General features: G+C 43.8%; 1 protein-coding gene across 2 annotated transcripts; it reads right to left on the bottom strand.

The window, feature by feature from the left end:
* Positions 1 to 28,821: 28,821 nt before the first annotated feature.
* LOC137658803 (uncharacterized) lies at positions 28,822 to 127,024 on the bottom strand. Of its 2 annotated transcripts, none has more exons than XM_068393854.1 (8): positions 126,996 to 127,022; positions 119,479 to 119,640; positions 109,070 to 109,225; positions 69,777 to 69,888; positions 59,619 to 59,692; positions 55,581 to 55,671; positions 53,460 to 53,612; positions 28,822 to 30,584 (listed from the first exon to the last, which is right to left on the bottom strand). In XM_068393854.1, exons 2-8 carry the CDS (start codon positions 119,486 to 119,488, stop codon positions 29,966 to 29,968), a joined length of 1,215 nt encoding a protein of 404 aa, XP_068249955.1. In that variant the 5' UTR covers positions 119,489 to 119,640; positions 126,996 to 127,022; the 3' UTR covers positions 28,822 to 29,965. The 2 variants fall into 2 exon arrangements, with proteins under 2 accessions (XP_068249955.1, XP_068249954.1); XM_068393853.1 differs by having other exon boundaries at positions 28,826 to 30,584; positions 126,847 to 127,024.
* Between the last annotated feature and the right edge of the window lie 17,155 nt (positions 127,025 to 144,179).

The following is a 144,179-nucleotide window of genomic DNA, read 5'->3' as shown; positions in this document are numbered from 1 at the left end:
ATCATGGAATACCAACAAAAGAGTGTAATGAATGGGTATAAGGCACAGTCAACTGGTTGCAGCGAATCACGTAGGCCCCTGCACCTCACCCCGGGGTATCTCACTTCTCCGAGAAATCCCAGTGACGTCACGATGTGCGATGACGTAACCAAACGAGGAAGTGTTGGAGAATTCCCCAGTACGAGAGACATTACATTCCGAGAGAAATTGGTGAACTCTTTGAAAAAAATGACAGAAGACGATTTCCAGCATTTTTTCTTCGTAAAGGATAGATTTCCGGTATTCGACTGAATCATCACGATATCACAGTTCAGCGATGGCATGGGAATTATTGGCCGTGGTATGATTTGGACAAGAACTTATATGGTACTGTCATTCTTGCAGTGAGGAAAAACATTCTTTTGCATTATTTAAAAGATTATTAACCATTGTGTTTATTCTATTGACGTACATTATTGCAAATATGTATTAAACTCGGATGTACATTGCGAGTTATATTTTTTCATGTTCTGTCGCGCCCCATGATAATTGTCATGGAAAACTACCACAAAATTAAAAAAAAATCATATATACTTTAAATAAGTTTCCTTGTATTGAAAGTGAAGACAAAGTATGAAAATATGGCATCAGAAAAGCTCTGGCCACATCGTAATGAATTGGAGTTATTTATATAATTTTCGTATTTCTTGTTGTTGTAATAATGTATATATTTATAACTCATAAAAGTTGATAAAAAGTCCTACTTTGATTTTTTTCCTTTACTTACAAAATATTTAGTTTCATCCTCATAGTATTACCATGATAAATAAATAAATTATACTTTATGGACTTTGACCATTTTATTCCAATAAGTTAACACCCTGGTTGCATTATTGAGGGGAAGTTAAATTAAGTCAAATTGCGATAACAACTTCAGAGGATCAAGGATAAACTGGAAATATAAACAGGAGTGCTACATAATTGTTTTCAGCTAACTTATCTTGATATGTTACAAACAGGTACTTGAATGAATGAATTTTGTAGCAACATTCACATTTTAACATACTGTGTATAATAATAAGAGAACGACCTTTCTGTAATTTCAAGCAGTTTCACTCTACCAGTGCTCAGCAAAATTTCAGCTTCACAAATACCAATAGTATTTGCAACTATCATTTTACCTTGATAAAAATTGAACTTTGATGAAATTCAACATTTCAGTACTTAATTAGTGTTCACTGTACTTCATCGCCAAAGCCTCGTGTTTTTTTTTCATCTATAGCATCAAAAAATTAAATTATTATCTCTTCCTCTCTTAATATCACCTGTGACACACTATATTGGCATAGCTATGTCTTCACATTTGGAAGTATTAGCCTACAGTATTTTAAGCCAATGAACCTCTTGCCTTCAATGGCAAGGGGTTGTGGTAGGATTTGGTGAACACAAAATATTAAAATAATAAATACTATAACTAAAACTCGGTATATTTCAATGAATCTTACCAGGTGTACACTTTGCTGAATCCTAGACTCTAATGGAGATGAATGTCAAAAACTTGTTTAATGGCATAAAGATAAATTTTTTTTTTTTCCAGAGAAAATTTTCACCTTTTCTCCTTGTTCTTCTGTAGATTGCCTGGAGCTTTTCTCCAGACAGGGTCTTTTTTTTTGACAAAATGCCAAAGCCCCCAAATCTCTTTCTAAATACAGTGCAAGAGTGAAAAACTAGAAAAAAACAATTCTCACGAGGGTCGGGAAAATAACTGCAACTCTCAAGCTATTCTATAAATAATACCAAACCTACCTAATACGATCACAATTAAAGAACCAGTCGAATTAGACCGTTGTCTTCTGCTGCTACAGGACCTACATACATACATGCATATACCAAGGCACTTCCCCCAATTTTGGGGGGTAACCGACATCAAACAAATGAAACAAAAAAGGGGACCTCTCCTCTCTACATTCCTCCCAGCCTGACAACCGAGTTCGGCTGGTACTGCTAGCGTGCCACAGCCCACCCTCCCCCGTTATCCACCACATAGGAAAAGCATCTGGTATGGACGGTGTGAAAGCTGAGATGTTGAAGGAAGGGGGTGTGACTGTACTTGAATGGTTGGTGAGATTGTTTAATATGTGTTTTGTGTTGTCAATGGTACCAGTAGATTGGGTTTGTGCATGTATTGTACCACTATATAAGGGTAAGGGAGATGTGCATGAGTGTTGTAATTCAAGAGGTATTAGTTTGTTGAGTGTAGTTGGAAAAGTGTATGGTAGAGTACTGATTAATAGGATTAAGGATAAAACATAGAATGCAATCTTGGAAGTACAGGGTGGTTTTAGAAGAGGTAGGGGTTGTATGAATCAGATTTTTACAGTTAGGCAGATATGCGAGAAATATTTAGCAAAAGGTAAGGAGGTGTATGTTGCGTTTATGGATCTGGAGAAAGCATATGATAGAGTTGATAGGGAAGCAATGTGGGATGTGATGAGGTTATATGGAGTTGGTGGAAGGTTGTTGCAAGCAGTGAAAAGTTTATACAAAGGTAGTAAAGCATGTGTTAGAATAGGAAATGAAGTGAGTGATTGGTTTCCGGTGAGAGTGGGGCTGAGACAGGGATGTGTGATGTCGCCGTGGTTGTTTAACTTGTATGTTGATGGAGTGGTGAGAGAGGTGAATGCTCGAGTGCTTGGACGAGGATTAAAACTGGTAGGCGAGAATGACCATGAATGGGAGGTAAATCAGTTGTTGTTTGCGGATGATACTGTACTGGTAGCAGACACAGAAGAGAAGCTTGACCGACTAGTGACAGAATTTGGAAGGGTGTGTGAGAGAAGGAAGTTGAGAGTTAATGTGGGTAAGAGTAAGGTTATGAGATGTACGAGAAGGGAAGGTGGTGCAAGGTTGAATGTCATGTTGAATGGAGAGTTACTTGAGGAGGTGGATCAGTTTAAGTACTTGGGGTCTATTGTTGCAGCAAATGGTGGAGTGGAAGCAGATGTACGTCAGAGAGTGAATGAAGGTTGCAAAGTGTTGGGGGCAGTTAAGGGAGTAGTAAAAAATAGAGGGTTGGGCATGAATGTAAAGAGAGTTCTATATGAGAAAGTGATTGTACCAACTGTGATGTATGGATCGGAGTCGTGGGGAATGAAAGTGACGGAGAGACAGAAATTGAATGTGTTTGAGATGAAGTGTCTGAGGAGTATGGCTGGTGTATCTCGAGTAGATAGGGTTAGGAGCGAAGTGGTGAGGGAGAGAACGGGTGTAAGAAATGAGCTAGCGGCTAGAGTGGATATGAATGTGTTGAGGTGGTTTGGCCATGTTGAGAGAATGGAAAATGGTTGTCTGCTAAAAAAGGTGATGAATGCAAGAGTTGATGGGAGAAGTACAAGAGGAAGGCCAAGGTTTGGGTGGATGGATGGTGTGAAGAAAGCTCTGGGTGATAGGAGGATAGATGTGAGAGAGGCAAGAGAGCGTGCTAGAAATAGGAATGAATGGCGAGCGATTGTGACGCAGTTCCAGTAGGCCCTGCTGCTTCCTCCGGGGCCTTAGATGACCGCGGAGGTAGCAGCAGTAGGGGAGTCAGCATTATGAAGCTTCATCTGTGGTGGAAATGTGGGAGGTTGGGCTGTGGCACCCTAGCAGTACCAGCTGAACTCGGTTGGGTCCCTGATTAGGCTGAAGGAACATAGAGAGTAGAGGTCCCCTTTTTGTTTTGTTTCATTGTTGGTGTCGGCTACCCCCCAAAATTGGGGGAAGTGCCTTGGTATATAGATAGATAGATGAAGCTTCATAACGCTGAATACCCTACTGCTGCTACCTCTGCAGTCATCCAAGGCACCGGAGGAAGCAGCAGGGCCTACCTGAACTGTGTCACAATCGCTCGCCATTCATTCCTATTTCTAGTACGCTCTTTTGCCTCTCTCACATCTATCCTCCTATCACCCAGAGCTTTCTTCACTTCATTCATCCACCCAACCTTGGCCTTCCTCTTGTATTTCTCCCATCAACTCTTGCATTCATCACATTCTTTAGTAGACAGCCATTTTCCATTCTCTCAACATGGCCAAACCACCTCAACATATTCATATCCACTCTAGCTGCTAACTCATTTCTTACACCCGTTCTCATCCTCACCACTTTGTTCCTAACCCTATCTACTCGAGATACACCAGCCATACTCCTTAGACACTTCATCTCAAACACATTCAATTTCTGTCTCTCCATCACTTTCATTCCCCACAACTACGATCCATATATCACATTTGGTACAAGCACTTTTTCATACAGAACTCCCTTTACATTCATGCCCAACCCTCTTTTTTACTACTCCCTTAACTGCCCCCAACACTTTGCATCCTTCATTCACTCCCTGACGTACATCTGCTTCCACTCCACCATTTTCTGCAACAACAGACCCAAAGTACTTAAACTGATCCACCTCCTCAAGTAACACTCCATTCAACCTCGCACCACCGTCCCTTCTCGTACATCTAATAACCTTACTCTTATCCACATTAACTCTCAACTTCCTTCTCTCACACACCCTTCCAAATTCTGTCACTAATCAGCCAAGCTTCTCTTCCTCGTCTACACCAGTACAGTATCATCCGCAAACAACAACTGATTTACCTCCCAATCATGGTCATTCTCGTCTACCAGTTTCAATCCTCGTCCAAGCACTCGAGCATTCACCTCTCTCACCACTCCACCAATATACAAGTTAAACAACCACAGCGACATCACACATCCCTGTCTCAGCCCCATTCTCACCGGAAACCAATCGCTCACTTCATTTCCTATCATTACACATGCTTTACTACCTTTGTAGAAAATGCTAAGTAATCTTCAAGTATTATTGATTTAGTATGGCACAGATTCCTACATATATTAAGAGAAGTAGCAGGACTCATAATATCATGAACCCAAACTTTCAAGTTATGCATACAGCTTGAATCCAATTTCTCGAGTCCTTTCGTCACTAGGCCTTCTGTTAACAAAGAGAGAGAATTCTTGGAGAGGGGCAAAAGGGTACTCTACCTGTTTTGTGAGGCAAAAGTTTTGCAATTCAGTATAAGATAGTAAACCAAAATGAGAAATAAAAGCTTAAGATGGAATTGATTCTATATATGCTGAGAAATATCATTACCATCAACACATGATACCTATTACTACAAAGCTAAACATTAGCATTAGTAGGTTGGCCAGGGCACCAGCCACCCGATGAAATACTACCACTACACTAGGTAAGATTAATTTAAATAGTAATATGACAAATTCGAAGATAGTTTGTATTTTTCCCTAACTAATACAAACCTGTAGCTATTTATTTGGATATTACTTCGGTGGAGCTAGAAGGCAGCCATTAGATTTAAAGTACGAGGTGGCAACCCTACCTAACCACTAATAGTGGTTGGGCAATACTCAGCCACCTATATTTACACACGGCTCAATGAACCACGTCACCTTTTGCTTGCAAGCAGGACTTACTGGGGGACAGGTAATGGCAGGCCAATTTATATAAATAGCAACAGGTTTGTGTTGGTTAGGGAAAAATACAAATTATCTTCAAATTTGTCAGTTGTTCCCATAGTAACAAACCTTCAGCTATTTATATGAATGACTCACTCTCAGGGGGTGGTAAGTTTGACTACTGGCTTAGCCATTGATCCAGGTTTCCTTAGTACAGTATTTAACTGTAATTGAGGGAAACCTTGCACCTTGCTTATCAATACAAGCGAGTATGATAGCGGCCTGAGCAACTAAAGTAGTTGTGAGAGATATCATAAGACTTGCATAAAACACAAGTCATATTTGTATGGAAAAGAATGAGCGTAAAGCAATAGTGGTAAATGGCTAAGCCTTGAAGGGAGAGAGAGGAGACGTCCGCTCTCTACCACCCAAAAGTAAAACGTGAAGTGGTTCATTGAACTATGAGTAGATATAGGTCTCTGAGTAGCACGCAACCCCCCCTTACCTACTCACTATTAGTGATATGGTAGGGTTGCCACTTCGCACTTTAAATCTAATGGATGCTTTCCAGCTCCGCCGTAGTAATATCCATATGAAGAGCAGAAGGTTTGTTAGTAAGGGAACAAATAGCTAATCTTTCTGAATATCACAAATTTTAGGTAATTTGTGTTTTTCCTAGCAGTACTTACCTCGAACTACTTTCGTAGGAGTATCTGGGATCTCCTCCCATCCGACCAGAGTTTTGTGTAGTTTACCCTAAACCCATTTTCTATGAGGGGTAACCTCAGGCGGAGTGATACGCGCCCTGAGGCTAACCTCGGGTCAGAGAGCATGCCTGCTCAGGTCTCGACCTCCAGTAAGTTCTTGACAGCTAAGGACACCAGGGGACACTCGGGGAAGGCAGGGTGGGCCATTACCCAAAAGTAGTTCGAGGTAAGTACTGCTAGGAAAAACACAAATTACCTAAAATTTGTGATTTGTTCCAACACGAAGTACTTACCTCTAACTTCTTTCTTAGGAGACTTATACTTTAGGAGGTGGGCGTGGCCCTACAAGTTCTTGAGACCGTGCTTTTGGAAAATCCAGAGACCTAGAAAGGAGGCTAGGTCGTGTTGACCCATAGAAAATCGATCGAGAGGAAACTACACAAAATCCCATCTTAGTGTCTAAGAAACTCACCTATGCAAGAAATCCTAGGGGATATGTCTTCCTCTTGTTGAGGTACTCATCTCTGGCTCAGGGCCCTCTCAGAGTCCACTTGAAGCGGAAAAAGGGAAAGAAGATACAAGGGGGTTTAAGGAACGAACCTGTCTCTTGTGCTTGTTACCCGCAGCTATCACTGAGGCTATGCCTTTAAACCGTTTGGAGCGCGGAAACGACGGTACCTATCGAGAACCCGTCCAGGGATCTTCTTGAATAGTCCTTCAAATAGTGAGCCATGAAGGTAGACTGGTTGGCCCAGGTGCCTGCCCTTAGGATCTGGCCCACTGCCATATTCTTCTCAAAGGCCTATGTAGTACTCAGGCCCCTAATGTCATGGGGCTTGGGTTTCCCCGGCAGGGGGATTCCTGCCTTACTGTAGGCCCTGATGATGACCTGCCGCAACCAGAAGGAGATGGTATTCTTCGAGACGGGCTTCTTCACGAGGCCTGTGGAAACGAAAAGACTTTTGATCCCGGGCCGGAGTTTTGAGGTCCTTTCCAAGTATTTCCTCATTGCCCTGATGGGGCATAGGCGCAAATCCTTCACGTCGTCCGGCCGGGGGATTGCCTGAATTGAGAAACCTTCAAATCTGGGGTCCCACACGGCAGGGTTCTGGGTCTTAGCTACGAAGGAAGGGACGAACTTCAACGTGACTTCTCGCCAACCTTTTGAGTGAGCCACTTCGTAGGACAGACATGAATCTCGCCTACCCGTTTAGCTGACGCTAACGCCAGCAAGAAAACCGTCTTGAGAGTGAGATCTTTGTCCACGATGTCTTTCAAGGGCTCGAACGGAGGTTCGGATAACATTTTCAGGACCCTTGTCACGTCCCATTGTGGCACCTTCACAGCTTGCGGGGGGCATGATTGCTCAAAGCTCTTAATGAGCAATAAGATATGTCTGGAGTTACCCAGGTCTATGCCTTTCAGGAGAAAAACTTGGCCCAGATCAGCGCGGACTCCCTTGATGGCTGGGATGGACATGTTGACCACGTCCCTGAGGTAAACTAGGAAGTCCGCTACATGCAGGATGGAGGCCTTCAGGGGCCTGATGTCCCTAGCGGCGCACCATTTGGTAAAGGTGGCCCACTTAGCCTGGTATACAGCTGTCGATGACCGTCTCAGGTAGCCTGACATTCTCGTTGCTGTACTCGACGAATAGCCTTCCCTCCTCAGGAGGCGCTCGATAACCTCCACGCGTGAAGGCGGAGGGACCGAGGATTCTCATGGAATCTTTGGAAGTGTGGTTGCCGGAGGAGGTCTGGCCTGTCCGGAAGGGGCCAGGGCGGCTGTTGTGTTAACTCCCTTAGGTTCACGAACCATTCTCTCTCCGGCCACCAGGGCGCTACCAAAGTCATCCATAGGTTGTCCGTCCTTCTTACTCTGTTGAGGACCTGTCTGAGCATCCCGAAGGAGGGAAAAGCGTACACGTCGAGATTGTCCCAAGGATGTTGGAAGGCGTCCTCGAACGCCGCTTTTGGGTCTGGGACAGGAGAACAGAACACGGGGAGCGCCGTGTTCAGCCTTGTTGCGAAGAGGTCCATCACCGGAGAACCCCATTTCTGAATGACGGACCTGGCTACTGACGGGTGTAGAGACCATTCAGACCCTACCACTTGCCCCATCCTGCTGAGGCCGTCGGCGAGGACGTTCCTTTTCCCTGGGATGAACCTCGCTGATATTCTTATCTGCTCCACTTCGGCCCATTCCAGAAGTTGTAACGTGAGGACGCACAGCTCCTTCGACCTTAGGCCTCCCCGTTTCTTTATGTAAGCTACTACCGTGGCGTTGTCGCACATCAATGCCACGGTGTTTCCCCGGAGTAGGTGTACGAACTCCTGGCACGCTCTTTGTACTGCCCTCATCTCTAGTACGTTTATGTGCTGGGTCTTCTCTAGGGCTGTCCAGTTTCCTCTTGCTGATTTCCCTATGAGATGGGCACCCCACCCCTCCTTCGATGCGTCCATGAACAGAATCATCTCCGGAGGGTCAGCTGCAAAGGGCATCCCTTTGAGGGTGTTCGTCCTGCAGCTCCACCATTCCAGGACCCGTTTCATGTTCGGGAACACCAGGACCACTCTGTGGGGGGAATCCGTTTGGTTCCAGCTTTCCTTTAGGTTCCACTGGACCTCCCTGAGCTTTAGCCTGCCCTGGAGGACCAGTTTCTCCAATGACACAAGGTGGCCTATCAGTCTCTGCCAGTCCTTCGTTCTCCTGGGTTGGTCCGTCAAGAAGGGGCAGAGGACCTGGTCTAGGTTGTCCAGCCTGTCCGCGGAGGGGAAGGCTTTCACTAACCAGGAATCCAGAACCATTCCGAGGTAGGTCATCCTGGTAGAGGGTATCAGTTGTGACTTCTTTAGGTTGATGGTGATCCCCAGAACGCTGCAGAACCGCAGCAACATCGCGCCTTGCTCCTTCAGTACTTCCTCTGAGGCTGAAAGTAACAACCAGTCATCCAGGTAACGAATCAGGCGAATGCCCTGTTCGTGTGCCCAGACTGAGACCGTTGTGAAGACCCGTGTGAAGACTTGGGGGCAGTGGACAGCCCGAATCAGATGGTCTTGAACTGCAACGTTTGGTTCTCCCATTTTACTCATAGGTACTTCCTGCTGGATGGATGAACCGGGATTTGGAAGTAAGCATCCTTGAGATCTACTGACATCATGAAGTCCCCTTCTCTCAAGGACGCCAGGACTGATTTTGGAGTGTCCATTTTGAAGTCGGTCTTGCAGATGAACTTATTGAAGGCTGAGAGGTCTATGATCGGTCTCCATCCTCCTGTCGCTTTCTCCACCAGGAACAGCCTGCTGTAGAACCCCGGACCTGGGTCCTTGACTGGTTCCAATGTCCCTTTTGCCAACATTGCTGAGACCTCTCCCTGCAGAGCTGTCTGTTTCAAGGGATCCTTGGGGGCTAGCCACTCCGCCTGCTGGTCTAGCATCAGAGGTGGAGGGTCCACTAGGAAGGGCAACCTGTACCCTTCCTTCAGTACTGTCACGGTCCACAGGTCTGCTCCGTGTTCTTCCCATGCTTGCCAAAAACGTTTGAGGCATTCCCTCACCTGAGGCTTTGGCAGGAGTAGGGGGCCTCCCTCCCTATCTTCTCCTTAAGGAGCAGCCTGAGCGCCCTCTTCTGGACGCTGCGAACGACGGCCTATAGGCGGCTTGGGTAGAGGATGATCCCCTACGGGAGGGCTGAGACGACTGGGACCATGTTGTCGTCGCGTTGTCTCTCCTAGGCTGGCTAGAAGCGGGCCGAGGAGGGCGAAGCGCGTCGACGGAGGACCTTCTGAACGTCGGCCTTCTGACCGGGTGGGGCCTGGTCTCGAACGGTTCCTTCAGCCTCCAAACTCTCTCCATCGATTCCTCCGCTGCCTTCGGGGGAAAGATCGCGTCGTCCCACAGGGTCAGATTCCTCAGAGATCTGGCCTCTCTGTCCGGCAGCCTCCTAGTTAGCTTGCTTTTAAGATGGTGTCCCTCCTTCAAAGGACTCAGTTGGCGGAAAGGGCTAGCGACTGGTAGGATAGGAATTTCAGGGCCTTACCTCCCGAACTGATAAGTTCCTTGCGTAATGCCTGGGTCTCCGGTACGGTCAGGTCGTAGGATGACTGTACGCCCACCAGGGTGGAAGCCCATCAATCCAGCCAGGAGGAGACGTTGACTAGGTCCTTTGAGATCTCCTCCATCATGACCGCCTCCGAAGGAGAGAAGCAGATCGGAGCCGTGGACGCCCTATCTTCTGAGGCTCCTTGCCCCAACACGGTGAGTGCTGGCTCCAGTGCACAGGTGCCCGCTCGCTGTCCCTCTGGGAGGTAGTACTTGCTCTGGGACCTCAGGCCCTGGAGCAGCTTGGAGGCGCTCTGGCTCTTGGGCGCCTCGGCGTGGTTGGCCACGATCCTGTCCACGTGTACTCTTCCCAAATTAACGTCCCTCGCTAAAGGAAGAGCCAAGGAGGGGCGCTGCTGGACTGGGGCGTCCACTATCCTGTTGAGGCTGGAACGCCATGCATCTTCGGAGGAGGGTTCCAGCACGTCCAGCCTGTGGTGACTTCTGATGAGGCCTATCACCCTCCAATAGGCCGATACCTCCGCTGCCGACCCCTCTCCATGGTCATCGAGATCCTCCGATGGGCGCGCTGACACATGTGACGGGGGTACTCCGACGGAGGACCTCACACGTGGGGGAGTCCTGGACCGACGCTCTCGCGGGGGTTCACGTCGAAGGACGGGGGCCTCTGTCCTGGGTCCAACATCTCTTCCGGAGGTTCTCGAATCTGCGGGCCTGCCCGTCGAGGAAAGCCGAGGCCTGCGCTCGTGACGAGCTAGGTGGCCTTTGGAGGTCAGGACACGGCTGCCAGACCGAAGGGGCGACTCTCTCCGCTGGGCGGATGGAGCCGGAACCTTCGCGGTCTTACGCCTGTCGACTGGAACCTGCCATGATGAGTCCCTCCGTCGGGTGCCGCTGCTGCCGGGGAGCTCGTCCTCGGACGCCAACTTGAAGGGCCCGGCGCCGCAACTAGCTCCAGCAGCCTGTAGCGGTGAACCATCACCCACTCACTGCTCTTGGGGGATCTTGGGCGCCAACTCTCGTGGCGCGACCTTGAGGGGGAGCGAGAGCGCGACAACTTCTTACGGGACTTCTCCCTTCGTTTCTTAAGCTTCCTCAGTGCCTCGTCCTCCGAAGAGCAGGAAAGCTCCTCCACTGAGGAGACCGACGACTTATAGGCCATCTTCGAAGACCTCGCCTCCCTCGTTGGTGTACGAGGATTCCTGCGACGCTCCGTGGAAGACGACGCCTGCAAAAACACCTCTGGGAAAACGGCCGACGGCGCTGTAGGGGAGCGAGGAGGCTCTCCCGTGGGAGACCAGGTCCCGAAGTCTTCCTCCATCCTCATCGGGGACCTGAAAGGCGTCTTAGGGGGAACCCACGCAGTGGGGTCCGACGGCGGGGAAAGCTCCTTCTCGACGTCGCCCTCGACTGTTGAACTGCCTGAAAAACACGCAAAAGAGGCTGGAGAGGAATTAGTAACATTTTTCCCCCACATGGGGTCATCTGAGGAGACGTGACCTGCAGGCACCAGGCCACCGTCTCCCGAAAACACTCCTGCCCCTCCCTCGCCTGGAATGACGCCACATCACTGTCTTGAAGGTCAGATTCTTGGGTAAGGGCCGCGGGCCTCTTCCCCGCAACGGACTTACCTCGTTCCCTACTCTGGGTAGGGGAGGTTGGAAGAGAAGCTTGGACCGACGAGGCGGCCGGCGAAGCACGGGAGGAAGGGACGCTGGGCTTCTTAGGCGACTTCTTCGTCGCCTTCTTTTTGGTGCTATACCGCACCCACTGCACCTCATTCCACGACTCGCACTCCGGACACGTGGCGGAAGGGGAACACACGCTGCCCCTGCACGAGGAACACAAGGAGTGCGGGTCAACTTCGGGTTTCGAGAGGAACGCTCCACACGATTTGCCGGCCATAGGCCCAGGACAACGGCGAGGATGCTCCATGATGAAGGAGAAGCACTATGAGACACAAGCACGCACAGGGAAAGCACAATGGGACCACGTGGGTACCGCATGGGACACAAAGAACTTACTGGAGGTCGAGACCTGAGCAGGCATGCTCTCTGACCCGGGGTTAGCCTCAGGGTGCGTATCACTCTGCCTGAGGTTACCCCTCATAGAAAATGGGTTTAGGGTAAACTACACAAAACTCTGGTCGGATGGGAGGAGATCCCAGATACTCCTAAGAAAGTAGTTCGAGGTAAGTACTTCGTGTTGGAACAAACTATATTTAATTATAAAATCAAGGGTCTCGTTGTTTATTGACATAAATGTTATTTTCTGGCTCATTCTAAAGAATTTGAATTTCACCACCTTTATATTTTTCCAAACCAAGATGTCCACAAGACAAGGCATATCAGACTACTTACCAGAATTGATGATGTATAGATCATTAGAGTATTATTATAATAACTGTGATAAAACTTCATTCATCTGGAGACCTCAAGTCAGGCAACAACTCTTATTTTTCTACTTACGTGTTCCTCCTTCATAGATCCATTCAATGACCACTTGAAAACTACGCTTGGAGTACAAAGTCATCAGTAGTGAAGGATCCAACATGATCACATAACAGTCTCACTAATAACATGAAATGTTAACAAAACATTTAATGAAGACCATACAATTATAATGTTGAAGGATGGAATGAAAATGTTCCATATATGATATAAGCTCTATATTGTTTTACATATAGCTTATACATTTACAGATTCAATTCTAATAAAAGTTCACAAATGTATCAATATCCACAGCTCTCGTCTATCAATAACAACTAGTTTAGCATCTTAGTCAATTATTAAACATCAAATAGGAAAATATTTACTAATGAATCTATAAAGCTTTTTTTTCTGAAAAATTATCAAAGAATAACTTTTAAAATTAGTTCATTTCACATTTATCCTTTGAATTAAACTGCATAAAATCATTTCAAATTAGGATAAGACTTGACTGAAAAAATCCCACAGTCAATTCTTTAAACTAAATGGCCACTAACTTACTAATTAAGCTTCTTGAACAGTCCCACTATATGAAAAAAGATATCTTGATAAAAGATTTGTGTACTGTAATATATAAAAAGGAACAAACCAATTTAACATAGTTTACTTGATATTTTATTCTACCTTTTAAAAGTATTATTTATGAACCAAGTCAATGACAAAAACTATTAATGAGATACCGTAACTGCTTACTGAAATATGGTCAAGTTGGTTTTATGTTAAAGTTGCCCACATTTTCAAATTTGTAATTCTAAAACAAGCAAAAAAGAATGAGATATTCAAGAAAAACAAGAAATTAAGCACAATACTGAATCCTGGCGGAAAGATATTTAACCTTACCTCAGTAACTAATTTTCAATTAGTGCGGACCTTCACCAATGTGGTAATAAAGACATCATCAAAACATGAAAGCTGCTTTTTCAGACTTAGAGCATAATAACTAAAATCATAAAGGAACAGCTAATGTTTAGTTGACACAACCACCTGCAATAACACATAGCTGGGTATATAATACTGAAGAGAGAGAGAGAGAGAGAGAGAGAGAGAGAGAGAGAGAGAGATCTGCACTTGTATTAATCCTTAATTTAGCAAATGTTTCCGATCAAGACAAAGTATAACCTCTTTAAAAGGGCTGAAAGTTTTCTGTGGATTTTAATCCAAATAGATTTGAAAATCTTTTGGCTACAGATTCTACTGAATTATGCTTTGATCATAAACAAAAGTTAAGAAAGAAAAAATGGCAAAACACTCAATACATTGTAACTGTGACTTGACTGTCCCTAAAAATAGCACAATGGAACACATGAAATTATATATAACACTGTCCTGTAAACAAAAATAGTGCATACTTTAAAAGAATTAAGTCATCTTTCCTACTAAATAATGCAGAAAATGTTTGATTCAGTTAGTTAACCAGCTACCTGGATCAATTACACAAGGTATTATCAGTAAAATATGGACATTGTTCGTCTGACTTATGATAAAATATCAAATCTCCACTTTATGCACGGTAAAAAATCAAAAGTTTTTTCTTTAAAAAGTAAAATATTTTGTTCTTCATTCAACATCCAGTTTTAGTCTAAAGAAAGCAAACTCTAACTTTAATTTCAAAGATAAATCAATCATCAGAATTGATTTTACAGCAGATTTTTCCTTTATAAGTTTAAATATGCCATGAGGTCTCTCCTCTTCTCTGCAGAGTAAAGTGAGAAAGGAAATACTGTCATTACAAAGAAGAGGGTACAGTATAGTATAAGACGTAGTATTTATCATGAAATGTACTGTTCCTTTTCACTTGAGTGGAAGCAAGCAAGTCAATAAATTCTACGATTTTTGGACGGAAAATGTTCTAGGTACAAAATAAGCTACAAAATACTTCATGCTGTAACAGGATTTACTTAAAAACCACAATCATAAGACACAGAACTAAATTTATAACCAATATACTTATACTGTTACGTATGAGATCAAGGTACAAAATTCTTAAAGTACAATACGTACTGTAACTTACAGTTTTCCTAATACAACGTGAGCTTTTTAAACAAAGTATGTCTCCAGTACACAGTAAAACAGTCTTTGAATCTTTGTCGCGGTAGGTGAGTAGTTAGAGAGCGGTTGAACATGCGAGACCGTTGTAATTTTAATGTTATCACTTTTCAAGGATTTTGTGAGTTTCTCCAAGTTATGTCAAGAAAATTTGACATTTTGGTAAAACTTTATGTGGTAATATTACATTCTCATATTATTGAATTTAAATATAGGTTAATGATTTCATTCTACTTTCCTCTTGGTAAGGGTAGAAGAGACTTTTTAGCTATGGTAAGCAGCTCTTCTAGGAGAAGGACACTCCAAAATCAAATTATTGTTCTCTAGTCTTGGGTAGTGCCATAGCCTCTATACCATGGTCTTCCACTATCTGGGGTTAGAGTTCTCTTGCTTGAGGATAAACTCAGGGGCACTATTCTATCTAATTTCTTTTCCTCTTGTTTTGTTATAGTTTTTATAGTTTATATAGGAAGTATTTATTTTAATGTTGTTACTGTTCTTGAAATAATTTATTTTCCCTTGTTTCCTTTCCTCATGAGACTATTTTCCCTTTTGGGGCCCCTGGGCTAATAGCATCCTGCTTTTCCAATTAGGGTTGTAGCTCCGCAAGTAATAATAATAATAATAATAATATTAACAATAATAATAATAATATTAACAATAATAATAATAATAATAATAATAATACTGGCTAAACAAATGTATTGTCATTAAAGAACATTATATGCTCTCTTCCAACAATTAATTCCTAACTTCTAACTTCTTCCATGTCCAGGTAAATGGACCATATTTTACCTTATTTCTTTTATATAATATATATATATATATATATATATATATATATATATATATATATATATATATATATATATATAATATCTATCTACCTACCTACCTACCTACCTACCTACATACATACATATATATATATATATATATATATATATATATATATATATATATATATATATATATATATATATATATATCTGGAACAGCTCTCCTTAAAATTCAAAAGATGAAAAATGAAATCAATATGCCAATAAAAAAGTTTCATTACATAAAATGCATCTCTGTCAAGGAATAAAATGATATTTTAATTATAAAATAAATTTTTGAATATACTTACCCGGTGAATATATAATAGCTGCAACTCTGCGGCTCGACAGAAAACACACTCAAAAAAACTCGCGAGCGATCGCTATGAAGGTTGCGGGTGTGCCCACCAGCGCCAACTGTCGGCCAGATACCACTCTTGAATGTAAACAAAACCTTCAATTCTTCTCGTCCCGCTGTGTCTCTATTGGGGAGGAAGGGAGGGTCATTTAATTTATATATTCACCGGGTAAGTATATTCAAAAATTTATTTTATAATTAAAATATCGTTTTTAAATATTTAACTTAGCCGGTGAATATATAATAGCTGATTCACACCCATGGTGGTGGGTAGAGACCAGAGTTAATTATGTTTACAGCGTATAAGCTAAGAGTTTTTTCATTTTGGCAGTTATCAATATAACAAAACCAAAATAAATAGGTACCTGGTAAGGAAGTTGACTTAGACGATTACTCTGCCTTGTAAGTCTGTCTTCCTCACGGAGCCCAGCGATCCTCTTAGGATGCTGACAGACTCCCAGGAGCTGAAGTATCAAGGGCTGCAACCCATACAACAGGACCTCATCAAACCCCTAATCTGGGCGCTCTCAAGAAATGACTTTGACCACCCGCCAAATCAATCAGGATGCGAAAGGCTTCTTAGCCTTCCGAACAACCCATAAAACAATATTAAAAACATTTCAAGAGACAGATTAAAAGGACATTGGAATTAGGGAAGTGTAGTGGTAGAACCCTCACCCACTACTGCACTCGCTGCAACGAATGGACCCAGTGTGTAGCAGTCCTTGTAAAGAGTCTGGACATCTTTTAAGTAAAATGACGCGAACACTGACTTGTTTCTCCAAAAAGTCGCGTCCATAATACTTTGCAGAGATTTATTTTGCTTGAAGGCCACGGAGGTTGCTATATCTCTAACTTCGTGCGTCTTAACCTTAAGCAAACATCGGTCTTTCTCATTCAAGTGAGAATGAGCTTCTCGTATTAAAAAAATCTGATAAAATATGACATAGGCAATGAAGGTTTCTTAACTGAGCACCATAATGCCTCAGATTTCCCTCGTAATGACTTAGTACGAGCTAAATCGAACTTAAGAGCTCTAACAGGACATAATACTCTTTCCAGTTCGTTGCCTACGATCTCTGATAAGCAAGGAATATCAAAAGATTTAGGCCAAGGACGAGAAGGCAGTTCATTTTTGGCCAGGAAACCAAGTTGAAGTGAACACGTGGCTTTTTTCTGTAGAAAAGCCGATGTTCTAACTGAAGGCATGAAGGTCACTGACCCTTTTAGCCGAAGCCAAGCACACTAGGAAAAGTGTCTTGAGGGTGAGATCCTTCAGGGAGGCTGAATGTAATGGCTCAAACCTGTCTGACATGAGGAACCTTAGGACCACGTCTAAGTTCCATCCAGGAGTTGCCAAACGACGTTCCTTAGAGGTCTCGAAAGACTTAAGGAGATCTTGGAGATCTTTATTGTTGGAAAGATCTAAGCCTCTATGTCGAAAGACCGAAGCCAACATGCTCCTGTAGCCCTTAATCGTGGGAGCTGAAAGGGAGTGAACCTTTCTCAGATGTAAAAGAAAATCTGCGATTTGGGCTACAGAGGTACTGGACGAGGACACAGATGCTGACTTGCACCAGTATCGAAAGACTTCCCACTTCGTCTGGTATACTCTAATGGTAGAAGCTCTCCTAGCTCTTGCAATCGCACTGACTGCCTCCTTCGAAAAACCTCTAGCTCTTGAGAGTCTTTCGATAGTGTGAAGGAAGTCAGACGAAGAGCGGGGAGGCTTTGAAGGACATTCTTTACGTGGGGCTGACGTAACAGATCTACCCTTAGAGGAAGACTTCTTGGAAAGTCTACCAGCCATTGAAGTACCTCGGTGAACCACTCTCTCGCGGGCCAGAGGGTAGCAACCAACGTCAACCTTGTCCCTCCGTGAGAGGCGAACTTCTGCAGTACCTTGTTGACTATCTTGAATGGTGGGAATGCATATAAGTCCATAAAAGACCAATCCAGTAGAAACGCGTCTATGTAGATTGCTTCTGTATCTAGGACTGGAGAGCAAAAGATTGGTAACCCTTTGGTCAACGAGGAGGCAAAGAGGTCTATGGTTGGTTGACCCCAAGAAGCCCAAAGACTCTTGCCCACGTCCTTGTGGAGGGTCCATTCCGTGGGTATCACCTGACCCCTCCGACTGAGACAGTCTGCCAAGACGTTCAAGTCCCCCTGGATGAATCTCGTCAACAGGGAGATGCCTCGAATTCTAGACCATAAGAGAAGGTCCCTTGCGATCTCGAGCAGCGTGTGCCTCCTTGCTTGGAGATGTACGCCAAAGTTGTGGTGTTGTCTGAGTTGACCTCTACCACTTAGTTTCGAAGACGCTTTCTAATATCATCAAGGCCAAGTGGACTGCTAATAGCTCCTTGCCGTTGATGTGCATGCTCTTTTGACTTGAGGTCCACAGACCCGAGCATTCCCGACCGTCTCGGGTCGCACCCCAACCCAAACCCGACGCGTCTGAGGACAACACGTGGTTTGGGTTCTTGACTGCTAGGGATAGTACCTCTCTCAGACTGATATTGCTGTCCCACCATTTCAGGCATGCCTTTATTGGCTCGGAGACTGGGAATGATACCGTCTCTAATGTCTTGTCCTAGTTCCAGTGAGAGGCTAGATGGAACCGGAGAGGCAGAAGGGGTAGTCTCCCTAGTGAGACAAACTGCTCCAGGGATGAGAGAGTCCCTACGAGACTGTTCCAACTCCTGACTGAATAAACGTTTTCTTTTCAGCATTAGTTGGACTTCGAGCAGGGCTTGACTGCGAATCTCCATCCCCAAAAATAGAATAATCTGGGATGGGATCAGTTGGGACTTTTAGGTTGACCACAAGTCCCAACTCCCTGGCCAGACTCAACGTCCAATGTAGATCCTGCAGACAGCGAAGGCTGGACGATGCTCTGAGAAGCCAGTCGTCCAAGTACATGGAGGCTCGGATCCCTGAAAGATGGAGGGATTTTGCCACATTCCTCATGAGCCTCGTAAACACGAGAGGCGCAGGACTGAGGCCAAAGCACAGGGCTCGAAACTGGTACCCCACATTCCTGTAAACAAACCTCAGAAACGGTTGGGAATCCGGGTGTATAGGAATGTGGAAGTATGCCTCCTGAAGGTCGAGAGAGACCATCCAGTCGCCTTCCATAAATGCTGTCAAGACAGCCTGGTAGACTTCATCGTGAAGTTTGTCTTGACAATGAACACATTGAGCGCACTTGCCTCTTACGTACTCCTGCAGTGAACATGGCTGCCAAATCATGGAGCCATCCCTGAGGGACTTGTTCCTGCAGAGAACGTGGCTGTCAGATCATTGGAGCCATCCCTGAAAGCCTTGTTTATGCATGACATAATTGTACAGCAAAACTTCAAAGGCTCGAAAACAGCTGTGAAGTTGACCTGTAAAATCTTGGAGCGTCTCATGGCCAGGCGCCAGGGAGAGTCTATGAGGTTTAAGAAGTCTATCTGGGCAGAGGCAGGAACTCCCAAGCCGAGAACTTCTCTCATGTCATATCAGACTCTCGCTCTATAAGCCAGTTTAAAAGAAGGGAAAGCAAAGGCTGTATCCCCCAAACTCCTCCTGGTGATAAACCAGTCGCCTAGCAAACGTAAAGCTCTCTAGGAGAGCGAGAGAGCACTAGCTTATAAAACAACGGCTTCTAAGTAGCTAGGCCTAGTGTAAACTCTGACGTTAAGGCGAACGAGGAGCAGCAGTTACAAAAAGATCCGGACAAAGATCCTTAAAAATCAGCATGATTTATTTAAAGTCCATAGAGGGCTAAGCAGCTTTAGGCTCCTCTCCGTCTGACAGAGTCCTCAAGGGAATATCAGTAGGAGGGGGAACAGCAACTTCCTCATCTGAAGGAACCTTGTCCGATAATAGCTGAGTCTCAAGCAAGGGAGAGACCTACCGTGGTGGCAATGCTTTACAAGCAGAGTCCACACGCACTGGTGCATTAGTAGCGGACCAGGACGCAACGTCATGTAACTGCTTGACAGTCTGTGAACTGTCAACAACAACAGGTGCGTGAGGAAGCACAGCGTCCACTCGAGACTGCTTTGACCGCCTAGACTGAGCCGTCAAAACAACTCTAGAATGCGGAGGTTGACGCTCAGCGTCAAAACAAGTCAACTCCGATTGTTAGCGAACGTCCTGAACGTCAACAGGAGCATCAGCAAGTGGCCTAACGTCCAAATGTGGCTGAAAATCCACACGAGACCGCATCGAGTGTGGTTCTAAACAACCTGACTGACGTGGCTTAGCTACGTCAACGTCAACAGGACGCACAAAGGAACGTTAGGGTGGCTGAAAGCCAGGATTTCGATGAGATAAACGGCTAGGCTCAACGGACTTATCGGCAGAATAGTCTTCCATAAGTGAGGCAAGCTTATTCTGCATGTCTTGCCGTACAACCCATTTAGGATCAACGGGAATGGTTGCGGTAAGAGACAAGGGTAACGTCTGTGACCGCAAAACCTTGCCTACAAAAAAGACTCTCGGAGTCTGTGTTACGCTTTTGTTAGGCGGCGAGCAGTCTTCCGATGACTGCATAGGGTCAGAGCTGTCCTAATGGCTACAACCAGGACGCTGGACCTGTCCTGAAAGGACTGACTTTCGCTTAAAGGGCCTTGAAACCTTGTTTCATGGTTTCTTATGCGAAAAGCCTTCGGATGACGAGGAGAAAATCGTCTCTCTCGCCTTATGGTAGGGGTGATCTTGGTAAGATACACCCGATACCATAGAGGGAAACGTCTGTTCGCTGATCAAGGCCTCTCGAACCCATAAGTCGTACGACATTACTTCTCCCCTGGGCTTGGGAGCTTGCAAGAGGTCCCGGACTAGGCGAACGACAGGCACGAACAGACGAACCCTCGGTCGCAACACTGAAAACACTTTGCGCAATATCACTTTATCACTACGATTTTCTGTTTTGCACTTATTTCACTGATATCGAATCTTTTAACAATTCACATCAGGTATGAATAAAACTGATTTCTACCTGAAGCACGCAATTCTACCCTCATCAAAAGGTTGTAATTGCGAAATCAGTCGTATAATGCAAGCACATTAATACCAGCAAAAAACAGTAAACATATTTTAAGATAAAAAATTCAGTGGCTGGGGAAGAGACTAAACACTAGTTCATTCAAAACTACGTTTTCAATCTCTCACCGTACATTGCCTGGGGACGAGAATAAAAAACTAAAAACGTTTTATCCTTTCTCCCCGTACAGAGACTAGGGACGAGAGTAACTCGAGAACAACGTTACCCGCTTGAACGGAACGTTTTCTCTCCTCTCCCTCCGTCTCTATCTCTTTCTCTCTCTCTCTCTTGATTTCGCACCTAAGAGAAGAGCCCACTTACGTTTCGTCAAAAAAAAAAACATGTTATTTGACCAAAGGAAAAAACTGAAAGGTTTTTCAATTAAAAAGTTCCTTTAAAATATAATTTAAAACATTTAAGCTTTGAAAGAAGAATGAACAAAACGTCAGAATCGATTTACTCTTTCTGCAAAGTGAAACCGTGATACTCTCTCTCTCTATCGTAACGATAGAGCGCAAACTGCGTAGCATAAATAAACTAAACGTTAGTTCATCTTTGAAACAGTACGAAGACTATTCAAAGAAAATCTTTCATAAAATATCTATTAAAAAATATTCATTTAAAAAGTTTTAAATCATTAGCTCTTTAAAAGCTATTTACGATTGAAAGGGCTCAACGTTGTTTAACTTCGGTTTCCAAGTTAGGACCGCCTACTCTCAGGAAAGGTCGCATATAAACAAATCATTAAAATTTATTTTGATGTTTATTATAAATGGAAAGTTAATCGAAGATGCCTAATAAAGGCGGGGAGATATAAAATATATAGAGGAAAATCTATAATTAATTTATAACGTGATAAGATAATTGCTAAAAGCCTAAACACACTTCCGTCTAAGGGAAGGGTCGGCCATTTAAAAGTCAAAGAAAGTCCATACTCTCTTGTCATCAAAAATTAAATCTATCCAAAAACGAGTTCAAGGTTTAAGATGAAGATAAAACACCTGCACTGCGAAAGCTCAAACCAAAATGAAGTACTTCACCAAATATGTTGAGAAAACTCCAGGTTCTACAGCGAGTATTGATACGTCTTGTCGTCAACGTCGACAGAGAAGAATTGAAGATTTTGTTTACATTCAAGAGTGGTATCTGGCCGACAGTTGGCGCTGGTGGGCACACCCGCAACCTTCATAGCGATCGCTCGCGAGTTTTTTTGAGTGTGTTTTCTGTCGAGCCGCAGAGTTGCAGCTATTATATATTCACCGGCTAAGTTAAATATTTAAAAACTATAATTAATACAAAACTTGTCATGGCATTTACAATAATTCTAAAGTATAAGTCCTGTGTCTAAGATTTATTACTGTACTACTAAACAAACAATATCACAAATTTTTAAGTAATATGTTATTTTGATTATAAAATAAATTTTTGAATATACTTACCCGGTGATTATATAGCTGCAACTCTGTTGCTCGACAGACAACTCTACGGAAAAACTCGCCAGCGATCGCTACACAGGTTGCGGGTGTGCCCAACAGCGCCATCTGTCGACCAGATACCCAGCTCTCAATGTAAACAAAGACTCAATTTTCTCCTCGTCCCACTGCATCTCTATTGGGGAGGAAGGGAGGGTCATTTAATTTATAATCACCGGGTAAGTATATTCAAAAATTTATTTTATAATCAAAATAACATTTTTCAATATTTAACTTAGCCGGTGATTATATAGCTGATTCACACCCAGGATGGTGGGTAGAGACCAGTAATATATGTTCACACTTTTATGAGCTAAGAGTTTTTTATTTCATTTTAGAAGTTATCAAAATAACAAAAACAAAATAAATAGGTACCTGGTAAGGAAGTCGACTTGAACAATTACTCTGCCTTTTAAGTACGTCTTCCTTACGGAGCCTCGCGATCCTCTTAGGATGCTGATCGACCCCTAGGATCTGAAGTATCAAGGGTTGCAACCCATACAACAGGACCTCATCAAACCCCTAATCTAGGCGCTCTCAAGAAATGACTTTGACCACCCGCCAAATCAACCAGGATGCGAAAGGCTTCTTAGCCTTCCGGACAACCCATAAAAAAACAACATTTCAAGAGACAGATTAAAAGGATAAGGAATTAGGGAATTGTAGTGGTTGAGCCCTCACCCACTACTGCACTCGCTGCTACGAATAGTCCCAGTGTGTAGCAGTTCTTGTAAAGAGACTGGACATCTTTCAAGTAAAATGACGCGAACACTGACTTGCTTCTCCAATAGGTTGCGTCCATTATACTTTGCAGAGATATATTTTGCTTAAAGGCCACGGAAGTTGTTACAGCTCTAACTTCGTGCGTCTTCACCTTAAGCAAAGTTCGGTCTTCTTCACTCAGATGTGAATGAGCTTCTCGTATAAACATTCTGATAAAGTCTGACCAAGCATTCTTTGACAAAGGCAAGGATGGTTTCTTAACTGAACACCATAAAGCTTCAGATTGGCCTTGTAAAGGTTTAGTACGCTTTAAATAGAACTTAAGAGCTCTAACAGGGCATAAGACTCTTTCTAGTTCATTGCCTACGATCTCCGATAAGCTGGGGATATCGAAAGATTTAGGCCAAGGCCGAGAAGGCAGCTCATTTTTGGCTAGAAAACCAAGTTGTAGCGAACAAGTGGCTTTTTCTGACGAAAATCCTATGTTCTTGCTGAAGGCATGAATCTCACTGACTCTTTTAGCCGAGGCTAAGCATACCAGGAAAAGAGTCTTAAGAGTGAGATCTTTCAGGGAGGCTGATTGTAACGGCTCCAACCTGTCTGACATGAAGAATCTTAGTACCACGTCTAAATTCCATCCAGGGGTAGCCAAACGACGCTCCTTGGTGGTCTCAAAAGACTTAAGGAGGTCTTGCAGATCTTTATGTTTGGAAAGATCTAAGCCTCTATGCCGGAAGACCGATGCCAACATGCTTCTGTAGCCCTTGATAGTGGGAGCTGAAAGGGATCGTCCTTTTCTCAGGTATAAGAGAAAAACAGCTATTTGAGCTACAGAGGTACTAGTCGAGGATACAGAAACTGACTTGCACCAGTCTCGGAAGACTTCCCACTTCGATTGGTAGACTCTAATGGAAGAAGCTCTCCTTGCTCTAGCAATCGCACTGGCTGCTTCCTTCGAAAAGCCTCTAGCTCTCGAGAGTCTTTCGATAGTCTGAAGGCAGTCAGACGAAGAGCGTGGAGGCTTTGGAGTACCTTCTTTACGTGTGGCTGACGTAGAAGGTCTACCCTTAGAGGAAGACTACTGGGAACGTCTACTAACCATCGAAGTATCTCGGTGAACCATTCTCTCGCGGGCCAGAGGGAAGCAACTAACGTCAACCTTGTCCCTTCGTGAGAGGCGAACTTCTGCAGTACCTTGTTGACAATCTTGAACGGTGGGAATGCGTAGAGATCCAGATGTGACCAATCTAGGAGGAAAGCATCTATATGTATTGCTGCTGGGTCCGGGACTGGAGAGCAATAGATTGGAAGCCTCTTGGTCAGCGAGGTTGCAAAGAGATCTATGGATGGTTTTACCCCAAGTGGCCCAAAGTCTCTTGCACACATCCTTGTGGAGGGTCCATTCGGTTGGAATTACTTGCCCTTTCCGACTGAGACAATCTGCTATGACGTTCAAGTCGCCTTGGATGAACCTCGTTACTAGGGAGATGTCTTGACCTTTTGACCAGATGAGCAGGTCCCTTGCGATCTCGTACAACGTCAGTGAGTGGGTACCTCCTTGTTTGGAGATGTACGCCAAGGCCGTGGTGATGTCCGAGTTAACTTCCACCACTTTGCCTCGAAGGAGAGACTTGAAGCTTTTCAAGGCCAGATGTACTGCCAACAGCTCCTTGCAGTTGATATGCATGCTCCTCTGACTCGAGTTCCACAGTCCTGAGCATTCCCGACCGTCTAGTGTCGCGCCCCAGCCCACGTCCGATGCGTCCGAGAAGAGAACGTGGTTGGGAGTCTGAACAGCCAGGGGAAGACCCTCTCTTAGGTTGATATTGTCCTTCCACCAAGTCAGACAAGACTTTATCTTTTCGGAAACCAGGATCGAGACCGCTTCTAGCGTCTTGTCCTTTTTCCAGTGAAAAGCTAGATGGTATTGAAGAGGACGGAGGTGTAGTCTTCCTAGTGACACAAATTGTTCCACGGATGACAGCGTCCCTACCAGACTCATCCACAGCCTGACTGAGCAGCGTTCCTTCTTCAGCATCTTCTGGATGGATAGCAGGGCTTGATCTATTCTGGGGGCTGATCGTCTTGTTGTTCAGCAACGTCCTCATCAGAGGGTTCCTCATCCGAAAACTGATGAGGAAATGGCAACGGAGTGGGCAACGTCTGGCTCGCTGAGTCCGGTCGCACTGGTGCATGCGTGACGGAGCCGGACGCAACATCATGGAACTGCTGCACAGTCTGTGAACTGTCAACAACCAATGGGTGCGCGAGGAAGCACAGCGTCAACCCGAGACTGTCTAGACCGTCTGGGTTGTGCAGTCAACACCCTACTGGGTTGCTGAGGTTGACGCACTGCGTCAAAACAAGTCACCTCTGCTGGTTGTTGAACGTCCTGAACGTCAACAACCACCTCCGAGCGTCACTTAACGTCAACGTGCGGCTGGCAACCCACACTGGGTCGCATCGGTGGAGGAACCACCTCAACTGGCAGACGCGAGTAGGTTACCTCAGCGTCAACAGGGCGCACAACCGACCGGTTGGAAGGTTGTTGGCCAGAAGGTTCGGTAGCAACCTTCTCCGCATTAAAGTCCTCTATCAAGGACGCAAGCTTGGACTGCATGTCTTGCAGCAAAGCCCATTTAGGGTCTACGGGAGCAGGTGTGGCAACAGACGGGGTTAGCGACTGAGGCGGTACCGCTTACCATCCCTGAAAGCCTTGTTATGCATGACATAATTGTACAGCAAAACTTCAAAGGCTCGAAAACAGCTGTGAAGTTGACCTGTAAAAAACTTGGAGCGTCTCCTGGCCAGGCGCCAGGGAGAGTCTACGAGAATTGAGAAGTCTATCTGGGCAGAGGCATGAACTCCCAAGCCGAGAACTTCTCTCGTGTCATATCAGACTCTCGCTCTATAAACCAGTTTAAAAGAAGGGAAAGCAAAGGCTGTATCCCCCAAACTCCTCCTGGTGAAAACCAGTCGCCTAGCCAACGTAAAGCTCTCTAGGAGAGCGAGAGAGCACTAGCTTAAAAACAACGGCTTCGAAGTAGCTAGGCCTAGTGTAAGCTCTGACGTTTAGGCGAACGAGGAGCAGCAGTTACAAAAAGATCCGGACAAAGATCCTTAAAAAAATCATCATGATTTAATTAAAGTCCATAGGAGGCTAAGCAGCTTTAGGCTCCTCTCCATCTGACAGAGTCCTCAAGGGAATATCTGTAGGAGGGGGAACAGCAACTTCCTCATCTACAGGAACCTTGTCCGATAAAAGCTGAGTCTCAAGCAAGGGAGAGACCTACCGTGGTGGCAATGCTTTACAAGCAGAGTCCACACTCACTGGTGCATTAGTAACGGACCAGAACGCAACGTCATGTAACTGCTTGACAGTCTGTGAACTGTCAACAACTGAACTGTCAACCACAACAGGTGCGTGAGGACGCACAGCGTCCACTCGAGACTGCTTTGACTGCCTAGACTGAGCAGTCAAAACAACTCTAGAATGCGGAGGTTGACGCACAGCGTCAAAACAAGTCAACTCCAATTGTTAGTGAACGTCTTGAACGTCAACAGGAGCATCAGCAAGTGCCCTAACGTCCAAATGCGGCTGAAAAAACCACACGAGACCGCATCGAGTGTGGTTCTAAACAACCTGACTGACGTGACTAAGCTACACCAACGTCAACAGTAAGCACAAAGGAACGTTAGGTTGGCTGAAAGCCAGGATATCGATGAGATAAACGGCTAGACTCAACGGACTAATCGGCAGAATAGTCTTCCATAAGGGAGGCAAGCATATACTGCATGTCTTGCCATACAACCCATTAAGGATCAACGGAAATGGTTGTGGTAAGAGACGAGGGTAACGTCTGTGACCGCAACACTTTGCCAACAAAAAAAAGACTCGGAGTCTGTGTTACGCTTTTGTTAGGCGGCGAGCAGTTATCCGATGACTGCATAGGGTCAGAGCTGTCCTAATGGTTGTAACCAGGACACTGGACCTGTCCTGAAAGGACTGACTTTCGCTTAAGGGCTTCGAAACCTTGTGACAGGTTTCTTATGCGAAAAGCCTTCGGATGACGAGGAGAAACAACGTCTCTCTCGTCTTATGGTAGGGGAGATCTTGGTAAGATACACCCGATACCATAGAGGGAAAACGTCTGTTCGTTGATCAAGGCCTCTCGAACCCATAAGTCGTTTGACATTACTTCTCCCCTGGGCTTGGGAGCATGCAAGAGGTCCCGGACTAGGTGAACGACAGGCACGAACAGACGAACCCTCGGACGCAACACTGTAACACTTTGCGCATATCACTTTATCACTTCGATTTTCTGTTTTGCACTTATTTCACTGAAATCGAAACTTTTACTGATTTCTACCTGAAACACGCAATTCTACCCTTCATTAAAAGGTAGTAATTGCGAAATCAGTCGTATAATGCAAGCTCATTAATACCAGCAAAAAACAGAAAACATATTTTAAGATAAAAAAATCAGTGGCTGGGAAAGAGACTAAACACTAGTTCATATAACTACGTTTTCAATCTCTCACCGCACATAGCCTGGGGACGAGAATAAAAAACTAAAAACGTTTTATCCTTCCTCCCCGTACAGTGACTAGGGACGAGAGTAACTCGAGAACGTTACCCGCTTGAACGGAACGTTTTCTCTCCTCTCTCTCCCTCCGTCTCTATCTCTCTCTCTCTTTCTCTCTTGATTTCGCACCTAAGAGAAGAGCCCAATTATATTTCGTCAAAAAAACATGTTATTTGACTAAAGGAAAAAACTGAAAGGTTTTTCAAATAAAAAGTTCCTTTAAAATAGAATTTAAAACATTTAAGCTAAGAAAGAATGAACAAAACGTCAGAATCGATTTACTCTTACTGCAAAGTGAAACCGTGATACACTCTCTCTCTATCGTAACGATAGAGCGCATGTTGAACGTCCTGAACGTCAACAACTGCGTAGCATAAATAAACTAAACGTTAGTTCATCTTTGAAAACAGTACGAAGACTATCAAAGAAAATCTTTCATAAAATATTACATTTAAAAAGTTTTAAATCCTTAGCTCTTTAAAAGCTAATTACGATATAAAGGGCTCAACGTTGATTAACTTAGGTTTCCAAGTTAGGACCGCCTACTCTCAGGAAAGGTCTATATAAACAAAACATTAAAATTTATTTTTATATGTTTATAATACTGTAAATGGAAAGTTAATCGAAGAGGCCTAATAAAGGCGGAGAGATATAAAATATATAGAGGAAAATCTATAACGTGATAAGATAATTACTAAAAGCCTAAACACACTTCCGTCTAAGGGAAGGGTCGGCCATTTAAAAGTGAAAGAAAGTCCATACTCTCTTTGTCACCATAATTAAATCTATCCAAAACGAGTTCAAGATTTAAGATGAAGATAAAACACCTGCATAGCGAAAGCTCAAAACTAGAATATAGTACTTCACCAAATAGATGTGAAAAACTCCAGTTTAGCAACAGCGAGTAAAGTACGTCTTGTCGACACCTCGACAGAGAGAAAATTGAGTCTTTGTTTACATTGAGAGCTGGGTATCTGGTCGACAGATGGCGCTGTTGGGCACACCCGCAACCTGTGTAGCGATCGCTGGCGAGTTTTTCCGTAGAGTTGTCTGTCGAGCAACAGAGTTGCAGCTATATAATCACCGGCTAAGTTAAATATTGAAAATTGTATTTTTCCTAACATACATACCTAGAACTACCTTCTTAGGAGTTACTGGTAACTCTACCTAACCGACCAGCTTTTTGTATAGTTTACCCTCTTTCCGTTTTCTACGGGGTCAACCTCAGGCAGTGTGATACGTGCCCTGAGGCGACCCGGGGTCGGGCAGCGTGCTAGCTCAGGTCGTCGAATCGTCAGTAAGTTTCTGGTCGCGACGTGATCAACATCTCGCCGCGCTCTCTCTTACCTTGTGCGACCCTTTGTGTCCCCCGATCCTTTGTGCTAAACAAACAATCAATGTTTTAAATGAAGAAATTCCTCAATTCACAGAGAAATTATCTTACCATTGATGTATCATCAGCATGGCAAGAGCTCGAACACAGAACATGCTAAGTGCAGTTGTCTCCTGTCTAATATATCATGCTTTAGCAATGATATCTGTTCCCCTTGAAAATCTAATATTGCTCAAGAGTGGCAAAAGCAAGGGACAGGTCACTCATCTGCCAAACAATTTCTTGAAAGATCAAACACAGCTGCTGTTCTTAGCCACATCTCTGAGAAAAATGCAAATCTGACATATTTTTTCAGACTGGATAACTCTCCACCAAAGGATTAAAAAAATTTGTTCCCATAGTACTCGTATAGGTAATGACCTAATATCAAAACGATACGCTGCTCACTATACTGTTCAAATGTCAGTACAGGTATATCTTCATCTTGAAACTACAAGTATAGGCAATGAATACTATCAGATAGTTCATAAAATATGATACACAAAAATCAAAAGCCTTATGTATTTTAAAATGCAATACTGTACTGTAATGTTTGGAAAATTAGATTGATATCACATGCAGAAAAATAATTGACAATGATACCTCATCATATGTATTTATATATATTATAATAACATCAAAGTGTGTGACGTCTGATACCCTAATTTTACTGTATGTAACTGGTATTTATGGGACTACACCTTTAAAAAGTTATGTAATACCTAAGAATACTGTAATTTTTCCAAACATATTATGTATCCAGGTATCACTATGTACTCTTGACTACCTCATTTTCAATTGTGTGCAGATCATTGTCATATAAGGGTATTCTGCAATTCATTTAATCTTTCTTAGGTGCAGATGCACTATTGGACCCCAATGCATATGGCGGAGCACTCGGAAGACTTGGGGTGGCAGATATTGGACCAGAAATAGTGGGACTAACTGGGCATGGATAGACTGTGGAAGGATCCAGTACAGGAGCCGTTGTACCATATGGTCCAGAGGGATTAGTTGAGCCATCAGTACTTGGATTAGGGGTAGCTGTATTGTTTGAATATGGCAAATAACTTGGGATGGATGAATCAGGTATGGCGACATTAAAAGTTCCGTCTTGTGGATTAAGAGAGTAAGGTGGGGGACTATCATCTGTAGTAGACAGTAGTGAGTAAGAGGCTGGAGCCCCAGGGCTAAAAGGAGGTAAAGCAGATGACACACCAGGAATACTAAAGCTATATTGTGAAGGCTGAGGGGGAGGAATGTACGTATTTATTTCCGAATTACTCTCAACTGGTAGGGAGGGCGGCTTTTCAGGAATACCCGTTGGAGCTGTAACTTCTCCAGAAGTTGCATTCTCTACATTCTTATTCCTTGGTGACATCGGCTGAAGAGCAAGTGTGGGGTGAGGTTCTTCTGCAGGAGTCACTTCAATAAGCGAGACATTCTTCTTTTTAGCATACCTGCAAAAATTTCATAAGATCAAATTATAAAATATCCTATGACATTTAAATCTTTGCTTTGTAATAAGGCAAATAATACCCTCAGTATTTCTTTTTGATGAGTCAAGTCTGTATTCCAAGAGATCACAAATTTTAAAAGTAATTTGTATTTTTCCTTGCTATACAAAACTGAGTCCTTTAATAGTGAGATTGTTTATGCACAAGCTGGAGACAGACATCAAAACCTGGTTAAAAGCAATTATCTAGCTGGGGAGGGGGCAGGGTGAGGAGCACCGGTCCTATTGCAGCTGGAGAGCTTCACTTTTGACCTCTCGGCCCAGGCCTGAGAGGGGTGGTTGAGGAGGGAAGTTGGATTAAAGGACTCAGGTTTGTATGGGTAGAAAAAATACAAATTACTTCACAACAAGCCTCTGTCCTTTAATAGGGAGACACACTGCTTGGTGGATTGGAAATCCCCTCACAACCTAACTGGATGATTCATTTTCTTCCCTGGAAGTGATCACTACTTGAACAGTAAAAGAGCAACGCAGTGACCCAAGCAACATGATACCCATCTTTCATAGGGATGAGAGACTGAAAGGGCAAGGCCTGTACATGGATACTTGCATTAGATGAAAAAGGGGAGACCGTTCCTCTGAAGGGGACGTTAGATTGAAAAATATACTTGTATGATGATCAAAGGTTTGGTATAAATTCCACCATGGAAGAGATACTTCTTTAACCCTTAAGAATGGAGCTCTGAAAAGCAAATTACCAGCACCAGCCCCTATCTTGCTTGTAAAGTTTTGACAGGTTGGTCCCCGAGAGGGGGGACAGAAGAATGAAGATGACTCAGTCATTCTACCATTCACTCCAGACTTCCATCTACACATTATCATAGATGAGATACATCATTATCACGTGTGGAAGATGGGCTAGTTACATAACCACTTAAGCACTCACCACAGGACCAATTACAAAGCTGTCAAGGGACTTGTGGGTATACCGTACTATCACAAGTAAAAGGTAACCAGGATAGATCATTTCAAACCTCCTGCTCTACTGGAACAGGACGGAATGAGGGATCCCTATCGGCTAACCAGTAATCCTTGAGATATCACTAAAGGGATCTCTGGTGGAAGCACCTGTGTGGAGAGTTTCTCCAAGGAAAGGCGACTGAGATGATAAGAAGAGTCACGAGAGGCAAGGTGACGGGCACAGGGGAAGAGATCTGATACATTGGGGCCAGGTCAGGGATTGGGGTAACCCAGGGCACAGGGGCAACAATCACTTTGGCCTTGGAGACCTTATTATACAAGAACAATTATGGGGTCAAAACCTCCAGGTGTCAGTTTATGGACCTTCACAATCCTTTTGGGCTTGGGGGACCACTGGAGTCTCTGACACATGCCTTCCACCACTGGCATCTCCAGGACCACTGAGACACTTACACAGGGGGAACTGGGGGAGAAGTAGCCTCAAGTACTAGCTCCCTCAAGAAAGTCACGAAGGGCCTACACCAAAGACCCAAGTTATTAAAGGGGATTTACCCTTCGCCTCAATGACGATGGTTTATGTCAAAACATGCCTGGTAATAAAAACCGTGACGTAACGTCATCTTCATTATTAATATCATTATCATCATTATCATTACTATTACTATAATTTTTATATTTCAAAAGAGTACAGCACATGGTTGTATATCACACAAGTTCACAAGCAAGGAAATTTCACTAAAAAATCTGCTCTCCCTAATATTAGTCCCTCCTCCTCCTGTCATCAGCTAACCAACAAAGTTTTGGGGATTCTAGCCTTTTTTTATGAATATGTAAGAGCTATTTTAGTTTTTTTATGCTACCATTAAATAATCACATCACTCTTGCCAATGGCAATATTCCCTGCCTTAGGCATTATTCAACAAACCCCCCCTTGACACCCTCAATTGGGAGATGTATCATCCTACCACCAACCAAATTTTTGCGTTTTTAATCCTCATTCATGATTATGTAAGGTCATTTTAGTGTATTCACATTCAACCTCATCACCAAACAAAATTATTGTGACTCTAGTCCTTATTCATGATTATGTAAGGTCTATTTTATTGTTTAAGTTCCACCCATGAGACGACGAAAACTTACCAGTAATGTAAATTGTTAACAGATGAGATTTATCTTTTTTCCTATTTTATTCCTTTTTTTCTCAACTATCATTTCTACAAAATAATATCATCTTCACGTTTTATATATTTCACTATTAGTATTGTTCATCGTTTTTGTGATTATTTTCATTTATTGGCATTCTACACAGTATTCGTCATGTTCTCACATGTGCAGTCTTTTTCCAAGCTCGTGAAATACCCAAAACAGGAATGATCCAGTTCATAGAAACAATATTACGTCTCTCTCTCTCTCTCTCTCTTTCATCAGTACACAAGTTTATTCATCGGTTTATCGTATACCTTGTAATTATAAATTATAGTAGACCTTTCATGTCAAAGGAAACATATTTTCTAACATTTCTTTATAAAGTGAAATATTTCATCGTCTAGTGTTTTATATATTTTGAAGGCTATCTATTGTGGAATTATTACATAATCACTTAGCAGTAACGAAATAAAAATGCAAATATACAAATCAAACAAGAAGTTAAAGGTTAAAAAATATATATCTAAAAGTCACAATTCTCATATACAGCTACTGAGCAGTGACCAGTGCCTTGTACCAAAGGGGTTAACCAGCCCACCGAGTCAAATTCGACTCTTACAGAGCAGGCCCGATTAACATCGGGGAAAAAATTAATTTTCAATATTAATATTAAATAAGAGCAAAATCAAATATATACTAAATACTGTATATTAAATGTAATGGATAAGAATTTACTAAATATAATGGATCAGAAGTAAATAAATTATGAGGTAAAAATCTGTGATATATAGAAATCAAAATCTTGTCTATAAAGCCTATGCTTGTTAAAAAAGTTAAAATCCTACTAACAAAGAAATTCTCAGAGTTTGATAAAAGGTTAATAAAACTTTTCTCACCAAAACATAGGTCTCTTTCTTTTAAAAACTTTACAATCAATAAAAATATGTTTTATAGTTAAAATACAATCACGCCAATAGCACCTAGGTACTGCTTCACAAGATGTGGACATCAAATACCCATAGTTAAGTTTTGTGTGACTAAAATTACTTCTGTCTTCCTTTCTCTTTGCAAAGATGACTCCCATAGAGAAACAACTGACTTTATTTCTTTTAATTTATTACTATCAGATTCATATTTCCACCGACCTTGCCATTTTGTAGCTATGGAATACTTCAAGTGGGTTATATATTTTTTTTATGGGTAGTGGAAAAGCTTGCTTTGGTAAATTAATTGAAGATTTAGCTGTAGCATCAGCTTTTCCATTACCCATAAACCCAACATAGGCAGGAATCCAACATACTTCTATATTTACCCCACGGGAGGAAAACTGTCAAGGAACTTCTATTTTCAAAGTCAACTGACTCTCATGAGTATAACCCTTCTAATGGCACTTCTTGAATCAGTATTGCCCTATCTTCAATAAATTTAACAATCTCAATTGCTAATACTGTATTATGGTTGATAATTCGGAGGTAAATACAGATGCTTCACTGGGTAATGAGATCCGACTAATTTTGTCTGAGGACACTGCAGTGTAGCCAGCACCCATTGAATATTTAGAGCCATCATTATAAATAGCATAATGAGGTCCTTTCCGTTGAATATGATCCAAGGCATGTTTTTTATGGCAACTAGAAGTATAACCCTATTTCTTTGAGAGATAATAAATATGAGCGCATATTTTTGTTTTCTTTACGGATCAAGATGGAGGAAAGAGAGATGGTTGAATAATGTTCATTCTCATGTTTGTAGATTGTCATAACCTATTTGCTCTTATTGGGAATGTGGTTCATGATTGTTTATAAATATGTCACTGTGGTTGAATAGCTTATTTGTTGGAGAATTAGTGGATAGAATCTTTAATGCACTTTGCATGGTTACAAAATCTCCATGTAAGGACAAGGGTGGTTCCCTACTTTCACACAGCACCAAGATATTTGGGGAAGACCTAAAGGCTCCGCTACAGTCCTAAGGTGCTTTCACACGGTCGAACAAAGTCTGTCGGACGAACACCGTTACCATATCTAAATTGAAAGAGAATGACATCATAAACGTTGAAATGAGGGAAGTTGATATGGTAACAAACAGTGGTACCAGATGAAGTTGACTACCAGGATTTCTACTCCCTTTACCAGACAAAGGCCGGAAGAAATGTCCGAAGCTGATGTCCGTTGGCATCTCTGTTATCTATGGCAGAGATATAATCTGTACTCGAGAATCAAGTAGCAGTTATCAGCTTCAAGTGCACAGCATCATAACCACAGTACACCATAGAATAAAAGCACAATCCAATAAATTAAATTATGCAGCATGATTATTCCTGATCTCTAGAGAACAATGGAATGGTGCATGGAAACACTAGTTGTAAAGACGAAGTGAAAATAGAAGGCATTCCTCCATTCCAAAGGAACCTCAAATTGATTATGAATCATACTTTAAAAACTATATACTGATGGACCCAAACGCTTTATACATTATATCGGAGAACTTAAAACCTTTTATATCTGAGCAGGACACATGTATGAGAGGAAGCATTTTTCCAGAAGCACGTCTGGAGGCATTACAGAATCACATGTGCCTGACTTAAAACAATAACCTATCGGTGAACTGGGGATGTTATTGTTATTAACATGCAATGTTAAGTGGCCATCCAAGAAATAACTAATGTTTGAGACTGGTCATACTTCGGATTATGTGTTGTTAATTAAATCCAAATTGTTTCAGTGATAGAGATAAAATGTTCAAAATCTGTTTCCCTTGTTCTCGCAGAGAGAGAGAGAGAGAGAGAGAGAGAGAGAGAGAGAGAGAGAGAGAGAGAGAGAGAGAGAGAGAGAGAGAGAGAGAATTGCGTATTTTCCTCACGACCAAACACTTCTTCGAGCAAATGAAAGACTTTGGTGTCCATAGTTGAAGCAGATTCTGCTATGTTATACATCGAAACGCCATATTTTGGTTGTGCAAATGTCTTCTGTACCAACCTCCGACTTTTTTATTTATCCAATTTGCGTAGCTCTTTCTTGTGATGACCCATACAGTAATGGATTCCATATTCTTTTTGACTTGTAAACCAGTTACAGACATTCCATTGCTCAGAAGTTCATACGTTATTTTATTTATTGCTGCTACACGTTCATTTCTGTCCTTGTAAACATTTGCTTTGGTGTTTTATAAGCATGGGCTCTGCCAGTACTGTTTGATTAGCAACTGGGCCTCTCTTCTATCTCAAAGTCGGCTTTCCTCTGTAACTGGATTACAACTAGTCATGTTTACAGGGAAGGTGATACCTAATCTTCTAAAAGTTAAAGTTAATCCGGTAAACAAGTAGAACTCCGTCCATAGTGCCACTTTGCCTCCGGAGTGTTTGAAGCTCGGACTCTACGAACAAAGGCTCTGTCAAACACACCACTTAGTGCTCGTTATTGACGTCATTAACGCTTCTTTCACAATGTTAACTGGTAACAATTGTGTTCGACGGACACTGTTCGACCGTGTGAACGCACCTTTAGACCTTGAATGTGATTGTTGCCTAATGTGAGGTTTAATTATTTGTTTTGCTTCCATCTAATATTCTTATAAAACATTATTGCTTGATATTTTTTTTTTTTTTTTTTTGCTGAAAGTCTGAAACATGACAAATTCGGAGATAATTTGTATTTTTCCTAACCATACAAACCTTAGCTATTTACATTGGGTTTACTTTTCGAGGTAGCTGAAATGACGAGCCAATAGTTTTTAACGAGGGTTAACTAACCCCCCCCCCCCCCCCCCGCTAGTTAGCAAGGGGTTAGGGGAAGGGGTAGCTTGCTACCCCTCCCCCCCACACACCGGTGATTTGCTTCACTTCACTTAGAGGTAGGACTTGACTTGGGGGCCAGGGCTGGCGGGCAAATATGTGTAAATAGCTAAGGTTTGTATGGTTAGGAAAAACACAAATTATCTCCGAATTTGTCATTTGTTCCGTAACCGAAATACAAACCACGCTATTTACATTGGGTGACTTACCCCTTAGGAAGGGTGGAAAGTCCCCAGCCTTACTGACCTTGGCTTTACCCGGGGACTCAGATTCCAAGTGAGTAGCACTTGAGAAAAGGAGCCCCTGCACCTCACAAGTTCCTTGCTTCGCTAGGAACGAGTGGCCTACATAAGTTGTGTGTGGAGGAAAGAGCGTGACTCGTCCTATGAAGTTGACCTTGAGACCTTTAGATAGGAATCTAGGATAGGACGTTCCCAATACCACCTCGTCAGGGTATGGGGGACACGACAGTATTAAACTTAATACTAGGAGCACAAGGAAGCATGGGTTACCTGCAGAGGTCGAGGTCAGCTATGCGAAGACCAGGATGCTGCTTCCCCAAGAGAGGGGAGAATGAAGAAAGAAGTAAGGGTCAGACATACTCTTTCATTCACGCAGACTCTAACCGGGTAACAACGCCCTCAACCTACTGCTACTTGTCCATAAAGGAGCCTGAGGTTAGACCAGCTGTTGTGCAGCCACCACAAGGCCGATAGAAAACGTATCGAGGCTCCTGTGGGTCACGTCCTACAGGTAGTGGGCTGTGAAGGTCGTCTGATGCTTCCAGACCCCAGCTTGAAGCACCTGCGTCACAGAGAAGTTTCTCTTGAAGGCCAGGGACGTAGCAACGCCCCTGACATCATGTGCCCTAGGGCGACGTGACGGAGGAGGGTCTGGATTCAAGGCGTGATGGATAACCCTTCGAATCCAAGCCGAGATGGTATTCTTGGTGACCCTCCTCTTCGTCCTGCCTGTGCTAACAAACAATGCTCGCACTTGAGGACGAACTGCAGCTGTTCTCTTCAAGTAATACCTCAGACTCCTCACTGGACATAGTAGCAGCTGGTCTGGGTCGCTTATTACAGAACGGAGACTCGCGATCCTGAAAGAGTCGAATCGTGGATCCGGCACTCCAAGATTCTGAGTCTTGGCAACAAACTCAGGGACGAACCTTAACGTTACCTCCCCCCATCCCCTTGAATGGGCGATATTGTACGAGTGACCATGAAGTTCACTAACTCCCTTGGCCGAAGCCAAAGCGAGCAAGAAAGCTGTCTTCCAAGACAGGTGGCGATCAGAGGCCTGGCGTAATGGTTCGAAAGGAGGTCTCTTAAGAGCCCTGAGAACCCGAACCACGTTCCAAGGAGGAGGTCTCACTTCCGACTGAGGGCAGGTAAGCTCATAGCTACGTATGAGTAGAGAGAGTTCCAGCGACGAAGAAATATCCACTCCTTTCAGCCTGAAAGCCAAGCTTAAGGCTGAGCGATAGCCTTTCACTGCTGAGACAGAAAGGCGCATTTCCTCCCGCAGATACACGAGGAACTCCGCTATTGCTGGAATAGTGGCATCCAGTGGAGAGATACCCCTCCCACGACACCAACCACAGAAGACTCTCCACTTCGCCTGGTAGAGTCCTTCAGAGGACTTTCGCAGGTGCCGAGACATTCTCTCCGCAACCTGTTGCGAAAAGCCTCTCTCCGGGAGGAGATGCTGGACAGTCTCCAGGCGTGAAGCCGAAGCGAGGCCACGGCCCTGTGAGGGATGTTGGAGTGTGGTTGTCTGAGTAGCTCGTGTCGTGGGGGTAGTTCGCTCGGGAGCTCCGTCAGGAGCTGCAGAAGGTCCGGGAACCATTCCGCGTGATGCCATAGCGGAGCTATCAGAGTCATCGAACAGTTGACCGATAGTCTGGTCCTGTTGAGCACCCTTCTCATCAGACAGAACGGTGGGAAGACGTACACGTCGATGTTGTCCCACCGTTGTTGGAAAGCATCTTGCCAGAGTGCCTTGGGGTCCGGGACTGGGGAGCAGTACAGAGGCAGCTTGAAATTCAACGCTGTCGCGAACAGGTCCACGGTCGGGGAACCCCACAAAGTCAGGACTTTGTTGGCTATCTGAGGATCCAAAGACCACTCGGTACTCACTATCTGCGAAGCCCTGCTCAGACTGTCGGCGAGCACATTCCTCTTGTCAGGAATGAAGCGAGCTGATAGTGTTATCGAGTGGACTTCGGTCCACCTCAGAATCTCTTTTGCAAGATGGGATAGCTGCTGCGAAAAAGTACCTCCCTGCTTGTTGATATAAGCCACCACCGTGGTGTTGTCGCTCATAACCACCACGGAGTGACCCGCCAGGGTCCGTTGGAACTGTTGAAGAGCCAGGAATACGGCCTTCATTTCTAGCAGGTTGATGTGCAGGTACTTTTCTGATTCTGACCAAAGGCCTGAGGTCCTCTGGTTCAGAACGTGCGCCCCCCACACTTCTTTTGACGCGTCCGAAAACAGTGTCAATTCCGGGGGGAGGACGAGAAGATCCACTCCCTTCCACAGGTTCTCGTCGACCAGCCACCACCGCAGGTCCGCCTGTTCCAAAGATCCTATCGGGACCTGTACGTCCGGGGAATCGGATCCTTGATTCCACCGGGACTTGAGCTGCCACTGCAGGGATCTCATCCTGAGGCGGCCGTTTGGAACCAGACAAGCCAGGGAGGACAGGTGACCTAAGAGACGCAACCACGATTGGGCGGGAAGCTCTTCTCGCCTGAGGAAGGGTTCCGCCACACTCCTCAGCCTTGCTATCCTGTCGTCTGATGGAAAGGCTTTGGGGAGATTGGTGTCTAACAACATGCCTAGATAAACCAGTCGTTGGGACGGCTGCAGAGAGGACTTCTCGAGATTTACCACGATCCCCAGATCCTGGCAAAGACTCAGAAGCCTGTCTCGGTGTCGAAGAAGGGTCGACTCCGAGTCTGCTAGGATCAGCCAGTCGTCCGGATAACGAAGGAGACGGATGCCGTTCCTGTGCGCCCAAGATGAAATCAGGGTGAACACTCTGGTGAACACCTGAGGTGCTGTGGAGAGACTGAAGCACAGCACCTTGAACTGGTAGGTCTTGCCGTCTAGGCTGAATCTCAAGTACTTCCTGGAAGACGGATGGATTGGGATCTGGAAGTACGCGTCCTTTAGATCCAGTGTGCACAGGAAGTCTAGAGGTCTCACCGCAAGTCTGACCGTGTCCGCTGTCTCCATGCTGAACCGAGTTTGCTTGACAAACTTGTTCAGAGCCGAGAGGTCGATGACAGGTCTCCAGCCTCCAGACGCCTTCTTTACAAGAAAGAGTCGACTGAAGAAGCCTGGGGAGCCGTCGACGACCTCCTGGAGAGCCCCTTTACCGATCCCATGGCATAGGAGCTCAACGACACTGAATTTGCTGTCAGGGGAGGTTGAGATGTTGTGAACGGGACGCGATAGCCTTGGCCGATCACGGAGATCGTCCAAGCATCAGCCCCATGTTGCTGCCACCTGTGCACGCAACTTCGAAGGCATCCCCCCACAGGTGGACACGCGGGGGGACTGCCACTCCTAGCGTTTGCGGCCGCGGCCGCCCCCTCTAGGAGTCTTGCCTCCCCTGGAGGACTTACCGCCCCTCTTGTCCTTGGCAGGAAAGGGCTGGGGCTTAGACACCACCTTCTTAGCTGCCGGTGCCTGCTTTGGTGTCTTGCGAGGCTGCTGCTGCTGTTGCTGCGGAGCTGGAGGTTTATAGGGCAGATTGAAAGGGCCCTTTGGAGGAGGGAGTCCTGGTTAGACTTCCTCCACCTCTCAGCTGTGCGTTCCATGTCCTGAGGCTCTAACAGATTCTCCCCAAGGAGGGATGCATGCCTGAGCCTACAGACATCCACGGCAGGGACCTTCGGGTGGAACTTCTCGGTCACCGCATCACGCCGCTTCAACACCGAGTTGGCCCACAGGGTGGTAAACTGATGTGCCAGGAACCCGATGGAACGGGTTCCTGAGAGGAGGAAGGTCTCTAGGGCCTTCCTATTGGCCTCCTTAGACAAATCCTCGGAGCGCAATAGGATGCCCAGAGACACTAGCCATATATCCAGCCACGAAGTGGCCTGCATGGCGCACTTCGCGACCTTCTCATGGCTCAGGATCTCCGACGCCGAGAATGTCACCTGCCGGGCGGAGAGCTTCTCGAGAGGAACTCCCCTAGCAAGCTCTTCTACTGAATGATGGAGGGGAAGAGCGAGGATAGACTCCCCCAAGATCTCAAAATACCTCCTCTGCTGGAGACGAGGAGGTGGGAGGAGTTTGTTCCCGGCAGAGGAACGACTGGAGGAAGCGAGAGCTGCAAGTTGAGCATTGGCCCTGGCTCTGGCACTCTTCAACCCCTGGGACCAGGGCAGAGCCGCGCTGGCCTTGGGGGGCTTCTGATTACCGTACACCTGGTCCAGGACAGTGGCCTTGCCTTCTCGGGGGGCGATCACGGGGTCCATGAACACGTTGAGTTGCCTCATCAGGCTCAGGACCTTCCAGAAGGCATGCTCAGACTCTTGCTGGTCTCCTCCCTGCGGACTGGCAGCTAAGTCTCCCGTCCCCGGAATCTCTTCCTGGGGAGATGCGTGGACGTTCTCCCGGGGTGCAGCTTGTTCCTGACAAATCCTAGAAGAGGACTTCGGGATTGTCTTGGAGTCCTTGGGTTCCCTCCTGGGCGGGATACACGACCCCCAACAAAGAGGTCTGGAAGGCGCCCTCCGCACGAGACGATGACTCCCCCCTTGGTCCCGAGGGGTGTGGCGGGATGTTGCAAAACAACCCCCACACCCTTGATCACACTAACTGACAAATGTCTCCTCAACACATACTTTCCCCTTACGTTATCATAAACTGGACTCTTAGACAAAAGGACAAACAAAACAAAACATACCCTTAATACTATATTTCTTAAAACAAAAACGCTCAACATAAATAATCCACAATCAAATTATCAACACTTAAATATATAATAACCGTATACCATTCAAATAAATCACCCAAAAAACCTAACAAACTTAAAATTAAACTTCACACCAAATATACAATAACCACCATTCAAATAATCAACAAAACCCCTAACAAAACTTAAATCAACCGCACACCAACACCCAAATAAATATCTGTGTCCATATATATTTTATAGACACCAACACTGTCTATACACACAAGCCAACTGTCTTTTATGGCACAACACCACTATATGAAACCCGAAGACTGTCTTAAATTTCCATAACGGCCTTAACTCCTCGGGGTCATGGGTGTCATCGTCGTCGATATCATCATCATCATCATCATCATACGAAATCGTAATTCACAGGCCTAGGTCATCAACAGTTCAGCAATCCAATAAAACAGTCCAAACAAAATTGTAATACAGGCCAAGTCATCAACAATACATCCACTTTTTAAATTCTTTGGTCTCTCCAAAGGAGGAATCACGGCCTGCCAAAATAAAAAAGAAAAACACTTACGAACACTCCTAACTAACTTAACTATCGCACTATAATCAAAGATAAATAATAAATTGTTCCTATCATTCACAATCACGACAAGCAAAGATAAACAAAACTGTACTTACTGTTAAAATATATAATAACTTCCACGCTGGTCGAAAAATGATTAAATAAGGTAAAATCCAGCATTCAAACACAACTGAATCGAGCAGCAGTCCAATCAAAATAAGCATTCACCCAAGACATTCACCACTGTCGTAACCTAACTGAAAACATAAACAAACAATCTCATTTGTACCAACAGTCTTTCTCATCACAAACGATCGATACATTAACTACTTTCGCTCGCTAACACAATCTCTCTCTCTCTCACAGGATATGGCAAAAAACAAAAATTAAAATAAAGCAAAAATAAATCCTCCACAGGGGGAGATCACTGCCTCACTGGATTCTCCCGAGGACGGAAAAGCCTCGCCCTCGGGAGAAGGAGAAAACGCCTGCGAAGGGGATGGAGCCTTCCTGACGGACCTCTTAGGAACCAACTTCTCCCTGGGAGAAGTCACCACAAAGTCCACTCCTCTCCTTCTCTTCAGCGGGGGCGAGGCAGCCGTTGGCTTGTGCCCTTGATCGGAGAGTACCGGCATCATAGCTTTCACTAACGCCCGCATCAGAGGCCCAAACCAAGACTGCCGAGACACGGACACACAGTCCGAAATTCCCGCTGGAGGGAAGGGGATCGGACGATCCTTCGGAGTGGACACCACTGGACCTGCCTGTAAAGAAAAGGGGGAAGAAAGTTGTTCTGACCTCTCTGATGGGTCTTCCCTATCCTGAACAAGAGTCCTGCGCTTAGGCGGAGGCGATCCTGATTGCGGTCTGGCGACATGCGTCCCTGCTGCTGTCGCAGGCTGTGAAACCCGATGCGAACGGGGGTCGTGCTGACGCTCGCGCGTAGGCGAAACTACGGAATCGTGAGGATGTTGAGGCGCGGGCTCGTAATCGCACTGAGACAAACGAGCGCGGGAGCGATCGCGCGGAGGCGAGTGGTCGCGCAGGCGAGTGAGCGCGTGGGCGAGCTGGCGAGTGAGCGCGTGGGCGAGCTGGCGAGTGAGCGCGTGGGCGAGCTGGCGAGTGAGCGCGTGGGCGAGCTGGCGAGTGAGCACGTTGGCGAGGAAACGCGTTGGTGCGTGGGCGAACGAGATCGCTCCGATGACCGCTGACGATGTTGACCAGGAGACCTGTAGCGCATGGGAGAGCGATGGCGAGCAGGCGATTGGTGGCGCGTTGGTGAACGCTGGCGCATAGGCGAGCGATGGCGCGTTGGCGAGCGATACTGTAGACCGCGTAGGCGAACGACCGCCCGTGGGCGAGCTGACAGAAGGCGACCCATGTCTCTCCAGATCCTCTGGGCGATGGCGCATCGGAGAGCGCTTGCGCACAGGCGATAGGTCACGCGGGCGGTCTGGAGATCGCCGATTTTCAGGTGATCGCTGACGCGCTGGGGACCGTTGACGCGCTGGGGACCGCTGACGCGCAGGAGATCGCTGACGAGCAGGCGAATGTTGATGCGTTTGTGATCGCTGGCGTGCTGGTGATCGCTGGCGAGCAGGAGGGCGACGCGTGGAATCCTGTGAGGGCGCTGCCGGCGCGGTGCGCAAAGGCGAATGCTCACGAACGGGCTCAGGAACAGGAGGCGCGTGGGCGTACAGGCACTTTGGAAGTACGCGCAGGAGACCGCGAGCGTTGCTGCGCTGGAACAGGCTGACGAGCAGGATCGCGAGGGCGAGGAGAAGAGTCCTTGGTCACAACCTGAACCGAAGTTCTAGGTAGCGCAGGCGAGCGTGGGCGCACAGGGCGCGAGTCAGGAACTGGGAGCGCAGGTGCGCTCTGACGGGCAGGAGATCTAGGGCGCTCAGGGGAACGATGGCGCACTGGGCGCTCAACAGGAACAACAGGATGAACGATGTCCTCAGAAGAGCGCTGGCGAGAAGAGGGGTGACGATCAACAGGAGAGCGCTGGCGAACGGGAGAACGCTGGCGATCAGGAGAACGCTGATGAGCAGGAGAGCGCCTGTGCGCTAACACTGCAGGAGGGCGCGCAGGGGAACCCTGACGCGCAAGGGAAGAACCCACACCGTGGGAAGCAACCCTTTGCCCTGAAGGGACCGTTGCCCGTCGGCTGACGAGGTCAGGCTGCTGGACGTCTGCACCAGAAGCTGAAGGTCTGGAAGGCGTAGGAGACCGATCCCCAGAGAGGTCTAAGGAAGCTGGAGCTGCAGGCTACTTATGGCGAGGAGAGTCCCCCTCGGAGGAAGGAGGAGAAGATTCAAAAAGGCGCCTCTTAGCACCCTTATAGGGAGACGGGAGGCCCTTGCTGCGCAGCGGACGGTGAGCCTTACGGCAAAGGCGGCCACGAGGTAGATCGTCAGGACCATCAGTCCTCTGAAGGGGAGTCTCAGTCAAAGCACTCCCCTGAGAGGGAGGCTTGGCAGCAGAAGAGCCCGCGGGACTCCCTTCCCCCTTCGAATGATGTACGGAAGGGGGAGGAGAGCCTTCAGCCCCATCATCCACAACAGGAACCGCAGAGGATTGACCCAACCCGTCGGAAGCCTCTGCCACCACGACGTCGACGATAGACAGAGGATCTACCTCTGCTATCACCGGCGACTGCTTAACAGCGGCCCTCAACTGGACAAGGTCAATCAGGGCTTCCCTGGAGGGCAGGCCCTTAAGCCCCAAGGAAGCCCAAATCTGAAAAAGATCATCATGAGACAAGGAGTCATTAGCAACAACCTCCCCCGGAGGAGGAGGGGGAGCCGCCCCGCTATGGGAGGCGACGCCCTCTCCCCCAACCCAAGGTCGGGAAACAGAACTAGGGCCTGCGCTCCCACTCGGCGGTCTCTCCTTAGGAGCTGAACGAGGGGGAGTTTCGGAGGAGGTTTGGGCGGCAAAAGAAGAGTCCCGAGAGCCTTCCTCCTTCAAGGCAACCCCAGAAGGAGAACGGTCTCTCTTGGACTTCTTCTTACGCCGGCGGCCAAACCTCTTCCACTGGGAGGCAGACCACTCCCTGCACTCACTACAAGTATTCTCTCTGTCACACCGTCGGCCTCGACACTGCGGGCAAAGGGTGTGAGGATCCGTGTCCACCGCAGACATGAATGTACCGCAAGGGCGACCGGCAATACCAGGGCACTTGCGCATGGTGAATAACTAAGGGTGAGGCCAACTTCAAACGCACACACACAAACTGGAAGAAAAAGCAAAAAAAGATTAAGGCTGTCAACGAGGACGATGGACAGACACGTCTGTTCATTGCCGGAGCCAAAAGTGAAGTGAAGCAAATCACCGGTGTGTGTGTGGGGGGGGAGGGAGGGGGTAGCAAGCTACCCCTTCCCCTACCCCCGCTAACTAGTGCGGGGGTAGTTAACCCTCGTTAAAAACTATTGGCTTATCATTTCAGCTACGCCAAAAAGTAAACCCAATGTAAATAGCGTGGTTTGTATTTCGGTTACGGAACAACTTCATATTAACATGTCCAAACTCATAATTATTTTTACAGTAATGTTCAAGTGTCTGATCTTGATAGTCAGGCTGATGAGGCGTTAAAAAAATAAAATTGTAGTGGGGCACCTCTTCAGTAGGTCATTTTCTGAGAACTCATAAAGATCACTACAATAAATAATTCCCTTTGCATGGTTAAATGTATGGTGAGGAAAAGACATTCTAGATAACATCAGACAGAGAAAATTTAAAATGATTCAATAGTACTGCCTGAGTTTCACTGCCAGCTTTCACTAGCAGACTACCACCATACCGTTTCAAATTTCCTTAAGGAATACAGCCTACTATATTTTCCAGGCATTCAAATCCCTTGATTACATTATTACTCCCTTCCTTGTATGATGCCACATACCAAACTGGTTCAGCTTTAAGCCATTTCCTGTACTTCAAACAAGGTAGAGCACTTTTGGATATAATCATACTCTGAATTCAAGATATTTTGGGTGCTGTGCAATTTTGCACAACAGGGAAATTTAAAAACTTTACCACTTTTTAATTTCAGAAGAATCATTCTTGGCTTTGGTTGCATTATAATATGTTATGTAAGCATCAAAATCTTTATCTTTTGATAGTTTCAATTTCATTCTTTCTATCTCTTCTGAAGGTTTGAAGAGATTGAATAAGTTTTCATTATCCGTATTACGAGGAATGCCTGCACAATGCAATAAAGTACTCTGATATTTTAATTCATACTGCCAGATATTTTGCTCCCATAGCATCCCAGGGAATAAGAAATGAATGGTTCCAGTAACACTGGTGGAATCAATATTGAGGGAGAAGACCTTTTTAGTTCCTAGGTTGTCAACAGATTTTTGTTACTTAGAGCAGCCAGGGTCGTCAGCAGTGCCAGGGGTGAGTCAGCATATCCAGGGGATGGGGTGTCATTGTTCGAAGGTTCTATATTTAAGGGAGGAATTTTGTTTGTTATTTGCTTTTGGTTGGTTTACCTGCTTGAGAATATTAAGAAAGTATCACAAGGAGAAGAAATTTACATTCTCCACCATTGGCATAATGAGAGTATTCTTCCAAGATGGTCCACTACATACCCTACCTGTCGGATAGCACCAGAACAGATATAGAGGCACAGGTGTAAGCTCAATTAGCCTGTTAGAAGCGAGACCAAAAAACACAGAATCATCCTCACCGTATCTGTAATGGTGGTCTTCCGGCCAGAAACTGAGAGTCCTACCTCAAGGGTTCCGATGACCCACTCATCCAGAGACGTATGCATAGGGGCGGAAGCAGCAGTTGCACCCCGCGAGGAGACTAGAGGAGCAAAAGACTTCATCGGTGTCTTCTTGGGCGATGCAAACACCAACCCCAGTGAAAGCTTCGCCTGCTTCTTACCCTTCAGGCTGTATGCCTCCCACTGCACAGGAGGCCACCTGTATTCACCAGATGGGGATGATTGTGAGTAATCATGACCCTTACAAGAAGCCTGGAGGAAGTGTGGATCTACAGCCAGTCTTGCCATAACCTGGTTGCGACATCCACCCTTCACCCAGCAAACACGAACTTCTTGCTTCCATTCCATCATCCAAAAATCACAAATTTTAAGTAATTTGTATTTTTCCTAACAGTACTTACCTCGAACTACTTTCTTAGGAGTATCTGGGATCTCCTCGCAACCGACCAAAGTTTTGTGTAGTTTACCCTAGTCCCGTTTTCTATGAGGGGTAACCCCATGTGGAGTGATACGCGCCCTGAAGCTAACCCCGTGTCAGAGAGCATGCTTGCTCAGGTCTCGATCTCCAGTAAGTTCTTGATAGCTTAGGTATCTATGAAGTCCAGCAAGGCACTCGGGGTAGGATGGGCAGGCCATTACCCGAAAGTAGTTCGAGGTAAGAACTGTTAGGAAAAATACAAATTACTTAAAATTTGTGATTTGTTCCACCACGGAGTACTCACCTCGAACTACTTTCTTAGGAGACTTATACCTTAGGAGGTGGGAGTGTCCTTCAGGACCTAGAGACCGTGACGAGTATAGAAGATGAACCTAGGCAGGAGACTAGGTTCTGCTGACCTCAAGGAAAACACGAGAAAATAGGGAAAACTACGCAAAAAACCACCTCAGTGTCAAGTAACTCACTTCTGCAAGAATCCTAGGAGACATGTCCTTCCAATGATAGTGTATCCCATGGCAATTTCAGGGGACTACCCAAGTCATTTCCGGTAAGCGAATAGGTGAAGGAAGAACAAGGGGTCTCAGGAAGGAACCTGTGTCTCTTGGACTTACTACCCGCAGTTACCACTGGGGCTACACCTTTAAACCCTTTGGAGCGCGGAAATGACGAGGCCGAGCGAGAACCCGTCCAGGGACTTTCTCGAGTAGTCCTTCAAGTAGCGAGCCGTAAAGGTCGACTGGCTAGACCAAGTACCTGCCCTCAGGATTTGGCCCACTGCCATGTTTTTCTCACACACCAATGAAGTATTTAGACCCCTAATGTCGTGGGGTCTGGGCTTTCTTGGAAGGGGGACCCTGCACTACTGTAGGGCCTGACAATCACTTGCCTTAGCCAGAAGGAGATAAGTGTTCTTGGAGACTGGCTTCTTCACAGTCCCGATGAAAATGAACAGGCTCTTGATCTCGGGACGAAGTCTAGCTGTCCACTCTAAATACTGCCATACTGCCCTGACAGGGCACAGCAGCAAGTCCCTCGGGTTGTTCGAGCGAGGGATAGCTGGCACTGAGAACCCTTCAACTTTGGGGTCCCAAGCAGCTGGATTCTGAATCTTGGCTACGAAGGAGGGTAAGAATCTGAAGGTAGCTTCTCGCCAGCCCTTCGAGTGTAAGATCTCGTACGACAGGCCATGAATCTCACCTACTCTTTACTGATGCCAGAGCTAAACGAAAGACTGCCTTGAGGGTGAGCTCCTTGTCTAGAATGTCTTTTAGAGGCTCAAAGGGAGGTTCCGAAAGCATCTTCAGTACCCTAGCCACATCCCCCTGGGGCATTCTAGCGGCTTGGGGGGAACAATAGGGCTTGAAGCTCTTGATGAGCGTCAAGATATATCTGGAGGCACCTAGGTCTAGGTCCTTCAGGAGGAAGACTTGGGATGACCGTGCCCACTTCGTCCCTGAGATAGACCAGGAAGTCTGCTATCTCGTGAATGGAGGCCCCTAACGGGTGTTGGAAGGCGTCCTCGAACGCTGCTGCTAGATCTGGCACAGGAAAACAAAACACGGGGAGCTGTGCGTTTAGTCTCGTGGCGAAGAGGTCTATCACCGACGAGCCCCACTTCAGGAAGAGGGTTTTGACCACTTCTGGGTGTAGGGACCACTCGGGCCCTACCACTTGACCCATCCTGCTGAGGCCGTCGGCCAGGACGTTCCTCTTCCCCGGAGAGAACCTGGCTGAAAAATTGATTTGTTCCACTTCGGCCCATTCTAGAAACTCCACCGTGAGACTGCACCGTTCCTCCGACCTCAGTCCTCTTTGTTTTTTCACGTAGGCCACCACCGTGGCGTTGCCGCACACCGGAGCCACGGTGCTTCCCCGGGGTAGATGGACGAACTCTAGGCACGCCCTTTGTACGGTCCTCATCTCCAGCACGTTTATGTGCAGGTTCGTCTCCTCAACTTCCCATTTACCTTTTGCTGTTTTGTCGAGATGGGCACCCCAGCCCTCCTTGGTTGCGTCCGTGAACAGGAGCATCTGCAGAGGGTCGGTTGCGAAGGGCATTCCCTTGAGGGTGTTCGTTCTGACGTGCCACCATCTGGGATCCGAGGTGGAGGTCTGCTAGGAAGGGAAGCTTGTACCCCTCCTTTAGTACTGCTACGGTCCACGGATCCGCTCCGTGGTCCCGCCATGCTTGCCAAGATCGTTTGAGGCATCCCCCCACCTGAGGCGTCGGCAGGAGTAGGGGGCTTCCCCTCCAATCTGAACGCCCTCTCCTGGAGCCCGAGTAGGAGGGTCTGAAGGCTAACTGTGGAGTCGATGCTCCTCTACGGGGGGCAAGGCAAGGGAAAGATATGTGTGCCAACTTCAACATCCAACGGGCGTATGGAGCCGAAGAGGCACTGGGCAAAGGTGCAAAGGTGCGGGGGGGGGGGCCTCTCTCTCTCTCTCTCTCTCTCCAGCGGCCACTGAGGCAGGCACTGGAGAGGCAATAGCCCTGTTCTACCCGCTAGGGGGGGAACCACTTTGCCTTCGTCACGGATGGAGCCATCAGGAATGGGGGTAGCCGTCATGGGTCTACCCCCTCCCGAGGAAATCCGTGGGGTTTATAAACCCTGCCATGTCAGCGGCCGCCTCCGATGCTTGGATGGGGCTGGCCGGGACGATGGCACGGCTGGCTCCATCATGGATGGAGCCGCCGGGACGGCGGTAGCCGTCATGGGTGTGTCAGCGGCCACCTCCAATGTTTGGATGGGGCTGGCCGGGACATTGGAGTGGCTAGCTCCATCACGGATGGAGCCACCGGGACGGAGGTAGCCGTCGTGGGTCTACCCCCTCCCGGGGAATCCGTGGGGTGTGAGTACCCTGATATACCAGCCGGGTCGCTGGACGGATGGAGCTCCTGCGGAGATCCATGGAGCCGCAGGCTTCCCCGTGCTGGCTGGTTGGTTTCTTCGTTCAGGGCGGGCCATCGAAGAACCGGAGGCCGGGACAAGGCTGCCAGTCCGAAGGGGCGACTCTCTACGCTGGGCGGGAGAAGTCGGAACCTTCGCGGGCTTATGCCTGTCGACCGAGACCTGGTGGGATGACTTCCGTCGATGATCGGGTCTGCTGGAGGAGACGTACTGTGAGGATGGCGAAGGAGCTCTAGGAAGCCAGCCAGTGAGGGCCTCTGCTGCACGGGGGTATCTACCAACCTGCTGAGGGCCGAGAGCCAGTCCTCATCCGTCGCGGGCTTCGGTTTGTCCAGCCTGTGGTGCCGTCTGATGAGGGCTAGTACTTTTCTGTACGGGGGGGCCTCGTCCGCTGAGAAGGAGCACCCACGACGGGGGGGCCCCGCTTCGGGTGAAGGCATCCTTTGTCGTGGTACGACTTCGGCGGTTCTGTATGGAGGACGGGTATAGCCGCTGGGACGGAGGCCTCCGTCCTGGACTTGTCTCTCCCCATGGCGGACCAAGCTGCTGCGGGCTTCCTCGTGGCTGCTGGTTGTTTTTCACGTTCTGGCCGGCCTGTCGAAGTCTTGGAGGCTGGGACACGGCTGCCAGACCGAAAGGGCGACTCTCCGCTGGGCGGAAGGAGTCGGAACCTTCCCGGACTTATGCCGGTCTGCCAGAGCCTGCTGTAAGGGGCGTACTTCGGAGTGGGAGAACGAGCCCTTGGGAGCCAGCCAGAGGTACCCGGAACTGCTGAAGCTCCCAGTGGTGTCTGCGTGGGATGGCGACACGCACTCATTTCTCCCTAGGGGACGACTTCTTCTGTGCCTCCTTCTGAGAGATCCTCCGACGGGGGCACTGACACATGTGACGGGGGTACTCCGACGGAGAAGCTCGCACGTGGGGGAGTCCTGGACCGACGCTCTCGCGGGTGTCCCCGTCGAAAGACTCGCATCGCCGTTGGGACGGGGGCCTCCGTCCTGGGTCCAACATCTCTTCGGAGGTTCTTGTATCTGCGGGCCTGCCCGTCGAGGAAAGCCGAGGGCTGCGCTCGTGACGAGCTAGGTGGTCTTTGGAGGTCAGGAATCGGCTGCCAGACCAAAGGAGCGACTCTCTCCGCTGGGCGGATGGAGTCGGAACCTTCGCGGTCTTACGCCTGTCGACTGGAACCTGCCATGATGAGTCCCTCCATTGGGTGCCGCTGCTGCCGGAGGAGTATCTATCCGGGGAGCTCGCCCTTGGACGCCAACTTGAAGGGCCAGGCGCCGCAGCTAGCTCCAGCAGCCTGTCGCAGTGAACCATCACCCACTCACTGCTCTCGGGGGAAACCCACGCAATGGGGTCTGGCGGCGGGGAAGGCTCCTTCTCGGCGGCGCCCTCGGCTGCAGAAGTGACTGAAAAACACGCCAAAGAGGCTGGAGAAGAATTAGGGACATTTTCCCCCACAAGGGGTCATCAGAGGAGACGTGGCCTGCTTGCACTAGGACTCCGTCTCCCGTACACACTCCCGCCCCTCCCTCAGGCCCCTCACTCGTCTGGAACGACCCCACAACCCCACTATCCTGTAGATCAGACTCTTGGACCGCAACGGACTTACCTCGTCCCCTACTCTGGGTAGGGGAGGGTGGTAGGGAAGCTCGGTCAGACGAGACGCCCGGCGAAGCAAGGGAGGAAGGGACGCTCGGCTTCTTAGGCGACATCTTCGTCGCCTACTTCTTCTTGGTGCTATACCGCACCCACTCAGACTCCTGCGGAAGAGCAATGGGCCTCTTCCCCACAACTGACTTACCTCGTCCCCTACTCTGGGTAGGGGAAGGTGGCTGAGAAGCTCTATCCGACGAGGCATCGGGAGAAGTAAGCGGCGAGGAGAGGCTCGGCTTCCTATGTGACCTCTTGGACGCCTTCTTCTTGGTGCCGAAGCGCACCCACTGCACCTCGTTCCAGGACTCGCACTCCGGACACGTGGCTGTAGGAGAACATAAGCTGCCCCTACACGACGAACACAGAGGAGAAGGGTAGGAAAGGGTATAGAATGAACACAATGGGTCCACGTGGGGACCGCATGAGACACAAAGGGGGTCGGGGCCACAAAGGGTCGCACTGGGTAAGGAGAGAGCGTCGAGATGTTATCGCGACGCGACCAGAGAACTTACTGGAGATCAAGACCTGAGCAAGCATGCTCTCTGACCCGGGATTAGCCTTAGGGTGCGTATCACTCCACCTGAGGTTACCCCTCATAGAAAACAGGACTAGGGTAAACTACACAAAACTCTGGTCGGTTGGAAGGAGATCTCAGATACTCCTAAGAAAGTAATTAGAGGTAAGTACTCCGTTTTGGAACAAATCACAATTGCATTCACTTTCTGTAATAGTAAAAGAGAAAGAAAAAAGTTTACAGAGGTGACAATACATAATTGCCAATGGCCGAAACAAAAGTGAAGTCTTGGGCATGGAGAGGGGGCCTGGATAACTACACGCTATCCAAGATTTAACAACCGCCTACAGCTTGTGCTGAAACAGTATCCCTAATAAAGGACAAGGGTTTGTATGCAGCGTATGAACAAATAATTTAACTGCTATAAGACAAATTTTGTCAGAGGCTATTCAAGTGGTATAAGTAATAATGACCCAATCAATAGCTGGAAGGATAACATTCGGTGGTTTCAAAGAATGTCTACTTCTTGAAGTACCATTTTATCATAAGTTTACAAGATAAGACCCATTAAAAAACATCATCTAGAATAATAAGATAATCCCAACAAAGGACAATTTCTCAGGCATTAATTCTACACTGATCATCAATGTTTAGAGTTTGAATTTTATTTTGGATTCTCCTAAGGGCAAAATGTTTTCTAGAATCTAGGCCACAACTGATTAAATGAGGAATGGCAAATAATGGTGCTTCTCTGTGCTTTGATAAAGCTGTATCACAATATATCGTATTTATACTGTACTTCCTAATAAAAGTTCAACTTACAATTCTGATTACAATAGACTTAGTCATCAAAACGAAATACGGTTGTAAGTTCAAAACAATAAAGGATATTTTTTTACCTTATGACAATCAAACCTGAAGTGTGAATATCAACAATATCAGCTGGACAAAGTAGTAAGATGTTACCTAAACTTTTTCACTAATACTACATAAATTTATATACATCCCATAAAAATTACAGGACACAAACCCAATATCATCAATAACAATGTGGTAGCCTGCTTGAAATGTCATTGTTTTGCAATCTGTTTGAGAGGGAATTTGGGCACTGGTCATATGAAAATATAATTAACCTCTAGATCATTGTCCTGCCCTTAACACTTCCAATCATGAGTGACCTTTAAAAGAAAAATAAAGACTTACTTTGTAATTGTTATCTTGATCATGCAGAACCAGAAGGCACAAATACACAAGCCAAGCAGAACACCGACAATGGCAGGTCCAGTTATTTCTACCTGGCGCTTCTCAATAACTCCACAATCACAGATTTCAGCTGTTTTGTTGTAACTGCAAGGCCTGAGGAAGAAACATATATATTACCCTTACAAAACAGGAAAACATAGACAATAAACATAAAAAGGAATTTGTTCATTGTATGGAACACTGGAGGAAGAGGAGGACTAGGAGATAGGCAAAGAAGGAAGAGGTGGACTTGGAGATAGGTTAAGGAGGAAAAGGAGGACTAGGCCAAAGGCAAAGGAAGAAGATGAGAACTAGGAGGATAAGCAAAGGAGGAAGAGGTGGACTAGGAGATAGATAAAGGAGTAAGAGAGGGCTAAGACAAAGGCAAAGGATGAAGAGGAGAACTTGGAGATAGACAAAGAAGGAAGAAGAGGACTAGGAGATAGGCAAAGGAGGATGAGGAAGACTAGGGCAAAGGCAAACGAGGAGGAGGAAAACCAGGAGATAGGCAAAGAAGGAAGATGAGGACTGAGAGATAGGCAAAGGAGGAAGAGGAGGACTAGGAAATAGGATAAGGAGGAAGAGACAGGCTAGTTGAAAGGCAAAGGAGAAAGATAATTTTTAACAGTCAGACAGAAACATAGGTTTACCCACTCTACAAAAAACTGCCTCATCACCCTAGCTTTCGCATTAGCCTTCCACATCCCCGTAAGCTTCTTCTTTAGCACTTTGTGGGACTTGAAGGCTCGAGGACTCTCCGAATGATACAACAGTAGGGGCTTAACCTTACAATCTCCACTGGCATTGGCACACAGTGCAAGGGTAAACCCTTCCTTCATAGGCTTATGTCTGGGAAGCTTCTCTTCCACCATGATATAGGTCCATAGAGGCATTTTTTCCAAAAGAGCCCAGTTTTTTCTCAGTTGAAGACTTTCTGGGGAATGTAGCCTTCCTGGAGAGTCAACTGGTCGAATTTCTTAACAAAGGCTTTGGCCACTTTCATGTCCGAACTGGCAGCCTCCCCATGCCGCAACACCGAATGAACGCCAGTCCGTCTCCTGAATTTTGCAAACCACCCGTGTGAAACCTTGAACTCTGGGGGTGCCTGCTGCGATGTCCCTTCTGCATCGTCTTTGGCCTGAGCACACACAAGATCACCAAAAATGGCACTGGACTTGCGGGAGATTATCGTCTTGGTGATTGTGTCTCCAGCGATTTCCTTGTCCTTAATCTAAAGGAGATGAAGTCTTGCCATCTCATCATGGACATGGCTCCTCTTGCTCATAAAAATAGTCAAGCCCTTAGAAGGTGTTGCTGTTTTGATGGTTTCCTTCTGCTTAAGGATGGTGCCTATCGACGATGGATTTCGGCCATATTCCTTAGCAATCCCAATCAACCACATGCGAACCTCATACTTCTTGATTATCTCCAGCTTCGTCTCCATAGAAAGCATCCTCTTCTTATTTACCTGAAGATCAGTAACATTTTTGAGACCTACGGCTAATAATGTATGAGCTGAAAAACGCAACACGATACAGTACAGTAAACAAGAGCACGAACATGAAATCACTAACACGAATTCAAGCTGAACGATAGTGCTGCCAAAACGAAATGGTTGAGGAACATCAATACATAGATGCATGATGGGATAAATGCTAACCAATAGGAGAGCAGGATCTTACGGCAGTAACTAACATCAGAATAGGGAGATAACCAATGGGAGAGAGGGATGATGATGGTGAGTTTACGGTTTGGTGGGGAGCGAATTTTAAAATTATTCTCGGAGCTGGGTGAATCTCATACTGTATTTCATTTCGTATCACAAATTTTTTGTTTACAGAAACTTTCGTATCAATAGGTATCACTGTACTCATACCAAGGTGGACTTTAAGAAAGAGACAGGAGAGATTCTCTGAAAAAAATTACACAAATCTAAATTAGAATCTAATTTCATCTACTGTTCCTGAAACTGATCTCTCAATAAACAATTAAATTGTATCCTTTCAACACCGTTAACCTAATAACAAATGATCTTGACAAAGTCAGAAAGAAGGAAAATGGAAATATACTTCTTTAACTTACCAAGGGCAATCACACTGATAATTGCTGCATTCCAGTCCCGAAATACAATCTGATTCCTTGAGGCAGTACTCTCCAGGTCTGACACGGTACTCTGAATAACAAAACAAATGATGAAGAAAATCCAGGTCTCACACGGTACTCTGAATAACAAATCAAATGATGAAGAAAATCCAGGTCTCACACGGTACTCTGAATAACAAAACAAATGATGAAGAAAATCCAGGTCTGACCCAGTACTCTGAATAACAAAACAAATGATGAAGAAAATCCAGGTCTCACACGGTACTCTGAATAACAAATCAAATGATGAAGAAAATCCAGGTCTCACACGGTACTCTGAATAACAAATCAAATGATGAAGAAAATCCAGGTCTCACACGGTACTCTGAATAACAAATCAAATGATGAAGAAAATCCAGGTCTCACACGGTACTCTGAATAACAAAACAAATGATGAAGAAAATCCAGGTCTCACACGGTACTCTGAATAACAAATCAAATGATGAAGAAAATCCAGGTCTCACACGGTACTCTGAATAACAAAACAAATGATGAAGAAAATCCAGGTCTGACCCAGTACTCTGAATAACAAATCAAATGATGAAGAAAATCCAGGTCTGACCCAGTACTCTGAATAACAAAACAAATGATGAAGAAAATCCAGGTCTGACCCAGTACTCTGAATAACAAAACAAATGATGAAAATCCAGGTCTCACACGGTACTCTGAATAACAAATCAAATGATGAAGAAAATCCAGGTCTCACACGGTACTCTGAATAACAAAACAAATGATGAAGAAAATCCAGGTCTCACACGGTACTCTGAATAACAAATCAAATGATGAAGAAAATCCAGGTCTCACACGGTACTCTGAATAACAAAACAAATGATGAAGAAAATCCAGGTCTCACACGGTACTCTGAATAACAAATCAAATGATGAAGAAAATCCAGGTCTCACACGGTACTCTGAATAACAAAACAAATGATGAAGAAAATCCAGGTCTGACCCAGTACTCTGAATAACAAATCAAATGATGAAGAAAATCCAGGTCTGACCCAGTACTCTGAATAACAAAACAAATGATGAAGAAAATCCAGGTCTCACACGGTACTCTGAATAACAAATCAAATGATGAAGAAAATCCAGGTCTGACACGGTACTCTGAATAACAAAACAAATGATGAAGAAAATCCAGGTCTGACCCAGTACTCTGAATAACAAAACAAATGATGAAGAAAATCCAGGTCTCACACGGTACTCTGAATAACAAAACAAATGATGAAGAAAATCCAGGTCTCACACGGTACTCTGAATAACAAAACAAATGATGAAGAAAATCCAGGTCTGACCCAGTACTCTGAATAACAAAACAAATGATGAAGAAAATCCAGGTCTCACACGGTACTCTGAATAACAAAACAAATGATGAAGAAAATCCAGGTCTGACCCAGTACTCTGAATAACAAATCAAATGATGAAGAAAATCCAGGTCTGACCCAGTACTCTGAATAACAAAACAAATGATGAAGAAAATCCAGGTCTCACACGGTACTCTGAATAACAAAACAAATGATGAAGAAAATCCAGGTCTGACCCAGTACTCTGAATAACAAAACAAATGATGAAGAAAATCCAGGTCTGACCCAGTACTCTGAATAACAAAACAAATGATGAAGAAAATCCAGGTCTGACCCAGTACTCTGAATAACAAATCAAATGATGAAGGAAATCCAGGTCTCACACGGTACTCTGAATAACAAAACAAATGATGAAGAAAATCCAGGTCTGACCCAGTACTCTGAATAACAAATCAAATGATGAAGAAAATCCAGGTCTGACCCAGTACTCTGAATAACAAAACAAATGATGAAGAAAATCCAGGTCTCACACGGTACTCTGAATAACAAAACAAATGATGAAGAAAATCCAGGTCTCACACGGTACTCTGAATAACAAAACAAATGATGAAGAAAATCCAGGTCTGACCCAGTACTCTGAATAACAAAACAAATGATGAAGAAAATCCAGGTCTGACCCAGTACTCTGAATAACAAATCAAATGATGAAGAAAATCCAGGTCTGACACGGTACTCTGAATAACAAATCAAATGATGAAGAAAATCCAGGTCTGACACGGTACTCTGAATAACAAAACAAATGATGAAGAAAATCCAGGTCTGACACGGTACTCTGAATAACAAAACAAATGATGAAGAAAATCCAGGTCTGACACGGTACTCTGAATAACAAAACAAATGATGAAGAAAATCCAGGTCTGACCCAGTACTCTGAATAACAAAACAAATGATGAAGAAAATCCAGGTCTGACACGGTACTCTGAATAACAAAACAAATGATGAAGAAAATCCAGGTCTGACCCAGTACTCTGAATAACAAAACAAATGATGAAGAAAATCCAGGTCTGACACGGTACTCTGAATAACAAAACAAATGATGAAGAAAATCCAGGTCTGACCCAGTACTCTGAATAACAAAACAAAATCCAGGTCTGACCCAGTACTCTGAATAACAAAACAAATGATGAGGAAAATCCAGGTCTGACCCGGTACTCTGAATAACAAAACAAATGATGAAGAAAATCCAGGTCCGACCCGGTACTCTGAATAACAAAACAAATGATGAAGAAAATCCAGGTCCGACCCGGTACTCTGAATAACAAAACAAATGATGAAGAAAATCCAGGTCCGACCCGGTACTCTGAATAACAAAACAAATGATGAAGAAAATCCAGGTCCGACCCGGTACTCTGAATAACAAAACAAATGATGAAGAAAATCCAGGTCCGACCCGGTACTCTGAATAACAAAACAAATGATGAAGAAAATCCAGGTCCGACCCGGTACTCTGAATAACAAAACAAATGATGAAGAAAATCCAGGTCCGACCCGGTACTCTGAATAACAAAACAAATGATGAAGAAAATCCAGGTCCGACCCGGTACTCTGAATAACAAAACAAATGATGAAGAAAATCCAGGTCCGACCCGGTACTCTGAATAACAAAACAAATGATGAAGAAAATCCAGGTCCGACCCAGTACTCTGAATAACAAAACAAATGATGAAGAAAATCCAGGTCCGACCCAGTACTCTGAATAACAAAACAAATGATGAAGAAAATCCAAAACAAATGATGAAGAAAATCCAGGTCTGACCCAGTACTCTGAATAACAAAACAAATGATGAAGAAAATCCAGGTCTGACCCGGTACTCTGAATAACAAAACAAATGATGAAGAAAATCCAGGTCTGACCCGGTACTCTGAATAACAAAACAAATGATGAAGAAAATCCAGGTCTGACCCGGTACTCTGAATAACAAAACAAATGATGAAGAAAATCCAGGTCTGACACGGTACTCTGAATAACAAATCAAATGATGAAGAAAATCCAGGTCTGACACGGTACTCTGAATAACAAAACAAATGATGAAGAAATAAATCTAACAGTAAAATAAAAAATAAAATATTCAGAACACAGGGAACTAAAATGAAGATCATACTGTAGTTTTGTTCATATTCTAGAACCATAAAACTTCCATCTTACTGATTCACTAAAGAAATGAACTGAAACAAAATTAGCCAATCTTTCATTCCCGACACAAACATTTGGTCTTTCACCTGATAATCACTAGCAACTTCCAGCTATGAACTAATCCTCTACACAAGATTCAGTGATCAAGACTAAAACCTTGATTAAATGAAGCGCTGGTTATAACTATGTACAGTATTATGTGGTTGATGTTCCTCCCGTGCACCATCTACCTCCCTCCTCCTTCATTGTGACACCTAGTTGGGTTAGAAGGAGAGGGAGAAATATTTTTCATTTTTTAATTATAGCTCAAGAAGATGGTGCCTTTAAGATTTTAACATGATGACTTCAAGGTAATATTAATTTAAATAGTCTATTAATTTGTTTACTATATATTCATAATTACTTCCCCAAAATTTGTTTTATTAAGTAATGGCAAAAGACAACTCTCACACAACCAGCTTTGACACATGAAACTACTTACCAGTCAAATTATGAGCCTTCATATAATCTGCCTTAGGCTCACATTTTTTGCTGGTAACATTGGCAAAATGCGATCTGAAATGACAAAAGAAAGTACTAAGAATAAGAGAGCTTATACTTGAATAAGAGTTATTACAAAACACTGGCTGTAAAAATAAAATTAAAATTTCTTTTCTGACTTTTCCTTTTCTGTGAGACAAAGGTTATATAACAATAGGACTGGATTCATTTCACTAAAAAGAGTATAAACATGTCAAATTTAAAGTAATTTGTATTTTTTCCTACCGATACAAACCTTGAGCTCTTTATTAGGGAATATACTTTCGAGTTGGAAAACTAGCCATAAGACTTTTAGTAAGGTGTAACTACCTCACTGCTTGTTAGCGAGGAGTAGGAGGGGTAGTACCTGCTACCTTACTCACACACACACCTGTGTTCTATTATCACTTTTGCTTGCAGGCAGGACTTAGAGGGAGTTAGGTGATGGCAAGCCAAATTTGTATAAAGAGCTTTAGGTTTGTATCGTTAGGAAAAATACAAATTACTTTAAACTTGTCATTTATTTCGACACTAAATACAAACCTTTTTGCTCTTTATTAGGGAAGACTCACCCTGTACGTGAGTGGAAGTTCTAACCTACTGGCTGGCTTTTGACCCCCGGGGGTTTCCTCGTACGTGCTCTGCACGTATAAGGGACAAAACCCTGACACCTCGCTGAACTCTATTTGCAATATTATTATTACTACTAGCCAAAGAGAAAAAGAAGAAGTTTTGGAAAGAAGTGAAGAGAGTAAGGAAGGCTGGTTCAATAATTGAAGAGACAGTGAAAGATGGAAATGGAGGGTTGTTAAAAGGAGAGGAGGCAAGGAAAAGGTGGGCGGAATATTTTAAAAGTTTACTGAATGTTGAGGATAATAGGGAGGCAGATATAATTGCTGTTGCAGGTGTTGAGGTGCCGGTGATGGGAGATGAGAATGAGAGAGAGATTACAAGAGAGGAAGTGAGGAGAGCACTAGATGAAACGAGAGTAGGAAAAGCATCTGGTATGGATGGTGTGAGAGCTGAGATGTTGAAGGAAGGGGGCGTGACTGTACTTGAATGGTTGATGAGATTGTTTAATATGTGTTTTGTGTTGTCAATGGTACCAGTAGATTGGGTTTGTGCATGTATTGTACCACTATATAAGGGTAAGGGAGATGTGCATGAGTGTTGTAATTCAAGAGGTATTAGTCTGATGAGTGTAGTTGGAAAACTGTATGGTAGAGCACTGATTAATAGGATTAAGGATAAAACAGAGAATGCAATCTTAGATGTACAGGGTGGTTTTAGAAGAGGTAGAGGTTGTATGAATCAGATTTTTACAGTTAGGCAGATATACGAGAAATATTTAGCAAAGGGTAAGGAGGTGTATGTTGCGTTTATAGATCTGGAGAAAGCGTATGATAGAATTGATAGGGAAGCAATGTGGAATGTGAAGAGGTTATATGGACTTGGTGGAAGGTTGTTGCAAGCAGTGAAAAGTTTCTACAAAGATAGTAAAGCATGTGTTAGGATAGGAAATGAAGTGAGCGATTGGTTTTCGGTGAGAGTGGGGCTGAGACAGGGATGTGTGATGTCGACATGGTTGTTCAACTTGTATGTTGATGGAGTGGTGAGAGAGGTGAATGCTCAAGCACTTGGACGAGGATTGAAACTGGTAAACGAGAATGACCATGAATGGGACGTAAATCAATTGTTGTTTGCGGATGATACTGTACTGGTTGCAGACGCGGAAGAGAAGCTTGGCCGATTAGTCACAGAATTTGGAAGGGTGTGTGAGAGAAGGAAGTTGAGAGTTAATGTGGTTAAGAGTAAGGTTATGAGATGTACGAGAAGGGAAGGTGGTGCAAGGTTGAATGTCATGTTGAATGGAGAGTTACTTGAGGAGGTGGATAAGTTTAAGTACTTGGGGTCTGTTGTTGCAGCAAATGGTGAAGTGGAAGCAGATGTACGTCAGAGAGTGAATGAAGGATGCAAAGTGTTGGGGGGCAGTTAAGGGAGTAGTAAAAAATAGAGGGTTGGGCATGAATGTAAAGAGAGTTCTATATGAGAAAGTGATTGTACCAACTATGATGTATGGATCGGAGTTGTGGGGAATGAAAGTGACGGAGAGACAGAAATTGAATGTGTTTGAGATGAAGTGTCTAAGGAGTATGGCTGGTGTATCTCGAGTAGATAGGATTAGGAACAAAGTAGTGAGGGTGAGAACGGGTGTAAAAAATGAGTTAGCAGCTAAAGTGGATATGAATGTGTTGAGGTGGTTTGGCCAAGTTGAGAGAATAGCTAATTGCTGTCTGCTAAAAAAGGTGATGAATGCAAGAATTGATGGGAAAAGTACAAGAGGAAGGCTAAGGTTTGGGTGGATGGGTGGAGTGAAGAAAGCTCTAGGTGATAGGATAGATGTGAGAGAGGCAAGAGAGAGTGCTAGAAATAGGAATGAATGGCAAGCGATTGTGACGCAGTTCCGGTAGGCCCTGCTGCCTCCTTCGGTGCCTTGGATGACCGCGGAGGTAGCAGCAGTAGGGGATTCAGCGTTATGAAGCTTCATCTGTGGTGCATAACGGGGGAGGGTGGGCTGTGGCACCCTAGCAGTACCAGCCGAACTCGGTTGAGTCCCTTGTCAGGCTGGGAGGAACGTAGAGAGTAAAAGTCCCCTTTTAGTTTCATTTTTTTGATGTCGGCTACCCCCCAAAATTGGGGGAAGTGCCTTGGTGTATGTATGTATTACTAGCCAAGCTACAACCCTAGTTGGAAAAGCAAGATGCTATAAGCCCAAGGACTCCAATAGAGAAAAATAGCCCAGTGAGCAACGGAAATAAGGAAATAAATGAATGATGAGAACAAATTAACAATAAATCATTCTAAAAACAGTAACAACGTCAAAACAGACATGTCTTATATAAACTATTAACAACGTCAAAACAGATATGTCATATATAAACTACAAAAAAACTCATGTCAGCCTGGTCAACATAAAAACATTTGCTGCAACTTTGAACTTGTGAAGTTCTACTGATTCAACTACCCGATTAGGAAGATCATTTCACAACTTGGTCACACCTGGAATAAAACTTCTAGAATACTATGTAGTATTGAGCCTCATGATGGAGAAGGCCTGGCTATTAGAATTAACTGCCTGTCTAGTATTACAAACAGGATAGAATTGTCCAGGGAGATCTGAATGTAAAGGATGGTCAGATTTATGAAAATCTTATGCAATATACATAATGAACTAATTGAACGACGGTGCCAAAGATTAATATCTAGATCAGGAATAAGAAATTTAATAGACCATAAGTTTCTGTCCAACAAATTAAGATCAGAATCAGCAGCTGAACACCAGACAGGAGAACAATACTCAAATCAAGGTAGAATGAAAGAATTAAAACACTTCTTCCAAATAGATTGATCACCGAAAATCTTAAGACTTTCTCAATAAGCCAATTTTTTGTGCCACTGAAGAAGACACAGACCTAATGAGTTTCTCAAAAGTAAAGTTGCTGTTGAGAATCACACCTAAAATTTTAAGAGTCATACAAATTTAAAGAAACATTATCAATACTGAGATCCGGATGTTGAGGAACCAGCGTCCTTGACCTACTTACAATCATAGTTTGAGTTTTGTTAGGATTCAACTTCATACCCCATAATTTGCACCATGCACTAATTTTAGCTAAATCTCTATTAAGGGATTCAGCAACCCCAGATCTACATTCAGGAGATGGAATTGATGCAAAGAGAGTAGCATCACCTGCATATGCAACAAGCTTGTTTTCCAGGCCAAACCACATGTCATGTGTATATAGTATGAAAAGTAATGGGCCAAGAACACTACCCTGTGGACCACCAGATATCACAATTCCTATACTCACTATGGTACCCATCAACAACAACTCTTCAAGATCTTTTACTTAAAAAATCAATAATAATGCTAAGAAACGACCCATCCACTCTCAACTGTTTGTGTTCGAAAACAAGGGCCTCATGATTTACACGGTCAAAGGCAGCACTAAAATCAAGGCCAATCATACGAACTTCCTGACCACAATCAGGGGATTTCTGTACAGCATTGGAGATTGTAAGAAGGGCATCACATGCTCCAAGGCCTTTACGAAAACCAAATTGCAAATTAGAGAATAGATGATAACCTTCAGCAAATCTATTAACACGTTTTGCCAGAAGACGTTCAAAAACTTTAGATAATATGGGAGTTATGGAAACTGGGTGGTAATCAGCTGGACTTGAGCTACCACACACACATTTAAATAGAGGAGTAACATTACCAATTCTCCAACAAGTGCTAAAAGCTCCTCTTCTTGCTAACTTGCGTAAAATAACAGATTTAGAGGTAAGAAATCTGCAGTCCTTATAAAAATAAAGGAAAAATACCCTTTGGGTCTACACCTCCATAAGCATCAAGGTCCATCAACAGAACTTTAATTTCACGAGATCGAAAAGCTAAACTAGTTAGTTTAGCCTTCGGAAAACAGGAATGAGGAAGTTCAAGTTTATCATTGCTCTGTTTACTGTCAAAAACATCAGCCAAAAGGGTTGCCTTTTCCTTTGGACAGTGAGTGACTGGGCCATCTGGTTTAAATAAAGGAGCAACTGTTGCATCTACACCAAAGAGTGCAGATTTAAGGGTAGACCCCAATTTATGTTCCTGAGTTGTACCAGAAAGGGTTTCTTTTAAGGTTAAAATGTATTCCTTTTCAGTTGAGGCATAAACTCTCTGAGCAAAAGCTCGAAGCTGAGTATAGTTATTCCAGGTCAAATCTGATCTGTTACCCTTCACACACTTTAGTGGCCTGAGGAATCTGCGTGATTGTGTGATACTAGCAGTATGACTAGTCTAGGTGAGAATTCTCCAAAATGTAGCAATCTTTGAACCAACCATAGATGTTATCTAATCCCACTTTGCCAGGGGGTATGGGGATGCAACATATATATCTCTATACCAGGTTACACAAGGGAAATAGTTTTACCTGCAGACAGAGTACTGTAGATGCTGTTCCTCAGAGAGGGGAAGATGAAAGAAAGAGCCAGTCATACTTGTAATTCATCCCAGACTTAATCCCTGGTAACCTCTGCTCTCCACCATTTGCTACTTGTCCTTCAAGGAGCCTGAGGTGTTTAAATCATGTTGTGTAGCCACCACGGGGCCAATAGAGAATGTCTCCATGTTCCTGTGGGTCACGTCATGCAGGTACTGGGCGGTGAAGGCCGTTTGACGTTTCCACACATCCACTTGTAGGACCTGCACCACATAGTAGTTCTTGCACGACCCTAACATCATGAGGTCTAGGTCTCCTCGTCTGAAGATAAGGCTCAGGATTCAATGACCGGTCTATGACCTCGTGAATCCAGGCAGAGATCGTGATCTTGGTCATCATTTTCTTGACCTTCCCTGTACTGACTAAGAGTGCTGCTAATCAGGAGTGAGCTCATGCAGTTCTTTTGAGATTGTACCTGAAGCTCCTCACTGGACGAAGACTCCCAATCTGGAAGGGCTCGAATCTGGAATCTGTTGCCGCCGGATTTTGGGTCTGAAGACACTCAAGAACAATGTTGAGTATTACCTGTTCCCAACCATGGAATGGGAGACGTCGATATCATATGAAATGGCGCATCGTTCATCAATTCTTTTGGCTGGGGTCAGGGCGAGCAGGAAAGTTATTCCAAGTGTTTGGTGAAGAACTAATGTCTGACTCAGCGGCACCAAGGGTGCTCCTTCTGAGATCATAATGCGCTGCCCATGTTCCACTTAGGTGGTCTAACCTCTGGCAGAGGGGAGGTACACTGGAGACCCCGTATGAGAACAGATATATCCAATAGAGGAAATCCCCTTTCTGTCAAAGGCTAGGCTTAAAACTGAGCGGTAGCCTTTGACCATTAAGACAGAGAGGAACTCCTCCCCGAAGATTCAAAGGTATTACGCTATCACTGGCGTAGAGGTATCGAGGGAGGCAATACCCTTCCATTACCTGCACCGCAGAAGGCTACTTGCTTTGCCTGGTAGACTTCAGTTGATGAACTCCTTCATTCCCGTGTGATTGTCTTTGAAGATCGTGACGTGGAAAGAGGTACCATAGGACCTTTGAGAACAGATGTAGAAGGTCAAAAAACATTCTGCCTAGTGACACCTTGTGGCTAAGAGGGTCACATCGATGGGCCTGGATACCCTTCTTTGTTGAGTGATCTTCTACTAGGTCAACCAGAGGGGAGAGGGGAAATGCAACGACATTAAGCTGGCCCCTGTTGTTGGATGGCCACTAGCCAAATGTTTGAGGAAAAAGGTACAGGTGAGCAATACCGCGAAAGCTTGTCGATCAGAGACGTGATGGACAGGTCTACTGTCAGTGAAACCTATGAAGTTGGGACTCTGGTGGGCACTTGAAGATCCACAGACCACTCAGAGCTGACTATCCGAGTCAAACTCAGATTGTAGGCCAGAACATCTCCCTTGTCTGAATAGAGCAAGGTTGCAAGGGTGCTGAGTAGTCTTCATCTACATTAGCATTTCCCCAACTAGTTGGCATAGGTGCTGTAAAGAGGAACTTCCTTGTTTGTTTGGATATAAGCCACTCCCATGGTGTTGTCGTTCATCAACATCATGGAGTGTCCTAAAGGAACTGTTGGAACTGCTAGAGTGAAGGAACGGTTGGAGGGTCAAAAAATTGCCCTCATTCCAGGAGGTTCATGTGGCAATGATATTAGGAATCAGACCAGAGTTCGCAGCCATGTAATGCCATATGTGTGGCCCCCTTTTCTTGAAGCTTCTTAGAAGCGCATCGAATTGGGGGGCGGGGGGGTGTATGTGTGTGTGGAAGATCTAACCTCCTGACGAGGTTGAGATCTGATGCTCTCCCATTGATCACCTGGCGCTCCCCGGAGGACAGGTGTCCTTGCCAGGAGGAGTAACTCCTCAATAGGAGTAATCAATGAGATGGCTGCAAATCTAGTAGAATGAAGGGGCTACTGTCTTCTTTAGTCTTTCTAATCTGCTAGTGGAAGGAAAGACTATTAGTCTGACGACTAACAGTACTCGTAGGAATACCAGATCTGCATTGGCTAAAGGGATGACTTCTCGAGGTCTTACTCCAATCCTCAGACCATGGCAGATCTTGAAAACCTGACTCAGGGATGCAGAAGGGATGCCCCCGAGTCTGTCTGAAATAGGCCAGTCGTTCAAGTGTCTTGACAGACAAATGTCACTCCTGTGAATCCCGAGTGCAGAAACGGAATAGGCGTTATTAAGTAAAAAAAACGAATCTGCAAATGGCATTACTGGTCATATAGGATGATTTTTAGATCCCTCCTTGAAGACGGAGTAACTGAAATCCGGTGGTAAGCCTCCCTATTTCAGTGTTTGAAGTCCTCAGGTCTGATTGCTCGTCTGACTGAGCCCGTCGAATCACTCCTGAACGAAGTTTGTTGAAAAAACTTGCTCCGGGAAGATAGGTTGAAAACTGTAGTTTGTCTTACCAGAGACTTTTGACAAGAAAGTTGATTGCAGAAGCTCGGAGATTCTGATGAAAAAACATAATCATGCATTGATGACGTAAAGCCTAATCCTTAAGTCCATACGGATGTTCGGATTCGCGTTGATTATAGAGGACTGCCATCACACCTCCACAGGTGGTTGGGTCTGTGATGGTGTGCCAGTATTTGTGGCCAAATTACAGATATTCTGTCCCTGTAGTCAACCTCAGTCAGTGGGTGGGGTTTGCAAATGGCACTTGTTAGTGTAAGCCCTTGCTGGAGAAAAACTCTTCGATCCACTTGGATCACCTGTTCACGAGCTGGAATCCTGTGAACGTCAATCCTCAATAGCCCCGTGAGAGTTTGGTGAGAGGCCCTGTGCGATTCAGCAATAGGATTCGCTGGCTGGATAAATCATGTTCGTTGGACAAGTCATGGTTGAAGAAGCGATGAGTATTCCTAACACGTAGGAGAGATGTCGCAGTCCCTTAGAGGTAAACCTTAACTCAAGGATGAAAAAGGTGTTATCCCTTGAGACGAATGGCCAAAGCTTCGGACTTTGCATTCCCTCTGCTGGCTGAGCTAACTCAGGTTGAGGGAGAGCATCTTTGTCAGCAAGCTGACGAAAATGGTCAAGGTCATGCTCTGGGTTGGCCGTATTTAGCCTTCCCGAAAGAGAACCCTGAGATGGAGGATCGAAGTTATTTTGCACATCTCCTGAAGGAGCCTGGACCAACGGTAACATGATGACAAGGTGTAAAGGAGAGGGTCCATCAAATCTATATTTGCTATAATTAGAAAACCTAAGCATAAGCAAACTCAAACCCCTAGAAAAATTTGGGATGAAAAAGAATAACCCCGAGGCGTTATGTCTTATGAGACTGTCATCCTATGCAGGTGTGACGGGGTGAGGAGATCACAAGAAATCGGAATCCGAAACCGTGTAAGTGATCCTAAGAGTTCTTTAACTCGTGAAGAGGAGAAAATAATCCTGAAGGATTATGTTTCTCGAGTTTTGCTCTGAATCACTGGGGAAAGCGGCAAGAGCAAGTGATTGGAAGACCTCTATTGCAGCAATTGCTGTGTATACCTACAGTATGTTCTACCTTCCTAGTGAGATCTGGGTGGCGTATGGGAGAAAGAGCATACACGACTAACGTAGATCTTGTCGTGCAATTATGAAGATGTCAACTTGTAAGGTAACCATATACCAAATCAAGTGACCCTAAACAAAGGGAGAGAGGGAGCAAGGGAGGCAATTGATTGCTAAAGCTTACAGCACGTCAGCCCACTGGTAATAATAGTAGTAGTCCAATGAACATTCGTGAACACTGACGAGAACTAGTGAGCCAATAAAGAAGATTTCGCATTTGCATGCTCGGGCCCTTAACCGTCTGACTGACGCTTTGTTGTCATATGTACAGTATGCATCGGGAATCCATTTCCGTTCCCCCAGTACTCGAGTGAAAAACAAGTTCCGAGTGGCGAGTGAGGTAATAAGCACCATGGTTGACAAGAGTACTGTACCCCTACCACTATTGGCAAGTGCTGGATTAGATTCCAAGATGAGTGTGTACTAAACTATCTCAACTGTACGACGTGATAAGCATTATCGAAGTAGCACGACCTGAAGAAACCGTAGAAGGATGTCCTGTGTGCTGCCCTTGTCAAGAGCACATCGAAGTAGCGCATACCTGTGTGCTACTGCGGACATGAGTGCTAGTGTTGATGAAGCAGAGCTCACTCTTGCTCAGGACAAAAGTCTAGCATGTGTCGTCTAAATGAGAAGAGTTGAAAAGCAACAGCGTTCGCTTGAGTGCTGTTGAGAATGATGAGTAGAGAAGAAGAGTCTCGCTGGGAAGAGCAATGTGCTTGCCTGCGGTGAGGGTCATAGCCGGTAGTGCTCTATGATCCTCGCCAGAGAAGCTCCCTGTCAAACGAAGTCGGTAATGGCGATCCCAAGAGTCAAGGCCTCAGAGACTCATCGCTGGTTGTCGGCGATTCTACCCACAAGCCAGAAGATTGCTAATCGTCAAAAGAGGAGGACAACTTTGACTCGGAAGGGAAATCTGCGAGCTGAGCAGCGCCATGACACTGAATAGTGTTATTATTCTAGGAGTAGTCACGAGTAGGCCTACAGGCAAGTTGGAAACTCTGTTGCGAACTGCAGACTGGGCACGATCTGGTCTGCGCTCTCTTGTCGTTAGTCCTAAAGTGCGATAGAGAAAAGAAGGGGGATCATGAGAAGAGGATTTTAGGCACTGGAAGTGGTTGCTGGAACTCTAGAACCTGAAAGCGAACTGATGGGCGATCGTGAGAAGCGCAGGAACAAGCTGCAGACTTTGCATTCCCTCCATGGTGCCATCATATAACAAGGGAGTGCATTGTCCTCAGCTAAGAGAAGAGAAGCTGAAGTCGAACTTGCAGGGTACGAAAAGTAAAAGTGACACTAGAACACAGGTGTGTGTGAGAGCAGGGTATCCGGTATTACCCTCCTACCCCTTTCCCCAGCTCCCTTACAGTGAGGTAGTTGCACCTCACCAAAAGTCTTATGGCTAGTCTTCCAGCTTTGCAGAAAGTATATTCCCTAATAAAGAGCAAAAGCGTTTGTATTTAGTGTCGGATCAACTATACTTACTCAAAACAAACACATTTTCCATTATTGCAAACGCTGCTTTCATCAACGTCACATGATTTAACAGTGCCATTCTCCGGGATATAGCAACTTTCCAGTACTTTCTGGTGTGAGGCTGCAATGAGTAGTAAAATAGGTATATTCTACAAATTTCTATGTTCCTCCAACTTGATTTATTAGTTTCTTTGGCTAGATTATCTGCTCAGGACTTAATTCATTCTTAAATCAATTAAGAAGTTTTGTAAAATTAAAAGATTTTAACATAATTTGTATTTTTCTTAACTACACAAACCTGAGTCTTTAAATAGGACTGTAAAACTTCTGCATGAACTGAAAGGGCTATTGAATCTTTAACAAGGTATGTGCAGTACTAAGTGGGAGTATGTGGAGGGAGATGCATCTGCCTAACTGTATCATGCAACTTTGGATTTTTGGCTAAAGGACTGTATAACAAGGAAGAATACAAATTACTTTAAAAATGAGATACTACTGCTAGAGAGTTATTGGGTAATTTGACTAGCCAGATAATACTACACTTGATCCCTCTCTCTGGTTATGGCTCACTTTTCCTTTGCCTGCACAAACACCAAATAGTCTGACTTATTCTTCCCACATTCTCCTGTCCTCACACACCTGACAACACTTGAGATTAACAAATGATTCTTATTGGCTCAGTGGGTTAACTACTGCACTGTAATTGTTCAGTGGCTATTTTCCTCTTGGTAAGAATAGAAGAAACTCAGTAGCTATGGTAAGCAGCTCTTCTAAGAGAAGGACACTCCAAAATCAAATAATTGTTCTCTAGTCTTAGGTAGTCCCATTGCCTCAGTACCATGGTCTTCCACTGTCTTGGGGTAGAGTTCTCTAGCTTGAGGGTACACTCAGGCACACTGTTCTACCTATTTCCTTTCCTCACTGAGCTATTTTTCCTGTTGGAGCCCTTGGGCTTATAGTATCCTGATTTTCCATCTAGGGTTGTAGGTTAGCTAGTAATAATAATACATACATATACTAAGGCACTTCCTCCAATTTTGGGGGGTAGCCGACATCAAACAAATAAAACAAAAAAAAAGGGAACCTATCCTCTCTACGTTCCTCCCAGCCTGACAAGGGACTCAACCGAATTCGGCTGGTACTGCTAGGGTGCCACAGCCCAACCCTCCCCCGTTATGCACCACAGATGAAGATTCATAACGCTGAATCCCCTACTGCTGCTACCTCCGCGGTCATCCAAGGCACCGAAGGAAGCAGCAGGGCCTACCAGAACTGCGTCACAATCGCTCGCCATTCATTCCTATTTCTAGCACGCTCTCTTGCCTCTCTCACATCTATCCTCCTATTACCTAGAGCTTTCTTTACTCCATCCATCCACCCAAACCTTGGCCTTCCTCTTGTACTTCTCCCATCAACTCTTGCATTCATCACCTTCTTTAGCAGACAGCCATTTTCCATTCTCTTAACATGGCCAAACCACCTCAACACATTCATATCCACTCTAGCTGCTACCTCATTTCTTACACCCATTCTCACCCTCACTACTTCGTTCCTAACCCTACCTACTCGAGATACACCAGCCATACTCCATAGACACTTCATCTCGAACAAATTAAATTTCTGTCTCTCCGTCACTTTCATTCCCAACAACTCCAATCCATACATCACAGTTGGTACAATCACTTTCTCATGCAGAACTCTGTTTACATTCATGCCCAACCCTCTATATTCTACTACTCCCTTAACTGCCCCAGACACTTTGCATCCTTCATTCACTCTCTGATGTATATCTGCTTCCACTCCACCATTTGCTGCAACAACAGACCCCAAGTACTTAAACTGATCCACCTCCTCAAGTAACTCTCCATTCAACATGACATTCAACCTCGCACCACCTTCCCTTCTCATACATCTCATAACCTTACTCTTACCCACATTAACTCTTAACTTCCTTCTCTCACACACCCTTCCAAATTCTGTCACTAATCGGCCAAGCTTCTCTTCCGCGTCTGCAACCAGTACAGTATCATCCGCAAACAGCAACTGATTTACCTCCCATTTATGGTCATTCTCGTCTACCAGTTTCACTCCTTGTCCAAGCACTTGAGCATTCACCTCTCTCACCACTCCATCAACATACAAGTTAAACAACCACTGCGACATCACACATCCCTGTCTCAGCCCCACTCTCACCGGAAACCAATCACTCACTTCGTTTCCTATCCTAACACATGCTTTACTACCTTTGTAGAAACTTTTCACTGCTTTCAACTACCTTCCATCAAGTCCATATAACCTCATCACATTCCACATTGCTTCCCTATCAACTCTATCATACGCTTTCTCCAGATCCATAAACGCAACATACACCTCCTTACCTTTTGCTAAATATTTCTCGCATATCTGCTTAACTGTAAAAATCTGATTCATACATTAATAATAATAACAACAATAACAACAATAACAATAATAATAATAATAATAATAATAATGTATAGTTGGGCCCTCCAGGACCGCATGCATCTCAGAGTCAAATATTTGCAGGTGGGACAGATTCAAGCAGGAACTGGGTCTTCATAATGTCCCTTACTAGGAAGGAGCAGAACCCGGTCCCCTTCATAATTCACAAAATGGGAGAGCATGCCCAACTACCTCTCTTCGAAAAAGAGAAAAGTCTTGAAATTTTGACTCAATAACGTCCTCCTCTGATAACAAAGGGCATGTGCACCCAAGCCCTGAGGAGAGGATCAACCAACTACAGAACAAAATTCCAAGGTAAATAAGACTGCTCAAAGTTTCCTCCAAGCATGAACTGTTCCCCATAAGAGGATGGATCCAAACTCTACAAAGGAGCTTCTTCGGCAGAGGAAGATTTTGATCTGAAAGTAGCTCTGACCTGGGAAACACATCATTTCCATCCCACAAAGTAGTGTCTCTGTTGGGACCTATCTGAGAGCTAGGAGAACAAGACACAACTCAATTTAGTGTCACAACAGTGTCCCACAGAAGTTGGCTGCTGGTAAAGTATGTCAGATCTGCAATACAAGGCTGACAAAGTTCTTGGATATTGTCACTGGTGGAGGTCTGCCAATCCTTTCAAGGGCAGTGTATACAATACCCTTTCTTGGCTTAGAATAGTGGTGATCAGTGCTTGAGGGATTGATCACCTGCAACTGGTGCCACAGCTCAGTCTTTGCTTGACAGAACTCTAAGGAATTGTTTTGCGGATGAGCTCCTTTATTCCCTCCTGACAGGGGAAAGCTTCTTTTTAAGGATAAAGACTCTCCTCCTGTTCCAGGCAGTAATGGGAAAGGTGTGCGAAAGTCTTAGCCTCACCTGGCCTATGGAATCAATGTTGGATCCAGGTTGTGACCTTTCACCAGCATCCAAGTAGAAAACTGCCATATCAGGCACACCATCATTTGACTAGTTCCGGAAGAATGAAAATTGGTAATCACCCCAGACGAGGGAGAAGAGCTTCTTAAGGACCAGGGTATTGCTCTTGTGTCACGATAGGATTGATGAATATAGGAGCAATACTTATCATCACTCGACCGATAGCTTCACCTGGACAAACTCGCATGTAATAATCAGCATAAGTTGTATGTCACTCTCTCCTAACGAAGAAAAGTGCTGGTTGTAAGTCTCAAGGCATTTTGCAAGAGGCCTCTGATACAACTACCAATGCTACTTCTAACATCTAAAAAGTTTCTGAAGAAGTGAATTATGGGAATGATAAGCTGGAAGAAGAAAAAAAAAAAAAGAACAAATTCACTCTTCTCTACATCTCTTTCCTGCTACCATGAGTATTTCAAAGATTCAAACTGATAAAAAATCAATGCCCTACCTTTCCGAATTTGCTGATACAAGTATTGTACAAAGAAATTCTCAATCAAACAGCATACACAAATATTCATACTTTGCACTGGAGGGTTAACAAACTTCTCCGATCATAAAAAGATTGAGGGGTAGTTTTGATATGTCTTGGAAAGACCTCTAAGAGGCATTCGAGGTGAACAAAGCTTAACACTAAGGTGGACACAAATTTGAACAGCTGGGGAACTAAAGAGGTACTTTGGAACAACAAAGCCCAACTTCTAGTTTAGTAAGTTGAGTAAAACATCAGAGAATGATAAAAGTATTGTTAGTAATGCATATAGCTATAAACAACAAAATGTGAAAAACAGCTGTTTTGTTATGAACCACCAATCAAAACAGCAACAGCTGATTTAATTGCATTTCAAGTTAGTAAATAATTACCGTAGTTGTTACAAAAGACATTATGAAGAATATGAGTAATATGATATTTTAATTATAAAATAAATTTTTGAATATACTTACCCGGTGAATATATGATAGCTGAGCCTCCGGCGGCTCGACAAAAAAACACACAAAAACTCGCGAGCGATCGCTATGAAGGTTGCGGGTGTGCCCACTAGCGCCAACCATCGGCCAGATACCGCATATACCTGTAAACAGACCCAATTTTTCTCATCCCGCTGGGTCTCTATCGGGGAGGAAGGGGGGGCCTTTAATTTATATATTCACCGGGTAAGTATATTAAAAAATTTATTTTATAATTAAAATATAATTTTTAAATATTTAACTTAGCCGGTGAATATATAATAGCTGATTCACACCCATGGTGGTGGGTAGAGACCAGAGTTAATTAAGTTTACAGCGTATATGCTTAGAGTTTTTGACAGTTATATCATAACAAAACCCAAATATATAAAGGTACCTGGTAAGGAAGTTGACTTAGACGATTACTCTGCCTTATTAGTCTGTCTTCCTCACGAAGCCCAGTGATCCTCTTAGGATGCTGAAAGACTCCCAGGAGCTGAAGTATTAAGGGCTGCAACCCATACAACAGGACCTCATCAAACCCCTAATCTGGGCGCTCTCAAGAAATGACTTTGACCACCCGCCAAATCAACCAGGATGCGAAAGGCTTCTTAGCCTTCCGTACAACCCAAAAAACAATATTAAAAACATTTCAAGAGACAGATTAAAAAGGATATTGGAATTAGGGTAATGTAGTGGTAGAACCCTCACCCACTACTGCACTCGCTGCAACGAATGGACCCAGTGTGTAGCAGTCCTCGTAAAGAGTCTGGACATCTTTTAAGTAAAATGACGCGAACACTGACTTGCTTCTCCAAAAAGTCGCGTCCATAATACTTTGCAGAGATTTATTTTGCTTGAAGGCCACGGAGGTTGCTATAGCTCTAACTTCGTGCGTCTTAACCTTAAGCAAACATCGGTCTTTCTCATTCAAGTGAGAATGAGCTTCTCGTATTAAAAATCTGATAAAATATGACAAAGCATTCTTTGACATAGGCAATGATGGTTTCTTAACTGAGCACCATAATGCCTCAGATTTACCTCGTAATGACTTAGTACGAGCTAAATAGAACTTAAGAGCTCTAACAGGACATAATACTCTTTCCAGTTCGTTGCCTACGATCTCTGATAAGCAAGGAATATCAAAAGATTTAGGCCAAGGACGAGAAGGCTGTTCATTTTTGGCCAGGAAACCAAGTTGAAGTGAACAAGTGGCTTTTTCTGTAGAAAAGCCGATGTTCTTACTGAAGGCATGAAGTTCACTGACCCTTTTAGCCGAAGCCAAGCACACTAGGAAAAGTGTCTTGAGGGTGAGATCCTTCAGGGAGGCTGAATGTAATGGCTCAAACCTGTCTGACATGAGGAACCTTAGGACCACGTCTAAGTTCCATCCAGGAGTTGCCAAACGACGTTCCTTAGAGGTCTCGAAAGACTTAAGGAGATCTTGGAGATCTTTATTGTTGGAAAGATCTAAGCCTCTATGTCGAAAGACCGAAGCCAACATGCTCCTGTAGCCCTTAATCGCGGGAGCTGAAAGGGAGCGAACCTTTCTCAGATGTAAAAGAAAATCTGCGATTTGGGCTACAGAGGTACTGGACGAGGACACAGATGCTGACTTGCACCAGTCTCGAAAGACTTCCCACTTCGACTGGTATACTCTAATGGTGGAAGCTCTCCTCGCTCTTGCAATCGCACTGGCTGCCTCCTTCGAAAAGCCTCGAGCTCTTGAGAGTCTTTCGATAGTCTGAAGGAAGTCAGACGAAGAGCGGGGAGGCTTTGATGGACATTCTTTACGTGGGGCTGACGTAACAGATCTACCCTTAGAGGAAGACTTCTTGGAAAGTCTACCAGCCATTGAAGTACCTCGGTGAACCACTCTCTCGCGGGCCAGAGGGTAGCAACCAACGTCAACCTTGTCCCTTCGTGAGAGGCGAACTTCTGCAGTACCTTGTTGACTATCTTGAATGGTGGGAATGCATATAAGTCCAGAAGAGACCAATCCAGTAGAAACGCGTCTATGTGGATTGCTTCTGTATCTAGGACTGGAGAGCAATAGATTGGTAACCTTTTGGTCAACGAGGAGGCAAAGAGGTCTATGGTGGGTTGACCCCAAGTAGCCCAAAGACTCTTGCCCACGTCCTTGTGGAGGGTCCATTCCGTGGGTATCACCTGACCCCTCCGACTGAGACAGTCTGCCAAGACGTTCAAGTCCCCCTGGATAAATCTCGTCAACAGGGAGATGCCTCGATTTCTTGACCATAAGAGAAGGTCCCTTGCGATCTCGAGCAGCGTGAAGGAGTGTGTGCCTCCTTGCTTGGAGATGTACGCCAAAGCTGTGGTGTTGTCTGAGTTGACCTCTACCACTTAGTTTCGAAGAAGCTTTCGAATATCATCAGGGAGGCTCGGATCCCCGATAGATGGAGGGATTTTGCCACATTCCTCATGAGCCTCGTAAACACGAGAGGAGCAGGACTGAGGCCAAAGCACAGGGCTCGAAACTGGTACCCCATATTCCTGTAAACAAACCTCAGAAACGGTTGGGAATCCGGGTGTATAGGAATGTGGAAGTATGCCTCCTGAAGGTCGAGAGAGACCATCCAGTCGCCTTCCATTAATGCTGTCAAGACAGCCTGTTAGACTTCATCGTGAAGTTTGTCTTGACAATGAACACATTGAGCGCACTTGCCTCTTACGTACTCCTGCAGTGAACATGGCTGCCAGATCATTGGAGCCATCCCTGAGGGACTTGTTCCTGCAGAGAACGTGGCTGTCAGATCATTGGAGCCATCCCTGAAAGCCTTGTTTATGCATGACATAATTGTACAGCAAAACTTCAAACGCTCGAAAAAAAACTCCTAACAGGAGATGGTCTAGCTCTGAAGTCGACCATAAAATCTTGGAGCGTCTCATGGCCAGGCGCCAGGGAGAGTCTATGAGGTTTGAGAAGTCTATCTGGGCAGAGGCAGGAACTCCCAAGCCGAGAACTTCTCCCGTGTCATATCAGACTCTCGCTCTATAAGCCAGCTTAAAAGTAGGGAAAGCAAAGGCTGTCTCCCCCAAACTCCTGGTGATAAACCAGTCGCCTAGCAAACGTAAAGCTCTCTTAGAAGAGCGAGAGAGCACTAGCTTATAAAACAACGGCTTCGAAGTAGCTAGGCCTAGTGTAAACTCTGACGTTTAGGCGAACGAGGAGCAGCAGTTACAAAAAGATCCGGACAAAGATCCTTAAAAATCAGCATGATTTATTTAAAGTCCATAGAGGGCTGAGCAGCTTTAGGCTCCTCTCCGTCTGACAGAGTCCTCAAGGGAATATCAGTAGGAGGGGGATCAGCAACTTCCTCATCTGAAGGAACCTTGTCCGACAATAGCCGAGTCTCAAGCAAGGGAGAGACCTGCCGTGGTGGCAATGCTTGACAAGCAAAGTCCACACGCAAAGGAACAACAGTAGCAGTCAAGGACGCTATGTCATGCAACTGCTTAAAGGACTGACCAGTAACAACAACAGGTGCGGGAGGACGTTCGACGTCAACTCGAGACTGCCTTGACTGCTTAGACTGAGCAGTCAAAACAACTCTTGACTGCGGTGCTTGACGCTCAACGTCAAAACAAGTCAACTATGCTGGTTGGTGAACGTCCTGAACGTCAACAAGAGCAAGCGGCAGCGGCTGAACGTCCACAAGCGGCTGAGAGTCAACACGGGACTGCATCGAGTGAGGCTCTACAAAACACGATTGACGTGACTTTGTAACGTCAATGTCAACAGGACGAGCAAAGGCTCGTTTGGGCGGCTGACGGCCAAGATCTCGATCAGCTAAGCGGCGAGGATCATCGTGAACCTGCTCAACAGAATAGTCCTCCATAAGAGAGGCAAGCTTATTCTGCATGTCTGCCGTACAACCCATTTAGGATCAACGGGAATGGTTGCGGTAAGAGACGAGGGTAACGTCTGTGACTGCAAAACCTTGCCTACAAAAAGACTCTCGGAGCCTGTGTTACGCTTTTGTTTAGGCGGCGAGCAGTCTTCCGATGACTGCATAGGGTCAGAACTGTCCTAATGGCTATAACCAGGACGCTGGACCTGTCCTGAAAGGACTGACTTTCGCTTAAAGGGCCTCGAAACCTTGTTCCACGGTTTCTTATGCGAAAAGCCTTCGGATGACGAGGAGAAAATCGTCTCGCTCGTCTTATGGTAGGGGCGGTGTTGATGAGACACGCCTGAAACCATATAGGGAACGTCTGTTCGCTGATCAAGTCCTCTCGAACCCATAAGTCGTACGACATTACTTCTCCCCTGGGCTTGGGAGCTTGCAAGAGGTCTCGGACTAGGCGAACGACAGGCACGAACAGACGAACCCTCGGTCGCAACACTGATAACACTTTGCGCAATTATCACTTTATCACTAGGATTTTCTGTTTTGGACTTACTTCACTGAAATCGAATTTTTCAACAATTCACATTAGGTATGAATAAAACTGATTTCTACCTGAAGCACGCAATTCTACCCTCATCAAAAGGTTATAATTGCGAAATCAGTCGTATAATGTAAGCACATTAATACAAGCAAAAAACAGTAAACATATATTAAGATAAAAAGATCAGTGGCTGGGAAGGAGACTAAACACTAGTTCATTCAAAACTACGTTTTCAATCTCTCACCGTACAGTGCCTTGGGACGAGAATAAAAACTAAAAACGTTTTATCCTTTCTCCCCGTACAGAGACTAGGGACGAGAGTAAAAAACTGCTCGAGAACAACGTTACTCGCTTGGGACGAGAATAAAGATCGGAACGTTCTCTCTTCCTCTCTCTCTCTCTCCGTCTCTCTCTCTCTCTCTCTCTCTCTCTCTCTCTCTCTCTCTCTCTCTCTCTCTCTCTCTCTTGATTTCGCACCGAAGAGAAGAGCCCACTTACCTTTCGTCAATAAACAGGTTATTTGACCAAAGGAAAAAACTGAAAGGTTTTTCAATTAACAAGTTCCTTTAAAATAGTATTTAAAACATTTAAGTTTGAAAGAAGAATGAACAAAACGTCAGAATCGATTTACTCTTTCTGCAAAGTGAAACCGTGATTCTCTCTCTCTCTATCGTAACGATAGAGCGCAAACTGCGTAGCATAAATAAACTAAACGTTAGTTCATCTTTGAAACAGTACGAAGACTATTCAAAGAAAATCTTTCATATAATATCTACTAAAAAATATTCATTTAGTAAGTTTTAAATCATTTGCTCTGTAAAAGTTATTTACGATTGAAAGGGCTCAACGTTGTTTAACTTCGGTTTCCAAGTTAGGACCGCCTACTCTCGGATTAGAGGAGGAATAGGAAAGGTCGCATATAAACAAATCATTAAAATTTATCTTGATGTTTATTATAAATGGAAAGCTAATCGAAGAGGCCTAATAAAGGCGGTTGAGATATAAAATATATAGAGGAAAATCTATAATTAACCACAACAATTTATAACGTGATAAGATAATTGCTAAAAGCCTAGAACACACTTCCGTACTAAGGGAAGGGTCGGCCATTTAAAAGTCAAAGAAAGTCCAAAAAACAATCCAAAGTCATCAAAAATTAAATCTATCCAAAAACGAGTTCAAGATTTAAGTTGAAGATAAAACACCTGCACTGCGAAAGCTCAAACCAAAAGGAAGTACTTCACCAAATATGTTGAGAAAACTCCAGGTTATACAGCGAGTATTGATACGTCTTTTCGTTAAGGCCGACAGAGAAAAATTGGGTCTGTTTACAGGTATATGCGGTATCTGGCCGATGGTTGGCGCTAGTGGGCACACCCGCAACCTTCATAGCGATCGCTCGCGAGTTTTTGTGTGTTTTTCTGTCGAGCCGCCGGAGGCTCAGCTATTATATATTCACCGGCTAAGTTAAATATTTAAAAACATTATTACATTTCACCCATTTTCACTATGGACTAAAGATCAACAATGAAATACAGTATATTGTTAAACTTATGAAACAATTTGTAGCTGAAGCTGGGAAAGCGAACAATGCTCAAGCTGTTTGGCATCAGAGAACACTGTCCAAAACTGGAGAAAAAGATAAATTAATAGATGGTGCATTCAATTTATAAAAATGCAAACCAAATTGCACAAAAACTACCTAAAGAATGGAAAGATAATGTCAATAGTTTCCTAAGCTTTGAAATCAAGCACTGAAAAGCTAAAAACTATAAAATAATTGTGCATCAGCAACATGGATGAAACACCCATAAACCTCAACAGCAAATAAAATAAAGATAAAGTATATTTACTTAAAATACATACCTCTGTATGGTAAAATAAAAATGATATTTTGATAATAAAATAAATTTTTGAATATACTTACCCGGTGATTATAATAGCTGCAACTCTGTTGCTCGACAGAAAAACTCTAAGGAAAAAATTCGCCAGCGATCGCTACACAGGTAGGGGGTGTACTTCAACAGCGCCATCTGTCGTCCAGATACCCAGTACTCATTGTAAACAAAGAACTCAATTTTCTCCTCGGTCCACTGCGTCTCTATTGGGGAGGAAGGGAGGGTCCTTTAATTTATAATCACCGGGTAAGTATATTCAAAAATTTATTTTATTATCAAAATAACATTTTTCAATATTTAACTTAGCCGGTGATTATAATAGCTGATTCACACCCAGGGGGGTGGGTAGAGACCAGCAAAATATGTTTATATCATTATGAGCTAAGAATTTTTATTTCATTTTAGAAGTTATCAAAATAACAAAAACAAAATAAATAGGTACCTGGTAAGGAAGTCGACTTGAACAATTACTCTGCCTTTTTAAGTACGTCTTCCTTACGGAGCCTCGCGATCCTCTTAGGATGCTGAGCAACCCCTAGGATCTGAAGTATGAAGGGTTGCAACCCATACAACAGGACCTCATCAAAACCTCTAATCTAGGCGCTTCTCAAGAAAAGAATTTGACCACCCGCCAAATCAACCAGGATGCGAAAGGCTTCTTAGCCTTCCGGACAACCCAAAAACAACAATAAAAACATTTCAAGAGAAAGATTAAAAAGGTTATGGAATTAGGGAATTGTAGTGGTTGAGCCCTCACCCACTACTGCACTCGCTGCTACGAATGGTCCCAGAGTGTAGCAGTCCTCGTAAAGAGACTGGACATCCTTAAGATAAAAAGACGCGAACACTGACTTGCTTCTCCAATAGGTTGCGTCCATTATACTTCGCAGAGATCTATTTTGTTTAAAGGCCACGGAAGTTGCGACAGCTCTAACTTCATGTGTCCTTACCTTCAGCAAAGCTTGGTCTTCCTCACTCAGATGTGAATGAGCTTCTCGTATTAACAGTCTGATAAAATAGGATAAAGCATTCTTTGACATAGGCAAAGATGGTTTCTTAACTGAACACCATAAAGCTTCTGACTGGCCTCGTAAAGGTTTAGTTCGTCTTAAATAGAACTTAAGAGCTCTCACAGGGCATAAGACTCTTTCTAGTTCATTTCCAACCATATTCGATAGGCTTGGAATATCGAACGATTTCGGCCAAGGACGAGAAGGTAGCTCGTTTTTGGCTAGAAAACCAAGTTGTAGAGAACATGTAGCCGTTTCAGATGAAAATCCGATGTTCCTGCTGAAGGCGTGAATCTCACTGACTCTTTTAGCTGTGGCTAAGCAAACCAGGAAAAGAGTCTTTAAGGTGAGATCTTTAAGGGAGGCTGATTGTAGCGGCTCGAACCTTTCTGACATGAGGAATCTTAGTACCACGTCTAAATTCCAACCAGGTGTAGCCAAACGACGCTCCTTCGTGGTCTCAAAAGACTTAAGGAGGTCCTGTAGATCTTTATTGTTGGAAAGATCTAAGCCTCTGTGACGGAAGACTGATGCCAACATGCTTCTGTAACCCTTGATAGTGGGAGCTGAAAGAGATCGTTCTTTCCTCAGGTATAAAAGGAAGTCAGCTATTTGAGTTACAGAGGTACTGGTCGAGGATACGGATACTGACTTGCACCAGTTTAGGAAGACTTCCCACTTCGATTGGTAGACTCTAAGGGTGGATGTCCTCCTTGCTCTAGCAATCGCCCTGGCTGCCTCCTTCGAAAAGCCTCTAGCTCTCGAGAGTCTTTCGATAGTCTGAAGGCAGTCAGACGAAGAGCGTGGAGGCCTTGGTGTACCTTCTTTACGTGTGGCTGACGTAGAAGGTCCACCCTTAGAGGAAGAGTTCTGGGAACGTCCACTAGCCATCGAAGTACCTCGGTGAACCATTCTCTCGCGGGCCAGAGGGGAGCAACTAACGTCAACCTTGTCCTTTCGTGAGAGGCGAACTTCTGCAGTACCTTGTTGACAATCTTGAACGGAGGGAATGCATATAGGTCTAGATGTGACCAATCTAGGAGAAAGGCATCTATATGAACTGCTGCTGGGTCCGGGATTGGTGAGCAATATATTGGGAGCCTCTTGGTCATCGAGGTTGCGAAGAGATCTATGGTTGGCTGGCCCCATGTGGCCCAAAGTTTCTTGCACACATCCTTGTGGAGGGTCCATTCTGTTGGAATTATTTGTCCCTTCCGACTGAGACAATCTGCCATGACATTCAAGTTGCCTTGGATGAACCTCGTTACTAGCGAAATGTTTTGACCTTTTGACCAGGTGAGGAGGTCCCTTGCGATCTCGTACAACGTCATAGAGTGGGTCCCTCCTTGCTTGGAGATGTACGCCAAAGCCGTGGTGTTGTCCGAGTTCACCTCCACCACTTTGCCTTGAAGGAGAGACTTGAAGCTTTTCAAGGCCAGATGAACTGCCAGTAGCTCCTTGCAGTTGATATGCATTGTCCTTTGACTCGAGTTCCAAATTCCCGAGCATTCCCGACCGTCTAATGTCGCGCCCCAGCCTATGTCCGATGCGTCCGAGAAGAGAACGTGGTTGGGAGTCTGAACAGCCAGGGGCAGACCCTCTCTGAGGCTGATACTGTCCTTCCACCATGTCAGGCAAGACTTCATCTTCTCGGAAATGGGGATCGAGACCGCTTCTAGCGTCTTGTCCTTTTTCCAGTAAAAAGCTAGGTGATATTGAAGAGGACGGAGGTGTAGTCTTCCTAACGACACGAACTGTTCCAGGGATGATAGGGTCCCTATCAGACTCATCCACTGCCTGACTGAACATCGTTCCTTCTTCAGCATGTTCTGGATGCATAACTGGGCTTGGCTTGTTCTGGGGGCCGACGGAAAAGCCCGAAAAGCTAGACTGTGAATCTCCATCCCTAAATACACAATAGTTTGGGATGGGACCACTTGAGACTTTTCCAAATTGACAAGGAGACCCAATTCCTTGGTCAGATCTAGAGTCCACTTTAGATCCTTCAGACAGCGACGACTGGAAGAAGCTCTTAGAAGCCAGTCGTCCAAATAGAGGGAGGCTCGGATGTCCGCTAAATGAAGGAATTTGGCTACATTCCTCATCAGCCTCGTAAACACAAGAGGAGCTGTGCTTAGGCCAAAGCACAGGGCTTGAAACTGGTAGACAACCTTTTCGTAAACAAATCTCAGAAAAGGTTGGGAGTCTGGGTGGATGGGGACGTGGAAGTATGCGTCCCTTAGGTCTAAAGAGACCATCCAGTCTTCCCTTCTGACCGCTGCTAGAACGGACTTTGTGGTCTCCATGGAGAACGTCTGCTTTGTGACAAAGACATTCAGCGCACTGACGTCTAGCACCGGCCTCCACCCTCCTGTCTTCTTTGACACTAAGAAGAGACGGTTGTAGAAGCCCGGGGTTTGATGGTCCAGGACTTTGACTACCGCTCCCTTTTCTAGTAAGAGAGACACTTCCTGTTTCAATGCTCGTCTCTTGTCTTCCTCTCTGTACCTGGGAGAGAGATCGATGGGAGACGTTGCTAGAGGGGGTTTTCGTACAAACGGGATCTTTTACCCCTCTCTGAGCAACTTCACAGATTGTGCATCTGCGCCTCTCTTCTCCCAGGTCTGCCAGAAGTTCTTGAGTCTGGCTCCCACTGCTGTCTGAAGAAGCTGGCAGTCAGACTCTGCCCTTAAAGGACTTGGTTCCTTTCTTCTTTCCACGTCTCCCTTCGGCACGAGCACCTCCTCTGCTGGAGGCTCTGCCACGAAAGGGCGGAATAAATCGGGACGCTGGAGTGTCCATCCTTGGTCTAGCTGACAAGGTAGGCAAAGGGGTGGCTTTGCGAGCAGAGGACGCAACCAGATCGTGAGTATCCTTCTGTATCAAAGAAGCAGCAATCTCCTTAATCAGGTCCTCTGGAAAGAGGCACTTGGAAAGAGGAGCAAACAGAAGTTCGGATCTTTGGCAAGGTGTAACTCCAGCTGACAGGAAAGAGCAAAGGTTCTCACGCTTCTTGAGGACTCCGGACACGAAAGATGCAGCAAGCTCATTAGATCCGTCACGTACGGCCTTGTCCATGCAGGACATGATGAGCAAGGAAGTCTCCTTCTCTGTCGGAGAGATCTTTCTGCTTAGAGCTCCCAGACACCAGTCTAAAAAGTTGAAGACCTCGAAGGCTCTAAATATACCTTTCAAAAGGTGGTCCAGGTCCGAAGATGACCAGCATATCTTTGAGCGTCTCATGGCTAGCCGGCGGGGAGAGTCTACAAGACTTGAGAAGTCGCCCTGGGCAGAGGCAGGAACTCCCAAGCCGAGAACTTCTCCCGTGGCATACCAGACGCTCGATCTAGAAGAGAGTCAAGCAGGGGGAAACGTAAAGGCTGTCTTCCCTAGACTCTTTTTGGACTGCATCCATTCTCCTATCACTCGTAAAGCTCTCTTGGACGAGCGTGCGAGGACGAGTCTAGTAAAGGCAGGCGTGGATGACGGCATACCTAAAACAAACTCTGACAGAGGAGAGCGCGGAGCCACAGACACAAACTGGTCCGGAAACATCTCTTTGAACAGTGCTAAAACCTTCCTAAAGTCCAAAGAGGGTTGCGTAGACTTAGGCTCGTCAAGATCTGAATGTGGTTCATCTACGTGTGCAGCACCATCGTCATCAGAAAGTCCCTCATCCGAGTATTGAGGAGGAAGCGGCAATGGAGTAGGTAACGGCTGGTTAGCTGAGTCCGGTCGCACGGGTGCATGCGTGACTGAGCCGGACGCAACGTCATGGAACTGTTGCCCAGTCTGTGAGCTGGCAACAACCATAGCAGCGCGGGGACGCACAGCGTCTACTCCAGACTGTCTAGCCTGATGTGGGTGAGCAGTGGCAACCACACTGGGTTGCGGAGGTTGACGCACCGCGTCAAAACAAAACAACTCTGACGGTTGTTGTACCTCACGAACGTCAACGGAAGGCTCCGTGCGTCGCTGAACGTCAACATGCGGCTGGCAGGGCACACTGGAACGCATGGGTGGCGGAACTCTCTCAACTGGAGTGCGCAAGAAGGTCGCCTCAGCGTCCACAGGACGCACAACCGAGCGTGTGGGTGGTTGTAGGCAAGAGGCTGTACTAGCTGGTGCAGCAGCAACCTTCTCCGCACGCAAGTCCTGCATCAGAGACGTTAATTGGGACTGCATGTCTTGCAGCAAAGACCACTTAGGGTCTGCAGGAGCAGGTGCGGCGACAGACGGTGTAACTGTCTGAGGCGGTACCGCTTTGCCTCTCTTAGGAGGTGAGCAGTCATCGGAAGACTGCAGCGAGTCCGAACTGACCCAGTGGCTACAGCTGGGCCGTTGGACTTGCGCGGAAGGGACCGACTTGCGCTTTAATGGTCGTGAGACCTTGGTCCATTGTTTCTTGCGAGAAACACCTTCCGAAGACGAGGAATAAATGGGCTCTCTCGTCTTTGTGCGGCAGGGGCGATCTTGGGAAGATGCGCCCGATACCACGGAGGGAACGTCTGTTCGCTGATTAAAGCCTCTCGAACCCATTGGTCGTACGACATTGCTTCTCCCCTGGACTTGGGAGCTTGCAAGAGGTCCCGGACTAGGAGGACGACAGGCACGAACAGACGAACCCTCAAGCGCAACACTATCCACAACACTATCACTCACTTTAACACTTCCCACTGCACTTTTACACTTCAGCTCCTTGACATCCGCCATGAGCTGGTTACGGTCACTAGCCAGGGACTCAACTCTCTCACCCAGAGCTTGGATGGCATGCATCATATCAGCCATCGAAGGTTCCTGAGTGCCAGAAGGGGGATTAGGAGCAACCACTACAGGGGAAGGAATAGGTTGTGGGGCATGAGGAGAGGAAATGTCAATAGAACGAGAGGAACTTCTCCTAACTCTATCTCTCTCTAGCCTACGTGTATACTTTTGGAATTCGATAAAATCGAATTCCGAAAGCCCAACGCACTCCTCACATCGATCTTCCAATTGACAGGTTTTATCCCGACAATTGGAACAAACAGTGTGAGGGTCGATAGAGGCCTTCGGAAGACGCCTTGAACAGTCCCTAGCATTACACTTCCTAAATTTTGGGACTTGTGAAGGGTCAGCCATTTTGAATTGGTCAAAGGGGAATTCAAAAACTATCCAAAGTCATCAACAAATAATCCGTAATCAAAAAAAGAATGCAAGGATTTTTGAAGAGAAAGCCTGCACAGCGAAAGCTCAAAACTAGAATAGTGTACTTCACCAAATAGTTGTGAAAACAAATCCAGTTAGCAACAGCGAATTAGTAGGTCTTGCCGGTAGCACGACAGAGAGAAAATTGAGTTCTTTGTTTACAATGAGTACTGGGTATCTGGACGACAGATGGCGCTGTTGAAGTACACCCCCTACCTGTGTAGCGATCGCTGGCGAATTTTTTCCTTAGAGTTTTTCTGTCGAGCAACAGAGTTGCAGCTATTATAATCACCGGCTAAGTTAAATATTGAAAAATGATAGTTCAAGTGATAACCATTTTTTTCAGTGAGTTAATTTGGTAGTTTACCTTAATTATATATGGGAGAAGTACAAGAGGAAGGCCAAGGTTTGGGTGGATGGATGGATTGAAGGAAGCTCTGGGTGATAGGAGGATAGATGTGAGAGAGGCAAGAGAGCGTGCTAGAAATAGGAATGAATGGCGAGCGATTGCGACGCAGTTCCGGTAGGCCCTGATGCTGCCTTGGATGACCGCGGAGGTAGCAGCAGTAGGGGAATCAGTGTTATGAAGCTTCATCTGTGGTGGATAACGGAGGAGGGTGGGCTGTGGCACCCTAGCAGTACCAGCCGAACTCGGTTGAGTCCCTTGTTAGACTGGGAGGAACGTAGAGAGGAGAGGTCCCCTTTTCTGTTTCATTAGTTTGATGTTGGCTACCCCCAAAATTGGGGAAGTGCCTTGGTATATGTATGTATGTATATACGGTAATTGCGATCAACTTATAAACGGAAAACAACGCAAGGATCTTTTTATTGGATACTACTACTAGAGAGTTATTGGGTCCTTTTGAATGGCCAGATAGTACTACATTAGATCCCTCTCTCTGGTCATGGCTCATTTTTCCTTTGCCTACACATACACTGAATAGTTTGGCCTATTCTTTCCACATTCTCCTCTGTCCTCTCACCTTACAACACCGAGGTTACTAAATAATTCATCTTTACTCAAGAGGCTAACTACTGCACTGTAACTGTTCAGGGGCTATTTTCCTCTTGGTGAAGGTAAAAGACTTTTTAGCTATGTTAAGCAGCTCTTCTAGGAGGCCACTCCAAAATGAAATCATTGTTCTCTAGTCTTGGGTAGTGTCATTCCCTTTGAACCATGGTCTTCCACTGTCATGGGTTAGAGTTCTCTTGCTTGAGAGTACACTTGGGAAAATTATTCTATCTTATTTCTCTTTAATATTGTTACTGTTCTCCCAATACTTTATTTTGATTGTACATTACTTTTCTTGTGTACTTTATTTTTTCTCGTTTCCTTTCCTCACTAGGCTATTTTTCCCTGTTCAAGCTCTTGGGCTTATACCATTCTGTTTTTCCAGCTAGGGTTGTAGCTTAGCTTGTAATAATAATAATATGTTATTTTTATAATAAAATAAATTTTTGAATATACTTACCCGGTGATTATATAAGCTGCAGCTCTGCTGCTCGACAGAAAACTCTACGTTCAAAATCCGCCAGCGATCGCTAAGCAGGTAGGGGGTGTACATCAACAGCGCCATCTGTCGTGCAGGTACTCAGTACTCAATGTAAACACAGAACTCAATTTTCTCCTCGGTCCACTGGGTCTCTATTGGGGAGGAAGGGAGGGTCCTTTAATATATAATCACCGGGTAAGTATATTCAAAAATTTATTTTATTATAAAAATAACATTTTTCAATATTAAACTTAGCCGGTGATTATATAAGCTGATTCACACCCAGGGGGGTGGGTAGAGACCAGCAATAATTGTTTACATTATTATGAGCTAAGGATTTTTTTATTTCATTTTAGCAGTTATTCAAAATAACAAACATAAAATAAATAAGTACCTGGTAAGGAAGTCGACTTGAACAATTACTCTGCCTTTTAAAGTACGTCTTCCTTACGGAGCCTCGCGATCCTCTTAGGATGCTGAGCGACCCCTAGGAGCTGAAGTATCAAGGGTTGCAACCCATACAACAGGACCTCATCAAAACCTCTAATCTAGGCGCTTCTCAAGAAATGACTTTGACCACCCGCCAAATCAAGTAGGATGCGAAAGGCTTCTTAGCCTTCCGGACAACCCAAAAACAATAATAAAACATTTCAAGAGAAAGATTAAAAAGGTTATGGAATTAGGGAATTGTAGTGGTTGAGCCCTCACCCACTACTGCACTCGTTGCTACGAATGGTCCCAGAGTGTAGCAGTTCTCGTAAAGAGACTGGACATTCTTAAGATAAAAAGACGCGAACACTGACTTGCTTTTCCAATAGGTTGCGTCGATTATACTTTGCAGAGATCTATTTTGTTTAAAGGCCACGGAAGTTGCGACAGCTCTAACTTCGTGTGTCCTTACCTTCAGCAAAGCTTGGTCTTCCTCATTCAGATGGGAATGAGCTTCTCGTATTAACAGTCTGATAAAAAAGGATAAAGCATTCTTTGACATAGGCAAAGATGGTTTCTTAACTGAACACCATAAAGCTTCAAACGGGCCTCGTAAAGGTTTAGTTCGTTTTAAATAGAACTTAAGAGCTCTTACAGGGCATAAGACTCTTTCTACTTCATTTCCAACCATACGATAAGTTTGGAATATCGAACGATATTGGCCAAGGCCGAGAAGGCAGCTCGTTTTTGGCTAGAAAACCAAGTTGTAGAACATGTAGCCGTTTCGGATGAGAATCCGATGTTCTTGCTGAAGGCATGAATCTCACTGACTCTTTTAGCTGTGGCTAAGCATACCAGGAAAAGAGTCTTTAAGGTGAGATCTTTCAGGGAGGCTGATTGTAGCGGTTCGAACCTGTCTGACATAAGGAATCTTAGTACCACGTCTAAATTCCAACCAGGTGTAACCAAACGACGCTCCTTCGTGGTCTCAAAAGACTTAAGGAGGTCCTGTAGATCTTTATTGTTGGAAAGATCTAAGCCTCTGTGACGGAAGACTGATGCCAACATGCTTCTGTAACCCTTGATAGTGGGAGCTGAAAGAGATCGTTCTTTCCTCAGATATAAGAGGAAGTCAGCTATTTGAGTTACAGAGGTACTGGTCGAGGATACGGATACTGACTTGCACCAGTTTCGGAAGATTTCCCACTTCGATTGGTAGACTCTAAGGGTGGATGTTCTCCTTGCTCTAGCAATCGCTCTGGCTGCCTCCTTCGAAAAGCCTCTAGCTCTCGAGAGTCTTTCGATAGTCTGAAGGCAGTCAGACGAAGAGCGTGGAGGCCTTGGTGTACCTTCTTTACGTGTGGCTGACGTAGAAGGTCCACCCTTAGGGGAAGTGTTCTGGGAACGTCTACTAGTCATCGAAGTACCTCGGTGAACCATTCTCTCGCGGGCCAGAGGGAAGCAACTAGCGTCAACCTTGTCCCTTCGTGAGAGGCGAACTTCTGCAGTACCTTGTTGACAATCTTGAACGGAGGGAATGCATATAGATCTAGATGTGACCAATCCAGGAGAAAGGCATCTATATGAACTGCTGCTGGGTCCAGGATTGGTGAGCAAAATATTGGGAGCCTCTTGGTCATCGAGGTTGCGAAGAGATCTATGGTTGGCTGGCCCCAGGTGGCCCAAAGTCTCTTGCATACATCCTTGTGGAGGGTCCATTCTGTTGGAATTATTTGTCCCTTCCGACTGAGACAATCTGCCATGACATTCAAGTTGCCTTGGATGAACCTCGTTACTAGTGATATGTCTAGACCTTTTGACCAGGTGAGGAGGTCCCTTGCGATCTCCTACAACGTCAGAGAGTAGGTCCCTCCTTGCTTGGAGATGTACGCCAAAGCCGTGGTGTTGTCCGAGTTCACCTCCACCACTTTGCCTTGAAGGAGAGACCTGAAGCTTTTCCAGGCCAGACGTACTGCCAGTAGCTCCTTGCAGTTGAAATGCATTGTCCTTTGACTCGAGTTCCATATTCCCGAGCATTCCCGACCGTCTAATGTCGCACCCCAGCCTACGTCCGATGCGTCCGAGAAGAGAACGTGGTTGGGAGTCTGAACAGTCAGGGGAAGACCCTCTCTTAGGTTGATATAGTCCTTTCACCAAGTCAGACAAGACTTTATCTTTCGGAAACCGGGATCGAGACCGATTCTAGCGTCTTGTCCTTTTTCCAGTGAAAAGCTAGATGGTAAAGAAGAGGACGGAGGTGTAGTCTTCCTAGTGACACAAATTGATCCACGGATGACAGCGTCCCTACCAGACTCATCCACAGCCTGACTGAGCAGCGTTCCTTCTTCAGCATCTTCTGGATGGATAGCAGGGCTGGGGGCTGATCGTCTTGTTCAGCAACGTCCTCATCAGATGGTTCCTCATCCGAAACTGATGAGGAAACGGCAACGGAGTGGGCAACGTCTGACTCGCTGAATCCGGTCGCACTGGTGGATGCGTGACGGAGCCGGACGCAATATCATGGAACTGCTGCACAGTCTGTGAACTGTCAACAACCATGGGTGCGCGAGGAAGCACAGCGTCAACCCGAAACTGTCTAGACCGTCTGGGTTGTGCAGTCAACACCCTACCGGGTTGCTGAGGTTGACGCACTGCGTCACAACAAGTCACCTCTGCTGGTTGTTGAACGTCCTGAACGTCAACAACCACCTCCGAGCGTCGCTTAACGTCGACGTGCGGCTGGCAACCCACACTGGGTCGCATCGGTGGAGGAACCACCTCAACTGGCAGACGCGAGTAGGTTACCTCAGCGTCAACAGGGCGCACAACCGACCGGTTGGAAGGTTGTTGGCCAGAAGGTTCTTCTCCGCATTTAAGTCCTCTATCAAGGACGCAAGCTTGGACTGCATGTCTTGCAGCAAAGACCACTTAGGGTCTACAGGAGCAGGTGCGGCAACAGACGGTGTGACTGCCTGATGAACCGACCGGTTGGAAGGTTGTCGGCCAGAAGGTTCTTCTCCGCATTTAAGTCCTCTATCAAGGACGCAAGCTTGGACTGCATGTCTTGCAGCAAAGCCCATTTAGGGTCTACGGGAGCAGGTGTGGCAACAGACGGGGTTAGCGACTGAGGCGGAACCGTTTACCATCCCTGAAAGCCTTGTTATGCGTGACATAATAGTACTGTACAGCAAAACTTCAAAGGCTCGACAAAAGCTGAGAAGTTGACCTGTAAACAACTTGGAGCGTCTCCTGGCTAGGCGCCAGGGAGAGTCTACCAGAATTGAGAAGTCTATCTGGGCAGAGGCATGAACTCCCAAGTCGAGAACTTCTCTCGTGTCATATCAGACTCTCGCTCTATAAACCAGTTTAAAAGAAGGGAAATCAAAGGCTGTATCCCCCAAACTCCTCCTGGTGAAAAAACCAGTCGCCTAGCCAACGTAACGCTCTCTAGGAGAGCGAGAGAGCACTAGCTTAAAAACAACGGCTTCGAAGTAGCTAGGCCTAGTGTAAGTTCTGACGTTAAGGCGAACGAGGAGCAGCAGTTACAAGATCCGGACGAAGATCCTTAAAAAAATCATCATGATTTAATTAAAGTCCATAGGAGGCTAAGCAGCTTAAGGCTCCTCTCCATCTGACAGAGTCCTCAAGGGAATATCAGTAGGAGGGAGAACAGCAACTTCCTCATCTACAGGAACCTTGTCCGATAAAAGATGAGTCTCTCACTGGTGCATTAGTAGCGGACCAGAACGCAACGTCATGTAACTGCTTGACAGTCTGTGAACTGTCAACAACTGAACTGTCAACCACAACAGGTGCGTGAGGACGTACAGCGTCCACTCGAGACTGCTTTGACTGTCTAGACTGAGCAGTCAAAACAACTCTAGAATGCGGAGGTTGACGCACCGCGTCAAAACAAAACAACTTAGACTGTTGTTGTACCTCGCGAACATCAACGGAAGGTTCCGTGCGTAGCTGAACGTCAACATGCGGCTGGCAGGGTACACTGGAACGCATGGGTGGCGGGACTCTCTCAGCTGGAGTGCGGCAGAAGGTCGCCTCAGCGTCCACAGGACGCACAACCGTGGTTGGTTGTAGGCTAGAGGTTGGTGCAGTGTCAACCTTCTCCGCACGAAAGTCCTGCATCAATGACGTTAACTGAGGCTGCATAGTCTGCAGCAAAGACCACTTAGGGTCTACAAGAGCAGGTGCGGCAACAGACGGTGTGACTGCCTGATGCGGTACCGCTTTGCCTCTCTTAGGAGGTGAGCAGTCGTCGGAAGACTGCAGCGAGTCTGAACTGACCCAGTGGCTACAACTGGGCCGTTGGACTTGCGCGGAAGGGACCGACTTGCGCTTAATAAGCCGCGAGACCTTGGTCCCTGGTTTCTTACGAGAAACCTCTTCCGCAGACGAGGAATAAATGGGCTCTCTCGTCTTTGTGTGGGTGGGGCGATCTTGGGTAGATACGCCCGAAACCACGGAGGGAAACGTCTGTTCGTTGATCAAGGCCTCTCGAACCCATAAGTCGTTCGACATTACTTCTTCCCTGGGCTTGGGAGCTTGCAAGAGGTCCCGGACTAGGTGAACGACAGGCACGAACAGACGAACCCTCGGACGCAACACTGTAACACTTTGCGCATATCACTTTATCACTTCGATTTCTGTTTTGCACTTATTTCACTGAAATCGAAACTTTTACTGATTTCTACCTGAAACACGCAATTCTACCCTTCATAAAAAGGTAGTAATTGCGAAATCAGTCGTATAATGCATCTCATTAATACCAGCAAAAAACAGAAAACATATATTAAGATAAAAAATTCAGTGGCTGGGAAAGAGACTAAACACTAGTTCATATAAACTACGTTTTCAATCTCTCACCGCACATAGCCTGGGGACGAGAATAAAAACCTAAAAACGTTTTATCCTTCCTCCCCGTACAGAGACTAGGGACGAGAGTAACACGAGAACAACGTTACCCGCTTGAACGGAACGTTTTCTCTCCTCTCTCTCCCTCCGTCTCTATCTCTCTCTCTCTCTTTCTCTCTTGATTTTGCACCTAAGAGAAGAGCCCAATTATATTTCGTCAAAAAAAACATGTTATTTGACTAAAGGAAAAAAACTGAAAGGTTTTTCAAATAAAAAGTTCCTTTAAATTAGAATTTAAAACATTTAAGTTAAGAAAGAATGAACAAAACGTTAGAATCGATTTACTCTTACTGCAAAGTGAAACCGTGATACACTCTCTCTCTATCGTAACGATAGAGCGCATGTTGAACGTCCTGAACGTCAACAACTGCGTAGCATAAAAACTAAACGTTAGTTCATCTTTGAAAACAGTACGAAGACTATCAAAGAAATTCTTTCATAAAATATTACAATTAAAAAGTTTTAAATTCTTTAAAAGCTAATTACGATATAAAGGGCTCAACGTTGATTAACTTCGGTTCCAAGTTAGGACCGCCTACTATCAGGAAAGGTCGCATATAAACAAAACATTAAAATTTTTTTTTATATGTTTATAATGAATGGAAAGTTAATCGAAGAGGCCTAATAAAGGCGGAGAGGTATAAAAAATATAGATCTATAACGTGATAAGATAATTACTAAAAACCTAAACACACTTCCGTCTAAGGGAAGGGTCGGCCATTTAAAAGTGAAAGAAAGTCCATACTCTCTTTGTCACCATAATTAAATCTATCCAAAACGAGTTCAAGTTTTGAGATGAAGATAAAACACCTGCATAGCGAAAGCTCAAAACTAGAATAGTGTACTTCACCAAATAGTTGTGAAAACAAATCCAGTTAGCAACAGCGAATTAGTAGGTCTTGCCGGTAGCCCGACAGAGAGAAAATTGAGTACTGAGTACCTGCACGACAGATGGCGCTGTTGATGTACACCCCCTACCTGCTTAGCGATCGCTGGCGGATTTTGAACGTAGAGTTTTCTGTCGAGCAGCAGAGCTGCAGCTTATATAATCACCGGCTAAGTTTAATATTGAAAAAATAATAATAATAATAATAATAATAATAATAATAATAATAATAATAATAATAATAAGCATTCAGTTGTAAATAACTTTAGGGAAAATAATACAAACACTTCTAGCTTAAGAAAATTTGTATTTTTCTTTGCTACACAAATCTATGTCCTTTATATAGGAGTAGTATAAGTCTTTAGCAAACTAGTACAGCCATTATAACTTTCAACATGATAAGTATATAAGTAAGTAAGATGCAAGAGGGGGGGAGATACCTGGCTGGCCGATTGTATCACGTCACTTTTGGCCTTTGGGTTGAGGACTGAGTGAGTTAGTAGAGGCAGGAAGAGTAAATCAATGAAGTCAGATTTACACAACCAAGGAAAGTTACAAATTAACCTAAAAATTTGTGATGTGTTCCCCCATGAATTCAAACCACCATCCTTTAAATAGGAGACTCATCCTTAGATGGGAGGCAGTCCCATAAAACCAGACTGGAAGGTTCTTATTTTCCCTGAGCATGTCATCCTTCCTAGTCCTGTGCTAAAGCAAGAAGTGTGACTTATACAACATCCTAACCATTACACATAGGGATATGGAAGCTGTTAGGGTCTCTGCCAGTACTGATTTGAGGGAATGAATGAATGCTTGTTGATTATCTGGCATCATAACATCAATGGTCATGGATGCCGAAAGGAGTATGATTAATAACGAATGATTAATTCATAATAAAAAAAATGAATAAATAATTTTACAATTTTTTAAAAAAATTCTATATAACTTTTAAAAATAAGTAAAAAGGCCAGCTTCCAACAGGAGCTTAAAAATGCCACTGGAATTATATAAAAAGTCTCCTACAAGAATTTTGTTAAGGATGTACAAGCCACCCTTATTTTGAGCTTCAGAGAGGAATCATTTTCTGATATCCCCAAGACTGGGACATTCAACAAGTAAATGCCTTACAGTTAGGGGAACCAAGCAATCCTCACAAATTGGCTAACACCTGTCAGTCATCAGGAACTCGTGATTCGATGTGAGGGGCCCACTCTAAGGCAACAGAGGGTAGTTTCCCACCTTGGCATATTACCATACTGCACTTCCATGAAGGTATAACATTTGTTATTTCCTTCATCTTATTCTGATTAACAGAATTCAAGTAACGTTGCCAAATAACATCAAGAGACTTTTTGATATGAGGCAATAAGTTATTACATGGATGAAGTTATCTTCCAGCAAGTAATTTGTCTGTCTCTTCATTTCAAGCACATCCACATGAGCTGGGGCTCAATAAAACTTAACTTATTTACCTGCAGTGCAACAAATATAGAGCTACTCTAAAATTTTCAAAACTAAGGGGTTGGTTCAATTAAAAACTGTCAAAGCCTGCAACACACTTTTTGCATCATTAAAAATAGTAAAATTACCTTCTTTCATTACTGCTATGTTTTCAATAACAGTCACGATACCATACAGCTCTGCTTTTAAGAGAGCGCACGTTTACAATTAAAATATTTATGGTACACCCCATATCCAACACCACCACTGGATTTAGAGCCGTCTGCAAATATCAATTCATTATCCCTAGTTTATTCTGCATGTTCTAAAAAGGTAGACTGCATTTCTCCATCTACCATGTTGCCTTTAGAGCCAGTAAAATAATTACAAAGGGAGATCTCTGGAAGTTTCCAGGGAGGGGTGACTGATAACTTGAAAGGTAGCACCCCAGTCCTGGAAAGATTCAGGCTATTTAACAGTTGTTTCACTTTGAAGCCATAAGGCTTTGGGGATGCAGAGTGAGCCTCATAGTAAGAAAAGAAATTCTCTTCACTCACAGCTTTAAATGACAGAGAATTAGGATGCTTCTGTAACCTATACCAATATCTAATCAGAGTAGACTGACAATACAAGTCCAGAGGCCACTCACCTGAATCAAAAAGACTATGGATGGGGGAGGATCTAAAAGCACCAATAGCTAATCTGATGCCAGTATGGTAAAATGGAATCTGAAATTTTCAACTTGGTAGCAGAAGCTGAAGAATGTATTACACATCCAAATAAATTTTCGATAAAATAAGCTCTTTATACAGTTTCAATAGAGCCTGACGATCTGCTCCCCAAGATGTATAAGCTAAAATTTTAAAAAATATCTAAAATCTGTAAACATTTAAATTTCAGCTTTATGAGATGCAAGACCTAAGTCAACTTTCTCCCAAAGGATAAGCCTATAAATTGTGTTTCTTCAACACAAGGAATGTGGTGGTTTATATATATATATATACTGTACAGTATATATCTGGGTGAGTGTGTACACCACGAATGCGGCAGAAATGAATGACAACGGTTTTACTTGTAGAAAACTTGAAGCCATTCAAATCTGCCCATCTCATAATTTGATTGATCGTGCATTGAAGCTTTCTTTCAATTCTTGTCATTCTTGCTCCTACAAATGAAACAGAAAGGTCTTCCACAAAGAGTGTGTGGAGAACGTCATCTGGAATCACAGAAGAAATTGCAAGTGCAAACAATGTAACACTAAGCACGCTGCCCTATGGGACTCTCTTTTTCCTGACATTTTCTTTCACATAGTATTACCTACTCTAACATGAAAGAATTGTCTTTTTAAAAAGGCCTGAATAAAAAAGGCACCTCGCCTCTGAGACCAAACTTATGGACAGTTTAAAGGATATCATATGCTTTTCAATATCAAAGAATACTGTCATATGATGTTTCTTGGAAGCAAATGACTCACAAGCAGATGTCTCTAGACAAAGTGCATCCATTGTTAAGAGTGAATTCTACGAAACCCACACTGCACTGGTGATAAAATACCCTTCTTTTCTAGTACCCATACAAGCCTTGCATTGACTATCTTTCCCATGATTTTACATAAACAACATGTCAATGCAATTGGTTGTTAACTTACAGCTAAGACTTTGTCCTTTCCAGGTTTTAAAAAAGCTAAACTAATGGCCAATTCCCAAACTGATGGGAAACTATGGTCTCGCCATATTCGGTTAATAATACTGTACTTATGATAAAATGTTTAGTGTTATTACACGCGTGATTTATCATTGCATAAGGAATTTTGTCTAGCCCTGGGTCTGCATCACTGCGTGATGATAATGCAAAGTCAAAATCTCTCTCCATAAATGGGAGATTGTATGTTTCTTCTTTATTTGATGTGAAACTGCGGGTCTTTTCTTCTGTCTACTTCTATAAAGGTAGCCTGGAGAGTTTTCTGACTTTGGAGATACTCTCTCAAAATTATCTGCTAGTGTATGACTCACTTCCAAAGGATTAGTAATAAAAATTTTATATAATTTGTATTTTTCCTATAATTATTATTATTATTATTATTATTATTAATAGCTAAGCTACAACTCTAGTTGGAAAAGCAGGAGCTATAAGCCCAAGAGCTCCAAGAGGGAAAAATAGCCCAGTGAGGAAAGGAAAGATGGAAATAAACAAGCAATATGAGAAGTAATGAAAAATTAAAATAAAATATCTTAAGAGCAGTAACAACATTAAAACAGATCTTTCATATGTAAACTATAAAAACTTATGTCAGCCTATTCAACATAAAAATATTTGCTGCAAGTTAGAACTTTTGAAGTTCTACCGATTTAACTACCCGATTAGGAAGATCATTCCACAACTTGGTCACAACTGGAATAAAACTTCTAGAATAGTGTGTAGTACTGAACCTCTTGGTGGAGAAGGCCTGACTATTAGGATTAGCTGCATACCTAGTATTACGCACAGGATAGAACTGTCCAGGGAGATCTGAATGTAAAGGATGGTCAGAATTATGAAAAATATGCAACATGCATAATGAACTAACTGAATAACTGTGCCAGAGGTCAAGAATGAGAAATTTAATAGACCCTAAGTTCCTGTCCAACAAATGAAGACGAGAACCAGCAGCTGAAGACCAGACAGGAGAACAATACTCGAAACAAGAAAAATTAAAACACTTCTTCAGAATAGATTGATCACCGAAAATCTTAGAAGATTTTCTCAATAAGCCAATTTTGTGCAATTGAAGAAGACAGAGAACTAATTTGTTTCTCAAAAGTAAATTTGCTGTCAAGAATCACACCTAAAATTCTAAGTGACACAGAGTAAAAGAAATATTACCAATACTGAGATCCGGATGTTGAGGAGCAACTGTCCTTGACCTACTTACAATCCTACTTTGAGTTTTGTTAAGATTCAACTTCATGCCCCATAATTTACACCATTCACTAATTTTTGCTAGATCTCTATTACAGAATTCAGTAACCCCAAATCTACGTGCATGAGATGGAATTGAAGTAAAGAGTAACATCATCTGCATATGTAACGAGCTTCTTATCTAAGCCAAACCACATGTCATGTGTCTATGGTACGAAAAGTAATGGAGCAAGAACACTACCCTGAGGAACACTAGATATCACATTCCTATACTGTACTCACTATGGTGCCGATCAACAACACCTCTGCGATTTATTAATTAAAAGTTTAATAATAATGCTTTAGAAAAGACCCCTCCACTCCCAACTGTTTTGAGTTTGTAAACAAGGGCCTCATGATTAACACAAGCAGAGACAGCCCTAAAATCAATGCCAATCATACAAACTTCCTGACCACAATCAAGGGATTTCTGTACAGCATTAGAGACTGTAAGAAGGGCAACACATACTCCAAGCCCTTTACAAAAGCCAAATTGCAAACTAGGGAACAGATGATTACTTTCTGCATACCTACATAGATGTTTTGCTAAAAGACAGGCAAAACTTAAGATAATATGGGAGTTATGGAAATTGGGTGGTAATCAGTTGGACTTGAGCTACCACAAACACATTTACATAGTGGAGTAATATTACCAATTCTCCAAGTGCTAAAAGCACCTCTTTTTGCTAACTTGCACAAAATAAAAGATAACTTTGGAGCTAAGAAATCTGCAGCCTTTATAAAAACAAAGGAAAAATACCATTTGGGTCTACACCTCCATAAGCATCAGGGTACACAAGAGAGCTTAAATTTCACGAGACCAAAAAGCTAAACCAAGTAGTCTGGCCTCAGGAAAACAGGAATGAGGAAGATCAAGTTTATCCTTACTCTGCTTACTGTCAAACACAACAGCCAAAAGGGTTGCCTTTTCCTTTGGACTGTGAGTGACAGAGTCATCTGGTTTAAGTAAAGGAGGAACTTTTGTTTCTACATCAAGGAGTGCAGATTTAAGGATAGTCCACCACATATGTTCCCGGATTGTACTAGAAAGGGTTTCTTTTATGGTTAAATTGTATTCCTTTTCAGTTGAAGCATAAATTCTCTGAGCAGAAGCTCCAAGCTGAGTTTAGTAATTCCAAGTCAAATCTGATCTGTTACCCTTCCAAAGAGGATATGCCTCCTGCTTCTCCAAATAAGTATATCTACAATCATTACCGAACCATGGTTTGTCTTTCATTCAGTACTTTAGCACACGAGAAGAGATACACCTATGAATTATGTTGACTAGATTCTCATTCAAAGGAACAACAGGATTAACACTATTATACAATTGTGTCCAATTAATCCCAAAAGATCATGCAAAATCCCATTCCAGTCTGCTTGAGATTTCATAACAATCTTATATGAGTACCATACAACAGGGACAGGCTGCTCAGTCTTCACTATTAAGGAAATCAAAGCATGATCAGATGTCCCAACTGGAGAACCAATCTCACTTGTTATAACACCAAGGGAGTCAGTGCATACGAGGTCCAAGCAGTTACCAGACCTGTGAGTAGCTTTACTTATAATTTGCTCACAGTTTGATTCAGAGGAAAAGTCCAAAGCTCTTAATTTTTGTGAAATATGCAATGGCAAGTTTAAACAGGTTTTCATATAATCAGTACGGAGGAGAGCGAGAGATTAAAAAATAACAATAGCAATACAGTGTATGAACATGTGTGAAACATGTGCAGTAACACTGGGGATTAATTATGGAAATCATATTCTGTACCTGCACCAGATTGTAAAAAGCTAATAGGGGATGGAAAGATAACGAAACATGCAGGGAATCCCTAATGTCAGTAGGCAACAACCTCTGTGTCCCTTTGCCACTCTTCCTCTTCCTATCCCACTTCCTATACAAAGCCTCAAAGGAGGTATAGAAGTGTGAAAGGCTTGGCCCATTCTAAAGAACTGTAATAAGTTGCAAGATGTCCTTGCCAAGAGTTGGATAAGGTCAAGACCTCCTCCAACTAGGCCAGGATTCCTAGTCCAGAACTGAACCAGTTAGACAACTGACATATGAGATAGCCAAACAAACCACAAGGACACTGGGAATCATGGTAACTATAGCGTAAACATGTGGAAACTGTATCCCAAAGCCTAACTGATCACAAGGTGACCAAAGACTATTTTCATATCACAATCATGAAAGGGAATGTAGCATGGTTCATACGAGTGAGGAGACCCATCACTGGTTCCTCTCACCAATAGTTTTCTATCACAGAAACGAGACAGGACCTCACCACAAGCACAAAGTGTTCCTAAAGTGTCCAAGAAGAGGGGAAAGGAAAAGGGAGGTGCCCTTAGTGTGTGTACTCATTCCTGTACATGATCGGACACCTTAACAGGAACGTACACTCTTGTACTCCTCACCAAATTACATTTCCTGGCCGGGTCAGGCTTCAGTAGTATAAAAAAAAAGGGAAGGCTAAGAGAGGTGGAGTTCATCTTAACCAAAAGGGCATGTACCAGTAGCATACACTTATGCATCATGTACCAAGTTACCCTCCCTGGTTGGGGGCAGTCCTTGACAGCGTACTGTCTCCTTCCCGGGTACGAGGAAAGAGATTACTCGGGCCCTCACTAAAGTCATTGCGATTGGTCTTCCCAGCCTTCTTCAATTTCTTCCAAGCAGTAGTATTGGAAGAATAAGACAAAGGTGAGAAGCCAGAAGAACTTGAACTGAAGAGGAGGAGCGATGAGCATATACATTTCTTCTATCTGGCAGTCTTATTCAGTCAGGTTAGCCAACAACAATGTTCCCACAGAGGAAGAAGCCACAAGGGCTTCCTCAACAGGAACTGGAAACCTCAGACATAAGTGATTGAGTCCCCAAGTCATATCAAGTATCTCTCGTCCCTCAGTGTGAAAGGGAAAAAAAGATCCATTACTATTTTATCTCGTTCATGGTGTTCAGTCCAAGAAGGACTATTCACCAGAGCCAGTGCAAACAGCTGAATTGAAATCCAGGTCAGCCCTATTATGCTCAAGGAAGAACATGACCAATGACCTTATCAGACTTACTGTTACTATCTCTCAAAAATGTTATTTTCATTAGTAAAATAAATTTTTGAATATACTTACCCGATGATCATGTAGCTGTCAACTCTGTTGCCCGACAGAAATCTACGGTCGGGATACGCCAGCGATCGCTATACAGGTGGGGGTGTACACAACAGCGCCATCTGTGAGCAGGTACTCAAGTACTTCTTGTCAACAAGAACTCAATTTTCTCCTCGGTCCACTGGTTCTCTATGGGGAGGAAGGGCGGGTCCTTAAATTCATGATCATCGGGTAAGTATATTCAAAAATTTATTTTACTAATGAAAATAACATTTTTCAATATTAATCTTACCCGATGATCATGTAGCTGATTCACACCCAGGGTGGTGGGTGGAGACCAGCATACATGTTAACAAAGAAGCTAAGTATCCCGTATCTTATTTTAGCCGTTATTCAAAATAACAAACATAAAATAAATAAGTACCTGGTAAGGAAGTCGACTTGAACCATTACTCTGCCTTTTTAAGTACGTCTTCCTTACTGAGCCTAGCGATCCTCTTAGGATGCTGAGCGACTCCTAGGTGCTGAAGTATTAAGGGCTGCAACCCATACTAAAGGACCTCATCACAACCTCTAATCTAGGCGCTTCTCAAGAAAGAATTTGACCACCCGCCAAATCAACCAGGATGCGGAAGGCTTCTTAGCCTTCCGGACAACCCAGAAATATTTCAAGAGAAAGATTAAACAGGTTCTGGAATTAGGGAATTGTAGTGGTGGAGCCCCCACCACTACTGCACTCGTTGCTACGAATGGTCCCAGAGTGTAGCAGTTCTCGTAAAGAGACTGGACATTCTTAAGATAAAAGACGCGAACACTGATTAGCTTTTCCAAAAGGTTGCGTCGAAAATATTTTGCAGAGATCTATTTTATTAAAAGGTCACGGAAGTTGTGATAGCTCTAACTTCGTGTGTCCTTACCTTCAGCCAAGCTTGGTCTTCCTCATTCAGAAGGGAATGAGCTTCTCGTATTAACAGTCTGAAAATAATAGGATAAAGAATTCTCTGACATAGGCAAAGATGAATTCTTAACTGAACACCATAAAGCTTCAGACGGGCCTCATAAAGGTTTTTAAAATAGAACTTAAGAGCTCTACAGGACATAATACTCTTTCTAGTTCCTTTCCAACCATATCGATAAGTTTGGAATAACGAACGATATTGGTCAAGGCCGAGAAGGCAGCTCGTGTTTGGCTAGAAAACCAAGATGTAGAACATGTAGCCGTTTCGGATGAAAATCCGATGTTCTTGCTGAAGGCATGAATCTCACTGACTCTTTTAGCTGGTAAAGCATATCAGGAAAAGAGTCTTAAAGGTGAGATCTTTCAGGGAGGCTGATTGAAGTGGTTCGAACCTGTCTAACATAAGGAATCTTAGAACCACGTCTAAATTCCAACCAGGTGTAACCAAACGACGCTCCTTCGTGGTCTCAAAAGACTTAAGGAGGTCCTGTAGATCTTTATTGTTAAAAAGATCTAAGCCTCTGTGACGGAAGACTGATGCCAACATGCTTCTGTAACCCTTGAAAGTGGGAGCTGAAAGAGATCGCTCTTTTCTCAGATATAAGAGGAAGTCAGCTATTTGAGTTACAGAGGTACTGGTCGAGGATACGGATACTGACTTGCACCAGTTTAGGAAGATTCCCCACTTCGATTGGTAGACTCTAAGGGTGGATGTTCTCCTTGCTCTAACAATCGCTCTGGTTGCCTCCTTCGAAAAGCCTCTAGCTCTCGAGAGTCTTTCGATACTCTGAAGGCAGTGAGACGAAGAGCGTGGAGGCCTTGGAGTACCTTCTTACGCGTGGCAGACGTAGCAGGTCCACCCTTAGGGGAAGAGTTCTGGGAACGTCTACTAGCCATCGAAGTACCTCGGTAAGTTATTCTCTCGCGGGCCAGAGGGAAGCAACTAGTGTCAACTTTGTCCCAACGTGAGAGGCGAACTTCTGCAGTACCTTGTTGACAAACTAGAACGGAGGGAATGCATATAGATCTAGATGAGACTAATCTAGTAGAAAGGCATCTAAAAGAACCACTGCTGGGTCTGTTGAGAGCCTCTTGGACATCGAGGTTGCGAAGAGATCTATGGTTGGATGGCCCCAGGTGACCCAAAGTCTCTTGCATACATCTCTGTGGAGGGTCCAATATGTTGGAATTATTGTCCCTTCCTACTGAGACAAACTGCTAAGACATTCAAGTTGCCTTGGAAGAAATTTGTTACTAGTGAAAAGTCTAGACCTGTTGAACAGGAGAGGAGGTCACTAGCGAACTCGCACCATGTCAGAGAGTAGGTCCCTCCTTGCTAGGAGATGAACATCAAAGCAGGGAGTTGTCCGTGTTGACCTCCATTACTTTGTCTTGAAGGAGAGACCTGAAGCTTTTCCAGGTCAGACTTACTGCCAGAAGCTTCCTGCAGTTAAAATGCATTGTCCTTTGACGCGAGTTCCATAATCCCGAGCATTCCCTACCGCCTAAGGTCGCACCCCAGCCTACGTCCGATGCGTCTGAGAAGAGAACGTGGTTGGGAGTCTGAACAGTCAGGGGAAGACCCTATAAAAAGTTGATAAAGTCCTTTCCTCAGGTTAGACCAGACTTATCTTCCGGAAACCGGGATCGAGACCGCTTCTAGCGTCTTGTCCTTTTCCAGTGAAGAGCTAGATGAAACCGAAGAGGACGGAGGTGTAGTCTTCCAAGTGACACCAAATGCACCACGGATGACAGTGTCCTAACCAGACTCATCCACAGCCTGACAGGGCCGTATTCCTTCTTCAGCATCTTCTGGATGGATAGCAGGGCTGGGGATTGATCTTCTTGTTCAGCCATGTCCTCATCAGAGGGTTCCTCATCCGAAACTGATGAGGAAACGGCAACGGAGTGGGCAACGTCTGACTCGCTGAATCCGGTCGCACTGGTGGATGCGTGACGGAGCCGGACACAAGATCATGGTACTGCTGCACAGTCTGTGAACTGTCAACCATGGGGAAGCGAGGAAGTACAGCGACAACCCGAAACTGTCTAGACTGTCTGGGTAGTACAGACAACCCCTTATCGGGTTGCTGAGGTTGCCGCACTGCGTCACAACAAGTCACCTCTGCTGGTTGTTGAACCTCTTCCCAGTGACACACTGAACGTCCACAACCACCTCCGAGAGTAGCATAACATCAACGTGCGACTGGCAACCCACACTGGGTCGCACCGGTGGAGGAACCATCTCAACTGGCGGACGTGAGTAGGATACCTCAGCGTCAACAGGGCGTACAACCAACCGGTAGGAAGGTCGTTGGCAAGAAGGGTCTTCTCCGTAAAAAATCCTCTATCAAGGACTAAGCTTGGACTGCATGTCTTGCAACAAAGCCCAAGGTCTATGGGAGCAGGTGTGGCAACAGACGGGGTTAGCGACTGAAGCGGAACCATTTACCCTCCCTGGAAGCATGTTATGCTTAAATAAAAGTCCATAGGAGGCTAAGCAGCTTAAGGCTCCTCTCCAAATGACAGAGTCCTCAAGGGAATATCAGAAGGAGGGAGAACAGCACTTTCTCATCTACAGGAACCATATCCGAGAAAAGCTAGGTTCTCTCAGTGAGGGTTTCACTGGTGCAAAAGCAGAAGACCAGAAGGCAACGTTATGAAACTGCTTGACAGTCTGTGAACTGTCAAAAACTGAACTGTCAACCACAACAGGAGCGTGAGGACATACAGCACTGGTGTATAAGTAGCAGACCAGAAGGCAACGTCATGTAACTGTATGACAGTTTGTGAGTTGGCAACAACCAAAGTTGTGTGGGGAAGCCTCAACTCCTGACTGACTAGTTTGCTGCTGGCGAGTGGCGGTAACCACAGTGTGTTGCGGAGGCTGACACACCGTGTCAAAACACGGCAGCTTGTGGTAGCTCACGCACGGCAACGGAGTGCTCTGTGTGTGGGAGTCATCATACATCTGGCAGGGTTGACTGTGCATGGGTGGAGGAGCTCTCACAACAAGAGTGTGAGAGCAGGAAGCCATGCCGGGCGCACAACCGTGGGAGGTGTAGGCCCACGGGTGCATCGTCAACCTTCTCCGCAGTCGGAGTGTGGGAGCTGGCAACAACAAAAGCAGAGTGCTGGTGCGTGGGAGGGGCTGCGGTGGGTTGAGGAGCATGCGGTATGGTATGCAGAGCATGCTGTAAGGTATGCGGCTCATGCTGCATGGTATGCGGAGCATGCTGTAAGGTATGCAGAGCATGCTGCATGGGCTGCGGAGAATGCCGCATAGTGCTGGAACCCGGCAGCTCTACAGAACCTTCCCACTGCTGATGCGGTAGCTCACGCATGTTAGCAGATGGTGCAGCAAGAACATGCGTCTGGCAGGGTGGACTGCGCATCGGTGGTGGAGCTCTCACAGGTGGAGGGTGGGAGCAGGCAGCCGCAGTATCTGCTGAGCGCACAACCTCGGCGGGTTGTAGGTTAACAGGTGCATTGTCAACCTTCCAGCATGATACTCCTGCATGAAGGAGCAAGCTGAGACTGTATAGTCTGCAGCATGGACCACTAGGGTCTATGAAAGACAACAACAAACGGAGCTACTGTCCGTTGTGACTGAGGGTCTAAAACAGCTGGTGCGGCAACAGACGGAGTTACTGCCTGTTGCGGTACCACCTTGCCTCTCTTGGGAGGTGTGCAGTTGTCGTACTGCAGCGAGTCCGAACTGACCCAGTGGCTACACCTAGGCCGTTGGACTTGCGCGGAAGGGACCGACTTGCACTTAAAAGCTGCAAGATTTGGTCCATGGTTTCTGCGAGAAACCTCTTCCGCAGACGAGGAATAAATGGGCTCTCTCGTCTTTGTGTGGGTGGGGTGATCACGTCGGCAACGTGTGTAGATACACCCGAAACCACGGAGGGAAACGTCTGTTCGTCGATCAAGGCCTGAGGAACCCATAAGTCCTTCGACATTACTTCTCCCCTGGGCTTGGGAGCTTGTAAGAGGTATCGGACTAGGTGAACAACTGGCACGAACAGACGAACCCTCGAACGCAACACTGTAACACTTTGCGCATATCACTTTATCACTTTTGATTTTCTGTTTGCACTTATTTCACTGAACTCGAAACTTTAAGTGGTTTGTACCTGAAACACGCAATCCTATCCTTCATTAAAAGGTAGTAATTGCGAAAACAGTATTACAATGTAACAGAAAAACATAATGAAAGATAAAGAATTCAGTGGCTGGAAAAGAGACTAAACACTAGATCAAATAAACTACGTTTAAAATCTCTCACCGCATAAAGCCTGGGAACAAGAATAAAACTCTAGAAACGTTTTACCTTCTTCCCCTATAGCGACTAGGGAGAAGAGCAAAAAACGAGAACAACGTTACCCGCTTGAACGAAACGTTTATCCTCCTCTCTCTCCCTCCGTCTCTATCTCTCTCTCTCTCTCTCTTGACTTAGAACCTGAGAGATGAGCCCAATTATATATATCGTTAAAACATATTATTTGTTAAAGGAAAAAAACTGAAAGGTTTCCCAAATAAAAAGTTCCTTTATTAGAATTAAAACCATTTAAGCTAATAAAGAATGAACGAAACGCTAGAAACGGTTTACTCTTACTGCAACGTGAAACCGTGAAATACTCTCTCTCTATCGTAACGATAGAGCGCAAGTTGAACGTTCTGAACGTCAACAACTGCGGAGACTAAACAAAACGTTAGTTCAACTTTGAAAACAGTACGAGACTATCAAAGAAATTCTTTCAAAAACATTAAAATTAAAATAGCATAAATTCTAAACAGGAAAAACGATATGACGGGCTCAATGTTAATTAACTTCGGTTCCAAGTAAGGACCGCCTACTATTAGGAAAGGTCGCATATAAACAAACATAAAAATTAATTTTTATAAGTTTATAATAAATGGAAAGTTAATCGAAGAGGCCTATAAATGGCGGAGAGATATAAAATAAATCTATAACTTTGTTAAGCAAAATTACCAAAAACCTAAACACACTTCCGTCTAAGGGAAGGGTGGGTCATAAAAAGTGAAAGAGAGTCTATACTCTCTTCGACACCAACACTTCCGTCTGAGGGAAGGGTCGGCCATTTAAAAGTGAAAGAGAGTCCATACTCTCTTCGTCACCATAATTAAATCAAATTAATTCCAAAAGCTTGCTAAGCTAATGATAAAGCTTCCTGAATAGCGAAGGCTAAACTCTAGAGCAAATACATCACCAAATCGTGAACAATAACTCCAGAATCAACAGCGTATCCAAGTAGGTCTAGCCGGTGGCACGACAGAGGAAAAATTGAGTTCTTGTTGACAAGAAGTACTTGAGTACCTGCTCACAGATGGCGCTGTTGTGTACACCCCCACCTGTATAGCGATCGCTGGCGTATCCCGACCGTAGATTTCTGTCGGGCAACAGAGTTGACAGCTACATGATCATCGGGTAAGATTAATATTGAAAAAAGAAGAATGATCATTAAGTCCCAAGGAACTAAACAAAAAGCCTTCCTATATGGCCATCCTTCTCAGCAACTTCTTCCACAGCAGTGCCCAACAATGAGAAAGTGGAAGGAGAGAATATAGGCACTTCACAAGGTTCACAATCAAAAGTACGAGCAGCAAACAACAAAGATCACTATTGGGAACAAAGGAAAGAGTAAATATTTGGTCTGCAAGAGAAAATTCAATTACAAAGATGGAAAAATCCAGAAAAAACAAATAACACCCATGAAGAGTTTAGTTTCCCTGATCACCAGTGCAATCAACACGATCTCATCAGAAGGGAAACTATATACTGGCCTGCTTTTCAGTAAGGGAACTCTTTACAGTCCTGCCCTTCAGGAGGGGAACTCTTTACAGCCCTGCCCTTCAGGAGGGGAACTCTTTACAGCCCTGCCCTTCAGGAGGGGAACTGCACACAGTCCAGTCCTTCAAACATTCACAACACATAGGACAGAGGGTTTGTATTCTAGTGGGAACAAACTTCACTTTACCACATGCTTACTTTCAATACTCAAAAATGCTCAAAAACACAAAAAACAAGTGAAGAAAAGATCCAATAGTTGGGTAGAGCAATATGAACTTACAGCAAAACAAAAAAAATTATGTGATACGGTCACGCAGCGGCTGTCTCCCTTACTTCCTTGTGCTCACAACAGCACTGACCTTGTTAAAAGTTTCAATACTTATTCTACCTCACTGAAAACATACTCCTATTAAAGGATGATTTTTTTGTATTAAATGTAGGAACTAATTACTTACCTTCTCTACAATCTGAATTAATGCGCAGAAAGCCAGGATTACACATACACACAATTTGATTTTCCTTTCTAAAAGAGAAAGTGGAAGGTATCTCCTTACAGTATTCATTTTCGCCACATGTTGTGTTCTTGCAGGTCTTATCAAATAAATGTATATCTGGAAAAAAGATGCGACATAAGTAATGAGAAATTAAAATTATGATGTAAAACTCCTAACTAATGCCTCTACTTACAAAAACTTTTTTATATAAAATCAGATAAAAAATTACAAATCTTCATAGCAAATTTTATTTTCCCTAAAAACATAGATGTATGTCCTCAGTGTGAGCTGGAAGGCAGGTAGGAACATCACATCACATCAAGGACTGGGGAGAAAGGTGTAGCTTAAAGGACTTGGGTTTGTATAGTTAGGAAAAATACAAATTACCTTAAAAAATTGTCTTTTAAATAGGAAACTTGTCTTTAGGTGGGCAGTCGCCAAAAACCAGATTGGAAGGTTTTATTTTTTCCGGAAATGTCATCCTTCTTGGTCCTGTGAGGCAACAAGGAGAGTGACTTCAACAACTTCATAACAGATAATCATAGAGATGTAGAAGCTGTTAAGGCCTTGGCAAATACTGGTTTAAAAAGAAAGCTGGTACTTGGTTACATAACACCTATCTCTTTATGAGGGAGATAACATCCCAAGTTTTGAACCAGACATCAAAACTAATATGAATGGAAGACATTCACCTATCCTCCCTCTTGTATGGAGGATGAAGGAGTTATTTCTAAGCATAATGCAGTCTTGCTAGAAAGGCTCTCTGTTGCATAACTGACAAGAACAAGTCATCCGACCAGTGTGCAACAGCCGAGGCAACGGCTTCCCGTCCATGGGAGAAAAGGCAGAAGGGCCAATTATTCCTTTTTTTCTTGAGACATGGTGAACGTGTTACCTAAGATGAGATGCATACTTGTCCCATGTGATCCCTCAAGGACCTCAGATATCTTAGACTCAAATATTTGTGGGGATAGGCTCGCGGAGAAATTGAGTCTTTGTACCATCTTATTAGGCACAAGCAGAATCCCCCCTCCCTCTGTAATTGACATGATGAGATAGCCATTAAAACTCCTCCCTCTTGCCAAATCAGAGAAGAGGGAGAGTCTTGAAGAAAACACCATACAATGTCCTTCTCAGGTAACAGGAGGCACATGAGTTCAGGCCCTCAGGAAGAGGACCAACTGATCCCAAGACAACTTCTAAAGTAGAGAGGACTGCTCCAGCCTTCCTTCAAGCATGTACTATTCCACTGAAGAGGATGTTCTGCTGAAAAATAGCTCTAGCTATGAAGACACACACTATGAACCCCAACATTGAGTGTTTCTGGGACCTTCCTGAGAGTTGGCAGAACATGACACCACTCGATACGCACTCAAGTGTCCCGCATGGAAGGGACCACCGCTTCTCTCTCCAAAGGTAGTTAGCGTTTGGTTCAGGAAGGATCATTTGCCTGAGCCAGTGCAAAAAGCTAACTGTCACACTGGTCTCACCTTTAACTGACCGATCTCAAAGATGCAAACAGTTGAGAAAAAAGACTTGGGAAGCACAATCAATATCCACGTGAGCCCCATTACGGTCAAGGAGGAACACAACCGATAGCCTTATCAGCCTACCCCTAGGACTCACAAACTCTGATAGCATTGGTCAGCCGTGAGCTCCAAATGGAAAAAATGCTAAGGCTAAGGGATAATCTTCCCTTGTCACTCAAGGAAGTGGTGAAAATGAGCTAACACCCAATTTTCTCCTGGCTTATTTAGTCCGATCTGCATTATTGACCTCAAAGATGACAAATTTGGAATAATTTATATTTTTCCTAACTATACAAACCTGAACTGCCTACAACCCAGCTGCCAACGGAATGGTTGAACGTTTTCGTTGCACCCTCAAATCAGCTTTGATGTCTTGATGCAAGGACTCCAACTGCTTTACCCTGCTTTCCTGGGTCCTCCTGGGACTAAGGACCCCTCCTAAAGATGCCCTGGATGTCTCAGCAGCTGAAATGGAACATGGCGACCCATTGGTTATCCCTGCCAAATTTTTTCCGTCTGGAACCTGCTGAAATGGAACATGGCGACCCATTCGTTGTCCCTGCCAAATTTTTTCTGTCTGGAACCTCCTATGACAATCTCCAGTGCCTATGTCACATTGTGGGAAAATTTACTCCATGCCGCCAGACTTACAAGCCCTCAGCTAAGGAACACATACTGACAGATCTGCCCTTAGCAACGCACGTTTTCCTGCGCGACACTAGCAAGTAACCGCTAATGCCCCCTCACACCAGCCACCCATTGAGATACTACCGCAAGAGAGTTATGGGGTCCTTTGACTGGCCAGACAGTACTTCACTGGATCCTTCTCTCTAGTTATGGTTCATTTACACTTTGCCTATACACACACACCGATAGTCTGGCCTATTCTTTACATATTCTCCTCTGTCCTTGTACACCTAACAACACTGAGATTACTAAACAATTCTTCTTCACCCAAGGGGTTAACTACTGCACTGTAATTGTTTAGTGGCCACTTTCCTCTCGGTAAGGGTAGAAGGGACTCTTTACCTATGGTAAGCAGCTCTTCTAGGAGAAGGACACTCCAAAATCATACCATTGTTCTCTAGTCTTGAGTAGTGCCATAGCCTCTGTACCATGGTCTTCCACTCTCTTGAGTTAGAGTTCTCTTGCTTGAGGATACACTTGGGCATACTATGCTATCTTATTTCTCTTCCTCTTGTTTTGTTAAAGTTTTTATAGTTTATATGGGAGATATTTATTTTAATGTTATTTTTCTTAAAATGTTTTATTTTTCCTTGTTTCCTTTCCTCACTGGGCTATTTTCCCTGTTGGAGCCCTTGGGCTTATAGCATTCTGCTTCTCCCATTAGGGTTGTAGCTTAGCAATTAATAATAATAATAAAAATCCGTCGAACAACCAAGCCGTTCTTACTGAACATTCGTGGCAAAGAACACCAAGTCTCCATTGATAGGCCTTAAACCTGCATATCTCCTGCAAGATAAACTGCCTACAATACGCCTCTCAAGAGCAAAGTACCCCATTTCACATGTATGTCATTTTTAGGGGGGAAACCATGTATCACATGTGTTTCATACAAGCTCATACACTGTAACGATTTTAATTTCTAATCTTCTCACTGCTCTTCCCTTCACTGTCAATAGACCATCCTGTATTTTCATGCTAGCACAAGCTCTATCATGTTTGAATTTTTGTGACATTCTTCCTTGGAACTTGGTGTATATTAACTCTATGATTATTTCATAAAGTTTCGTAGCATTCACAGAGCCTCTCAGTTATCACCTAATGGCTCGCTTGCACAGAGTTCTACTGACAAGTCACTCCGAGAAGTACAGTATTTGTCAGCAACTGCTCGAGACAGCCCGCCAAAGCAGAGCAAACATCAGGCCGAGCAGAATCTGAGGCCAAAACAGTTGATGAGCCCATCATATTTCCTTTTTATTTTTAATTTATGAAATTATTTAATTTAGTTACAGTGAACCCTCGTTTATCGCGGTAGATAGGTTCCAGACGCGGGCGCGATAGGTGAAAATCCGCGAAGTAGTGACAGCATATTTACCTATTTATTTAACATGTATATTCGGACTTTTAAAACCTTCCCTTGTACGTAGTACTGTTAACAAACCACCCTTTAATGTACAGAACACTTAATGCATGTACTACAGCACCCTAAACTAAAACAGGCACAAATATTAAAGGCGATTTTATATCATGTGTTTCCTAAACACCTAAAAAGCACGATAAAAAATGGCAACCAATGTTTTGTTTACGTTCATCTCTGATCATAATGAAGAAACAAACTCATTTAGTGTACACATATATGTACGTATAGGTTAGTTTTTGCATCGATTATATTGATTATACAGTACTGTATGTTGATTTTTTTATTACCAATGTTTTAGTTTACGTATTTTTCTTAGGACTTCCAAATGAAATCTTTTTCTTTATGACGCCGCCTGAAACGACGGCGTGTACGCTCAGTAAACAACCACGCTCAGAACAAACAAGGCATTTAACGCGCATGATGATAGTGATAAATAATGATACAGTACATACAGTATTTACAGTAAAAGCATTTACAAAATATGTTACCTTACAAATATAAATTATACAGTACTTGTACGTAGCAAAGCAGGAAAACAATTTACGAGAGAGAGAGAGAGAGAGAGAGAGAGAGAGAGAGAGAGAGAGAGAGAGAGAGAGAGAGAGAGAGAGAGAGAGAGAGAGATTGTTTTACGTACGTAAATGTAAATTTTAAACAAAAAAAATATGATAGGTTACAACATGTAGACTTTTAAAACCTTCCCTTTAACTTAATGCATACAGTACGTACATTACTAAACTATAAAACTGGTTAAAGTAAAAAATAAAGATTGTTACTGTACTCACCACGAAAGAAGTTCAAGAAAAACTTGAATGACGATGGCGATGAATTTGCTGCACAGTAGAAATGATGATGATGAAGCTGATGATGTGTTCTACTGTGCAGTCAATGATAGTATTTTACGTCTCTTCAGACGGAGGTGTCTTTTCCTGGGACACCTCTTCAACTTCTTCAATTTCTTCCGAAGGCGTACTAGCAGGAGGAACTGGCTCTTTTTTGCGAGGCTGAAAAACATTGTGATCGGAAGTTGTTGCCGCTGCTTCTTTTTTCGATCCAAGAGCATCCTGTAGGGAGTCGTGATGTCATCAACCTTGTTGCAGAATTGCATCGAGCGAACCATATCCTCGTCCCACTCTTGTAACATTTCTTTCGCCTCCTTCATATGGTTGCAGAACTTGGCAAGCCGTTCTAATGTTAAGCCCGTTTCTTCGACATTTTCTTGGGTCTCTTCCTGGGTACCCTCACTCTCTTCCTCACTTGCCGATTTCGTCAGGTCTTCGAGGTCTGCGTCAGTTAGGGGCTGGGAATGGCAGTCCAACAACTCGTCGACGTCTTCAGTCGTCATGTCGCCAAACCCGTCACCCCCAATTATGGCAGCCAACTGCACAGATTTCCGTATTGCAGAGTGTTGGATTTCCGACGGAGTAAATCCCTTGTCGTCGTAAACAATATCGGGCCACAGCTTCTTCCAGCTCGCATTTACGGTTGCAGGTTTCATCTCTTGAAGTGCCTTTTGAATATTCTGCAGGCACGTGGCTATGGTGTACTGCCGCCAGTACGCCTTCAAGTTGAAGTCTTCATCCTCGTCATCTTGGGCAGCATCCACACACGCAACGAGGTCCGCCAAGGTATTCTTCGTGTAGAGGGCCTTGAACGCCCTGATAACCCCCTGGTCCATTGGTTGAATTAATGACGTGGTGTTGGGTGGCAGGAACTCAACCTGAACGCCCTCACGCGACAGGTCAGTTGCGTGTCCACCAGCGTTATCCATAAGGAGAAGGATCTTGAATGGCAAGCCCTTCTCTAAGAGATATTCATGGACTTGCGGGATGAAACACTGGTGGAACCAGTTGGAGGTCAGCATCTTCGTAATCCATGCTTTTTGATTATGCATCCAGTACACGGGAAGGAGATTCTTATTTTTATTTTTCAAAGCGCGAGGATTTTTCGACTTATAAATAAGCCCCGGCTTTAACAAAAATCCAGCAGCATTGCCACACATCACGAGGGTAACGCGATCCTTGAATGCCTTAAAGCCAGAGGCTTTGGCTTCCTCTTTGAACAGGAAAGTTCGCGACGGCATTCTCTTCCAAAACAAGCCGGTTTCATCCATATTAAAGACTTGTTCCGGCTTGTATCCACCTTCAGCGATAATGTTCTTGAAAGTCTGGTTCACGTAAGTTTCAGCAGCGGCAGTGTCAGCGGAAGCAGACTCCCCATGCAGGGAAACGCTTTTCAGGGCGAAGCGTTTCTGAAACTTCGCGAACCATCCTTTGCTTGCGGAAAAACGTTTCTGAGGCTGGGAATCAGTGGATGTCCCTGGTTGAGGATCATCTGCATCATCATCATCTTCAGCATGGTTGCCGTCGTCCTCTTTAGGTTCCTTTGCAGCAAAATTCTCATATAAGCTCAAAGCCTTTGTTTGGATGGTGTTCGTATCCAACGCTATGTTCTTCTTCCGGCAGTCGGCAATCCACACAGCTAAAGCACCTTCCATGCGTACGATCGTTTTATTACGCGTTGTAACGACTCGCTTCGCTGATCTGCTAAAGGTGATTGCAGCAGTCTTTCTAATGTTCGCCTCGTCCTTCTTGATGTAGCGAACGGTGGATTTGTTGATGCCAAAATGGCGGCCGGCGGCCGCGTAACTTCTACCATCTTTTAACATGTCGAGAAGCGTAACCTTCTCAGCTATCGTCATCATTCTTCGGTGGCGTTTAGGCTCACTACCAGCCTTACTAGAAGCAGAACGCTTGGGAGGCATTGTAACAGAAAGTTCAACAAAAAGTTCAACTTAAAACAGTCGCACACAGCACAGATTAAACTTCACAAACTTAAGAACGTCTACTCAGCAATACGCGGAAAGAGAAAGTGAACGATGCAGCCCCGCGAGAACTTTGATGCTGCGGGTAGAAGATGCGGGCAAAACACCAATCACAGGCTAGATAACAAAACTTGAGTTTTGATTCGTCATCTATCAGCGCTTGAACCAATCACAACCCGTCTTAGTACTATGGCGCGTTGGTTACTCATAGAAGATGCCCCCGCGCATACTGAACGTACGTAGATTAAGTACAATACAGTACCGTAATAATAATAAATAATGATAATAATACTGTACAGTAATAATAATAATAATAATGATTAATAATAATAACAATAATAATTTTATTAACAACAACAACAATAATAATAATAATAACAATAATAATAAAAATTTACGTACGCTATTTTACGCCTCTCTCTCTCTCTCTCTCTCTCTCTCTCTCTCTCTCTCTCTCTCTCTCTCTCTCTCTCTCTCTCGTACGCTTACGGTATTCGAAATGTGATTTTTGCAACAAAGAATATTATTGGATGCAGTACTGTACTACGTACGTATACATACAAAAGATTCATGGAAAAGAAGCACATCCATTACAGTACACACCATTCTAATATGGTATGACTGCATCTGATTTGCGTTTCATGTTCGATTTAATTTTACTACGTACTGAATTATCGTATGATCACATTCTCTTTTCGTGTTTTATTTCTTTCTGTGCTGAATTATATATCATATGTAATGCAATGAACAATCAGTAAGAGCAGATATTACTAATTACAGTATTAATGGAATTACAGGTAACAAAATATCGTATTTGGTTATCTTCAGATTTCGCGGTATTTTCGAATTTTCCGGAAAATCCGCGATATGTATATATATATGGGTTATGGGAAAACCCCGCGAAGTGGTGAATCCGCGATTGTCGAACCGCGAAGTAGCGAGGGTTCACTTTTGTCATATTTCTTCCTACAAAAGTATAATTGATTTTTTAAAATTTAATGTTACAATGTTCTTGCGTCTCATCCGACTAAACTAGTAATAGCCTTTGTAAAAGTGCTTGCATTTTGCTCGTTTGCCATCAACAAGCCCATACGCTCGTTTGTGATCTATGAACATCGTCTGTTGGTTAACACAGAAAAAATTCTGCCTTGTAGTTTGATTTCTTCGTCACACAGTCTCACTTGGCACGTACACCAGGAGTGATCTTACTTTGAATAGATTTGTCATCAATAATATGGAAAGCTAAAGCGTTAGTGGCCGAAGATGGTTCCTGGACTTGGACGTCGGAATGGCAGCCAGCTCAATAACACCCTTTTGCTGAGCTACGTAGGGTCTCTTCAACCACGGGACTTTACAATCTCACTTCAGAAGATCGGGACTAATGAAGATGTAAGTGTAATTAGTTAATGCAAGCTCAAGTACTGTCCGATAATTAGTTTAAAGTTTTTATGTATTATCTTTGATCCCCCATTGCACTCACTAAATCAAATTAAAGGATCTAAGAATATACTGTGCAACATCAAATTTGTCATTTTACTTCAACTCTTCAAATTTTTTTCTTAATACTATACGATAACAATTTTTATATTTTCCTTTCATTCTAATGTAATTTATCAAACAGAAAGGGATGTCGAATAGTTATTATGCACGTTTTTTAACGTACCTAATTTTGTATTGCCAGGTCCTTGCATTTCAATTGATAAAAATGACATCGGGAGGAGGAAGTTTGCTTCCCTCACTTTGTGACGGGTTCCTTCTCAAGACAGAGTGCAGTAACACTACTTTTTTCATGCCATTCCTTTATAATAACTACAGTATTTCACTATTCAAATTTAGATAATTACAGTATCACCATTATTAAGAGTTAACTACCTTAAATAGCATTTTGTTCTTTTTTTATTAAATGTATTTGAAACCAAATAGTTTTTATCAAAGGCACGAGACTTTAAATCGAAGACCTTTGGAGCCTCGGGAAGAAAATCAACCCATGGGAAGGATGTCTGCTCCCATCGCGTGCCCAACCGCAAGACCTCTCGCAACCTTTCATTCCCCGGGTAACCCATGAGCCCCAAAGAAAGGCTACAGAAGACGAACTGCTCCATCAGAAAGAGACTCTCCTACAGCAGCGGCTAGCGCTTTTCTCTAGGGGAAACAACTGAGGCCACCCAGGGTCAAAATGGGTGCCACTTGCACTTGGTTTACTCCTAGGAGAAGAATGAGCAGAGTTATCATGGAGAGATCGAGTTGACGGAGAATGATGGCGAGGTTTCTTCACTTTCGAGGCTGACCTAGAAGGGGAAGGATCCCTCTTCGCCTTCCTCTTCCGTCGTCTACTGAACAACGAGACTCATGCATGAAAGAGTGACCCCTACACGCAGGGCAGAAACCGTGAGGATCCGTCTCCTCAGCGGACATAGAAGTACAACAACTGTGCCCTTCATTACCAAGACAAACTCGCATTCTTGGATCGCACGGGCAGTCAAATCTGAAGGGAAAAAGAAATGAAAAAGGATTATTTTTTTTTGCCTTTTAGGCCAGTTGTGAAATAAATAGGAAATCTTTAATTTATGGTTTAGCATGTTAGAAATAGGAACGGATGGCGAGTGATTGTGATGCAGTTCCGGTAGGCTCTGCTGCTTCCTCTGATCGCTTTGGATGACCGCGGAGGTAGCAGTAGTAGGGGATTCAGCATTATGAAGCTTCATCTGTGGTGGATAACGGGGTAGGGTGGGCTGTGGCACCCTGGCAGTACCAGCCGAACTTGATTGAGTCCCTTGTCAGGCTAGGAGGAAAGGTCCCCTATATTTCATTTGTTTTATGTCGACTAACCCCCCAAAATTGGGGGAAATGCCTTAGTATATGGATAGATGGTTTAGCAGAGGAGTCAGACACATCTGCACTCCACCAAGCCGAAATAAAAAGTGACAGTGTTTACAATGTAGTGCTGGTGTGAGTGGGGTGGTGGGTTACCCTCGCTATACCCTCCAACTAACTAGCGGAGGGTAGTTATACCTCGCAAAATCTTGACGGTTGGTTTTCAGCTACTGTAGTGCCAAAATAATACTATGTAAAGAGCGTAAGGTTTGTATCTTGTGCCGGAACAAATACTAGTTAGCAGGAGAGTACTCTCACTTCCTCCTGAAGGAGAAAAATTATCACTATGGGGCAAGGAACTAAGCAAAAGGTCTTTCTAGGTGACCAAACCTGTTGTCAACAACTTCCCACAAGGGAAGTGTCCCACAAAAAGAATGGGGAGGGAGAGAAAACTGGTATTTCACAAGGTGTCTACTCAAGAGCACTTCAAGCATGCTCTGGAGATGATAACGATCCCTATCAGGAACGAAGAAAAGAAGGAACATTAGGCCTGCAACAGAAGACTCTCCTGAAGAAGGGACATTCCAAGCAAACTAAGTACTGTACTGTAATGCTCCAAGAAAAGTTCATTGCCTCACTGATCAGCAGAACCTCTTCTGTAGGGGGACTACCTACAGTACCGCCCTTCACAAGATACACAACACGTGGGATGAAATACTCGATTCTTTGAAGGAACAAATTTCACTTTACAACATGCTCACCTTCTATGCACTTCTGCTGTTAAGCTAAGCAAAAGCACTCAACATATAAAAAGAAACAAATGATTATCGCAAGCAAAGTAAGAAAAGATCAAACAGACAGGACTCTTTGCTTTGCGGACAAAGGGAAAATTGATGTGTTATAGTAGGGCAGCAGGGTTCCCACCCCAACCTACCTACCACTAACTATTACTCCTACCTTGATAAAGATTCAATATCTATACCACCTCATGCTGTAGACATATTTCTCTTCAAAGGATGATGATTTTTACTGCAAATGTGTAAGAACAAATAAAGGTTTGTAACAAGATAAGTGAAATAAAATAAAATATAACACTCACGGTATATCATGTCAACACATCTTGGATTCAAAGAGGAGGAGTAGCGCACTTCAAAATCTGGATTACAGCGACAGCTCCCATCTACACACACTTCTTTATCCACAAGGGTCAATGACACTCCACATGACCGGGCATTACTGCAAGTCCTACCAAGTTCACTTTCTGTGAAAAGAAGGCAAGAATACAATCAACAAATGTATAAAATGGCTGTCAACCTACAATTAAATATGCTTCAGGAATCATTTTAATTAGTTTATCAAAAAAAAAAAAAATGACAAATTTAAAATATAATCTGTATTTTTCCTAACGATACAAACCATGAGCTCTTTATTATGGATATACTTTTGGCAAAACTGGAAGACTAGCCATAAGACTCTAAGCAAGGTGTAAGTACCCCACCGTGTTAGTACCAGCTACCCCGCTCACTAGAGTTGCCAAGTTGGCCTTTTTCAGGCTAAAAACTTCAAATTTGGCCTTTTTTAAAAAATTGGTTAACCTTTAGCAATATCATAAAAATGGTTGGTCTTAAATGCTATACTTTTGGCCATTTTTTACTAATGGGTTGGCCTTTTACAACACCAGTTGATTAGAAGTTGGCCTTTTCTCACTTAAAAAAAAAAACCTGGCAACCCTGCCACTCACACACCTTTGATTGCATGTAGGACTTAGAGGGAGATATATGATGGCAGGCCAAATTTGTATAAAGAGCTCAAGCACTGCGTCATTAGGAAAATACATATTGCTTCCAAATTTGTTATTTGTTCCAACATTATATACAAACTATTTTGCTCCTTACTAAGGATGACTCATCCTTTAGGTGGGTGGAAGTCTGAACCAACTGGCTGGGTTTTGACCAGAGGTTTTCCTGTACGTGCTCCACATGTATAAGAGAGAAACCTTGACACCTCACTAAACCCAGTACAGTACTATACAAAGCATGGTTAGCGGACTGAGAAGATTGTGTGATACTAGCATTGCCACTGGTCTAAGTAAGAATTATCAGACAAATAGGAATCTTTGAACCAACCATAGGAGTTACCCAATCCCACCTCACCAAGGGGTGTGGGGATGCACCAAGTATATATCTCTGTACTAGGTTACATAAGGGAAATGATTTTACCTCCAGGCAGATGAGGCTAGCAAAGGACCATAGGTGCTGTGCTCCAAGAGAGGGGAAAATGAAAGCAAGGAGCCAGTCATTCTTATCATTCATCCCAGACTTAATTTCGGGTAACGTCTACCGTCAACCATCTGCTACTTGTCCATCCAGGAGCATGAGGTATTTAAACCACTTGTTGTGCAGCCACCATAGGGCCAATGGAGAACATCTCTATGTTCCTGTGGGTCACGTCTTGCAAGTAGTGTATGGTGAAGATCGTCTGACGCTTCCACATGTTAGCTTGTAGTATCTGCATCACCGAGTAGTTCTTTTTTAACACTAGAGACATGCTGATGCCCCTGACGTCATGAGCTCTGGGTCATCTCATCGGAGAAGGATCAGGATTCAATGACAGGTCTATGACCTTGCAACTCCAAACAGAGATGGTGTTCTTGGTGATCCTCCTCTTCACCTTCCCCGTGCTGACAAAGAGTGCTGACACTAAGGGGGCGAGCTGCTGCTGTTCTTCTGAGATAGTACCTCAAACTCCTCACTGGACAAAGTAACTGTTGATCTGGATCATTGGTTACATTATGACGACTCTCAATCCGGGAGGGACCGAATTTAGGATCTGCTACCCCCAGATGTTGAGACTTGGCGATAAACTCAGGAACAGCTGAGCATTACCTCCCCACATCCCCTTGAATGGGAGACATCGTAGGAAAGAACATGAAGTTCACTAACTCTCTTGGCCAAAGCCAACGCGAGTACAGTCTTCAGAGTCAGGTGACGATCTGATGCCTGGCATAATGGTTCGTAGGGAGCAACCTTCTGGGACTAAAGAATGCAAACCAGGTTCCATAGGGGTCGTCTTAACTTCTGAATGAGGGCAGGTATGTTCGAAACTCCGTATGAGGAGAGACAACTTCAACGAAGAGGAAATGTTGACTCCTTTAGGCCTGAAGGCGAGGCTTAAGGCTGAGCGATAGCCTTTCACCACCGAGACAAAGAGAAGCTTTTTTCCCAAAGGTATCCTGGGTATTCTGGATGGTAGAGTTGGAGGAACACCTGCTACAAAGGCCTAATGGACAGCCCTAACCAGGGTGTTGAACCACGGTTCCTGTCACAAGGCGCTGCTGGCTGAGAGATTCCGAGAGAATCGACGCTGAGGGTTTCTGAAAGGAAGCGCGACCACCTGGGACAATTGACGACTTGGTGAAAGGTTGTGGCTTCATAGGTTTCTCCTTATGAGGGAAAGGATCAGGTCAGGTAACTGGTTCTTAAGGAGCCTTAAAGGTAGGGACTTTCCGGAGGCAAGACTGTCGGGGATCGTCCTCATCATGCGCTGTTCTCCTGGGAGAACGCGAAGGTATATGTTTGTGAGCTGTAGAGAGAGGAATAAAACCTCCGATGCTCCGGTGAACACTGAGAGACTAGTGAAGTAGAATGTTTAGAAATTAGTTTCCTTTCTTGTAAACGGCGGCGTTCCATAAAACGACAACGTTCTGGCGAACAACACTGTTCTGACAAACGACGACCTTCAGGCAAACGATGAAGTTCTGGTGAACACCTACGACTCGCAGGAGACTGACGAGTAGCTGTTGATCGATGAGCTGCTGGTGAATGGTGCATGGTTGACGACCGCTGAGAGGTCAGCAAACGACAAGCAATAGAAGAATGCCTATCGCCTACCAACCGTTTAGGAAATCGGCGAGTTGGTATACGATGTCGACTGATTTCCAATTGGCGAGTCGTTGGTGAACAATGAGCAGTAGGAGACAGTCGGTTCACTTCAGATCTCTTAGGAGATCGGCGAGTCGTCAGAGACTGACGTGCAGTAGAAGACCGATGGTAAGCTGGTGAAAGGCAAGAAACCCGCGAATGGTGAACAACTAGTCATTGACAAGCGGACAAGTGACGAGGAACTGGAAGATTGTGAACAGTTGGTGATTTGCGAGTTGCAGGAACTCGGCGAAAAGGCAGAGAATCCGGAGATTCAATGAGCGCCTGCAAGCCACAAACAGCTGTTCGATGACAAGGGGTCAGAGAGAGGCGTTGGATGGGCGAGCATTGGGAACCCGCAGGCAAACAGAGAGGCTGACGATCCCTGGAAGAGAGCTGCAACTGAGGAGATGAGAGCTGAGGAGAAGGCTAGCAGCGAGGTCTTGGCAAGGGACAATCCTCCAAAAGGGATCATCTAGCAGATGAATGTAGCAAGCCTGAAGAGACATCTTTTTGCCAAAGGCAAAGGAGAGCGTCTGAGGCAACAAGGAGGGCCATGAACTCTACAAGTTCAGTGCTGACGATGACGAACCTCCACAGGGGACTGCTCAGCAGGAAGATCTCTAGCAGGTTTCCAAATGGGGGCATCTATGGGGGTTCTCCCTCGCGAACGAGAGAGGTGACCATCCAAAGGATAGACTTGCCTTGGACTCCACCCCCGACAGAAGAGTCGGCTCACAGAGGGGGGAGCATAGTCTTCGGCAACGGCGACAGAGGCAGCAGAAGAGGCAGGGCAGGACTCGTCGGCAGGCGCCGTAGACGACTCCTCAGGATCAGGCAGGTCAACAGGTCAACCTAGGAGGATGATGAATGCTGCCTCTCAGGACCAAGTTGATGGGGGCTGCAACAGCGCCTCCTCCGAAGGAGGGCCGGTCAAGCAACAGGACGGCCACACCTGAAAAACATCAAAATAAGATATGGTTTCCCCCGTGGGGAGGGGCGGGACCGCTTCGCTAGGGGAAGCAGCCCCGTCTCTCAAGAACTGGGGTTGACCTGGAGTTATTTGGCCTGCCCTACTATTTGACAGTTCAATGGAGGAAACTGACCGAACAGGGGCATCGGAAAGAGGCCGGGGGCCGGAAGAAGCAGCCTTGCATTTCATCGACTTTGAGGAAGACCCTGAAGGCAATGAATCCCTTTTGGCTTTCTTTTTCCACCAGCACCCAAACTTCTCCAACTGGGAGGCAGACTTCTCCCGGCATTCAGGGCCGGTGCTGTCTTTATCACACCGCCGCCTTCTACAAGTGAGACATTGGAGATGCGGGTCCGTGTCAATGGATGACATAAAAGTCCTACAGGAGTGGCCCTCAGGTCTTGGGAAGGTCCGCATAGCAACGACCAAGGAGAGAGCACACAAACACTGAAAAAGAGAAAGTAAACAAAAGATTTCTGATGGCAAGTCAATAATTGGTGAGGGGAAAGAGCGGTAAGTCTGTTCTCCACCTAAGCCAAAAGCAAAGTGGGTGATAAACACTGGTGTGTAAGTGAGAGGGGTATTTAACTTCCAGCCATCCCCCGCTAACTAGCAGGTGGATGGTAAACCATCACTAAAAATCTAATGGCTCGTCTTTTAACCTCAACACAAGTAATAACCCTATACAGTAAATAGAGTTGGTTTCTATTTAGTGACGGAACAAACCCAGTTTCAGGAGTAGAGCAGTTTGGGAAGCAAACATAGGGATAAGCCTCATTCTTAGGCTAAGCTAGGATACAGCGGTCTAAGGTAAGCATAGCCTGGCTCGAAGTATGTAACAATACAGCTCTTAGGTTAGTTAAGAAGGAAACCTTAAGGTAAGTGATCTTCTTGTATTTGTTTCCCTTATAAAATGTCATTTTTCCAAGAAAACTTCTGGAAATTTAAGTATATATTTTTAAAAATATGTACTGTATTTGCAGCCCAAAAGAATTTCCATCGGAACTGTTCAAAGCATCTACAAATACACCAGGAACGCTTACTTTTTTCATTATGCATTTTACATTAAAACTTCACCAACTATCCTACGAAGATTCTTAACTGGGGAGCTGCCCGTGACCCCACTGAGACACCATGTATCACCTGTTCCCAATAAGAGAAGGTCCTCAACTTACAAAATAGTTTCCAAGAAGCTGTTTGTAATTCAAATTGTTTCAAAGTTGAATTTGGTTACACTTTGGCCTACGGTAGGCCTAACCTGACTCCCATACCTACAATTTCTAACCAGTCGTTTCATATGAAACAAATATCAGGTTATTGCAAATGTCGTTTTGCTTACTGTATTAAATGATACTGTACAGTATTGATATATTATGGTATTTCTTTATCTTATTACAGTATACAAACTTTTCATACAATATCTGTGAATTATGATTCGTTTTATTTTTTTTTTTGTATCCACATGTTTTTAAGTTGAGGACTTACTATATATGGTATGAAGTTCAAAAAGTGTTTTAAAACCTCTATTCAATTCCATTTCCAGAGCGCTAACTAATACAGTCCTATTAAGGGGTGATTGATTGATTGATTTCAAGTTTTCTGGCATCCTGACATCTAAAGTCATTGACGCCGTATTAAGGGGTGAATGATGTTTGTTGGGACCAGAGTAAACTTTCTTATTAATTGTTAAATTGATTCCATTTATGGGGAAGTTGTTGTTTACCTTACTTTACTTTGATGGCTGTTTTATGGTCCTATACAGCAGAACCCTACTAACCACCGGACCTTCACTGTCGTTTTATCTTCTTTGTTCTGAGTATTCAACATTTCATATTACATATTGCTCTTGTACTGTTAAATCGTCAATGTTAAAGGACTCGCAGAATAAGAAAGTCTTTGGTTTCCTTTTGAAAGCCTTAATATCTTCAACTTGCAGAATAAGAAAGTCTTTGGTTTCCTCTTGAAAGCCTTAATATCTTCAATCATCTGGATGTCTCGTGGGACGACGAGCAGTTATTATTATTATCATTATTATTATTACTTGCTAAGCTATGACTAGTTGGAAAAGCAGGATAGCTCAGTGAGGAAAGGAAACAAAGAAAAATAAAATATTTTAAGAAAAGCAGCAAGATTAAAATAAATATCTCCCATATAAACTATAAAAACTTTAACAAAAGAAGAGGAAGAGAAATAAGATGGAATAGTGTGCCCGAGTGTACCCTCAGGCAAGAGAACTCTAACCCAAGACAGTGGAAGACCATGGTTCACATGGTTCAAAGGCTATGGCACTACCCAAGATCAGAGAACAATTGTTTGATTTCGGAATTTCCTTCTCCTAGAAGAGCTGCTTACCATTGATCAAGAGTCTCTTCTACCCTTACAGAGAGGAAAGTGGCCACTGAACAATTACAGTGCAGTAAAATTGTTTAGTAATCTCAGTGTGGTCAGGTGTATGAGGACAGAGGAGAATATGTAAAGAATAGGCCAGACTACTCGGTGTGCGTATGTGTGTGTGTGTGTGTACACAAAGGGAAAATGAACCATAACCAGAGAGAAGGATCCAATGTACTACTGTCTGCCCAGTCAAAAAGACTCCACAACTCTCTAGCGGTAGTATCTCAACGCGTGGCTGGTCTGATATACGCTAATATAAAGCTAATTTTATTAATTAAGAAATATGATTTAGTGTTACCTTGCCAGGACTCAAGCCAGATTGGAAGCAAACACAGTGTTAACACTTAATCCTAAGGTGAGCAAAGGATATGGTAGGTAAGGCTAGAGCTCCCATGTTAGGCGGTATTCTTGTGTTGGTTTTTCTTTAAAAGTTTTTCTGTCATAACCTTTGAAATTTTACACACGGTCTGTCCCACCCAACTACAAAGGCACGGTTATGTTATAGTTCCGGTCAGGAAAACATTTTCTAACAAATAAATGTTTTTCCTGTAGGAAAATGGCTGTGATGGCCGATGTGGTGAGAGTTAGAATCCCTGCAACCTCACCATCCTTGTAAGCTAAGAATAGGGGCTTTGGAGGAGCTTCTAGGTCTATCTGCTTGGTCCTCCTTGGTCCTAGCTTAGGTGAAGAGCGGGCTTGGGCACTGATCATATATATGGTCAGTCTCTAAGGCAATGTCATTGTCCCTTGCCTCTGTCATTCATGAGAGGCCTTTAAACCTATAAACCTTCCCTTTCCTTCGAAAAGGACATTTTCTTTTTAGGAAGCAAACACAGGGTTGAGCTAAGGATACGGTACCTAACCTAACATAGGAGCCAAATCCTTTACCTACTTGCATATCGGAGGGGGGGAATACACCCTGCTGAGAAGCCCATTAGACCTCCGTATTTGTTAATTAGTAAAAAATGTCATATTTATTATTATTAGGAAACACGGATCTGCTGCAATAGATTTATAAACATGCAGATTATCAAAGGAAGATTTAGAGTTTAATGAGTCAACCTGGTTAAAGCGCGGTCCCGAATAAAAAAATAAAGTCAGGATATATAAATTATAAAGTATTTTATACATAATAAAAAATAATCATGCACAAGCTATCAAACCATAATCTGAAACCTACCCGAATTGTTAACAATACACAATAATGTAAGTAACAATATTTCCCTTTTAAATCTACTCATTTTCACGACTCCTGTTATAAATCCATTCAAAACTTGATATATTAAGTCAATTCATTCAACAATGACCAGTTCAGTTCACTTCACCCACACCAGTTACGTTCCTGGTAACCTGGTTCCTTATTGCTCACTCCACAAAATAAGTTTGCGGGCACTCTATCTCTTTATAGATAGGTGCAAAGCTTCTAAGCTTACTCTTATTATTGTTATTAAGTTTATATCATCTGTGCCTTAAATAAATTAATATCATAATGAGGTTCTCAATCTTTACTTTTATTCCCTTCTACTTTGAAATTGGATAGGATAACACCTTGCTATCATCAGTTTTGGCAACCTGTTGTGGTAATCACTTTGGGCTTCTTAAACTCTTCTTTTATATTCATTGCCTTATCTATAAATGCAGCCAGATCCCTGCTAGGATTTTTCAGCATACCTAAACTTATTTCTACATTCTTTAGCTGTTCTAACTTTGGGCATAAAAATAAATGTTCGGTGGTGTCTTCTTCCTCTTTGCATAAATCACACAAATTGTCATCATATTTTCCCCTGAAATTTGCTTTTAAGTTGAGTATATTTAATCTTGCTTTCATCACAAGGGATGCCTTATCCAGATACATTTCTCTGATATAAGGTAGAGGGCCATTTCCTTTAATAAATCTTAATTTTTTCATTATTTTCTTTTTTTTCATTAGTTTCTTCTATTTCTTCTATAATTCTTTTCTTGATTTCTTTTTTCAGGGTCCTTTTCCCCAACTTCTTATTTCTTCCACTTCCATCCCATATTTACTGCAGATTTATTTCTACGCTCTTGCTCCAGCACTTCCCATACGGGTTCTTCAACTGATCCTCAATTATCTCTCTTACTAATCTTTTTTTTCTCGGAGTTTATGATGTTATGGAAGAGCATTAATTTCTTATATTCTATTCTGCAGGACACCGGCCATATTCCTGTTTCTGCAAGTATGCCCCAATATGGAGTACTCGCAGGTAGTTCATACATATTTCTTATTATCTTGTATTGGAGGTTTTCTAGATCTTTCATATCTTTGTCAGTTCAACCCAGACTTCCAGCCTAGACTCCTAGAGTTCCAGGAAATTGCATGTTCAGCTTCCTCGTTGCTCTCCACAGCACGATGATCGTGGTCACACTACTAAATGGTGTAATCATGTTTCAGAACATTCATTATTATTATTATTATTAATTGTCAACTATTAATTATTATCATTAATCATTATTAATTATTATCATTATTATTAATTATCAATTATCATTTATTATGATTATTAATTATTATTATCAGACCTATCATTATCATTAATTATTATTATCATCAGTATTGTTAATTATTATTATTATTATTATTATTAACTATTATCCTCATTATCATTATTATTAATTATTATTATTAGTAGTATTATTATTGTTGTCGGGAATTTCGACCCGATCAATCGAAATTCCCGCCATTTGACTCCACCTACGACTACGTCAAATTGGAGGGAGAGGAGAAACTCGCGGGCGAATGAATGTAGTTCCAGACGTGAACGTTTAGAGCCAAAAAGGGAAACCACCTGGTAGGAAGGCGCTGAGACTAATAAAATCAATTGCTGGTAATTTAAGATTAGGAAAAATAAAGTCATTCTGTTGTAACATGATAAAAAAATCCAATCTAGAAATTTAGGTTCAGGACAAATTGCGCCAAAAAGGTGACGTCGGAGGTTGCAAGGCTAGCTCGTGCTCTTTGATCCAACGTCCCCAACCAAAGTAAGTCCCCTCTAATTGTTATCTCTCCTCTCTACCTTGTGTACCAGGTTGGTTGTAGTAGAAGTTTGTGTGCAAGACGTTTAGTTTTTATATCGCAGTTTAGTGTAGAGATCCTTGTGATTGGGGATCTGAATCCTGAGTTAAATAAGAATAGGGATATTTGGTGTGTGATTCGTTGTGTATTGAATTCGAATTGGCACTATTTTCAGTTTGTTAATGAGTCCGGTGTGGACTTTGTGCTTGAAGAGCACATGCTACATTACCTAGGGTCAGTCTTGTTTTTTCAGTAAGTCTTGTGAATGCTTAAGAATGTTGTTTGTCTTTATCAGAGTTTATTTTTGTAATAAAATTGTAAATTTTATCGCCGTATTTTAGTTAAATCCTGGAAAGTTTTGGGAATCTTGCCTCTTCAAGGCCTTGCGATCCGCCCAGTACATCGGGCAGATTTAATACTCTGGTGAAAATCAAAACATTTGGTCCTTCGAACCGGATCGCAAGCGCTTCCCAGAGCCGGACAGGACTAATTTAAAATATGAGCTTTTGAGAGAGAGAGAGACGAACAATTAAGGTCCTCTACGTCCCGATGTGCGATCGCCCACGTGGGTCAGTTCTTTGAGTCCCTTCTTAACGTTAAATTATTCTTTTTTCCTTGCCTTGCCCAACCCCCCCAAACGTAAAGTAAAGTAATTAAGATGGCTGTGTCCACGATCGTGCATATCGAGGCGTCGATGGGCCTACTGGAGGATTTACTTAGCGAAACGCAAAGGGCGCTGATAGAGACTTACTCCGAGTCCGTTTACCAGAATTTGGTAACGGAGTTGCAGGCAGAGGTCCGACAGCTTAAAGAGCTATACAAGAGCCAGCGCGTTAAGCTAGAAACTAGTTTCGAAGCCCGAATTAGGCATATGTTAGGTGAAGCGACACGCGCTTCCACTCTATTGTACAATAGAATAGATAAAGTGAAAGGCCCTTCAACGGGGAATGTTGCCCTCCCCAGGTTGAAGCCGCTGCCTCTCCCCACGTTTGAAGGGGAAGTGCAAGAGTACGCATCGTACCGTGAACTATTCACGATCCACGTGGATCGAAGAGCTGATTTAGACGAAGTGTCTAAATTCACATATTTATTGGGGACGTTGGGCAAAGAGCCGCTTAGGATCATCAAATCTCTAAGTGTAACCGCCGCGAACTATAGTGTAGCATTAGACCTATTAGATAAGCAGTATGGCAACGTGCACCAGACACTCGTGATTCTGCACCGTAAGTTAGCAAACATCTTTGTGCCGTCACTAAACCCAGTAGAATTAAAAAGGTTCCGTTTTGAGTTGACCATCATTATTGAGCAAATCAAAAGACTTAGTACCAATGACTTAGGCCAGGGCATGGTCATGAGCCTCATTAATCAAAAACTGTCAGAGGGAAAACTATACCGCAAGGTGGTAGAGCATTTGAGGAAATGCGACTATACGTTGGACGAGTTTTTTGAGGCAATAGATTTCATAGTAAGAATGTTAGAAGACGATGCATTGCAGAGAGGCGACAGTCTTGAGAGTGACAAAAGACCAGACAGTAGTGTAAGACCGAAAACCCATCCCATCCACCATAATTCCTGCCCATTTTGTAGCGAACGGCATCCGCCTCACGGATGTCGCCAAGTGACAGACGTAGCTGCTAGACGTCGCATTTTACTAAAAAGGGGTCTTTGTTTCAATTGCACGAAATCAGGCCATCGTAGCGATAAATGTCCCGTATCAAATTCCTGTAGAAACTGTAATGCTAAGCACCACACTGCGATTTGCGACGCGGGTAGACCGCAATCAATCCCTAGTCATAGTAATAGTCAATCAACAACGTCCCGCCCCGTAGTAAATGCGACGCCTGCACAGAACCAAAATGCCCCCCGTCCGTCTAAGGTTAAAGTAGAATCTAAGCCGTGCACGAGCGCAAAGATCGCGCAGAGGTCTGATGTGGACCTCCCATGCACTATCTTGCCAACAGCCATGGCAGGTATTCAACAAAGGCAAGGTAGTAAGCGAGTCCGCCTATTTCTCGACTCAGGAAGCCAGAGGAGCTTCATTTCTGCAAAAATTGCCCGTCAATTAGGCCTACCGGTGGTAGGAAGAGTATCCTTGAATATAGCTCCGTTTGGTTCCGAGGAAATAAGCGGCCAATACGATGTAGTAAGTTGCAGGGTTGAAATGGGGAAAAGAATCGTGCGTATGAAATTGGTGGCACACGAACACGTGGACGTCCCGATACATAACGTGGGTTATGTTAAAGTCAGACAGCATCTGTTGACCAAGGGAGTCACGTTAGCCGATCCAGCAAACCAATCAGATACCATGAAGAACGTTCACATATTAGTTGGGGCTGATTATTTTAGCTATTTTGTCATAGGTGTAGAAAAAGTAGATGGGATAAATCTTTTCTTAACGCATAATGGTATGTCCCCGTACGGGAAGGTGCCACAGTGGCTGTTCCAAGGGGAAAAGGTCGAACAAGTAAGAACGTTGAGAGTGTGCAGAATCACGGACGAGCCATATCTGTATGATGTAGATGAGTGGTGGCGATTAGACCGTGTTGGTATCGCCCCATCTGAGCAATACACTGTTCGCGAGGCCGAGGCCGTGCGAAAGGTATCGCAAAGCGTTGTAAGAAAACCTGAGGGATATCAGGTTAGCCTACCATTCGGATCGGATGCTAGGCCAGAAACAAATTATCGTAACGCTATGGCGCAGTTGGAGTCGTTGCAGACAAAATTCAGAAAGGATAGGGAATATCTTGAACAATATCAGGGAGTGATAGATAAGTATCTCGAAGCAGGTTTTATATCAGAAGTGAAAAATCCCGTAGTGGAAGGTTATTACATGCCACACTTTGGTGTTAAGAAAGACAGCCGTACCACCCCCCTTAGAATCGTGTTCAATGCCTCTGCCAAGTCACAAGGTTGCAAGTCCTTGAATGAATGTCTTTTACCTGGGCCCAATTTGGTAGAAGTAGCATATAGTTTAATTATAAGGTTTAGGTTGAATCGATATGCCATGTTAGCCGACATAAGTAAAGCATTCCATCGTGTTTTGTTAGATCCTCGTGATGCCAAATACACACGATTTCTGTGGCGCAAGGCAGCTGGTCGAGCGCTTACCTTCGCCTTTAGAGTCGTGGTGTTCGGCATCACAGCTAGTCCATTTTTGCTACAGCAAATATTAAATTGTCATTTTAAAGAGGAAGGGCGCCCAGATTTAGTAAAATCTTTTTATGTCGATAATTATCTGGCCACGTTTGAAGATATAGAACATATGAGGCAAGAGCATGAATCTGTTCATAACATCTTAAAAAGGGCGGGTATGCCCTTAGAAGGGTGGGCCAGTAATCACTTGGCCTTCGATAGCGAGAAACAGTGGAGTGAGCCTGTGAGTGTGAACGTGCTCGGGCTGCGATGGGCCCGGGACGTGGACAGATTGTGTGTGAAAGAAAGCAAAGGGATCTGTGAGTTGGGGGAGGGATGGGTGCCCACGAAGCGTAGGGTACTTTCCCTATTAGTCTCCATATATGATCCGATAGGTTTGATAAGCCCATTATTTGTAAGGGGAAAGCTTTTCCTTCAACAACTATGGGAGGATAATGTAGGTTGGGATGATGTTTTAGGAAAGGAGAGGGCTAAAGAGGCAAGTGAATTGTTGAATGATTTGAAAGCGGTGAGCGACATCACCTTTCAAAGATCAATAGGAAAAAGAGGCTTACAACTTCATGTGTTCACTGATGCCAGCAGTAAGGCATATGGAGCAGTAGCATATACTAGGGACGAATGCAATCGGGTAAGTCTGGTAACGAGTAAAACCCGGATCACTCCGAAAGGGATGAGCAAGCTGACGATCCCTAAGCTAGAGTTGCTGGCCTTATTGTTAGGCAGCAGACTAGCAAGAACGCTCAAGGATCTGATCGAGCCACGGGAAATAGTAATGTGGACCGACAGTAAGGTAACGCTGGCATGGGTAGCATCGCCCGATGCTAGGTCTAATAAAAATGTGTTTGTTTCTAACAGAGTGGCGGAAATTAATTTTATTCAGCAGGTTTGTAGTTTCAGTCTGAACCATGTCCCTAGTCAGCAGAACCCTGCCGATATCCTATCCCGAGGCGCAACGGCTCAACAATTGCAAGCTAACCCCCTGTGGAGGAACGGTCCAGAATTCCTCAGGACCACGGGAAGGCCTGTTCCTTGCGAGGAGGAAGATCTACTACATCAAACTCACGTAGTAGCGGCGGTGCAGGAGTTGAGGGAGGAGATGTGTCCTACCCCCCCAGGCGAGATTTGGGACGTCCTGAAGAGGGAAGTAGGGTTCCAATTCTTGTTACGAGTAGCCAGACTAGTTTTAAAGTTTGCTAAGATAGAACGGCATCCGTTCAGTATTGTTGTAAAATTAGAGCAAAAACATTATTTGCCTACTGTTTATGCCTACTTAGAGGGCGGAGTCAGACCCCCTCGTGAAGTTGCTAATTTTGCTAGACAATTGAATTTAGTTTTGGTAGATAATCTCATCTGCACCAGGGGACGAGTGTCCCATGTAGGAGAAACTGATCATTTAATTCTCTTGCCAGCCAAAGGGCATTTGGTTAGGATGTATCTAAATTCTTTACATCAGTTACATTTGCATTGTGGGGTGAATACTCTAATAGGTATCTTTCGACAGAAATGTTGGGTGGCGGGTCTACGTTCCATTGCGAAGCGAACCGTGCGGCAATGCCCTGAATGCAAGCTGGCCTTCCAGCCTCTAACGAGACAGCCACCACCACCCCCCCTGCCAAAGGAAAGGATCACCCTCACAAAACCGTTCACGGCGGTCGGAGTGGACCACACAGCAGCAATACACACGGAGACACGGCCCGGGTATATACTTATCGTAACTTGCATGGCCAGCAGAGCCGTGTACCTTGACTTCTGTCCCTCTTTGGAAGCAGAAGAATTCGTGTTGGCACTTAGACGGTTTAGCGCCACCCACGGTGCCCCACAGCTCATCATGTCCGATAACCATCAAACCTTCAAGGCTGCCAGCCACCTCCTGCAGGGACTTTATGAAGAGGATGAAGTCCAGCAGTTCCTGAGGAAAACTGGCATAAAGTGGCGGTTTCAGACGCCCCGTGCACCTTGGAAAGGTGGGTTCTTCGAGCGTTTGATAGGAGTGACGAAACGGACACTCCAGATAGCCCTCGGAAAGAAGTACCTGCCGGACGCCCACGTGCTAACCCTCGTGAAAGAAGCAGAAGCAGTGGTGAATAATCGACCGCTCATGTACAGCGGTGACGAGCGCGAGGATGAAGTCCTCACCCCCTCCCATTTGATTAGAGGACACCAAGTCCACCTCATGGCCCCGATCTTACCGGACGACCATCTCAACGCAACCTTCACCTCTCGGAAACTACGTGATCGTTACGTAAGATTGACAGATTCGCTCAAAGCCTTTAGGGAACGCTGGAGAAAGGAATACTTGAGTGCCTTGAGGGCCCGGCACGACAGTCGGCCCGGGGAACCCTCCAAGCTGCACCCCGGAGACATCGTGCTAGTCAAGCAGGACAATAAGAAGAGAGCGACTTGGCCTCTGGGACGTGTCGTGGAGACGTATCCTGACGACAACGGAGTCGTACGCTCGGCGAAAGTGTTGTTTGAGGGTGTCGAATCGCTGCGAGCTGTCAGCCACCTGGTTCCCCTAGAAATAGCCCCCTCTGAGGATGACCATGAAGGAGACGACGGCGATGACGGAGAAGAGGGTGCGTACAGTTTGACAGCCGGAATGCCAGGGATAGCGGAGACGTCTGGGAACGACCAGGGTATGGCAACAGCTACGACAACTCAACAACCAGCCACAGGAACGGACGACAACCACGAGGAAGGTGAGAACTATGCAGTTAGTGAAAGAAGTGAAAATGAAAATGAAACAGAGCAGACGAACGCACAAGGACGTTCTGCACGCCCATTGAGAAGGGCTGCCGCGAAACAGCGAGAACTAATGGACTGTCTGCTGAAAGGTGACGATATATAAAAGGTAGCTGTAAACTGTAAGTGAAAAGGGGGCGTGTTCTATCTGGAAGGTAGGGAGGGTGGAGTTTGTGAGGTGTGCGTGAATCTGCGGAGGTTGGAAGTGCTTAGGGGTGGAGAACGGGGACGGGATGGTCTCTCGTGCGTACAGACCGAGCGTTGCACAGAACCAGCCCCTCCCTCTTGTACTCCATTAAGTAACAGCCTGCATGTAGCAGCGCTATAGAAGTCTCGATTATTGTGAGTTGAGACAGACTGAATTTGAATTGTCATGTATGTATTTCTGCCATTTCTTGAATTGTCTTAGGCCCATTGCCTAATTGTCTTTGCACTTGAATTATTATGATTGCATTTCTGCCATTTCTTGAATTGTCTTAGGCCCATTGCCTAATTGTCTTTGCACTTGAATTATTATGATTGCATTTCTGCCATTTCTTGAATAGTCTTAGGCCCATTGCCTAATTGCTTGCCATTTGAATTCTGTAAAATGTGTGTACATTATCACTTATTTCTGCTGTTCCTTATGTGTATTACACGAGTGCTTTAGAATTGCTAGGCCCATTGCCTAATTTGATCTGTTGTATGACTGTATATTATTGATTGTTTATTACCCCGGGGTAACATTGCTGTTGTATATTGTGCGTACTCTGTTCGAGTCGTTGCGGAGCGCTACGCAGCGAGCCTAACAGAGTCTCGGAGTAAGCCACTCCCCTCACCCCGAGTCTAGCTCCATCCAATTGACCGACGTTTCATCGCTCCTTATTTTGGGGCGTGGAGGATGTCGGGAATTTCGACCCGATCAATCGAAATTCCCGCCATTTGACTCCACCTACGACTACGTCAAATTGGAGGGAGAGGAGAAACTCGCGGGCGAATGAATGTAGTTCCAGACGTGAACGTTTAGAGCCAAAAAGGGAAACCACCTGGTAGGAAGGCGCTGAGACTAATAAAATCAATTGCTGGTAATTTAAGATTAGGAAAAATAAAGTCATTCTGTTGTAACATGATAAAAAAATCCAATCTAGAAATTTAGGTTCAGGACAAATTGCGCCAAAAAGGTGACGTCGGAGGTTGCAAGGCTAGCTCGTGCTCTTTGATCCAACGTCCCCATACCAAAGTAAGTCCCCTCTAATTGTTATCTCTCCTCTCTACCTTGTGTACCAGGTTGGTTGTAGTAGAAGTTTGTGTGCAAGACGTTTAGTTTTTATATCGCAGTTTAGTGTAGAGATCCTTGTGATTGGGGATCTGAATCCTGAGTTAAATAAGAATAGGGATATTTGGTGTGTGATTCGTTGTGTATTGAATTCGAATTGGCACTATTTTCAGTTTGTTAATGAGTCCGGTGTGGACTTTGTGCTTGAAGAGCACATGCTACATTACCTAGGGTCAGTCTTGTTTTTTCAGTAAGTCTTGTGAATGCTTAAGAATGTTGTTTGTCTTTATCAGAGTTTATTTTTGTAATAAAATTGTAAATTTTATCGCCGTATTTTAGTTAAATCCTGGAAAGTTTTGGGAATCTTGCCTCTTCAAGGCCTTGCGATCCGCCCAGTACATCGGGCAGATTTAATACACTGGTGAAAATCAAAACAATTGTTGTTGTTAGTTGGAAAAGCAGGATGCCATAAAGTATAAACCCAAGGGCTCCAACAGGAATAAATTCTGGGAGAAGTGATGGACAAATAGAATAAAATTTTAGAACAGTAACAACATTAAAAAAAAGATCTTTCATATAAAAATTTTTGTTGTCAAGTGTATGAAGGCAGAGGAGAACGTGGAAAAATGGGCCAGACTATTCAGTGCATGCGTGGGCAAAGGAAATATGAACCGTAACCAGACAGATGGATCGAATGTAGTGCTGTCTGGCCAGTTAAAGGACCCAATAACTCTCTAGTTGTAGTATCTCAATATGTGGTTGGTGTCCTAACCAACTTAGTACTACCTGCTCTTTTCTAATTATTCCATAGTCTATAATTGTACATTTTCCATTGTCACTTCTAGTCCAATTTTCTCAGCATTTTTTCATGTGTATTGAAAATACTTAAATTCATACTATCTACCAGCTGTACGAGCATTCTGCCACCTACTGAATTTCCAACTATTTTCTTTCTTACTTTACAATTAAAATCTCTCATGATTAATAATTTTTCTCTGTTCATATCTGCTATTTTGACTTGTTCTTTTATCACTTTATACATTTCTTCCTCTTCCTTCTTGGTAGCCTACTCATACTTTCTTGTGCCGCATACCGTACATAACTCCCAATCTAATCTTGGTACGACGATTGTCTATTTATACCCAGAGTACTTCATGGGTCTTATTTTCTGTGTTCACTTCAACTGTTACACTGACCAGTTCTTCTTTAATTCCTATCAGTACCCCTCCTCCTGAGTTTCTGTTATTCTCGTAAATTTTATATCCTTCAATTTATGTTTTTTTTTTTTTTCATCTTTCCCTAAATATATTTCAGTCAGACATATAATTGAGGGCTTAGTTGTGTTCACTATCTCTTCCATAGATTTTATTTCTTTTATTCAAACCCCCTTACATGTATGGCATGTATAGACTATGAGAAAGCTTTTGATTCAGTCAAAACATCAACACTAATGAAAGCTATTCAAATACAATGAATAGAAAAATCTAATGTTAAAACACTTGAAGATATCTATACAGGAAGTACATCAATCCTAAAACAGCATGAAGATAGTGAGAAAATTCTGATTGAGAAAGGAGTTAGACAGGGAGACCCCCGTCTCTCCTAAATTATTCACAGCATGTCTAAAAGTTTTCAAGAATTTAGATTGGGAAAATGTATGAATTATAAATGGGGAACACCTTAACAACTTAAGATTTGCAGATGATATAGTTGTATTTAGTGAATCATAGGAGGAATTACAAAAGATGACATAAGATTTGAATAGAGAAAGCAGAACTGTAGGACTGAAAATGAATTTGAGTAAAACTAAGATAATGTTCAATATAACGGCAGGAAGACAACAAATAAGAGTTATGGATGAGCCTCTAGAGATTGTTAATGAATAGGCCTATAAGTACTTAGGACAGACAGTAAGTGTTTCTCCAGGACACAAGACCAAAATTAAAAGAAGGATAAGCATGAGATGGAGAGCATTTGGTAAACAAAATGAGATTATGAAATGTAAAATGCCACTTCCTTCAAAAAGAAAAGTATTTAATGAGATGATTCCACCAGTATTAACTTAGAACATAAGGTAGTTACAACTCCTAGAGCTATGGAAAGGATAATGATGGGAATAACACTAAGAGACAGAAAAAGAGCAACATGGATAAGAGAGCCAACTAAAGCATAGGATATTCTACAACTTGTAAGAAAAAAATGAACATGGGCAGGACATATAATGAGTATGACAGACAATAGATGGACATTAAGAATAACAGAATGGGTCCCTAGAGATTGTAAAAGAAGCAGAGGAAGGAAGAGAAGACAATGGATCAACGAACTAAGCAAGTTTGAGGGCGTGGACTGGACAGAAAGAACATATACAGATGCAAGTAGAAGGACATGTCTGAGTCCTTTGTTCTGCAGTGGACTAGCAACGGCTGATGATGATGATGATGATGATGAGGACAATTACATAATATATTTTGCACTCTTTATAATTCTTTATGTATCTTTTATTCTCCAAGAAATTCCAGTGACGTCACGGTGTGCGATGACATAACCAAACGGATAAGTGTTGGAGAATTTCCCAATCCGAGACAAAACATTCCAAGAGAAATTAGTGAGTGCTTTGAAAAGGATGACAGAGGATGATTTCCCACATTATTTTCTCTGTGAAGGATAGATTTCCAGTATTTGATTGAATCTTCACGATGTTACAGTACTGCGGTGACATGGGTATTACTGGCTGTAATATGATTTGGACAATATGAGCTGATTCTATAAGGATGGTAATTAAGGAATTGCCACGATTGATTGATTGATTGATTTGAGGTTTTCTGGCATACTGACATCTAAGGTCATTGACGCCAATATCGTTTATGGTAAAAATAAATAAAAGAATAGTTAATTAAAACCATAAAAGAAAAGGGGTCATTTTAAAAGTTAAAAATCTTTCAGAAGATGTGCTTCTGAAATAAAGCTAAAAATACCACTAGCATGTTAAGACACATCATGTCCAAGAATCTTGGCAAGGATGAACCTGGCATCCTCACCTTGAGCCTCAAACAGATATTTATTTTTTTTTTCACTACCATATGTGGGGCATTCGATGAACAAATGCCTCACTGTCAATGGTGCCTAACAGTCGTCGCAATATGGATGATGTTGGCCAGACAGCAAAAACTCGTGTGTCAGCCAAGTGTGACCAATGCGCAGACGACAAAGAGTAGTCTCCCACTTTTGGGGCATCCCGTTACATCTACAAGGAGATACAGTATACCATTACTTATTTCTCTCATCTTATTTTCAAGTAAACCATCCCAATGTCACTGCCAATTATTATTAATAAAATTCTCAACTGTAGGTAAAAAATCATTACTGGGAATGGGATACCTTTTTGGTAGCAACTCAGCTGCGGTATTCTTGGCCAGTGAATCTTCCTTCTCATTTCCAGACACACCTACATGAGCCGGAACCCAACAAATCGAACTGTTATACCTTTCATACCAATAATTAAAAACCACTCTAAAATCTTTAAATCTAAAGGGTTATAGGAATTAAAAACTTCTAAAGCTTGTAGGACACTTCTGGCATCACTGAAAATGATAAAATTGTCCTCGTCTTGTAAGACTAGTTTCTCAATAGCAGTTAGTATGCCGATTAGTTCGGCCGTAAATATGGAAGCTGTTAGAGGAAGTGCACCTCTGCAATTAAAAACATTACTATATACAGTACTCCAAATCCAACGCCAGCATTGAATTTGGAGCCATCAGTATATATAAAAGTCAATCCCTTATGTTCTGCAACATGTTGAATAAAAAAAAAGACCTAGCTTCTATGTCAGTCATATTCTTTTTAACTCCAATAAAATATTTACAGAAAGATACCTCTGGTAATTTCCATGGCGGCATTGATGATACCTTTAATGGAAGCACCTTACTTCTAGCTGCATCATGACTGTGTATCAGTTGTTTCACCCCAAAACCATAAGGTTGAGGGGATTTTGAGTGCATCTCAAAGTATCTTAAGTACTTTACAAAGCTTGCAGTCTGACAGGCTAAAGAATTTGGAAGATTCTGCAACCTAAACCAATACCGAATAATAGAAGACTTTCGGTAAAGGTCTAACGGTAATTCTCCAGCGTCAACAAGGAGGCTTGGAATAGGCAAAGTTCTAAATGCTTCTGTTGCCAATCTGATACTAGTATGGTGTATAGAATTTAAAATCTTTAGTCGACTTGGGGTGGCTGAGGAATATACCTCACATCCATAACTAATTTTTGAAAAGATTAAGATCTGCCCCCCATGATGTATGGGACAAAACTTTTAAAAGCTTCAAGGCATCAAGACATTTTGCTTTTAATGATTTTAAGTAAGGAACCCATGTCAATCTACAATCAAATATCAAGCCTAAAAACCTTGCTTCACTTGCACATGGAATCTGTTGGCCTTTGATGTACATATCAGGGTCTGGATGTAATCCCCAAATATGACAGAAATGGACAACAGTTTTACTTGTCGAAAACTTAAATCCATTCATACCAGTCCATTGAATTATTTTGTCGATTGCACGTTGTAATTTTCTCTCAACCATCGCCATTCTAGCTCCAGCAAATGATATGGAGAGATCATCAGCAAATAGTGTTGAGAGAATATGTTTTGGAATGACAGAGGATATTCCACTAATAGCAAGTGCGAATAGTGTTACACTTAGCACACTACCCTGGGGAACTCTTTCCTGACATTTTCTCGCAGATAGAGTATCCCCCACTCTCACTTGAAAAAATCTATGTGAAATGAATATTGAATGAACAATGGTAGCTCTCCTCGTAATCCCAAATTATGAATGATTTTAAGTATACCATATCTCCATGCAATATCATATGCCTTTTTGTTACATGGTGCTGTTTGTAAGCAAAGGCTTCACACATAGAGGACCCAAGTCGTATCAACACATCAGTAGTCGAGTGCATTTTTCTAAATCCACACTGGATAGGTGATAAAATACCCTTCTTTTCCAGGTACCACATCAGTCTTGCATTGACCATCTTCTCCATGATCTTACATAAGCAAGATGTCAATGCAATTGGTCGATAGTTTGCTGCTAAAAACTTATCCTTACTGGGTTTTAAAAAGGCTAAAATAATGGCTAGTTCTCAAACACTTGGATAACCATGCCATATTCTGTTAATAATACTTAAAATAAATGACTTTGTATTAACAGGTACATGTTTAATCATTGCATATGGAATTCCATCAGGTCCAGGATCTGTATCATTACATGTAGCAAGTCCAGAATCAAATTCTCTTTCAGTAAAAAGAGAATTGTATGGCTCTTCCCTTCCTGTTGCAAAATTTAAAATGTGCTTTTCTTCAATGCTCCTATATTGGTGACCAGGGGCTGCTTCACACTTGCATGATACATTTGAGAAATGATCAGACAGAGCATTGATAACCTCGGTTGATTCAGTCACATACTGATCATTCACTTTTAACACAGGTGATGGGTTGGGGGTGAATTTGCCAAATATATTTTTTACTTTCATCCACGCAGAGGATGATGGTGGTCTACAGTTAATGGAGGAAACAAAAGATACCCAAGACTGGCACCTAGCTTCTTTCATGGCACGACAGAATTGTGCTCTACATTTCTTGTATATAATCAAACTGTCCTCAGTATGGCACCTATGCAATAGAGTTAAAGACCTTCTTGTGGCTCTGTGCAGAGCAGTTAGTTCTGAAGACAACCAAGGGACTGGTTGTTGTTTGAATATCCCTGTTGTTTTGGGAATTGAATTAACTCCTGCTGTATGAAGGGTTCCATTCAGTAAGTCTATGGCATTATCAATATTTTCAAACTGTTCTGCATTCTCTTCAATTTCGCTTGGCTCACGAAATCTATCCCAGTTCGCCTTGTCAAGATTCCATCGTGGCGATCTCTGTAAAGGTGGACTATTGTTGGTGTTAATAATGATTGGTGCATGATCACTAGTATGCCAATTATCTAATGTCCTCCAATCAAAGTCGAGAAGGCAGTTAGAGCTTGCGATTGATTGGTCAATACATGACAACGTACCTGTCTGGACATGAAAGTGTGGCCGCTCCTGTATTAAGGAGCCCGACATCCACATTTTCCACAATTGATGATATAATATTGCCACTTGTGTTTGCTAATACATCACCTCATGAAGGATGTCTACCATTCATTGTATTGTATATTTTCTCCCTATATCAATTTGTACAACCACTGCCTGCAGGGGTGTACGAATAGACAAAGGTACTGTATTTGGGAAACATCTCGACAAACCTACATGAGACTTCCACCATGGCTCCCTGCTTGTTAATTATATGGTATTCTATAGCTAACATACTCTCGAGGACAAGGAGTGTTAGCATCGAACATACTTTCCTGTAGACATGCAATTAGGCTATGGGGGAATTTTCATGAATTAGGAGCTTCAGTTCTTCATATTTGGCCCTTAAACCCTGACAATTCCATTGCAAAATGGAGAAGAAAACTATGGATTATTTCTGGAAGACATCCTGGATGAGGTCTTCCCATTTGCAGTTTTTAATCTAACATTATTACATGTAGGTTTCTTCAGAGATGGTCTTGATATGTTGGGTTTTATGTTTGTCTTTTTCTTTGTGTCCTTTTGATCTATTTGTTGGGGTGGATGGTGGACGTCCTCTTGAACTTCTGATTTATTCAATTTATCTTCTGGTTCATTAGAAACATCTACAGACAAAACATCAAATTTACTCGATGTCATAACTTCAATGTTTCTAATAGAGGGGGATGAGAGAGATGGAGGTCTCTCTCTTTTACAATTAATAGATGGTAAAATTCTAGGTTTTTGCACCTTTCCCACTACAAGTGCATCAGGTAAGCTGGTTTTAAATGGAACCTCCATCAGATCAGGCAAGGACATGGCCTGAGAGATGTGTGTACTAGTTTTTGTGATGGGGGATGAAGGCTGTACAAAGATGGGCAATGCCCTAGTGTTGATACACCGTGGTAAAGCCTCAGGAAGTAATATGCTTACCTTATCATTCAGCAATTTATCAAATGGCATATTTCTTTTTGTAGAGCCATTGGCAGTACTAGGAGGGTTTGATTTTAATGCCTTAGCGTAGCTATTTAATTCATTCAATAGTCTCTTGGCATGTCCCACACTTATATGTTCTAAATTAAATTTGTTAGGGGCAGCTTCTTCCAACTTATACAGCTCGCAGCTCTTGTCTGTGGATTTATGATTCGAGTTGCAATTTAAACACCTCTCTCCAAGTGCACATTCTCCATGGCAAGATTTGGAGCAAATACAGTACCACACACTTTCTCATTTTTGCAAACTTTAGACAGGTGTCCAAATTCAAAACAATTAAAACACTGCAGAGGCTTCTGCTTGAATGATCGTACTTTAATCCTTTCGTTTTCATCGTAGAGAGTAGAGGTCCCCTTTTTTGTTTTGTTTCTTGTTGATGTCGGCTACCCCCCAAAATTGGGGGAAGTGCCTTTGGTATATGTATGTATGTATGTTTTCAATAATAATAAGGAAAGGTACATAAGCATCCTGGAAAGTAAGGATAATCATTGATGTACCTAGAACTGTGTGAACTTTCCATACATTTAGTGGACACATGGCCAGTATCACCTTCTCTGTAAATTCATACAGATCTCTGTTAAAAACTACTCCCCTTCCGTTACTAAAATTTAGGCGGAGTTTGAGGTATAACTTAATATCATTATTAGTTTTTTTTAGGTTGGAAAGTATTACAGATTGTGTGCTTGATTTGGCATGGATAAGGAAACTATTTTTTTCAAAACGAGATACAGTATATATCCTGGTGCAAGAGTTCCTACTTTATTCTGAATTAATTTGCATATTTTGAAATAATTCCCTGTAAACCCCTTTGATTCAGCTACAAGTCACATTGGTGGTTTTGCCTTTCTCTGGGAAGGCATAACTAAATCAGCGTCTTTTTCCAACCAGTCGGCAGGCCTATATACATCCAAATCCTTTGGTACCTTATCACAGAGAGCAGCCATGACATTCAAGTTATTAATTTTAATATTATCCATGTTACTTTCTGCTTTAAATGCTTCATCAAGACTACTGCAAGATATCCATGAATCCCATTTATCATCTTCAAGTTTCATTCTTATTTCTTTTATGCATCCATAGCACTCAAATGCTTTATATAGATTTTTGGGCTCAAGCCATGTCGTCCTGATGGAAGTTCCTCTAAGGTAGCTTCCTAGGGTATATTACAACTATGGCGATATTCCCAGAGAATTTACCTTAAGGTACCCAGAATTCTAACTCCTGGAGCGAATATCCCTA

The sequence above is a fragment of the Palaemon carinicauda genome, chromosome 19 (genome assembly GCF_036898095.1).
Source record: "Palaemon carinicauda isolate YSFRI2023 chromosome 19, ASM3689809v2, whole genome shotgun sequence".
Classification (NCBI taxonomy): domain Eukaryota; kingdom Metazoa; phylum Arthropoda; class Malacostraca; order Decapoda; family Palaemonidae; genus Palaemon; species Palaemon carinicauda.
Note: the sequence above shows the minus strand (reverse complement) of the source record. Positions and strands in the feature narration are given on the sequence as shown.

Excerpts from the sequence above, each read along its gene's own strand:
- LOC137658803 (XM_068393853.1), bottom strand. The coding sequence starts at position 126,907 with ATGAGTAGATTTAAAAGGGAAATATTGTTACTTACATTATTGTGTATT. Across the intron at positions 55,672-59,618 it reads GAAGGCTCATAATTTGACTG|AGTACCGTGTCAGACCTGGA; the intron begins GTAAGTAGTTTC and ends TTTGTTATTCAG. Across the intron at positions 53,613-55,580 it reads TATCAGTGTGATTGCCCTTG|GCCTTGCAGTTACAACAAAA; the intron begins GTAAGTTAAAGA and ends TTTCTTCCTCAG.